The sequence below is a fragment of the Molossus molossus genome, unplaced genomic scaffold (assembly GCF_014108415.1).
Source record: "Molossus molossus isolate mMolMol1 unplaced genomic scaffold, mMolMol1.p scaffold_m16_p_21, whole genome shotgun sequence".
In the NCBI taxonomy this organism is placed as follows: domain Eukaryota; kingdom Metazoa; phylum Chordata; class Mammalia; order Chiroptera; family Molossidae; genus Molossus; species Molossus molossus.
In genome coordinates this window covers 512629-614461 of record NW_023425357.1, presented here as the reverse complement: position 1 = coordinate 614461, position 101833 = coordinate 512629, and the positions used below count along the sequence as shown (strand labels likewise).

The following is a 101833-nucleotide window of genomic DNA, read 5'->3' as shown; positions in this document are numbered from 1 at the left end:
GCCCGGGGGACGCGCTCTCACCTCAGCCGGGCGCCTCAGCGCCGCTGCCGCCATCGGACTCTGGGGTCGAAGCGAGACAGGCATGGCGGTCCCTGTCCCGGCCCAGGCGGGGGTCCCCGGGGCGGTTGTGCAGAGCCTCAGACCTGCGTCTGTGCGGGGGCAACCAGTACCCCACTGCGCCTTCTCGGCTCCGTCACCTCAGTCCGAACAAAACTGGTGAACCGAAATGTCTACTACAAGGACGATAGAAGCCCCGCCTCAAGTGGTTAAGTCTGGTGGAAATGCTTGCATCCCGACGTCATTGACTCGACTCGACGCAACGTCTTCTGGGTAATGTAGTCCTGTGGCTCTAGAGGCCAGACGTCAGTTCTTCACAGCGGACTACTCACTGGTTTTCCCACAGGAAGGATCCTGAAAAAGTGGTGTTCCCACGTTTTAATGCGGCTTTGCTCATCGTTAACTGCAGCAACAGGCATAATTTCATGTTCCGTGAAGTGCAACCTGCTTCCAGGAGATAAAAATATTTGAGATGGTCTCAAATCTAATTTAAATGTGCATATCTTTCTAAAAATTTTTTTTTTTTTCTTTATTAATTTTAGAGAGTGAGGAAGTGAGGAGAGAGAGAAACATCAGTGAGAGAGAACATCGAATGGCCGCCTCCTGCACGCTCCCACTAGGGATTTGGCCCACAACCTGGGCATGTGTCCTGACTGGGGATCAAACCAGCGACCTTTTGGTGCATGGGTCAATGCTCAAGCACTAAGCCACACCAGCCGGACTGTGCATATCTTTCTATAGAGTCAATCACACATAAAATAGTACAGGCAAAGCTGGATACATTGTGTAATCTGAGTTGAATACACATATTTTGTTTTATTATAATTGGCTAAGAACAATAGAAATGATTCCATACATAGCCATGGCTGCGAAGAAAGAAGAGGGATATTCTGAATTAGGTAAATTGGCAGTACTTTGTGCATGAAAAAGGGGAGATTCTATGGAAAGTAATCTCCCAGGGTGATATGATCATTAAATCTTAACTGGGTACATCTGGAGTGTGGGAAACCATTTGCATGGCATCCATCTTGTTAAAGTCTGCTCTGCTGTCTCTGGCCCCAGGGCGGGGTCTCTCTGCATACAGTGTCTGCATTCCCCTAGATAATTGTTTACTCCATTCTTACCATTTGTTCCACCTGGGGTATTTACTGGAATTTGCTTCAGGTGGGATACTCATTAACTGTTTCACCTGTTTTTCCCTTATATATTATGTGAACTCCCCCTGAATAAACGAGACTTGATCAGAATCCTGTCTTGTCTCCATTTCTCGTGTTTCTTGTCCCTCCTCATCCTCACTCCCCCTCTAGAGTCCTCATTGCTCGCCCTGCGGGACGGGTCACTGGAGGGTACTCGCACCTGAGGTCCAAACCTTTTTCAGTTACATGCTTTAAGTAATGCTGTCGATTGTTTTTGTATATCAAGGTTGAAACACCTTTGAAATACCAGAAGTAATGCTGCTCTAAGGAAGAATACAATTTGTTAATTACCCTATAATCCAAACCCTACTTTGCTTTCCCAAACCCATTTAGTTTCCTGACATTCCTTCCTTAATTTCAACTACATTTTTTTTTTTTAAGTGCAAAACTGCCCTGGCCAGTTTGGCTCAGCTGTTAGAGTGTGGGCCTGTGGAACAAGGAGTCTGGGTTCGATTCCAGCCAAGAGCAAGTACCTCAGTTGCAGTTGGTCCCCAGCCCCAGTTGGGGTCATGCAGGTGGCAACCAGTTGACGTGGCTCTATCACATCGATGTTTCTCTTTCTCTCTCTTCCTCCCTCTCTCACTCCTGCTGTACCTAAAGATAAATGTAAAAATATCCTGGGTGAAGGTTTTTTTTTTAAGTGCAAAACTTATTCTCAAAAGCATTTGAGATTTTGCTCCCAGGCATATGTCGTTAAATTTGGCTCAAATAAGTTCTCTATAGCTTTGGATGCTTCTTATATTGACAAATTCTACCTCTACTTCCCATAGAAAACATCTCTCTTGCCTGTAGAGTCAATGATTGTGTCCTCACTGAAAGGGGCAGGAGAGAATAATGGAGAACTGATCATAGTGGGGTGCTAGCCATAGTTATAAGACATGTTGAAACCCTTGCTGTGTTCATTGTGATCACTTTGTTCTGATTAAAGAAAGCCCATTCTGACCTGGCTGGGAGATGTACACCCTGGGAGTTTACCTCAGGAAAGAATTGCCCCTGCTCCCCATCACAGAAAGACTAACAACCTTGGGGTCTTGGAGGCATGCAATTGAGATAGCCCACACTCCTGTTTCCATTACCTCCCCAAGCCTGTAATCTGTAACTGTTTTACCCATTGTTATTGCTTGCCTATTTCCCCAACTGATATTCCTTTTGCCTGCTTCCCCATGTAATACCCCAAATAAACAACTGGCTATGGAGGGAGTGGAGAGCAAATTTTTGCAGGATAACCTGGCTGCTCTCCCATACTGCCAGCAATATTGGAATAAATGCTCATACATGATTCAACCTTGTCTCTGCTTAATTGACTCAAGTAGTGACAGGCAGCCCAGACCCATTTGTTGTCCAGTTTGATAACCACTGAGGAACAGTTAAATCCACATATTTCTTACTCCATAATCTAAAATATACAGTTGACCCTCAGTTTCCCCAGGGATTGGTTTCAGGAAACTGCAGATACCAAAATCTGTGGATGTGCAAGTCCTCTATATAAAATGGCGTAATATTTGCATATACCCTACATAACTCTTCTGTATACTTTAAAAAATCTCTAGATTACATATAATACATAATGCAATATAATGAGATATGTAAAGTTTTTATTTTGTATCTTTAGGGAATAAGGGCAAGAAAAATAATCTATTTATGTTCAGTACATATACAACCAAGCAACCATGTCAGGCCTAACTACATAGTACATATCAGCAACAATGTAACATTCATTTTAGAATATTTTCCATTCCAGGTTAGTTGAAAAAAAGAATGCAAAACCCACAATATGATATAGAGGACTGACTGTACTCAATTTTTTTTTTTTTTGAACAGTCATTTATCTCAAATGGAGAGCAACTCAACTAATACTATATTGTTATGGGTCAGTGGATACAACTTTCACAGTCACAACACATGTGCAAAGGGAACATCTGAACACTGAGATAAAAGGGGGTACCTTAAACTCATGATCTCATATCCCTGCTGGTAAGTAATTGTCATTTTCCATTGATCGTAGGTACAGTTCATGAGAAATTGAGGTTATTTGAAAAAGTTTTGAAATGCAAGTTTCTGATACTTATTAACATATTTAGGTAGTTACTAAAGACAGTGACATTAATAGCTTGGGATAAATACCAGAAGTTACCATCTCAGACCATTTTCTTTATTTTTTAAAAATGTTTTTATTGATTTTTAGAGAGAGAGGAAGAGGGAGAGAAACATCCACAAGAGAGAAATATTCATGGGCTGCCCACTGCACATCCCCTACTGGGGATTGCTCCAGCAACCCAAGCATGTGCCCTTACTGGGATTCGAACTGGTGTCCACTCAGTGCACAGGTTGATGCTAATCCAACTGAGCCACACTGGCCAGGGCTATTATTTTTCATCTAAATATCATCTAAGTCAGATATAAATGAGACTCAAGGTCCAATTCATCCTGAGGCAAAATTCATCCCCAGCTATGAACCTGTGATACTAAGTAAAACGTTTCCAAAAGACAGTGTTGGAACAGGCATTGGATACACATTTCCATTCTGAAAGATAAAATGAGAAATAAAGAAGGGATGAGGTGTCCAAAGCAAGTTCAAAATTGAGCAAGGCAAACTTCATGAGATTATATGGTTCATGAATAATCTTCTTTGGCTTGCAGCTTTGCCTTCCAGACCCACTGGGACAGTGGTCTGGTCTCTGCAATGCATTGGACAAGAGTCCTACCCCAGGGATTGGCCTGGTGCTAATCCCACACCCAGGGCTTAGTACAGACACTCTGGTTGGTTCCACCCACAAGACAGAGGTGAGTGTTGATGACCCTGTCCATCTGGATCACTTAGGGACTCATTAGAAATGCTACTTCTCCCTTGGCCAGAGTGGCTCAGTTGGTTGAGCATTGGTCCTGTGCACCAAAAGGTTGCTGGGTTGATTCCTAGTCAGGGCACATACCCATGTTGTAGATTTGATCAATGGTCAGGGAGTATGTGGGAGGCAATCAATGTTTTGCTCTCACATTTATGTTTCTCTCTCCCTCTTCCTCTCTAAGCATATCCTCAGGTAACAATTTAAAAAAAAAAAAAGCAAGAAATGCTACTTCTCAGCCCAAAGCCCAATCTACTGACTCACTTTGGGGATGAGGCCCAAGAGTCAGTGTTTGAAGACGCTTCGTGTTGTAGATGCAGAGTAGAAGAAATGCTATCTCTTGCTGTATTTCCTATGGACCAGACACCCAAGATTCACGTGACTAAAATGAGCCTTCTTCATAACTGCAGATGGCCCCTCACTGTAGGCCCCTAGAACCTCCCACCCTGCACTCCACCTGACTTGCCCTATTCACCTGGCTCACCCCATTCCTTGCTGTCCCCTCAGAACACACATGACACTGAGACTTGAAGTACCTGCATCCAGAGAGGAAAAGGACTCAGTAGATTCCCCCAGGAAAAACAAGGAGAGCCTGTTGTGGATCTACCCAACAGGCAGAGCCCAGAGGATCATCCACCCAGGTTTTCCTGAGACTGTTTTTCTCAGAGGACTTGAAGAGGACAAGAGAGACCAGTAGTGAACCCAGTGCTCAGTAATTCTCCCTGGTGTCAGTGTGTCTGGAAGAGCATCCCCAAGTGGTGGTAAAATGCATGGAAGGCAAAATCCAAACCAACAATTAATTATAGAAAAGATGAAAATCACATGGAGCATTCAAAATGTGAGAACTCCTAAAGAGGTATGGGTGGTGCACGGCCAGTGTGGTTCAGTGGTTGAGCTTTGACCCATGCAGCAAGCATTCGCCAGTTCAATTCCCTGTCAGGGCACATGCCCAGGTTATGGGCCTGATCCCCAGTGAGGGGCATGCGAAAGCAGCCAATCGAAGTTCTTTCTCATCGATGTTTCTATCTCTCTCCTCTCCCTTCCTCTCACTCTAAAATAAATCAATAATGAAAATAATATTTTTGAAAAAATATTATTTTTCAATATTATTGAAATATCAGAAAAGCAACTTAGAAGGAAGCATATGTTTTGGCACTTAGGTGAGGCCACTCGGAGTCTCCAAGAGCCCAAAACATGTTCAAACAGCTCCCTTCCCTCTGGCAGATTTGGGTTCTAAAGTCTTTATCCTGTGGAGCTTCTGCAACCTCCAATCAGCTGGAAGTCCCATCTGTTAGGTGCCTGGTTTTGCAAAGTTTTCTCCTGCACACAGTTAGTTTAGCTTTCATCCTAACACCATGGGATCACAATAGTTCTTCAGCTCCTTCTCTGAGCACGTCACTTTCATAGTGGAAAAATTTGCTCTTAAGAAATTGGCAAACACGAAAACACTACAAAGCACAGCTGAATTTATTGTATTACTAGAATCCTGAATTTAAATGATGAAAATTGTAAAAATACAGAGTAAAAAACATGTGTGGAGTTTACAGCCATGACATTGTGCATGACACAAAAAGTCTGAAGGAAATTTAGAAACATTGCACCATACAGAAAAATGATGCTGATACTATATCATGAGTAACAGTATAACATGTCTTCTTTTTTCAGGGTCTTATTTGTAAACGAGAAGGGAGATAACCATAACTTAGAAAGAGGAAAAAGGTAAATAATATGAACAGAAATTGTACTACATATATACAGGTTGCAAATGAACACATGAGAAAAAGCTCAAAAATCACAAATCCTGCCCAGCCAGTGTGGTTCAGTGATTGAGCACTGACCAATGCACCAGGAGATCGCCGGTTAGATTCCCAGTCAGAGCACATGACCAGGTTGTAGGCCAAATCCCCAGTTGGAGGCATGCAGGAGACAGCCTATCAATGTTCTTTCTCATCGATGTTTCTATCTCTATTTCCTCTCCTTTCCTCTCTCTCTAAAAATCAATAAAAATACATATATATATTTTAAAAATCACAAATTTCTAACCATGTGCAATTAAACCACCACTGAGCTAGCATGACACATGGACTGAAAAGGCTGATATTCAAGTCTGACCATATGCAGCACTCGCAGGGATGTGAAAGAATGGGGATGCAAGCAGGAACAATCTAGATCAGAGTCTGGCAGCTTCTTAAAAAATTAAACACTTGCCTACTCTGTGACTTAGGCATTTCAGATAAGGGTTGTAACAGAACAGAAATGCAACATCTCTCCATATAAAGAACTGGTTTTGTTGTTGTTGTTTTGGTACGTGCCCCTAGTGGGAACTGAACCCAGGACTCTCTGGTCCATAGGCCAACGCTCCAACCGCTAAGCCAAATCGGCCAGGGCCTGGTTTTTTTTAAATCCTCCTGAGGATATTTTTCTATTTATCTTCAGATAGAGTGGGAGGGAGGGAGAGAGGGAGAGAGAAACATTGATGTGACAGGGACACACTGACTGGTTGCCCCCAACATGACCCTGACCAGGGCCAGGGATGATCCAAAACCGAGGTATGTGCCCCTGACTGGAATCAAACCTGCAACTCATTGGTCCATGGGCCAACACTCTAACTGCTGAGCCAAATCAGCCAGGGCTCCATATAAAGAATTGTAATGAAATGTTCAGAGCAGCATTATTTGCAATCGCTCCAGAACTAAAAAATACCCAACTGCCCAAACAGTTGAAAGCATACTGGTGTATATCCAGAGAACAAAATACTACTCAGAAATAAGAGAATGAAGTACTTATGTAGGCATCATTGATGACTCAAAAAACTACGCGTGAGGAAATGGAGGGGGAAAGAAATAATAAACACATTTTAATTTCTATCATATAAAAGTCTAAAAAATAAAATCTAATTTGTAAACAGAGTAAACCAATAGTTACTGTGAGGACCAGGAAAGGTATGGAGTGATATTTTTAAAAAGGACACAAGGTAAATACGCAAGTGACAGATGTTCATTATATAGTTGTGATGTGTTCACAGATTCTTACATAGAAATACTTATCAAACTATAAACTTCAATGTTTTCTTGCATGTCAATCATACCTTACTAAATAAAGCTTTATAAACTATTCAAAATAAAAACCTAGATCTCCCACTCCTTTCAGAAAATAAGCTGGTAACTCTATATTGACTCCACAACCTCTTCTGCCCTAGCGAGGTCAGGCTGGCCTCAGTGGAAGGTGGCCAGCAACGAATGAGAGATGTCGTCATTACCAGGACTACGATGATGGTTTCTTAGGTTCATTCCTATATCAAAAGTTAACAAAAGGTACACATTAAATATATGAAGGTAGTACAGGTAAATTAGTAGTGAAGTTTGAAAAAATGGCTAAAGATCTCCCTGACAGAAGTGGCTCAGTTAATTGTGTTGTCTTGTACACCAAAAGGTTAGGGGTTCCATTTCCAGTCAGTACACATACCTAAGTTTTGGATTTTATCCCCAGTTACAGCATGTACAGGAAGAAACTGATCAATATTTCTCTCACATTGATGTTTCTTTCTCTCTCTCGCTCCCATCCTTTCTCTAAATATACACTCGAGGGAAGATTGGAAAAAAAAATGCCTCAAGATTTATTTATTTATTTATTTATTTATTTATTTATTTATTTATTCATTCATTCATTCATTCATTCATTCATCCTCACCCGAGGACATTTTTCCATTTTTTTGTTCAGATAGAGTGGGAGGGAGCGAGAGGAAGAGAGAGAGAGATATTGATGTGAAAGGGACACATCAAGTGGATGCCTCCTGCACGACCCAACCAGAGCCGGGGAAAAACTGCAACCGAGGTATGTGCTCTTAGCAGGAACCGAACCTGGGTCTCTCTGGACTGCAGGCCGATGCTCTAACCGCTGAGCCAAACTGGCCAGGGCAAAATGCCTCAAGATTTTAAAAAAATGTCTATATCTCAATCTTTCTGGAAAATAGGTTTGATCACACTATATTCACTTCACCATCTCTCTCCTCATACTCTCTATGGGTCAGTAGTCCCAAATTACATAAAACATAGGGTGTCCTAAACAAATGTATACACACAAAAAGTGTAATTATAAAGCCAGTGTTTATTAAAATACATTTCATTTTCAAAATGTAATATAATCTACAGACACTTTGTATACAGTTTTTGGGGGACACCCTGTATGTTAAGAAATAAACATTTCCACCTGAGTAAACAGGAATGTTGCCTACGTCAAGAGCCACATGCTAGACCACAGGTCCCCTTTTCTTCTTTTCTATTGTGCAACAATGTCTTTGAGGTGGACATTACTGAGCCGCTATGGGAACCCACAAAACCTTTTGATTATTTTTATTTTATCTGACAATAACCTCACCTACACAAGATAAACATGCCTGGGGGTCCTCAGATATGTGTACACTGATCAGCAGTCAATGTCGCAGACGTGTTTCTGGAGGCACATTTAGAAGAGACACAATCCATCTAATTGGCTGCTGTCTCCTCCAATCCCTAGTAGGCCAGTATTTCTGTAACTATGGTTTTCCCTGGACCCAATCTTTCAAACTGACCCTAGCCCAGTGAATTGTGGCCATCAGGGCACATGACACTTTGTAGACCTAAGAAAGATATCTCCTTGACAGTGCTGGTATAATCTGCGATATCTCCTTTGGTTGAAGGAAACATCATGCTACTCTCATAAGTACACAAGGATGTCACACCTGCCTTCTACTCGGGGTCCTATTTAAGACTCCTCAAACACATAGCATCCAACTGAGGACAAGAAAGTCTTTCAGTCCTTCCTAGGAGGCTTTGGACAGCTATGCAAATTTGGTCAAAACTGGACAGGTATTTTCTGCCATCATACAGTCCCTCCACAAGCAAAGAAAGTTTGAGACCCCTAAAAAATTGTTCATCTCTTCATGCTCACAGAACCTGAATGGAGTTATACACTACTCCATACAGTAAAAGAACAACCATGATTAAAACAAATTAAAAGAGTAATGCCTCAATTATTGTACAAGCCAAAGCCATGAGCAGCAGGCAATTCCCAAGTTCATGTACTGGAAGCTGGAATATCTCATCACAAGTATCATGTTAGATGAACATGTCCTTGGACCACGTAGTCATTTTACTGCAAGCTGCAATTCAAGATATTTTCTAAGCCAACACATGGACTCAGGTCCATGTCCAAATTAGTCATAATAGGAATACTGACTCACTAAGGGCTATGGTCATTCTATTTTGATACAATACACATGAGACCAGAGGTCAGCTTCCCTGAGCACACTAGGGATGGAACTGTTGCAAATTCTGTGGACCTGCAAGGTGGTGAAGGTGAAAGGAATATAGCCTCTGAATCTAGCAGCACCATAAACTTAGAAGGAGCCTTGAGCAAGTCAGAACGTGCAACATACTTACACACACTTCCCACATAAATGAAACTTATGAGGGAGCTCCACGTCGTGCATATTCAGATGTATACATTTCAATTCAGACAAATACCTCCTCAAAACGTTTCCTCAAGTGCTGTCACACTGAACAACTGCTCATTCCCAACACATTTTAAGGCCTTTCTCCAGTGTGAACTCGCTGATGATAACGAAGTTTGGAATTAGAGATAAAAGATTTCCCACATTCACTGCATGCATAAGGCCTTTCACCAGTGTGAACTCTCTGATGATAACGAAATATGGAACTATAGATAAAAGATTTCCCACATTCACTGCACTTATAAGGTTTTTCACCAGTGTGAACTCGCTGATGATAACGAAGTTTGGAACTATAGATAAAAGACTTTCCACATTCATTGCACTTATAAGGTTTTTCACCAGTGTGAACTCTCTGATGATAACGAAGTTTGGAACTATAGATAAAAGATTTTCCACATTCACTGCATTCATATGGCCTTTCTCCTGTGTGAATTCTCTGATGATAACGAAGGGCGGAACCAGAAGCAAAAGAATTTCCACACTGACTGCATTTGAAAGGCTTTTCTTTTGTATGAGCCTTCTGATGATAACAGAAGATGTCACTACTGGTAAAAGATTTTCCAATTTCACTGCACTCACAAGATCTTTCTACAGGATGAACTCTTCGATGTTTTGCGAGGCTACTGCTTGTGGGAAAAGACTTTCCACATTCACTGCACTCATAAGGCCTTTCTCCAGTGTGAACTCTCTTATGACAATGAAGGGCATAAATCCTGGTAAAAGATTTCCCACATTCACTGCATTCATAAGGCCTTTCTCCAGTGTGAACTCTCTGATGACAACGTAGGCCATAGATCCTGGTAAAAGACTTCCCACAGTCAGTGCACTCATAAGGCTTTTCTCCTGAATGAGTTTTCTGATGAGACTGGAAGGTAGATCGAGAGATAAAAGATTTCCCACATTCACTGCATTTATAAGGTCTTTTTCCTGTGTGAATACTGTGATGATAACGAAGACCAGAGCTAGTGGTAAAAGATTTCCGACATTCACTGCACTCATAAGGCCTTTTTCCTAGGTGGCCTTGCTCATGATACCGAAGGGTGAAGCTAGTAGTAAAAGACTTGCCACATTTACTGCACACAAAAGGCTTTTCTCCTGTGTGACTTCTCTGGTGTCGAACAAGTTTCCACCTAAAGTTAAAGGATTTCCCACACTCACTGCAGTCATAACACCTTTCTCCAGTGTGAAGTCTATGATGATAATGAAGGGCCCTACGAGTACTATAAGATTTTCCACATTTACTACATTCATAAGGCCTTTCTCCTGTGTGAGAGCTCTGATGATAACTGAGGCCAGCGACAGACGTAAAAGATTTGGCACAGTCATTACACTTATAAGGCTTTTCTCCAGTTTGAACTCTCTGATAACGTATGAACACTGAGCTAGGACTAAAAGATTGTGTACATTCACTGCACACGTAACTGTTTTCTCCATTGTGCCATACCCGGGGATAAATAAAGATAGGTTTGTGGCTTAAGGATTTTCCACATTTGCTACACTTGTACTGCCTTGCTCCTGGATGAATTTTTCGATGCTGATTGAGGATTGAGCTTCCATTAAAAATTTTTCCACTTTCACCACACAGACGAAAACTTTTACCAGTGTGGACTCTGCAGTGCGTAACAAATGAGGATTTGTACCTGAATGTTTTTCCACATTCACTGGATACAAAACACTGTCTTCCAGTATTGACATCTTGGTCCTGAACAAGTATGTGTTGGGGATTAAAGGCTTTCTTGGATTCTCCCGAAGTGTAAAGACCTTTTCTGCTTTGTTCCCACTGGGTGTCTTTGTTTGGCTCCTTCACTTTATCAGTGTCCTGTTGCTGCTGATATCCCAAGCTGGACAGGACGTCCTTCTCAGCCTCTCCACAGGTAAATGGCTTCCCTGACATGAGGCTTCTACAGCTCTTCAGAAATGAGGCTGTGTGCACATTACTTCTGAAGGGTTTCTCTCCCATGTGTACCTCCTGGTGCTGGTCACAGTTTACATTGAAATAAAATGGTTTTGCACATGCCCCACACCTCAGCAATTTCTGGCTGTGTTCTGTTCCCTGCTGCTCAACCAAGTGGAAAATGTCCCTCAAGACCGGCCCACAACGCTCACAGGGGTGGGTCTTCTGGGAAGAGGCAGCTGCCTTGGGATTCTTTGCCTGTGACACTCCAACAGAAATGCTCTGTTCAGTGGGTGCCTCCACATCATCTCCTCCACAGCAGCAACCTGAACACAAAGAAATGCTGGTGAAGTAGATGTTGACTAAAGAAAGGGGAGAACCCCATAACAAATATTCACGTGTCACATGTAGGCATGAATACATGACATGCTTTTCAAAACAAAAACATTCATTTGTAGGCAGACTGACTGTTGTGCAGTAATAGGCTAAGTTCATAAAATGGAGGGAACTCCACTAAGGGAAGGATGCCGGGACAGGGTATGACAACAAAGAGCGGCACACAGTTCATTTCCTCTGCCAATGGCTTTCTTCATACCCATCCCTGCTGATGTGAGGGTGAGTAGAAGCATGCCATAGCATCCTCAATGTCCTGCTTTGTGGAGGACTCCAGAATAAATTTCAACACCTCCACTATAGCTGAGGACCTGCATATCTGAGGCCAAATGACTATAGGCATGGACCCTAGCTACCTGCCCCACAGAAGATAGTAGCATCTTTCACCATGGGAGACCTGCCAGAGAATATGTGAGTTGCCCCCCACCAAGTAAAAGAAATTGGTTCATTATAGGACCAGGGCTGCCAGACTCCTCACCCCTGTGACCCCAGAGCCACAACTGTTCCTTGAATGCCCAGAATACCTAACCTGACTCCTTGGCTGTCACACAAATGCCCATGTCTTAGGCACCAAATCCATGGCAACCATGGGGTAGCTGGCTCCTTAGATTCCAGAGACACTGTCTCTCTGCATGTGCCTGAGCTCTGGTCACAGGCTCCAACACCGATCAATGTGGGACTGCATCTTACACAGCAAAGTCAATGCCACTGGGGGCTATTCAGTACCTAAGACACTAAAATTGGTATTGTTCTGAGTCTATTCACACCCTGGAATCCAGATTCACACCTGCTCCATAGGTGTCCAAAATCAGACACCAGCCATGGCCGGTTTGGCTCAGCGGTTAAGAGCGTCGGCCTGCAGTCCAGAGAGACCCAGGTTCGGTTCCTGCTAAGGGCATGTACCTCGGTTGTGGTTTGTCCCCGGCCCTGGTTGGGGTCATGTGGGAGGCAGCCACTCAATGTGTCCCTTTCATGTCGATATTTCTCTCTCTCTCTCTTCCTCTCTCTCTCTCCCGCTCTATCTGAACAAAAAATGGAAAAATGTCTTGGGTGAGGATAAAAAAAAAATCAGACACCAATTTCACTATCACCATGGGAATCCCCTTCACTTGGCACCAAAAAGGAAACACCTGGCCAAACCATTGTCCATAAAAGAACAAAATCAGCAAGTCACCAGAACCTTCTCTATTGGTGTAAACACCAAAGCCTTAGCTATTGAGGACCCCTGCAATGTCACTAATGTTGGCCTCAGGTTACACAGCTTCAGACATTAAGCTTTTGGGCCTCACTGTGCTCAGAACTGCAACTCCTAAGTCAGCACAGTGACACCCACACAAAGGTGAAGATCTACCCTACCAAGACCTTTCTATAAAGTGTGGAAAACATTCTGCTCTGTGAAATGTACAGACATCAACACAATACTAAAAAGTTCTCAACTAAACCAACACAATAACTTATTAATCACCCCAAAGAAAGGCAGATCTGTGAATGGTCAGAAAAAGACTATATTTTATATATATATATCCCACACAGACAATTCAATAAAACAAAGAATAAACAAACAAAATAAGATATTCAGCAGAGAAACAGAAAATAAAAAAGAAACAAATTGAGCCCTGACAGATTTGGTTCAGCAGTTAGAGCGTCAGCCCACGGACCAATGACTCCCAGGTTCAATTTCAGCCAAGGGCATGTACCTCAGTTGTAGTTCATACCTGGCCCCAGCTGGGGTAGTACAGGTGGCAACCAGTCAATGTGTCTCACATCAATCAATGTTTCTCTCTCTCTCTCTCTCTCTCTCTCTCTCTCTCTCTCTCTCTCTCTCTCTCTCCCCCCCCTCTTCCTCCCTCCCACTCTATCTGAGGATAGATGTAAAAATATCCTCCGATGAGGATGGAAAAAAAAAAAAGAAACAGACATAATGGCACTTAACAGAACAATAAAGCCCTGGCTGGTTCGACTCAGCGTTAGAGCATTGGCCTGGAGGACCAAAGAGTTGTGGGTTCAATTTTGGTCAAGGGAACTTACCTGGGTTGCAGGTTTGATACCTGGCCCCAGTCAGGGTCATGCGGGAGGCAACCAATTTATGTGTCTCTCTCACACAGGTGTTTCTCTCTCTTTGTCTTAAGATCTGGAAACAGCCCAAGTGCCCATCAGTAGATGAGTGGATAAAAAAGCTGTGGTACATTTATGCGATGGAATACTATGCAGCTGTAAAAAAGAAGTTCTTACTCTTTTCTTTCTTTCTTTTTTAATCCTCAGTCAAGGATACTTTTCCATTGATCCTCATGACAGAGTAAGAGGGAGGGAGGGAGAGAGAGAAACACTGATATGAGAGAGACACACAGACTGGCCGCCCCCTGAACGACCCAGGGATCAAACTGCATCAGAGGCACGTGCCCTTGACGGGAATCAAACCCAAGACACCTTGGGCCGACCTCCAACCACTGAGCCAAACTGGCCAGGGCGAGGATTTCTTAACCTTTTCGACAGCATGTATGGAACTGGAGATTATCATGCTAAGCAAAATAAGCCAGTCAGAGAAAGACAATCATCACATGATCTTACTTATATGTGGAATCTGATTAACAAAATAGGCCAAGAGGCATGAATGCATGGAACAGACTGACAGATCTCAGAGGGAAGGGGTGGACAGGAAGAGATTTTCCAAACAATTTATATGCATATATGCATAGACCATGGACACAGACAATAGTGAGGTAAAGGCCTAAGGTGGGGAGGAAACTGGGTGGAGGAGGGAAAAGAGACAGAGAATGGGGGACATCTGTAATACTGTCACCGATAAAAAATATGTTGAAAAAACTGTCACCGATAAAAAATATGTTGGAAAAAAAAAGTTGAAATAATGGATGAAAACTTCCAAATTCTGGGGAGAGAAGTAGACATCCAGATTCAAGATGCTCATAAATCCTTAAACATATTTAATCCAAAGAGGGCCACACCAAAACACATTATAATAAGACTGAAAAAGAAAAGAAAGAGAGTCCAGCCGGTGTGGCTCAGTGGATTGAGCATTGTCCCATGGACTGAGAGGTCCTGGTTTGATTCCCCATCAGGGCAAATGCCCAGGTTGTGGGCTCAATCCCCAGTGAGGGGCATGCAGGAGGCGGCCAATCGATGTTCTCTCTCATTGATGTTTCTATCGCTGTCTCCCTTTCCCTTCTTCTCTCTCTAAAAATCAATAAAGAAAAACAAATTTTTTAAATCAATAAAGAAAAAAAAAGAAAAAGAAAAAAACCCCAAAAAACTGGGGACAGCCCTGGCCAGTTTGGCTCAGCGGTTAGGGCATCGGCCCACGGACTGGAGAGTCCCGGGTTTGGTTTCCACTAAGGGCACATACCTCAGTTGCAGTTTGTCCCCGGCCCAGGTTGGGGTCATGTGGGTGGCAACCAGTTAAGGTGTCTCTCTCATATCGATATTTCTCTCACTCTTCCTCCCTCTCTCCCTCCCACTCTGAAGATAAATGCAAAAATGTTCTTGGGTGAGGATAAAAAAAAAAAAAAAAAAGTGGGGACAGTGAAACAAAGGAAGAACTATGGTAGCAGTAGCAACAGGGGAGAACCTAGGTGGTGTTCTGCTTTGGCTCCCTAGAAACATAATAGGAAAGCAGTAAGCCAAGGCAGGGCTGCTGTCAGCTGACTGGGAGTCAGAGAAAAGTGGGCTATGGAGACAGGATCACAGGGTAAGACCACATGGAGCTACTGCTGTCCCCTGCTCCCCTGGATGCAAGTCTCATAGGGACTCTTAGAGTTACGGAAAAATATAAAACTCATGCCCAGGAGGAGGAATCGGTGTGCTCTAGGAGAAGCCCTCACTGAGTCTTTGTCCTGAGGGTTATTTTTTTCTTTATTGATTTTAGAGAGAGAGGAAGGGAGAGGGAGAGATAGAAACTTCTGAGAGAGAATATCAATTGGCAGTCTCCTGCATGCCCTCCACTGGTGATTTGGCCCACAACCTGGGCCTGGGCCCTGACCCGGAATCAAACCAGCAACCTCTTGGTGATGTTCAGCCGCTGAGCCACACCAGCCAGGCCTGAAGGGTTTTTCACACCACCCCCCCCCCCCACCCATGCAGGCAAGAATCTTAGGTTGTGGTTTCAGCAGAGTACCTTTCAGCTTTCCAGGTCTTTTGAATACGCTGATGTATCCAAATGAGTGTACAGGGGAGTTTTGGATTATTCTTTGTTCTGCTTTACTGTTTTACTTTTATCTTGGGTCTGTCTGGCTTTAATGGGGTTTTTGTTATTTGTTCCCTGACTTCATCAGTCCTTGGTTTTGGCTGGCACAAATGTCATTAATTGGATCTTTGTTCTCTATTTCAAAGACAATGGTGATTTAAGCTATGTATTCTCTGGTTAGGAAGGGGAGGTATAAACCATTTGATTTCAAGTGTCCTACGTTGGGGAAGATAAAGTCGCTGCAATTTCCCAGCGGGTTCAAATTGTTTGGCCTTGTTTAATTTTCTTTTTTCAGTTTCCCTACTCCTTCCCCAGGACTTTTCCTAGCTTCTTACTACCCTACCACATTCCCCCTTAGAGATGTCTAGCCCTAAAATCTTTTTTTGGTTGATTGATGAGAAATGACAGCCTATTTTCAGTAACTGCTTTCTGCTGAAAATGGCCATACACCTGCCTGCGTAGAGTATGGAAGTCTTTCCCCGTGTGATTTAAGGGAAGCAAGGGAATGGGATCTAAGACTGGAAGAGAGAGGCTGTTGGCTGATTATCCTAAAGTAGAGATGGGCTAAAATCCCCCAGAGTCATCATCTTGACATGGAATTGCTATATGCTAAAGGCAACGAATATGGCAAGAAGTGTTGTGGAGTGGAGGGCCTGGGACTTATTCTGTTCAATCCAACAGGGACAGAAAAACTCCTTTTCTGGGGGAGAAGGCTGAGTGTATTGAGAGGCTAGTAGAGTGTCAGAAATATGAGAAAGACAATTATATTAAAACTAGTTATTACTTATCTGTAACAGGTTTTTCTTTTTGTCCTCACCCGAGGACATTTTTCCATATTTTGTTCAGAGAGCAGGAGGGAGAGAGAGAGAAACACCAACATGAAAGGGACACATTGACTGGTTGCCAACTGCACAACCCAACCAGGGCCAGGGATAAACTGCAACCGAGGTACGTGCCCTTCGCGGAAACCGAACCCAGGTCTCTCTGGACTGCAGGCTGATGCTCTAACTGCTGAGCCAAATCAGCCAGGGCAGGTTTTTGTTTTTTGAAGAGGAGCTTAAGGTCCTTGATGGGTTTACAAGAGTAGGTCTCAAGTTGTAATTTCTGTGGGGACTCACAAAAAAACAGGTTTAATTCAAGATAAATGAACCCAACCGGCTATCACCATGAGCTTCACTGCAGTTGGGAGTGCTCATAGGACCTGATGCAGGCCTTTCCATCTGGGTTGTAGTTGCAACTCAGGACAGTTGTCGCTGCAGGTTTTTGGGGTTTTTGTTTTGTTTTTTACTTTATTGATTTTTTTTTTAGAGAGAGAGGAAGGGAGAGGGAAAGAGAAACATCAATGAGAGAGAACATCGACTGGCTGCCTCCTGCACGCCCCCACTGAGAATCAGGCCCACAACCTGGGCATGTGCCCTGACCGGGAATCGAACCGGTAACTTCTTGGTGCATGGGTCGATGCTCAACCACCGAGCCACACCAGCCAGTTGGCGCCCCCAGGTTTTGTTTTTTTTTTTATCCTCACCTGAGGATATTTTTCAATATTTTGTTCAGCTAGAGTGGGAGGGAGAGAGAGAGAGAGAAACATCGACGTGAAAGGGACACATCAAATGGTTGCCACTCGCACGACCCAACCAGGGCCGGGGACAAACTGCAACCGAGGTATGCGCCATTAGAGGGAAATGAACCCAGGTCTCTCTGGACCGCAGGCCGATGCTCTAACCGCTGAGCCAAAATGGCCAGGGTCCCCCCAGGTTTTCAAGTAGACCATCTCCCACCCTGGCCAGTGTGAGTCTGTAGTTAGTACATCAGCCCATGGACTGAAGGGTTGCTGGTTCGATTCCCAGTCAAGGGCATGTGCCTAGGTTGCAGGTTCAATCGCTGGCCCAGGTTGGAGCTTGCACAGGAGGCAACCAATTGATGTGTCTCTCTCTTTCTCCCCCTCCCTCCCTTCCACTCTCTCTAAAAATTGAAGGAAAAAAATATCCTCAGGTGAGGATCACCAGGAAAAAAAATGACCTTGTCCACAGTTTATACTTGTGTTGGTAGTCTTTACTGGGGAAAAGGTAAAATTTTGTCTCCGTAATACTGTAATGCCTTTTGTATGTGTCTAGATTAATGGTGTTATGTAATAGCTGGAAGACTGCCTTATCAGTTAGCAGGTCAGATCTCAGAAAAGGCCTGCATTGTTGAATTCATTTATTTTTATTTTATTTTATTTTTTATCCTTACCCGAGGACATTTTTCCGTATTTTGTTCAGATAGAGTGGGAGGGAGAGAGAAACACTGATGTGAAAGGGACACGTCAAGTGGTTGCCAACCGCAGGATCCAACCAGGGCCAGGGACAAACTGCAACCGATGTACATGCCCTTAGCAGGAACTGAACCCAGGTCTCTCTGGACCGAAGGTCGACGCTCTAACCGCTGAGCAAAACCGGCCAGGGCTGCATCGTTGAATTCAAAGGGACTCACTTGTTTTCTTTTTCTTATTTATTTATTTATTTATTTTTTAATCCTCACCCGAGGACATTTTTCCTTTTTTTTTTTGTTCAGATAGAGTGGGAGGGAGAGAGAGGAAGAGAGAAACATCGACATGAAAGGGACACATCAAGTGGCTGCCACCCGCACAACCAACCAGGGCCGGGGACAAACTGCAACCCAGGTATGTGCCCTTAGCAGGAACAGCAGGTCTCTCTCGACTGCAGGTCAATGCTCTATCCGCTGAGCCAAACCGGCCAGGGCTGATTAGCTCTTTTCTATATTACCCGAGGATTGAGGTTTCCATGACAAGTTGTAGATTTTTAAAGTTTGAACTAGCTGTTGGTAATTTTGGTTATAAAAGAGGGTCTATATTGACTCTGTCAGCTTCTTGGTAGTCTAAATCAAGGTAAAATGTCTTCTTTAAGTACTTGGCCACCTTACTTGCTTTTCTTTTGGTAGGAAAGGCTTCAATCTGTCTGGTACAAGTGTCTATAAATACTAGCTTTAAGAGATATTTTAAATAAATAAATTAATTAATTAATTTTAAAAAAAAAGAGAGAGATATTTAAGTGAAATCAATTTGCCATTCCTTCCCAGGGAGTGCCCCGCTGTTGAACTGGCATCAAGGGAAGAAGGAGGGGGTGATTTTGAGGGTTATGGTAGTTCTTAGAATAGACAAGATGTCCCCTCCTAGTAAGGAAGTGGGGAAGCCTGGAACTACAAGAAAGGCATAACCAAAAGTGAGATTTCCGAGGCTGTAGCCAAGGAAGGGGTCGAGTGAAATGGTAGTGTTGAGGATGCCTAGTCAATCCAGTGATCAAATCCAGGTTTTGGAAGAGGCCCTGGTGCATGAGTCAGAGCAGAGTAAGCAGCCCCATGTCCAATAAAAATGTAATGGGCTTACCTGCCACATCAAGGGTCACCTGAGGCCTCCCTCATGGATGGTTAGTTGGTGGAGGTGGTAAGAAGCCTCAGGCACCATCAATTCTAGGGTGTTTTGACCACCATTGATTTGAAGGCACCAAGTTCCCTCTGAGCCTAGACACTCACTTCTCCAATGGCATTCCCTATTATAGAGGGGACATGGGCCTGGGGTAGTTGACTGCTCTGCTGTGGGCAGTCCTACTTCATGTCTCCTTATCTGCAGGAACATTGCCCCTTTGATGTCTGCCGTAGTCTGGGGACTGGGTGACTCCATGGTGGCGCAAAGCTTCAAGCTGTGGCTAATATGTGAGCCTTTTGTTTTCATCGGGGGGCTTTATCCTCTTCCTCTGCCCTCAGTTGTTACAAACACTGAAAGCTATTTCTACCAGTTGCTCAGTGGGGATCTGGGGTCCCAAGGCTAGTTTTTCTAACTTTCTTCTGATGCCTGGGGCTGCCTGCTGGATAAAATGTATCCCCAGAAGTGCTCGGCCTTCAGCACATTCAGGGTTGACTTTTGTAAAGCTTCTTCTAATTGCCCCCCTAAAAGGATGAGGTTTTCATCCTTTCCATGAGTAACTTTTTAAAAATGTGTCATAATTAACAGGCTTAATAGTACATTTTTTCATCCCTTCCATGAGACAAGTAACCATGTGGGTCCAGTGGTCCCTTCCCTCTCGTCCTTCATGTGTCCCAGTTAGGGTCCTGATCTAGGACTGTATCTCCTGCTGGTAGGTACATGTGATATTGAGTATGACAACCAGCTCATCACCATAAGCTCTTGCAGCTCCTATTACACTCTGCTTTTCATCTATAGCACAGCAGTGGGAGAGAACAACCTGTAGACAACGTCAGGTTAAGTCATAAGTCAGTGTTAAGTGATTAAGCTTCTCTGTAACTTTACTATAGTCTTTAGAAAACTGACCTAGTTTTTCTTTGCAAAAGGCCAGGTCAGACATAGAAAAGGGAACATGTACTTGAATAATTCCCTTACCAGGCTCCCGGTTTGCCATTTTCCTCAGAGGTAACATGTTAGGGTTTGGGTGATAAGTTCCACTCCTGGTAGTGGCAGAACTATAAGCAGGAGTGGGTGCTGGCAGTTCTGTCTGGAGGAGAAATTAAACAATGGCAGCTGCTCCCGGAAAGGTGGCAGGGGAGTAAGCAGGGAAGCAAGGTTCCATCCTCCACATGGGTTTTGATCCTCGAGACAGAGGCTGGCATCTTGCTGGGGCTGTGAGGAAGGCGTCCTCTAATTCATTTGACATTGTGGCAAGGCACATTCTGCAAGCTTTCCTTACGTCCTTATCTTGGTAAAGGGCCACAAACATCTGAATATAAAGTATGTCACTCTATTTGTCTTGAGTTTTGTAAAGAAATCTAAATGGAGACACGGTGTTACAATTCAGATCTAGTTATAGGCCAGAATTCCTTATCACTGAGTTTGTGTTGAGGCCAGGTAACATTGCAAAATAAAATGGGGTGCTTTTTTCTTTTGATTACCATCCTTAAAGGTGGACCAACTGTTAATAAGACACCCAGTAGGGGAATATTGAGGAATGCTTTTGGTGCCATCCATTTTGACCCTGTTTTACCTAGTTAACACAGCTGATGACTTTTTATGAGGCCTTCAGTACCAGGATGTGGGACACACAAGGAGCATTAATTCAGTTATTATTATTCTTTGTTGTTGTTGTTAATCCTTACCAGAATATATTTTCCACTGATTTTTTTTTTTTAGATAGAGTGAAAGAGAAGAAGGGAGAGAGATAGAGAGACAGAGAGACAGACGTGAGGGTGATTCGGCTGCAACATCTGTCACCCCATTGATTGCCAGGGTCATTCGGCTGATGTGGCTGGTTAGGTGGTATAGGAATAGCTGCACTCCCCTGCTAGAACCTCAAACAAGCTTGTGCACATGTGCTCTCTATCTTTCTCTCTCTCTCCCTCGAAACAGCAATATGTCCACATTAATTGGCTGCCTCCCACACAGCCCTGGAGCAGGGGATTGATTCTGCAACACAGGTATATACTCTTGACCAAGAATTGAACCTGAGACCCTTGGGTCTGAAAGCCGACACTCTAACTGCTAAGCCACACCGGTCAGGGTAATTCAGTTTTGTTTTTTTTAAGAGTTCTATAAACTTTTGTCGAGTTTAAAGGTATGATCTGAAATTTTATTTTTAGAAACTTGTAATTTCTAATAGGTCAGAGTTAAGAAATAATATAAGACCATTACTTACCTAAGGTGGCAATAAAAAGTATGAAACACTAATAAAGAGTGGCAAAAATTCATTTTTTAATTTAAATAATTTATTTTTATTTTAATATATATTTTTAAATTCTCACCAGAGGATATTTTTCCATTGATTTTCAGATAGAGTGAGAAGAAGGGAGGGAGGGAGGGACAGAGAGTGAGAGAAACATCTATGTGTAAAAGACACATTGACTGGTTGCCTCCCTCATGACCCCAACCAAGGCCAGGGATTGAATGACAACCAAGGTGTATGCCCTTGACCAGAATCGAACCCGCAACTCTTTGGTCCGCCAGCCAACGCTCTAACTGCTGAGCAAAACCGGCCAGGGCTTATTTTATTTTATCTTTTTATTAATCTTCACCCGAGGATATTTTTCCATTGATTTTTAGATACAGTGGAAGAGAGGAAGGGGGAAAGAGCAAGAGAGAGAGAGAAACATCGATGTGAGAGAGACACAGGATGGAGTCTAAGGATTGAGCCTGCAACCCAGGTACAAGCCCTTGACCGGGAATCAAACCTGAGACCCTTCAGTTCAAGGGCCAATGCTCTATCTGCTGAGCCAAACTGGTCAGGGCAACATATCTAGTTTACTAATACATAGAATCTTTGCTTTTTAAGAAGATACAGAAAAAACATTTTTCCCCCCTCTGTAACAGACTGAAAAAAGAACTAAGCCAGTTCTGTATTAGCTTTCTTTTAATATTTAGATTTACTTATTTAAATGTATTATTTAGCTTAACCATGTAATTTTCCTTCAAGATTTTTCTTTATAAACCATAGATAACTTTCCTAGACCCTTTTAGTTTGCCTTTTTAAATTCATTTAGAAATAACCAACTTTAGAACAAGCTACTTTTCCCTATTTTTGTATAGTATACCTCCTATTACCAAAACCATATAATTTCCTTTCAACCTAATTAGAATTCTTAACTCTTAGAAATATTAACTTTTACACAACAAAGTAAGTAATTAGCATTCTTTATTTTTATTATAATTATTATAATTATTTTTATCCTCACCTGAGGACACCTTTTCATTTTCTGTTCAGATAGAGTGGGAGGGAGAGAGGAAGAGAAAGAGAGAGAAACATCGACGTGAAAGGGACACATCGAGTGGCCGCCACCCGCAAGACCCAACTAGGGCCGAGGACAAACTGCAACTGAGGTACGTGCCCCCAGTGGGAACCGAACCTGGGTCTCTCTGGACCGCAGGCCACTGCTCCAACTGCTGAGCCAAACCGACCAGGGCCCCCGAGGACATTTTTTGCATTATCTTCAGCTAGAGTGGGAGGGAGAGAGGGAGGAAGACAGAGAGAGAAACATCGATGTGAGAGAGAGACATCGAGTAGTTGCCACCCACACGACCCCTACCAGGGCCTGGGACAAATTGCAACGGAGGTACATGCCCTTAGAGGGAACCAAACCTGGGCCTCTTTGATCCACGGGCTGACGCTCTAACCGCTGAGCCAAAGCGGCCAGGGTGCAATTAGCATTCTTTAGATTAACAAATATCGTTCATAAGTTCTAGAAATATAGGCTTCTCCATTGGTAAATACAACTCATACTTTCAAGAAACATACTTCTAATAAAAAATAAAAGAATAAAATATTTATTAACTGCTCTAAACTTGTTTTCTATCTTCTAGGTAATAAAATTCAAAAGTAGGTAAATTCAGCCTGACCAGTGTGGCTCAGTGGTTTAGCGTCGACCCATGCACCAAGAGGTCACCAGTTTGAGTCCTGGTCAGGGCACATGCCCAGGCTGTAGGCCCAATCCCCATTGCGGGGCATGCAGGAGGCAGGCAATCGATGTTCTCTCTCATTGATGTTTCTAGCTCTCTCTCCATCTCCCTTCCTCTCTAAAATCAATAAAGAAAAAAAAATTTTTTTTAAAGTAGGTAAATTCAGATCAAATAATAATTTAGTATTCTGTTATAATAAATAAATATTTAATAATTTTCACCATTTAACCCAGTAAAACTCCATTCCAAGTCACCAAAGACTTTGGAAAACTATTTTTAGGTATATATCTATATATATATATATATAGATATATACATATATATATATATATAAAATTATTAGTGAAAAGCATTATAAAAAATCCATTCTAGTTACATTTATTTATTATTTCTTAAAAATTCTGCGATTTGCCCTGGCCAGTTTGGCTCAGCAGTTAGAGCGTCAGCCTGTGGTTCAGAGAGACCCGGGTTCGGTTCCCACTGAGGGCGTGTACCTCGGCTGCAGTTTGTCCCCGGCCCAGTTTGGTCCTGCGGGTGGCAGCCACCCAATGTGTCCCTTTCACGTCAACGTTTCTTTCTCTCTCTCTCTCTCTCTCTCTCTCTCTCTCTCTCTTCGTCTTTCTCCCTCCCACTCTAGCTGAACAAAAAATGGAAAAAAATGTCCTTGGGTGAGAATGAAAAAAAAAAAAATTGTAAGATTTTAGCCTTGGCCAGTTTGCCCAGTGGTTAGAGCATCAGCCTGCAGACCAATGACTTGCGGATTTGATTTCAGTAAAGGGCATGTACCTCAGTTGCAGTTCATCCCTGACCCTGGTCGGGGTTGTGCTGGAGGTAACTAGTCGATGTATCCCTTTCACGATCATGTTTCTCTCTCTCTTATCTGAAGAATCATAGAAAAATATCCTTGGTGAGGATTTAAAAACAAACTCTGAGATTTTAAAGTCAATCATTACTAATAACATTTTCTTGACAAATTCTGTAAAAGAGATAAAAATATAAACTTATTCCTGTAAATCCAGGCAAAATACACTTACATATATTGTTTTTAATATTTCTTTTGTATTGGTTTTAGAGAGAGAGGAAGGGAGAGGGAGAGAAAGACAGAAACATCAATGAGCGAGAACATCAATTGGCTGCCTCCTGCATGTCCCCCACTGGAGATTTGGCCCATAATCTGGGCATGTGCCATGACTGGGACTTCAACTGGTAACCTCTTGGTGCATGGGTCAATGCTTTACCACTGAGCCACAATGCCAGACAATAAACTTATATTTTATGTTAATAACTTTAGAAGACATTAACTAAACAGACTAGCTTGAATATCAAATATTTTTCTGGAACATGATTCTGAAAAAAAAAAATTGAGACAGTTCTTATTTTTACTATACACATAAATGGTACTCTTATATTTATTTTATTTTATTTTTTTTGGTCCTCACCCAAGGACATTTTTCTATTTTTTGTTCAGATAGAATGGGAGGGGGAGAGAGAGAAACATCGACATGAAAGGGTCACATCGAGTGGTTGCCACCCACACGACCCAACCAGGGCCGAGGACAAACTGCAACTGAGGTATGTGCCTTTAGCAGGAACCAAACCTGGGTCTCTCTGGACCGCAGGCTGACGCTCTAACCGCTGAGCAAAACCGGCCAGGGCTAAATGGTATTCTTATAGTTGTAGAGAAGACAAGGTTATTTCATTTCACCTTGACACCTTTTAAGAGACTTGAGAAGAGGTGAGAAGAGACATTAGGCTCGGGCTGCTGCCCCCTGAGTATTAAAAAGGACATTTTTTTTTTCTTCTTTTACATTGAGTGGGGGACAGTCACTTCTGTTATTCCCACAACCTTTATAGGGTTTTGGGGTGGCATTAATTCCCTTAATGTTCCTAGGACTGCAGTAGCTCCTAGGCTTCCAGAAGGAGGATTTAGGATGTTTCAAAGACTTATAATTTTCTGCTTCGAATCTAATTACCCAGTAGAAAGACTTATTAAGACTGTAAATGAAAGTTTAAAAGGCCCTGATTGAGCCTGGCTTGTGTGGCTCAGTGGTTCAGCGTGGCATGCACCAAGAGGTCACTAATTTGATTCCCTGTCAGGGCATATGCTTGGGTTGTGGGCTCAATCTTCACTAGGAGGCATGCAAGAGGCAGCCAGTTGATGTTTTTCTCTCACATTGATGTTTCTATCTCTCTCTCCCTGCCTGTCTCTCTAAACTGTCAATTAAACATTTTTTAAATAAATAAAATTTTTAAAAAACCATGACTGAGCTGTGGAAACAAAGAAAGTCTTGGCCTAATTGAAGGAATTAGACATGTAATATCTCAAAGAATGTTCAAACATGTAAGAAAGAAACCTGGTGACAGAAGATGAGACGAGGCATGACAAGAAGGAAATTGTTAAAATTGATGTAATAAATGCTTTACAGAGAGAGAATCTGGAGTTATAGTATGAGTAGAGAATCATGCTCTGAATGTGTTTACCCGTGCCGATGATCAAGGTTAGATGCCCCAAGGATGGATTTACCGCACTCAGGGAACTCAACTCCACACCACCAGAGAAATACAAAGGGAAAGTACTATTGTTTCATGGATGGATTTACCTTGTGTCCTGGGGATGGACTTGTGTCCATGGATGACAGGGACATTAGCCACATGCCTGGGGATGAATTTACCCTACTAAGACAGGGAATCACCTCCACAACGGCAGAGAAAGAAATACAAAGAGAAAGAACTTTGATCCGTGGATGTGTTTACCATGTGCCCTGTGGGTAGACTTACCAGGACACTGGCTATATGCCCTGGGGATGAATTTACCCCACGCAGACAAGAACCTCAACCCCACAATGACCAAATAAGGGGGGAAGAAAAGGGGTCCCTTCAGATGTCAGGGGTGATCAGGTCCTGACTTACTGGACCTTATCACACAGGTGTCACCTAGGGACAGTCGTGTGAATGGGTGATGCCCTGTCCAGAGTGGAGAATTACCTTCCATCTCAGTGTTGAAGAGGTGCATTTTGGTTAGAGGAAATATTCCACACTAACAGGAAGGCTTCCCCCACATCAATGATAAGACATGAGAGAAGATGAATAAGAAAAAGTGTCCGGAAGAGAAAACAACTCCAGTGCCCTACATTGTGCACCAGAATGTTAAAGGACAGGGACCAGCCTACAGCAGGTCTGCCTAAGGCCAGCTGGTAGTGTGTGTATGTTCTGACTTGGTGCAGGAAAGATTTCAAAGTAAGAGTCCAGGTGATTTTGAGAGTACATTTTCTGAAGCTGGGGACAGTGAAACAAAGAAAGAGAGCCCAGATGGTGCTCTGCTTTAGCTTGCTAGAAATGTTACAGGAAATAAATGAGCCAAAGAGGGCTGCTGTCAGCTCACTGGAAGTGAAGGTCACAGTGACAGAGGTGAGCCAAGGTAGGTCTTAGGATTCAAAAGCTGGTTTTATTTATTTTTTAAAGTATTATTTTTGGCCCGACCAGTGTGGCTCTGTGGCTGAGCGTCGACCCATGCACCAAGAGGTCACCAATTTCCGGTCAGGGTACATGTCCAGGTGGTGGGCCCAGTCCCCAGTGGGGGGCATGGAGGTGGCAGTCAATTCATATTCTCTCTCATCAATGTTTCCAGCTCTCTTTCCCTGTCCATTCCTCTCTCTCTAAAAATCAATAAAGAAAAAAATTTTTTTTTTTATCCTTACCCGAGGACATTTTTTTTTTTTTTTTGATATTTTGTTCAGATAGAGTGGGAGGGAAGGAGAGAGAGAAACATCGATGTGAAAGGGACATATCGAGTGGTCGCCCCCCACACGACCCAACCAGGGCCTGGGACAAAATGCAACCGAGGTACGCACCCTCAGCGGGAACCAAACCTGGGTCTCTCCAGACCGCAGGCCAATGCTCCAACCGCTGAGCCAAAACAGCCAGAGCAAGAAAAAAAATTTTAATAGTTAAAAAAAATATATATATATGTTATTTTTGTTTGTTTTGTTAATCCTCACCTATAGATGTTCTTCCATTGATTTTTAGATAGAGTGAAAGGGAAGGAGAAAGGGAGAAAGAGAGAGAGAAGGAAACATTGATGTGAGAGAGACACATCAATTGGTTGCCTCCAGCACAACACCAACCAGGGCCAGTGATTGAATCTGTAATCCAGGAATGTGCCCCTGACCAGGAATTGAACCCACAACTCCTTGGTCTGTGGGCTGAAACTCTAACCTCTGGGCCAAACTGACCGGGACAGTAAATGTTAATTTAAAAAAAAAAAACATTAGCAAAGGAAAGACAATAACAAAGGTTAGAGGAAAAATCAATAAAATGGACACTAGAAAAACAATAACAATATCAACAAGTCTAAGAGCTAGTTTTTTAAATATATAAATAAAATTGACAAACCTTTACCTAGGTTAACTCAGAACAGAGAAAAGACTCAAATAAATTAATTCAGAAATAAAAGAAGAGAAATTACAACTGATAGCACAGAAACACAAAGGATCCTAGAAAACTACCATTAAAACAGGCAAAAAGCCCTGGCCGGATTGGCTCAGTGGTTAGAGCATCAGCCTGCGGTCCCGAGAGACCTGGGTTCAGTTCCCGCTAAGGGCATGTACCTTGGTTGCAGTTTGTCCCCGGCCCTGGTCGGTCGTGCGGGTGGCAGCCACTCCATGTGTCCCTTTCACATCGATGTTTCTCTCTCTCTCTCTCTCTCTCTCTCTTCCTCTCTCTCCCTCCCACTCTACCTGAATAAAAAATGTCCTCGGGTGAGGATAAAAAAAAAAAAAAAAAAAAACAGGCAAAAAAATCAGATACCCCGGAAGACACAGATAAATTGCCAGAAACATACAACCTACCAACACTTAATCATGAAGAAACAGAAAATCTGAATAGACTAATAACAAGTAAGAAAATAAAATCAGTATACAAAATTCTCCCAACAAAGAAAAAGATCCATAACTAGATAGATTCACTGGTGAATTCTATTAACACTGTAAGAATGATTAATGGGAATCCTTCTTAAACACTTCCAAATATTTGAAGAAAAAGGAATGTTTCCAAACTCATTTTAAGAGATCAGCATTAACCTGACACCAAAGCCAGATAAGGACACTACAAAAAGTTATTATAATGCAACTTCACTGATGAACATAGATATAAAACGACAACAAAAAGCCTAAACAAATTACTACTAAAAAGTTCAACATCATGAGAAAAGAATCATAAACTGTGATGACATGGAATTTATCCCTCAAATACAATGATGGTTCATCATAAACAAATCAATAAATGTGCTACATTAACCAAATAAAGGGGAAAAATTTTATGCTATACCACTACATAGAGAAAAAGCATTTAACAAAATTCAAAATATTTTCATGATAAAAATTCACAAAAAATTGGGTGTAGAAGGTATATACTTCAATATATATATGATAAGTCCACAGCTATCAGCATTCAACAGTGAAAATGTAAAAGCTTTTTCTCTAAGATCAGGAATATGTGAAGGATGCACACCCTCACCATGGTTTTTCAAAATAGTACTAGAAGTTCTAGCCCAAAAAATAAGACAGGAAGGAAAGATGAAAGATATCCAAATCAAAAAGAAAGAAAACTGCCTGTGTTGCAGATTACATGATTTCACATCAACAAAATTCTAAAAAATATACCAAAAGAACTCCTCTCCCTTCCTCTCTCTCTAAAAGCAATAAAGAAAATACAATTTTTTAAAAAATATAGGTTGGGTGTTCAACAACACAATAGCAAAAGAATAATCCCATTACAAAAATGGGTTTATCAATGACCTAAACATGGCTAAACATACATAAAAAACGTTCTATGTATTGGTTTCGGCACAAAAACAAAAACAAAATAACATTCACAAAACACACACACACACACACACACATGTTCTCCCTCATTATTAAAAAATGCAAATAAAAACTACAGTGAGCCCTGGCTGGTTTGGCTTAGGGGTTAGAAGGTTGGCCTGAGGACCAGAGAAGCCTGGGTTTGGTTCCCGCTAAGGGCATATACCTCAGTTGTAGTTTGTCCTCAGCACCGGTTGGGGTCATGGTGGCAACCACTTGATGTGTCTCTCTCACATTGATGTTTTGCTCTCTCTCCCTCCTGCTCTATGTCAAGATAAATGCAAAAATGTCCTCGGGTGAGGATAAAAAAAAAACCTACAATGATACCACTTCTCATCTAATAAGATGGCTACAATTAAAAAAAAAAAAACCCATAAGTGCCCGTAAGTGCTGGTGCAGGTGGCGATATAATAGAGCCCTTGCACACTATGGTTGAAGTGTTAAAAAAAAATAGTCAGAATTATAGAAAAAGAGTAGAATGCCAGGATCTGAGACATAGGGGAAATGGGAATTTGTTGGTCAAAAGTGAATTCTAGGCCCCGGCCGGTTTGGCTCAGCGGTTGGCCTGCAGACCATAGAGTACCGGGATAGGTTCCTGCTAGGGGCACATACCAAAAAAAAAAAAGAAGTGAATTCTGGGCATATAATTAAAGAGCATGATGACTATAGATAATAACGTTATCCTTGAAATGTATTGAGAATAGATCATAAGCATTCCTAGCATAAAAAAAAATAAAGTAACTTTATATGGTGATGGCTATTTAATTAACTTCACTGTAGAAATTATTTCACTACATATATACATATATGTGTGTGTGTGTGTATATATATATATATATATATATATATATATATATAAATCAACACTCTCTATCTCGAAAACACAAGGGGCATAAAAAAAGAAAACAGATCTATACTACACACTACAGGAGAATGTTAGAGAAAAGCCCATGCTTCAGATAAGTAATAAGTGTGACAACACCGGCAACTCCTGGCACAGGTAGGCAGGAGAAAATGACAGCTAAAAGAAAGGATCAAACCCTGGGATATGGTTTGGGATCTGGACACATTATCCCAGACACTAAGAAGGTAAGCACGGTGAATCCATTAAGCTCAATGTAATACTATTGACCTTGGATCCTTTCCTAAAAGGGTTCAGTACTGGGACTGCAGGGGAGAGAAGAGGGCAGTGCAAACAAATCAGACCTAGCACTACAGCAACTACCCAGAAAACTGGGGAAGCAAGCAGTGCCTGTGGTCCAAATCTGAGGACTAAGAGAGAAGTCCGGGTGCAGAAAGTAGAGTCTAATCCAAGTCAGTGTTGAGGCTGTGAGTCTTACCCAGAGAGGATATAAGTGCAAAGTTCTCCAGCATCACATCGTGGTACAGGTGTCTCTGAGCCTCATCAACCAGCCTCCATTCCTCCCGGGAGAAGTACAGGGCAACGTCCTCAAGGGTCACAGTGGCCTATTATAATAGGAACAGAAATAACCATGAACATTCTGTCTCTGAAAACCCACGATCCATCTCCCCACACACCTATCCCATACTCATCCTCCTCCAAAGCTCCCACCTCAGAGGAATTCCATACCTAGGTGCCACTGATGCCCATCCTATCCTCACGGTTCCTTTACTCATGATGTTCAGCCCTCAGCAACACCAGGGAGGAAGGCACAGAGATGCAATCCAATTCTGGTCTTGACTTGTAGGGCCTCATCCATCCTGTCATTAATTCCCCCCGGGTCTCTAGATTTTGACAAGACACAGCCAAGCTTAGGCTCATCCTTCACCCTTCAGTTCGAAACACGAGGGCCCTGCAACCATAACCCACACTTCCTCTCACAATGCACATCACCCCGTACATTGTATCCCTCACACTTACAGTCAGAGGTGGCATTCCCACAGCTAGGCATCTGGGGAGATGCTGTTTTGAAAGGCTCCTCTGTACATCTGGCCCTTGCTTCAATATTTGCTCCCAGGAGTTCATGTGAGTTTGAGTTGCCCATGACCCTCTTCTACTTCCGTGTTGGCCCCTCAGCAGCCACAACGTCCTCTCTCCACTCAACCTTCCTTAAAACTCCAGTCTTGACGGTCTCCATGCCAGGCACAGTGACAGTCAAAAATGACTACATCTGGCTGGCTCTGGCAGGTTTGCCTCAGTGGGTTAGACGGTCAGTCCTCAGACCAAAGGGTCTCGGGTTCATTTCCAATCAAGGGCACCTGCCCCAGGTTGCAGATTCAATCCTGGACCCCAGTCCCATTTGTTTGGGAGGCAACCAATTGATGGGTGTCCCTCACATGGATATGTCGCTCTCCCCTTCCCTCATTTCCACTCTCTCTAAAAATCAATGAAAATATAACCTCCGGTGAGTAACAACAACAACAAAAAATGACCTCATTTGTCCCAGATCTTATCCAACAACAACAACAACAACAAATGACCCCATTTGTCCCAGATCTTATCCAACAACAAATCTGAAAACCTCCCCCACCCCTGAGCCCTGCACAGCACCCCACAGTTCTGGGGAGTCCACGCGTGGCGAACAAGCAGGAGCCTTGTCGCGTCATCGCACGACGCCGCTGCCTCCAGAACCCTCGTGTCCACTCATCCTATGGGAGCCTGGTCACCTGCAGGGCTGTTCGCTCTCCCACCCGGTTACCTTAATCACTTCCCTCCTTCACATGTACGTCTATGCCCAGCAGCCTAATGAAACGTAGGGAAAAAAAACAAAAACAACAAAAACTCCTCATCATGAACTCTACTCTTTCTGACCAACTAGTAATGTGACCCACCGGGGCCTGGGCTGCAGGACGTGACGGGCGCCCGCACCCGGGAGACGCGCTCTCACCTCAGCCGGGCGCCTCGGCGCGGCCGCCGCCATCGGCCTCTGCGGGCGGAGCCGCGAGCGAGGGGACGGCCCCGGTGCGGGTCTCCTGGGCGGCGTCGCGGAGCCTTATACCCGCGACTGTGCAACGGGAGTCCACGACTCTTTCGCGCCTTCTCCGCTTTGTTACCTCAAAACCGACACAGCGCCCCGTCTGCCAGACTACACTCAGACCAACCACCAAATATGGACGCCTGGAGGAGGGTGCCGGAAGTCCCGCCCTTTCACCCTGTGTCATTGCCTCGACTCAGCGCGGGTTCCTCTGGGTAATGTAGTTCCCAGAGCTAAAAGGACAAGGAGTTTTCTCCATCCTGATCAACTACTAGACTGTTTGCCACTGGAGGGATCCAGTGAAGTTTTGCTCCAACCTGAGTGAAGGGCATGCTACCTTGTTAATTACTACAAAAAGAATATGATACTATCTACTTGAAAGTTGCTCTGGCCGGCTTGGCTCACTGGTTAGAGCGTTGGCCTGTGGTCCGGAGTGACCTGGGTTCGGTTCCCGCTAAGGGCACAGCGGGCACGTACCTCGGTTGGTTTGTCCCCGGCCCTGGTTGGTCATGCGGGTGGCAGCCACTCGATGTGTCCCTTTCACAGCGATGTTTCTCTCTCTCTCTCTTCCTCTCTCTCCCTCCCACTCTAACTGTACAAAAAATGGAAAAATGTCCTCAGGTGAGGATAAAAATTAAAAAAAAAGAAAGTAGGTTAAAGGCTTAGTACCATAACACTGCTCCCCCCAACTCAGATACATATTGAAGCATAACTGTGCTTCAGAACAGGCTATTTAAAACAGAAAACTTGCCCTGGCCGGTTTGGCTCAGCGGTTAGAGCGTCGGCCTGCGGTCCAGAGAGACCCGGGTTCGGTTCCCGCTAAGGGCACGTACTTCGGTTGCAGTTTGTCCCCGGCCCTGGTTGGTCATGCGGGTGGCAGCCACTCGATGTGTCCCTTCACGTCGATGTTTCTCTCTCTCTCTCTCCCTTCCTCTCTCTCCCTCCCACTCTATCTGTACAAAAAATGGAAAAGTATCCTCGGGTGAGGATAAAAATAAATAAATAAATAAAACAGAAAACTTGCTCAGCGGTTAGAGCATCTGCTCAAGAACCAGACAGCCCTGGGTTCAGTTCCCATTAAGGGCATGTACCTCCGTACCCCGGGTTGGGGTTGTGCAGGTGGCAACCAGTCGATGTGTCTTTCACATCATGTTTCTCTCTCTCTTCCTCCCTCTCTCCCTCCTGCTCTATCTGAAGATAAATGCAAAAATGTTCTCAGGTGAGAATTTAAAAAAAAAAAGAGAGAGAGAGAGAACCACAGGCTGGCCTTCACTGGGTAGCTCAGTTGGTGAATGCATCCTCCGGACTGCCAAAGTTGCAGGTTTGATCACCCGTCAGGGCACATAAAAGAATTAACCAAAAGAATGTATAAATAAGTGGAACAGCAGCCTCACGGTGTGGTTCAGTGCATGAGCGCTGATCCATGCACCAAGAGGTCACAAGTTCGATTCCGAGTCAGGGCACATGCCCAGGTTGCAGGCTGGATCCCCAGTCGGGGGCATGTGGGAGGCAGCCAATCCATGTTCTCTCTCATGGATGTTTCTGTCTCTCTCCTTTTCCTCTGTCTCTCTAATCAACAAAGAAAAAAAAAAAGTGGGACAACAAATCAATGTTTCTCTCTTCCTAAAATTAATAAAAACATTTTAAAAGAGGAAAACTACAGGCTTAAAATGGTATCATTCATGCTAGAAGCCCATGATACCCAACCTAGTTAAATACCTAAACAATTGCAGTTCAACCTCTCCCAGAAACAGAAACATCATTTTTACTGTTTTCTTCCCAGAAATATAATTTTTCACTCAACAGTAATATTTCTCTGTAATTTGCTCACTCCAATAACATTTAGAGGAAGGGAGTGGGAGAGAGAAACATTGATGAGAGAGAACACCGATTGTTTGCCTCCTGCATGTACCCCACTGGGGATTTGTCTCATAACCTGGGCATGTGCCCTGACAGGGAATCAAACTGGTGACCTCTTGGTGCATGGGTTGAAGCTCAACCACTGAGCCACACCAGCCAGGCAATAAAAAAAATCTTTTAACAAAGAAAGAAACAAAAACCCGTTATGTCCCAATATTTTGGTAAAGTCAGTTTTACCACTATATTGACACCACCATCTCTATCCATGCCTTCTAGGGGTCAGTACTGCCAAAATGGCATCAAATATAGTAATAAATATTTCTGCCTGAGTAAACAGGAATGCAGCCTGCATCAGAATCCCCATCTCTAGACTACAGGTACCCCCTTTTTTCTTTCCTGTTGTGCAATAATGGCTTTGAAGCGGACTTCACTGACAGGCTAAGGGAACCCACAAAACCTTTTGATATTTCTGTATTTTCTGACAATGATGTCAGCTACACAAGATAACAATGCCTGAGGGTCTTGAGATCTGTGTACACTGATCATGCAGTCACTGTCAAGAAAGATTTCTGGATGCACATTTAGAAGAGGCTCATTCCATCTAGTTGGCTGCAGTCTCCTCCAATCACTATTAAGCCAGCATTTCTGAACCTAATAATGGCTTTCCCTGGACCCTGTTTTTCAACCAGTGACCCCAACCCAATGAAGTGTGACAATCAAAACACATGACACTTTGTAGATCTGAGGAAGATACCCCCTCAGTAGTGCTGTTATAATCTACACTATCTGCTTTGGGTAAAGGAAACATCATGCTATTCTCCTAAGTACCTAAGGATCTCATACCTGACCTCTTCTCATGGTCACCTCTAAGACTCCTAAAACTCATAGCATGCAAATGCAAGCACAGAAAGTCCTTCAGTCCTTCCTAGGAGGTTATGGACAGCCATTAAAATTAAGAAAAACAAGCAAGTTATTTTCTGCCTTCATAAAGTTCCTTCACAACAAGAGAACGTTTGAGACCCCTAAAAAGTTGTACACCGCTTCATGTTTGTAGAACCAGAATAAGGTTATGCACTACCCCATACAGTAAAAAGAACAACCAAAATTAAAGGAAATTAAAACAGTAAGACCTCGGTTATGATATAAGTCAAAGCATTGTGCAGCAGGCACTTTCCAAGTTCATGAACTGAAAGCTGGAAAACATCATTAAAAGTATCATATGAGCCCAGCCACTGTGGCTCTGTGGCTGAGCATTGACCCATGCACCAAAGGGTCACTGGTTTCATTCCTGGTCAGGGCACATGGCCAGGTTGTGGGCCCAATACCCAGTGGGGGACATGCAGGAGGTGGTCAATTGATGTTCTCTCTCATTGATGTTTCTATCTCTCTCTCTTCCTCTCTCTCTAGACTCAATAAAGAAAAATATTTAAAGTAATAAAATTAAATTTTTTAAAAAGTATCATATGAGCCTGGCCAGTGTGGCTCAGTGGATTGAGTGCTAGCCCATGGACTGAGGGGTCCTATTTCGATTCCTAGTCAGGGCCCATGCCCAGGATGCAAGCTTGATCCCCAGTAGGAGGAGTGCAGGATGCAACCGATTGGTGTTTCTATCTCTCTTCTGTCTTTCTAAAAAATCAATGAAAACATATCAAAAAATTTTTTTCAACATTAAAGCCCTGGCCGATTTGGTTCAGCGGTTAGAAAGAGTGTTGGCCCACAGACCAGAGAGTCATGGGTTCAATTCCTGGTCAAGGGCAGGTCCAATCCCTACCCTGTCAGGTTCATGTTGGAGACAACTAATCAATGTGTCTCTCTCACATCTATGTTTCTTTCTCTCTCCCTTCCTCCCTCCCACTCTATCTAAAATCAATGGGAAAAGATCCTTGGGTGAGGATCAAAATAGTGAAAAATAAAAATATAAATATCACATGAGCTCTGGCTGTTTAGATCAGTGGTGAGAGCATCGGCCTGCAGACTAAAGGGTCTCGAGTTTGACTCCTGGCAAGGGCATGTACCTGGGTTGCAGGTTCGATCCCCAGACCCCAGTTGCATTCCCACAGCTACACATTTGGGGAGATGCTGCTCTGCTGGTTTTTTTGTTTTTTTTTAATCCTCACCTGAGGACATTTTTCCATTTTTTGTTCAGAAAGAGTGGGAGGGAGAGAGCGGAAGAGAGAAAGAGAGAAACATCGATGTGAAAGGGACACATTGAGTGGTTGCCACCCCCATGACCAACCAGGGCCGGGGACAAACTGCAACCAAGGTACACATCCCTAGCGGGAACTGAACCTGGGTCTCTTTGGACCCTAGGCCAACACTCTAACCGCTAAGCCAAACCCGCAAGGGCGCGAGATGCTGCTTTGAAGACCTCTTCTATCCCGCCTCAAACCCGAGCAGCGTCCTGGCGAGTTTCTTCATCCTGATCTATCATTGGCTCCACGGAGTGCCCAGTCTGCTGTGTAATGTAGTTCACAGAGCTAAGAAGCCACAGGGATGGGAGTTCTCCACCCTGAACAAGTAGAATGTTTGCCGGTGGAAGGATCCTGTGAAGTGATGCTGATACCTGGAGAGAAGAAATTTGCTGTTGTCAGTTGCAGCAAAAACTCAATCTGACATGGTCTACCTGAAGATAGGTTAAAAGGTCACTCCCACAAGACAGCCACCACACTTTGGATAAAAATGGAAAGTCCAGGTGTTACCTGTGCTTCAGAACAGGAGATATATATATATATATATATATATATATATATATATATTCCTCACCTGAGGACACATTTTTGCATTTATCTTCAGATAGATCAGGAGGAGAAGAGAGAGAGAAACATCAACATGAAAGAAACACATTGAGTTGCTGCCACCCACATGACCCCAGGGACAAACTGCAACTGAGGTACGTGCCCCTAGAAGAAACTAAACACAGGACTCTCCAGTCTGCGGGCCGATGCTCTAATCACTTAGCAAACCGGCCAGGACGAAGAAAAACAGGATATTTTAAACAGAAAACCACAGGACCAAACTGGATGAATAGCTCAGTTGGTTAGAGCATTCTCCCAACATACCATGATTGCAGGTTTGATCCCTGATCAGAGCATATACAGGAATGAATCAGCGAATGCATAAATAAGTGAAACAAAAACATCAGTGTTTCTTTCTCTCTCAATATCTTACTATCTCTCAAATTAATAAATAATAACAAAAAAATAAAAAGAAAGGAAAACCACAGGCCACAAATGGCATTACTCATGCCAAAAGTCCATGATACCAAATTTTTTTCCTTATTGTTTTTTTTTCCTTCAAATCTTTATTGTTGGATATAAAATGTATTACAGATGTTCCACATTTTTCCCCCATTGACCCCCTCCTTCCCACTCCCGCCCCCCTCCCACCTTTTCTCACACTATTGTCTGTGTCCATTGGTTATGCATATAAGTTCTTTGGTGTATTTCTCCCCCCCCCCCCGACCCCTTTCCCTTTGAGGTTTGTCAGTCTAGCAATGAATTCTTAATCCCTTCACCTTTTTCACCCATTCTCCCAACCACCCTCCCAACTGGCAACCAACAAAATGTTCTCTGTATCTATGAGAATGTTTCTGTTCTACCTGTTCATTTTGTTTGTAGATTCAATTGTTGATAGATATGTATTTATTGCCATTTTGTTTGTTCATACATTTAATCTTTTTCTTCAAAAAGACCCTTCATCACTTCATATAATAACGGTTTGGTGGTGATGAACTCCTTTAACTTTTTCTTGTCTGGGAAACTCTTTATATGGCCATCGATTCTAAATGACAGCTTTGCAGGATAGAGTAATTTTGGTTGTAGGTTCTTGGTTTTCATCACTCTGAATATTTCTTGCCACTCCCTTCTGGCCTGCAAAGTTTCTTTTGAGAAATCAGCTGACAGCCTAATGGGAACTCCCTTGTAGGTAACTAGCTGCCTTTCTCTTGCTGTTTTTAAGATTCTCTCTTTGTCTTGAACCTTTTGCATTTTGATGGTGATGTGTCTTGGTGTGGGCCTCTTGGGATTCATCTTGTTTGGGACTCTCTGTGCTTCCCGGACTTGTATGTCTGTTTCCTTCACCATGTTAGAAAAGTTTTCTGCCATTATTGTTTCAAACAGGTTTTCGATTTCTTGTTCTCTCTCTTCTCCTTCTGGCACCCCCAAGATGCGAATGTTGGTGTGCTTGAAGTTGTCCCAGAGGCTCCTTACACTATCCTTATTTTTTTGGATTCTTTTTTCTTTTTGCTGTTCTGATTGGGGATTTTTTGCTTCCTTATATTCCAAATCGATGGTTTGCTCCTTGGATTCACATACTCTATTATTGAAGCTGTGTAAATTATTCTTTATTTCAGTTAATGCCTCCTTCAATTCTAACTGTGTATCCATGATTTCTAACTGGTCTTTTTTATGCTCTTGAGGCCCTCACTAAGTTCATTGAGCATCCTTATAAGCAGTATTTTGAACTCAGTATCTGTTAGGTTGCTTATCTCCATTTCGCTTAGTTCTTTTCTTGGGGTTTTGTTCTATTCTTTCATTTGGGACCTGTTTCTTTGTTTCCTCATTTTGGCTGCCTCCCTGTGTTTGTTTCAGTGTATTACTTAATGAGAGGTATGGGGCTAGCTGAGACCAGATGCTGCTCGTTTGAAAGAATTTAGGAAAAACCTGAAGCCGGATCCAAGACCGGCCAATCCTATGGTTAAGAAAGTGGCAACAGCTTGGGTGGGCTTGAAAGTTGGGTGGGGTGGGACGGGGCCTCAGGGAGTCAGCAGGGCGGGGCTACCAGTGTGAGCCAGGTTGCTGGAGTCCCAGATATGGCTTCTGTCAGCCGCCCCCGGGAAGGGCTCACCAAAGGAACAAAGGCCTCTTACGGCACGTTTGTCCCCGAGAAAGCCCCCTCGCCAGCCCTCGCTCCAGAGCCAAACAGCTCAGTTCTTCCCTGGATGTCTCTGGTGCCCCTTGAGCTGCCTCCCCTCCAAGCTTAGAGGGAGAGAGTCCGATAAGTCCGTGGGCAGGCCCTTTAGGGAGCTGCCTGGGGCTCCAACCGCTCCGCTGGTTTTTCCAGCCAGAAGTTATGGGGACTTCTCTTCCTGGCACTGGAACCCTGAGCGGGGCACCTGGTATGGGACGGGGACCCCTCAGTCCTTAGGAAGGACCTTCCCAGCCGTGGGAGCCTCCTGATTTTTATCCGCCACACTTTGGTGTGAGACCAGCCAGTCATGCCACCATGGCGCCACCGCCGCCGCCACCGCTGCCCCTCGCGCCACCGCCCCTCATACCAGTCTGGATGTGGCTGCTGATTTAATTTCGTAGTTGTAGGACTTCCATTCAGCTTGATTTCAGGCGGTTTTGAATGACGGTTGTTCTGTAGTTTAGTTGTAACTTTGATGTGGTTGTGGGAGGATGCGATACCGCGTTTACCTACGCCGCCATCTTGACCGGAAGTCTCCTCCTCTTATTATTTTATTTTATTTATTTTTCTAGCAACATCTTTTTTAAAAATCCACATTAATACTTTTCTGTAGTTTGCTCACTCCATAACACGTTTACAGAAATATTCTCCAGTCCCCCCAAAAAACTGACACTGCATATGCTATTTATTTTTCAGCAAGGACATTAGATGGTTGAATCCAAACCTTTATCTCAGGTTTACATGAGCATGCCCCACACCTTCCTGGAGGTTAAAAGTGTAGCATCTAACACCCCACCAGTGTTCCTCAGTGGATAGGGCATCACTCCTTTGACTGGGAGGTCCTGCTTCAATTCACTCTCAGGGTACATGCCTGGTTGCCCACTGGATCCCTAGTAGGGAGCTGTGCAAAAGGCAGCTGATCCATGTTTCTCTCTCACATCAATGTTTCTCTTTCTCTCTTCCTCCCTCTTGCTCTATCTGAAGATAAATGCAAAAATGTCCTTGGGTGAGGATAAAAATAAATAAATAGCCCTGGCCGGTTTGGCTCAGTGGTTGGAGCGTCGGCCTGCGGTACAGAGAGACCCGGGTTCGGTTCCCGCTAAGGCACGTACCTCAGGTTGCAGTTTGTCCCCGGCCCTGGTTGGTTGTCTGGGTGGCAGCCACTCAGTGTCCCTTCACGTCGATGTTTCTCTCTCTCTCTCTCCCTCTCTCTCCCTCCCGCTCTATCTGAACAAAAAATGGAAAAATGTCCTCGAGTGAGGATAAAATAAATAAATAAAAACATATTTTATTCTTTTACTTTACTTTTTTTATCCTCACCCGAGGACATTTTTTGCATTTATCATCAGATTCAGCGGAAGACAGAGAGGAAGGGAGAGAGAGAAACATCAACGTGAGAGAGACACATGGAGTAGTCACCACCCACACCACCCCAACCAGGTAGGGACAAACTGCAACGGAGGTACGTGCCCTCAGCAGGAACCGAACTCAGGACTCTCGGGTCAGCAGACCAACGCTCTAACCGCTGAGCCAAACCAGCCAGGGCAAAAATAAAAACATATTTTAAGAAAAAGAAAGAAAAAGAAAAAAAGAAAATCAGTAACAGAAGGGCTTTCCCGCCTCCGCGCTAATTCAAGCTTGGGAACTACATTACCCAGAGGACCGTGCGGCGTGTTGAACCAATGAGAGATCAGGAGGTAAGGTTTTCTGTAACATGACACCACGGGGGCAAGACATCCAGCGTCCTCTGCAGGCATTTTTTCAGCTTCCCGGGATCAGTCCGGAGAGGAGTGACAGAACCGAGAAGGCACTGAGGAGTCGTTTCTGCTGCAAAGACGTGGGTCGGAGGCTTGGCAGGCCACCCAGGTGACCCGCGCCCGAACCGGGACAAGGACCGCTGAGCCGGGCCCCTCCTCGCTCCTCACCCGCCCGCGCCGCCCGCAGAGTCCGATGGCGGCGGCCGCGCTGAGGCGCCCGGCTGAGGTGAGAGCGCGCGTCCCCGGCCTCCCCGCCTCCCCGCCTCCCCGCCCCGAGCCCTGCAGCCCGGGTGCGGGCGCCCGTCACGTCCTGCAGCCCAGGCCCGGCGTGCGGTCCGAGAGGAAGGCTGAGTGCGGAGAAGAGGGCTGTGGCTTCCGAGGGGACAGCGAGTCCAGGCGGAGGGAAAGGGTTATTCGTATCTGATAGTCGTGTCCTTCTGGGTTCCTCGAAGAGCAGAGGCCGGCAGGGAGGACGTCAGACTTCATTCGGGGCCTTCCCTGGCTGTGGGGTCCATCGGAGGGCCGGGGTTGTGGCTGGTGGTGTTTGAATTTGTCAGCACCCTGTGGGCGAGTAGGGAGAGATGTCTGTGATGTGGGGCAGGGAGGAGGCCGATCTGTGAGAGTGGAACTGTGGGGACTGAAGGGTTAGACAGGTAGCGGGTACGGAATGGTGAGCACATGGGTAGGTGTGAGCTGATGGCCCCGAGGCCCTGGTGTGGGGACCAAGCAAAGCAGGAGCCACCTTGGGCTGTGTCTAGCAGGTACAGCCTGGGAGACCCCAGGGGAGTGGTTTTGCAGGAGGGATGGGCCCCCCCAATGGCCTACAACTTGGAAGGCCTCTATGTGTCCCTACTGCCTGGTGCTGAGGGCTGAACACAGTCATTAGGGGCCCCTGAAAAGTAAGCAGACATCAGTGTCAGCAGGGTCTGGGGTCTCCTCTGCCATAGGGAGCCCTGGAGTAGGGTGAGTAATGGGTGGATGTGTGAACTGATGGACTGAGAGGTTCTCAGAAAAATAAAGTTTATAGTTTCTTCTGTCCCCTTCTTGACAGGATTATGTGACCTTTGATGATGTTGCTGTGTACTTCTCCTGGGAGGAATGGAGGCTCCTTGATGAGGCCCAAAGACACCTGTACCATGATGTGATGCTGGAGAATTTTGCACTTACATCCTCTCTGGGTAAGATTCTCACAGTCTCACCAGTGAGACTAAGCTCTTCCCTGCCTCATGCTCCTTTTCCCAGGGGTGCTCTGTCCTTCTCACATGTGGACCATAGGCACTGCTTCCTTCTCTAGTTTGCCATGTTTCCAGGGTGGGTCCTTTGCACCACCCCAGTACCTGCTACATTGAACTATCCTCATAGGGAAGGGTTGCAGTGTGTCTAATGCCTTCTACCGTGCTTGCTCCATCCCTGGCCAGGTCAGTGTGTCTGAATCCACGGTATTTCTTTTGATGCCTTCCTTTAGCTGACATTTCTTAGGGCCTATCTGTGCTAGGAATTGCAATCATGTCATGGTCAGTTTACTTAGGGAGAGGTATGGGTCATGCTGAGCACTGATGATGCTTTTATGAGAAATTGTAGGAAAATCTGAAGCATGAGCCAACACTGGTTATTTGTATGGAAAAGCCACTGCAAACAGATTGGGTGGCCCTGAAAGCCTCAGGGAATCACAAGGTCAAGGCAAACTTTCTGAGCCAGGTTGTTGGAATCTCAGATAACAAGTCCACCAGCTGTCTCTGTGCGGGAAGAATTCAGAAGAAACCACAATAATGGTCCCTGTCAGCACTTCTATCTGGGAGAAAGCTGCCCCCTAGCTCTCCTCCTGATACTGGACTCCCTGTATGATTCTGGTGCCCTTTGAGCTGCTGGCTCAGCAACCGAGCCTAAAGGAAGTAAGTCCATGCCAGGACCTTTTTTAAAAAAAATTTTTTCAGATAGGGAGGGAGAGAGAAAAACATCAACGTGAGAGAGACACATCGAGTGGCTGCCACCCACATGACGCCAACTGGGGCTGGGGACAAACTGCATCCGAGGTACATGCCCTTAGTGGGAATCGAACCTGCGACTCTCTGGTCCGTGGGCTGATGCTCTAACCACTGAGCAAAACTGGCCAGGGCAATGCCAGGACCTTTTAAGAGGAACTTCCAGGGACTCCTCAATCCCTGCTGGTTTTTACATCCAGAAGTTATGGGGACTTCTTTTGCTGGCACTGAAACCCTGGGCTGGGGGTCTGCTACAGGGTTGGCACCCCTTGCTTCTCAGGGGGTACTTCCTTGGCCTAAATATGCCTCCCAGTTTTTAACCACCTCACATGGGTGTGGGACTGGCCCATCCAGGGTGTCCACCCCTTTGTTGTACCAGTCTCCATTGACTTTTTTATGAATCCTCATCCAAGGACATGTTTCCATTGATTTTTAGATAGAATGGAAGGGAGGGAGAAAGAAAGAGGAAGAGAGAGAGGGGAAAAACAATGTTGATGTGAAAGACAGATACCTTCATTGGTTTCCTACCGCAGGACCACAACTGGGGCCATGGATCGAACCTGAAACCCAGATACTTGCTCTTTACCTGGAATCAAACCTGCTATTTTTTGGTGTGTGGACTTTCCTTCCAACCAGTGAGCCATACCAGCCCACAGCTTCAGTGAGACTTTTGAAATAAATTTCAAGAGAAACAACAAAGCTATTTGCTAGTATAAGTAACTAAGATAGTCAATCTTGTCATCATCCGAAATCTGCAAATGTGGAGATCTCTCAATTTTACAAAAGATTTTCGTTCCAAATCACATCCCTTTTCAGCTTCCCTGAGGAATAATGGCCAGCTTATGATTCTGACTTTCAATGTTCGAAATGATTGCACTTCAATGTATTAATTCGATGCTTTTCAACCTTTCTCATCTCATGGCACACGTTAACTAATTACTAACATTCTAAGGCACACCAAAAATATTTTATTTTTGTTGATATGACCAAAAAAATAGTTATAATAGGTTTGATATAATCTAAATTAGAACATAGCTATCTTTTTTTACACCCTGTTCTTTTGTCCTTTCTTTGGTGATCACTCTACCATTTGTTCTTTTGCCTTAGAGATATAGCAATGCCCAGAAACAACTTCTCCAACTAGGTTTTAACTCTGTTCATTATAAAGCATCCCATGAACTGACAAGTGTGGCTAACTGGTTGAGCGTGGACCCATGCACCAAGAGGTCACCGGTTCAATTCCTGGTCAGGACACATGCCTAGGTTGTGTGTCCAATTACCAGTTGGGGCATGCAGAAGGCTGCCAATCAGTGTTTTCTCTCATTGATGTTTCTATCTCTCTCAAATCAATAAAGAAAAATATTTAAAAACAGAAAAACCATCACATGTGACACATGCACATTTGTGGTTCTGTTCCTCCATTCTTAGAGCCAACATGTACTTTATCAGCATTTATTTGCATTCAGGTTGCTGCCATGGAGCAGAGGTTGCAGAGGCACCCTTGGAATGGAGTGTTTCTATAGGAGTGTCACAGGCCAGCTCCTTCAAGGCAGCTCTGTCTTCCCAGAAGATCCACTTCTGTGAGACTTGTGGTCCAGTCTTGAGAGACATATTCCATTTGGCTGAGCCCCAGGGAACACCACACACGCAGAAAGTGTGCAGGTGTGGGGTATGTATGAAACAATTTCATTTTAGAGCAAACATCCAAAAACACCAGAAAAAGAGAAAAACATGTCTCACCCTGGGAGAATGTAAGAAATTGTTCAGACCCAGATGCGCACGTACTGAGGACCAAGGTGTTCACAGTGGAAGACAGTATTGTATGTGCCGTGAATGTGGGAAAGCATTCAGGTATCAGTCTTCGTTAGAAGTTCACCACAGAGTGCACACTGGTAAAAGGCGTCATGTGTGTGGCAAATGCGGCAAGACTTTCAGGCGAACCTCAACCCTCAATCAGCATCGAAGAATTCATTGTGGGGCAAGGCAGTATAAGTGCGGCAAATGTGGGAAGACCTTTAACCATACATTTGTCCACATTTATCCCTGGAGAACTCATACTGCTAAAAAATGTGACTTATGCCGTGAATGTGTGCAGTCTTTGAGACGTAGATCCATTCTTATACGACAACGGACAGTTCACTCTGGAGAAAGGCGTTATGAGTGCACACGGTGTGGGAAATCCTTTAGAAGAAAATTTTACCTCATTCTACATTGGAGAGTGCACACTGGAGAAAGGCCTTATGAATGCAGTGAGTGTGGGAAAACTTTTACCCGTAGTTCAGTACTCATTTTACACCAGAGAGTACATACAGGAGAAAGGCCTTTTGAGTGTAGTAAATGTAGGAAATCCTTTACCAGTAGTTCGATACTCATTCTACACCGGAGAGTACACACAGGAAAAAGGCCTTATGAGTGCACTGAATGTTGGAAATCCTTTAGCCAACAATCTTACCTCACTCAACACCAGATGGTTCACAGTGGAAGAAAGTCTTTCGAATGTAGCGAATGTGGGAAATCCTTTACTTCTCACAGTGGCCTCCGTTACCATCTGAGAGTTCACACTGGAAAAAGGCCTTATCAGTGCAGTGAATGTGGGAAATCTTTTACGTCTCGCAATGGTCTTCATTACCATCTGAGAGTTCACACTGGAAAAAGGCCTTATCAATGCAGTAAATGTGGGAAATCTTTCTTATGTGGTTCCTACCTCAGTATTCATCAGAGAGTACACACTGGAGAAAGACCTTATCAGTGCAATGAATGTGGGAAATCGTTTCTCCGAAGACATCACCTTCTTACACACCAGAGAGTTCACACAGGAGAAAGGCCTTATCACTGCAGTGAATGTGGGAAATCTTTTACATCTGGTTACAACCTGAGTAATCATCAGAGAGTACATACAAAAGAAAGACCTTATCCGTGCAGTGAATGTGGGAAATCCTTTATGCTAAGACAGCACCTTCTTGTACACCAGAGAGTTCACGCAGGTCAAACACCTTATAAGTGTAGTGAATGTGAAAAATCTTATTGTTCAAAGTTCAATCTCATTCAACATCAAAGAGTTCACACCGGAGAAAAACCGTATCAGTGCTGTGAATGTGGGAAATGTTTTACCTCTAGCTCTGTCTTTAATTACCATAAGAAAGTTCACACTGGAGAAAGGCCTTATCAGTGCAGTGAATGTGGGAAATCTTTTTTGTCAAGTTCAAACCTCAGCACTCATCAGAGAGTACATACAGGAGAAAGACCTTATAAGTGCAGTGAATGTGGGAAATCCTTTTTCCGAAGATATCACCTTCGCACACACCAGAGAGTTCACACAGGAGAAAGGCATCAGTGCAATGAATGTGGGAAATCTTTTGCATCTGGTTTTAATCTCAGAAATCATCAGAGAGTTCATACAGGAGAAAAGCCTTATGAGTGTAGTGTATGTGGGATATCTTTTACCACTAGGAGGAAACTTCGTTATCATCAGGGAGTTCACAGTAGAGACGGACCTCATGAGTGCCGTGAATGTGGGAAATCTTTTACCTCTTATTATGCCTTTCGTGATCATCAGAGACTTCATACAAGAAAAAAATCTTATGAATGTACTGAATGTGGGAAATCCTTTAGAGCAAATTCTCACCTCATTGAACACTGGAGAGTTCACACTGGAGAAAAGCCTCATCAATGTAGAGAATGTGGGAAATCTTTTTCATCTGGCTCCGGCCTCCGTTATCATCAGAGTGTTCATACTGGGTTAAGGCCTTATGAGTGTAGTGAATGTGAGAAATCTTTTCTCAAGAGCTCAACACTCATTCGACATCAAAGAAGTCACACAGGAGAAAGGCCTTATGCGTGCAGTGAATGTGGGAAATCCTTTATACAGAAGCATCACCTTCTTGTGCACCAACGACTTCACACAAGATAAAGGCCTTATGATTACAGTCAATGTGGGGAAAACTTTAAGGATAGTTCCCAGTTCTGTTAATATGGAGAGATCACACTGGAGGTAGGCATTTGAGTGTAAAAATGTGGGAAAAATTTTTAGCTATCTTACCTTTCTTAACACCTGTGTCTTCATATTGGAAAAAGGTCTTATAAGTGTAGTGAATGTGTGAAACCTGTATCTACTGAGTTTGTTATTACCTGAGAGTTCGCATAGGACCCTGTCTATGTGGTGTAGCAAATGTGAAAAATCTTTCACCCATAGCTTGATGACATTTGCCACCAGAGTGTTCACCCAAGAAAAGGCCTTTTCAGTTCACAGAATGTGGGAAACTTTTTTCCCAAGAACTTACCTTATTCTAGAGTATGAAATTTACAATGGAGAAAGACCTTATATGTGTAAAGGAATGTGCAATTTACTTGGTCAGTATAATGTCAGTGAAGGAAGTCATGAGAAGACATCTGTTTGAATTCACTCTCATATTTTCACTTACTGGGAGATTCACCTTAGGTTTCAGCTGTGTGAGAACGATGTGTATCTGTGTTGCACTTTCTATCCTGCCTGGGGCTCTTTGCCATTTTCTGCTGTCAAAGTCATTTCACTCTTTCCCATGGTATGTTCCCACCCTGTGTGTCCATTTCCATCCTAATGTGCTCAGGAAAGCCAGCTTCTTTTTTTTTTTTTTTAAATCCTCACCTGAGGATATTTTTCCTTTTTTTGTTCAGATAGAGTGGGAGGGAGAGAGAGGAAGAGAGAGAGCGAGCGAAACATCGACGTGAAAGGGACACATCGAGTGGCTGCCACCCGCATGACCAACCAGGGCCGGGGACAAACTGCAACCGAGGTATATGCCCTTAGTGGGAACCAAACCTGGGTCTCTCTGAACCGCAGGCCAACGCTCTAACCGCTGAGCCACACAGGCCAGGGCAGGAAAGCCAACTTCTGTTGTCTCACGTATTGGAGAAAATTAGGAGTAACCTGATCTCTTTGCAATTCACATCGGGCACGAACCCAACCCATTTTTGGCTCAGAAGATATTACATGAGTCCAGCTGGAGGGCCAATGTTTTCCCATAATTATTTTAAAATATGTTTTTATTGATTTTTTTTTAATTCCTCACCCGAGGATATTTTTCTATTTATCATTAAACAGAGTGGGAGGGAGGGAGGGGGAGAGAGAGAGAGAAAGAAAGAAACATTGATGTGATAGAGACACATCAACTGGTTGCCTCCCACACAACTGAACCTGGGCTGGGGAAAAACCACAACAGAGGTATGTGCCCTTGACCAGAATCAAACCTGCGACTCATTGGTCCTCAGGTGACGCTCTAACCGCTGAACCAAACTGGCCAGGGTGGTTTTTATTGATTTTTGGAGAGAGAAACATCATTAAGAGAAAAGAACCATCAATCGGCTGCCTCCTGTACCCACCCCCTACTGGGAAATGATGCCCTAACCCAAGCATGTGCCCTCACTGGGAATTGAACCTGGAACTTTCAGTCCATGGGACAACTTTCAATCCACTGAGCCACACCAGCCGGGCTCCCATGAATTTTTCAGCTTTCAAGTCACCTACCAGAACTGTTTGCTGCACATTGCTTTGGTTTGTACAATGCCATTTAAGTTTGTACTCTTTCATTTTTAGTGTTCTATTAATGTGTATAATGTTTTATAAACAGATTTGGCTCTACAGTTGTGAAGGGTGCACATTTTTTTTCTTCTTTTTAAATCTTTATTGTTGAATGTATTACAGATGTTCCTCATTTTTCCCCCACTGACCCCCTCCTCCCCACTCCCGCCCCCCTCCTGCCTTTTCCCACACTGTTGTCTGTGCCCACTGGTTATGCATATGAGTTCTTTGGTTTATTTCTTCCCACCTCAAACCCCCTTCTGTTTGAGGTTTGTCAGTCTAGCAACCAATTTGTTCTTCCTAATCTCTTCACCTTTTTCACCCATTCCCCCAATCCCCCTCCATTTGGCAACCAACAAAATGTTCTCTGTATCTATGAGAATGTTTCTGTTCTGCCTGTTCATTTTGTTTGTAGATTCCATTGTTGATAGATATGTATTTATTGCCATTTTGTTTGTTCATATTTTTTATCTTTTTCTTCAAAAAGACCCTTCAACATTTCATATAATAACAGTTTGGTGGTGATGAACTCCTTTAACTTTTCCTTGTTTGGGAAACTCTTTATATGGCCATCGATTCTAAATGACAGCTTTTCAGTATAGAGTAATCTTGGTTGTAGGTTCTTGCTTTTCATCACTCTGAATATTTCTTGCCACTCCCTTCTGGCCTGCAAAGTTTCTTCCTGGCACTGGAAATCAGCTGACAGTCTTATGGGAACTCCCTTGTAGGTAACTAACTGCTTTTCTCTTACTGCTTTTAAGATTTTCCCTTTGTCTTGAACCTTTTGCATTTTGATGATGATGTGTCTTGGTTGGGCCTCTTGGGGTTCATCTTGTTTGGGACTCTCTGTGCTTCCTGGACTTGTATGTCTGTTTCCTTCACCAAGTTAGGGAAGTTTTTTGCCATTATTGTTTCAAATAGGTTTTCGACTTCTTGTTCTCTTTCTTCTCATTCTGGCACCCCCAAGATGCGAATGTTGGCATGCTTGAAGTTGTCCCAGAGGCTCCTTACACTATTCTCATTTTGTTGGATTCTTTTTTCTTTTTGCTGTTCTGATTGGGTATTTTTTGCTACCTTATATTCCAAATCGACGGTTTGCTTCTTGGCTTTACCTAGTCTACTAATGAATCTGTGTAAATTATTTTTTATTTCAGTCCGTGCCTCCTTCATTTCTGACTGCATCTTTCATTTCTGACTGCTCCTTTTTTATGCTATTGAGTACCTTATTAAGTTCGCTGAGGTTCTCACTAAGTTTATTGAGCATTGTTATAAGCAGTATTTTGAACTCAGCATCTGTTAGGTTGCTTATCTCCATTTTACTTAGGTCTTTTCCTGGAGATTTTTTTCTGTTCTTTCATTTGGGACCTGTTTCTTTGTCTCCTCATTTTGGCTGCCTCCCTGTGTTTGTTTCTGTGTATTACTTAACGAGAGGTATGGGGCTAGCTGAGACCAGATGCTGCTTATTTGAAAGAATTTAGGAAAACCTGAAGCAGGATCCAAGACAGGCCAATCCTATGGTAAAGCAACTGGCAACAGCTTGGATGGGCCTGAAAGTTGGGTGGGGCGGGGCAACCAGTGTGAGCCAGGTTGCTGGAGTCTCAGATATGGCGGCTGTCTGCCGTCTCAGGGAAGGGCTCACCAAAGAAACAAAGGCCTCTGACAGCATGTCTGTCCCGGAGAAAGCCCCCTCTCCAGCCCTCGCTCCAATGCCAAACAGCTCAGTTCTTCCCCATATATCTCTGGTGCCTTTCAAGCTGCCTCCCCCACACAGGAGACTGGAGGGTGCGAGTCCAAGTAAGTTCGTGTGCAGGCCCTTTAAGAGGAGCTGCCTGGGGCTCCAACTGTCTCAGCCTCCCTGAGCCTCAGTTCACACTGGTTTTTCCAGCCAGAAGTTATGGGGACTTCTCTTCCTGGCACTGGAACCCTGAGTGGGGCACCTGGTGTGGGACAGGGACCTCCTCAGTCCTCAGGGAGGACCTTCCCAGCCGAGATGTCCTCCTGATTTTTATTAGCCACATGTGGGTCTGGGACCAGCCCGTCTGCCTCCGCCCTCCCACCAGTCTCCATGTGGCTGCTTCTTTAATTCTGTAGTTGTAGGACTTCCATTCAGCTTGATTTCAGGCGGCTTTGAATGATGGTTGTTCTGTAGTTTAGTTGTAACTTTGATGTGGTTGTGGGAGGACGCAATCCCTCATTTACCTACGCCGCCATCTTGACCGGAAGTTGAAGGGCGAACATTTTTATGGTTATATCTAACTTTGTGTTCTTCATGGGGACAGTATAATTTGCATTCCTGCCAGTGACCTTCCAGGAAAGAGTGTGAGGCTTTCTGTTCCTCATTTGAAACCTGGATTACTATGAGTTTAGGAGATTCAGAAATCATGCTGAGGAGGGATCAGATGTGACATTTTCAAGAACTTCTTGGAAAAGCATAATTTTTTCCTTTGTTTCTAGGAGCTAATCTCAGGGGACGTTGAGGGAAATCTGTTTCCTAGGTCCTGCAAAGAACCATGTGTCCTGATATTCACAATTCCATGGGTTATGGTCACTGGTTATAAGACCACAGAGGTTAGGTTAGGGGAGACCACAGCTGCTGTTGAAACAACACTAGATTAGTAGGAATTGGAGGAGACTGAGGAAACTCGATGAAATGTCCTTATGAAAGTGAATCCACAAATGTTTCTGGAACAGTGATTATGTAGGATCAGTGTGTCCACAAATCTCAGGATCTCCAGGCTTGTTTATCTTGTGTAGCTGAAGTCTTTCTCAGAGAAATAAAAGCTTTGTGTACTCTTTTTTTTTTTTTTTAAATTTACACATATCATCTCATTTAATCCTCATAGCACTTTTTTTTTTAATCCTCACCCAAGGACATTTTTAAATTTATCTTCAGATAGAGCAGGAGGGAAAGTGGGAGAAAGAGAGAGAAACATCAATGTGAGAGAGACACACCGAGTGGTTGCCACCCACATAACCCTAACCAGGGCCGGGGACAAACTGCAACCAAAGTACATGCCCTTAGCAGGAACCGAACCCGGGACTCGTTGGTCCAAGGGCCCACACTCTGTCGCTGAGCCAAACCGGCCAGGGCGCTTTGTGTACTCTTGTGATGATCACCTCAAGGACATTGTTGCACAGGCATGGAAACAAAGATAAAGGAAAGTAGTCCAGGGATGTGGCTCTTGTGACCCAGTCAACAGTCTTTTTGACTGAAGTAGAAATGTCCTTTATTAGTAGCCAGTACTTTCTGCCACTAAAGCAAGACTGACCCTCAGATGGCAATGGGAGAAACATGGTGGGGTCAACGTAAAGTGTTTGCCAAACCTGTTTCTTAAAAAGAGTGTGACATACAGATGTTTAAAATCTTGAGCCATTATTTAAAGCTTTATTGAGGTATAATTTATATGTAATAAACTGCACATATTTAAAGTGTAATATTTGATCAATTTTGACATACATGTGAAATTGAAATCATCATTGCATTTATGGTAATAACTTAATATGCTCTGTATTTTTGCCTCATTTCCATTTCTCTACCTGACCTTTATAGGCCTCCAAATAACTTGTTTTACTTCCCCTTAGTATAGATACCTTTGTATTTCCTATAGTTTATATGACGGGAATTATTAAATGTTTACTTTTTTTCTGGTTTCCTTTATGTTGGATTATTGCTTAGAGATTTATCTATGCTATAAGTAGTTCAGTGCCCCCCCCCCCATCATTGTATTTACCACAGTGGGTTTATCCCTTTATTTCTTTATGGATATTTGGGTAATTTCCATTTTTAAAAAATGTTTCTATTGATTTTGGAGAGAGTGGAAGGGAGAGTGAGAGAAAAACATCGATGTTAGAGTGATATAGTGATTGGCTGCCCCCTCCAATTCTCCCACTGGGAATCGAACCAGAAACCTTTTGTTGCACAGGAAGATGCCCAGCCAACTGAGCCACACTGGCCAGGGCTTATTCCACTTTTTTTTTTTTTTTTTAATTTTTTATCTTTATTGATTTTAGAGAGAGGAAGGGAGAGGGGGAGAGAAATCATCAATGAGAGAGAACAGCGATTGGCCACCTCCTTCATGCCTCCCACTGGGGATCAAGCCCACAACCTGAGCATGTGCCCTGACCGGGAATCAAACTGGCATGAGTTGAACTCTTGGTGCATGAGTTGATGCTCAACCACTGAGCCACACTGTCCGGGCTTGTTCCACTTCTTTATTCATTGGTTGATTCTTTTTTTTTTTATCCTCACCCAAGGACACTTTTCCATATTTTGATCAGATAGAGTGGGAAGGAGAGAGAGAGAAACATCGACGTGAAAGGGACACATAGAGTGGTTGCCACCCACACGACCCAATCAGGGACAGGGACAAACTGCAGCCGAGGTATGTGCCCTTAGCGGAAACCGAACCTGGGTCCCTCTGGACCTCAGGCCGATGCTCTAACCGCTGAGCCAAACTGGCCAGGGCAATTCTTTTACGTGCCTTAACTGGGCATTGAGCCCACAACCTTGGCATATTGGGAAGACTCTCTAACCAACAGAACTCCCTGGCAAGGCCTCTTGATTATTTTCAAAAACTTTGTGCTGTGCCCAGTGTAATGGAAACATACACCATACACTTTTAAGATTAATCTGCATTATTAATGTATTCTCCGTCTTTATCTTAAGCTTCTGACATTCAGTAAGACAATGATGCCTTGCTTTGTAGTGTTTGCTCATTGTCCTGATTTGTCATTGGTAGATTGGACCAGATGGGGGACCAGGTGGCATCAGAATGGTCCAGGCATTTAAAGCCTGCTGTGGAGGAAAAGAGGACAACAGTGATGAGACTAAAAGTGACCTGAATTTGAATCTTAGATCTCCAACTACCACTTATTTATGCGGTCATTGGTTGTTTCCTGTATGTGCCATGAATCTTAGGTGACCTGTCCACAGGAATCACAGGAAGCGATGGAAGTTCTCTTACTCTGCATCTATACCACCTGAAATTGTCTCAAAACACTGATTCTTAGGCCCTGCCTTCAGAGTAAGTCCACAGGTTTTGGTTTGGGACGGAGAAATAGCATTTCTGATGAGTCCCCAGGTGGTGCTGATAGACAGGGCCCGTGTAGACATGAAACCTTGAGCAGTTTCCTGGGGAATGCCATGTGCTTCCCTCCTGTACCAGTCCATGGGGCTGTTGATATGCACATTCAGAGCAGCAGAACTGTGGTTTTTAGTGAACACCCTCTAGTATCTGCAGCGAGCCAAACTGTCTAATGGCAAAATGGGCCCAAGTCTGAGGACCTCCACTTTCAAGGGGTCCTGTGAGGATCCCAGACACTGAAGCCGCTACTTCTTTTTCTTGCAACTGCAATGAAACAAAGAGGCCATTAGAGTGAGGTGGCTCCAATGCCACACAGCCTGCAGGTGCAAACTGAAATACCAATTTCAGAGTAAATTCTTGTAAATGCCTCATTGGTAAGAAATTGAAACCTAAGAACAACCAATTCCAAACAACTAGGCTGTCCCAAGTGAAGCAAGTCCTTAAGCTATAGCCAAATAATTTTCTTGCTTTTCTCCCCTTCTGCTTAAGGAAAGCCTTTCACCTAGTCTAGTTAGGTGCTACGTGCCTAGAATTCACATTTGCTGAAATAAAACCTTCAAATTTTTAATATACTTCCGCGTATCATTAAAAAGAACAGCTTCCTTATCTTGCTGCAAAAGAAAGAATACTCTCGGGGCTCATCCTTGCCAGTGATGCTGTTAGTAAGAAGGCCTTCCTCATTCCATCCCCCTGTTGATGACATGGGTGCTTAAGGTTTGGTCTCTGCCATCAGGTGTGTGATGGTGACTGTTGAGAAATTACAAACAAAATTTTTTGCCAATCCAGAAATCCTCTCTAGGAGGGTAATAGAGAAAGTAACTGTTTTGTTATTAAGTAATCATTAACCAGAAAGTGATGTACCTCATATTCAGTCCACTAAGAAATTCCAAAGGCAGACAAACCTCACCCCCTCTATGTAGCTAAAAAGATAAAACCCATCCTGTGTTTGTATTCAAAACCAACAGTAGTCTTCAAGTGAGAGGACTTAACAGCAGCATTTGTCATGCAGAGTTCATCTTAACTCAGCCTGGTAATTTAGATGACTGCATTAGCTTTGGGCTTTATCCAGAAGAAAGAAACATCTTTATCACAGGAAGTGGTTTTTGAAATTGGAGCAAGCTGAGCACTGAAGTTAGGATCCTCCCCTCACACAGTTGTAAAGGAGACAGGGGAGCTATCTCTCTTGATGTTTGCATTTCAAAAAAATGTCTCTCAGTATGTTTCCCATCTTCTTTCAAAAGAAACGGGTTGTAAAGCGAGTGAGGAAAAAAAGAATAGTTGACAAAATAATTGGTTTGTGACCCACAGCAACTCAGCACACATCAGAAAGTAGGAAAAACTTTATAATATTACAAAAAAACAAAATAGTTTTATATATATAATTTTTTTTATTACTCCTCACCCAAGGACATGCTTAGAGAGAGGAAGGGAGACAGAGAGAAACATCTATCAAACAGGAATTGAACTCACAACTCAGGTATGTGCCCTGACCCAGAATCAACCCACAGACCTTTTGGTGCACAGGACAACACTCAACCAACTGAGCCACTCTGTGCTGACCATATCAAATATTTTTATCTCCTGGAAGCAGGCTAAGCTTCACGGAATATGAAATTATGTCTACTTCTGCAGTACACAATTAGCAAAGACTCTCTCAGAAGGTAGAAACACCACTTAAAAAAAGCTTTTTAAAAAACATTATTTTTCAAATACAGTTGACATACAGTTTTATATTAGTTTCAGGTGTACAACCCAGTGATTAGACATTATGTAACTTAGTAATCATCCTGATAAACCACCCATCCAACACCATACATACATATTAGAATATTATTGACTATATTCCCTGTATTGTACTTTACACCTACATGACTATTCTTTTTTTTGGAAAGAAAATTATCGATGCTTAGAGAGAAACAGCAACTGCTTGCATACCACACCACCCTCATCAAGTCGGGGAAACCTGCAACCCAGGTACATGCCCTTGACCAAAGTCTAACCCGCAACTCTTCAGTCTGCTGGCCTATTCTCAAACCGATGAGCCAGACCGGCAGGGCCCCACATGACTATTCTTAATCAATTTGTGCTTTGTACCCTTCACCTTTCTCATCCACTTGTGCAAATCTCATGCCATCTCATAATCTTCAAATTTTTCTCTGTATCTATGAGTGTTTCTAATCTGCTTGTTCATTTATTTTGATTTTTACATTCAACTTTTGATACATACATAGTCGTCTTTAAGAAGAACGAGAAAAGCCCTGTCCGGTGTGCCTTATTTGGTTGCCGTATTGTCCCTTACATAGAAATGTCGCAGGTTCTATTCCAGTCAGGGCACATACCCAGGTAGAGGTTTGGTCCCAGTTAGGGTTGTACCTATGTGAGGCAATCTGTCCTTGTTTCTCTCTCACATGATGTTTCTATTTCTCTCTCTATTTCTCCCTCTCTATAAAATCCATTAAAACATATCCTCAGGTAAGTATTTAAAAAAATATGAACAATAAAATGGTAGGACCGCTATTTTTGCAGGATTCCTCTAGTAGCAAATCTGACAGCAGGCAAGAGAGAATCCCCTCCTTCTAGTCTCTAGAGCCCTGGGAACTACATTTCCCAGGAGTCCGTGCGAGGTGTAGAGCCAATAACAAATGAGGAGGTAGCCATATCCGTGAGATTTTATTACTTGGGGCGGGACATCCGGTGTTCTCTCTCCCGGCATTTTTTCACCTCACCATTATCCTTTGATGCCGGGGTGACAGCAATCGAGAAGACGCAAAGGAGTTTTCGTCCCCGCAGCACAGATGGGACTGAGGCTGGGCGCCATCGCTCCGGTCACCCCCGCCTGGGCAGGGACAGGCACCGCTGTACCCACCGCACGCCGCCCGCAGAGCCCGATGGCGGCGGCCGCGCTGAGGCGCCCGGCTGAGGTGAGAGCGCGTCCCCGGCCTCCCCGCCTCCCCGCCTTGAGCCCTGCAGCCCGGTGCGGGCGCCCGTCACGTCCTGCAGCCCGGGCCCCGCGTGTGGACCGAGAGGAAGGCTGAGTGCGGAGAGGAGGGGGTGGCTTCCGAGGGGACAACGAGTCCAGGCGGAGGGAAAGGGTTATTCGTATCTGAAAGTCCATGTCCTTCTGGGTGCCTCCGAGTGACGCGAAGAGCAGAGGCCGGCAGGGAGGACGTCAGAGCCTCCCTCGGGCCTTCCCTGGCTGTGGGGTCCATCCGAGGGCCGGGGTTGTGGCTGGTGGTGTTTGAATTGGTCAGCACTCTGTGGGTGAGTCGGGAGAGATGTCTGTGATGTGGGGCAGGGAGGAGGCCGATCTGTGAGAGTGGAACTGTGGGGACTGAAGGGTTAGACAGGTAGCGGGTACAGAATGGTGAGCACATGGGTAGGTCGTGTGAGCTGATGGCCCCAAGGCCCTGGTGTGGGGACCAAGCAAAGCAGGAGCCACCTTGGGCTGTGTCTAGCAGGTACAGCCTGGGAGACCCCAGGGGCGTGGCTTTGCAGGAGGGATACCCCTCCCCCCATATGGCCCACCCTTTGGATGAAGTCTGTGTGTCCCCACTGCCTGGTGCTGAGGGCTGAACAGTCATTATGGGACCCTGAGAAGTAAGCAGACATCAGTGTCACCGGGGCCTGGTATCTCCTTGGAGGAGAATGAGCAATGGGAAGATGTGTGAAGTGATGGACTCTGAGGTTCTCAGGAAGACAAAGTTTATGGTTTCCTCTGTCCCTGTCTTGACAGGATCCTGTGACCTTTAATGATGTTGCTGTGTACTTCTCCTGGGAGGAATGGAGGCTCCTTATTGAGTCTCAGAGACGCCTATACCACGATGTGATGCTGGAAAACTTTGCACTTATATCTTCTCTGGGTAAGATTCTCACAGTCTCACCAGTGACTTGGACTAGTCTCTGTCCTGCCTCACCCTCCTTTTCCCAGAGGGTGCTCTGTCCTTCTCACATGTGGACCACAGGCACTGCTTCTTTCTCTAGCTGGCTCTGTTTCTAGGGTGGGTGGTTTGTACCGCCCTCTTCTGTAGCTGCAGCCCCAATACCTGCTGCATTGAACTCTTCTCATAGGGAGGGAATGCAGGGAGCCTAATGCCTTCCACCATGCATGGTCCCTCCCTAGCCAGGTCAGTGTATCTAGATCCACAGTACTTATTTTTAGCTAATACTTAGTACTTCCTTTAGCTAATATTTCCTAGTGCCTGCCTGTGCCTGGAATTGCAGTCATTGTCATTTTCAAGGTCACTTAGTGAGAGGTATGGGGCATGGTGAGGACAGATGTTGCTTCTTTGAGAAATTGTAAGAAAATGTGAAGCAATGGCCAAGACAGATTATTTGTATGGAAAAGCTATTGGGAACTGCTTGGGTGTCCCTGAAAGTTGTATGAGGCACTGCTTCATAGAATCAAAAGGACAAGGCGAACAATGTGAGCCAGGTTGATGGAATCTCAGATAAGGCAACTACTTGCTTGCTCTGTGGGAGAAGAACACAGAAGAAACAACAATATGGACTCTGGCAGCATTTCTGTCTGGGAGAAAGCTGCCCCCTATCTCTCTTCTTGATACTAGACTCCCTGTATGATTCTGGTGCCCTTTGAGCTGCTGCCCCATCAGCCAAGTCTAAAGGGAGTAAGTCCAAGTAAGGCCATGCCAGGGCCTTTAAGAGGAACTTCCAAGGACTCCAGCAGCCCATATTCACTCAGCCTCCTCAATCAACCCCTGCTGGTTTTTACATACAGAAGTTATAGGGACTTCTGTTGCTGGCACTGAAACTCTGGGCTGGGGTCCTGGTGTGTGGCTGACACTCCTTGCTCCTCAGGAGGTACCTCTGTAGCCTAGATATCCCTGCCAGTTTTCATGTACCTATGTGCCACATGTGGATGTGAGACCAGCCCATGGGGTATCTACGCATCTTCTACCTGTCTGGTTGTGGCTTCTTTATTTCTGTACTTGTAGGACTTCTTCAGCCAGATTTCACGTAGTTCTTAATGATAGTTGCAGCTGTAATTTTCATGTGGTTGTGGGAGGAAGCCAGTGCCTTGATTAATGTACACAGTCATCTTGGCCAGAAGCTCCACTGGTTGAGTCTCGTATGTGCCCTGACCAAGGATTGAACCTGCAACCTAGGTGTATCGGGATAAAGCTCTAACAACCTGAGCCACCTGGCCAGGACCTGAATAGATTGTTTTATTATTATTTTGTCTCTTATGACAGGTTTTCAGTTAAAGTCTGTTTTGTCTAGTGTAAGTATAGCTACTTATAAATGTAGGCTACTCTCTTTTGACCTCCCATTGGCATAGATTATTTTCTTATTTCTATGTGTTCAGCCTATTTTTGTGCTTATAGCTGGAGTGAGTCTCTTGCAGACAACATATAGTTTGAACTTGTTTTGTTTTTTTTAATCCTCACCCAATGATAATGTTGTTTCATTGGTTCTAGACTAGAGAGAAGAAGGAGGAGAGGGAGGGAGGGAGAGAAAAACATGGATTTTAAAGTTGCCTCATCACTCGTCCTCATGGGGGATCTATCCCGCAACCCGGGTATATTCCTGGACCAGAAATCGAACCCATGACCCTTCCTTGCATGGGAGTTCATTCTAACAACTGAGCATAGCAATCAGGTGCTCAATTTGTTTTTTTAATCCATTCAGCCAGTATGTATGATTTGATTGAAGAATTTTATCATTACTTGATGATTGCCATCTTGTTAATTTTTGTCTGGATGTTTTATAGTTCCTCTATTCCATTTTTTACTCTCTTGTTATCTTCCCTTGGGATTTGATGATTTTCCATAGTGGTATGCTTTGATTTGTTTACCTATATTTTTGGTTTATCTACTATAGGTTTTTGCTTTGTGATTATTGTGAGTTTTACTAAAACATCTTAGAGTTATAACAATGTGTTTTTTTTTGTTTGTTTTATTTATTTTATTTTATTTATTTTATTTTTAAAGGGAGAGGTAGAGAGAAATAGAAACATTGATAAGAGATAACATTGATTGGCCGCCTCCTGCATGTCCCCCCCTGGGGGCTTGGCCCACAACCTGGGCATGTGCCCTGACTGGAAAGCCAACCGGCGACCTCCCGGTGCATGGTTTGAAGCTCAACCACTGAGCCACACCGGCTGGGCATAACAGTGTATTTTATTCAGATAACCATCAATCACATATAAAAAGTACCATTTTGCCTTGGCTGGTGTGGCTCATTGGTTGGAAGCTGTTCAATGAACTTGCAGTTTGATTTCAAATCCGGGCCCATGCCTGAGTTGCCTGCTAGATTCCTGTTAGGAGGCATGAGGGAGGCAAAGGAACTATGTTTTGCCTTCTCATTGATGTTTCTCTTCCTCTGTCTCTCAAAATCAATTTAAAACAAAATACCCTTTTAGTATCCCATTCCTCTGCATTACGTTTTATAATTATTTTTTTTTCTTCATTTACTAATTTGAGTCAGAGAGTAAGGGAGGCAGAGAGCGAACAACATTGATTTGTGTTTTTCAAGTATCCACGCATTCATTCTCCTGCATGTGCCCTGACTAGGAATCAAACCCACAACCTTGGTATATGGGGACGACAGGCCAACCAACTGAGCTACCCAGTCAGGGCAATGTTGTATTTTTCATGTTATAACTTACATCTTTTTATTGTTTAATTACTATTAAACTATTGTGGCTAGGGTTGTTTCTAATACTCTTGCTTTTTATTTTATCCTAGAGTTAAATGATTAAAAAAGGACCATTTTACAGTATTAGCATATTTGGATTTTTTAAAAATATGTTTTTATTGATATATTTTTTTAATTATATGAGGATTTTTTTTTTTTAATTATGTGAGGGTTTATTTATTTATTTATTTTTGGTGGTACGTGCCCCCGGCAGGAACCGAACTTGGGACACTCTGATCCTCAGGCGGACACTCTGATCCTCAGGCTGAGCCAAACTGGACAGGGCATGAGGATTTTTTTTTTTAAGTTTTTTTTTCCTTGCTGATTTTTAGAGAGAGAGGAAGGGAGAGGGAGAGAGAGATAGAAACATCGATGAGAGAGAACATCAATTGGCCACCTCCTGCATGCCCTCTTTGGGGATTTGGCCCAGAACCTGGGCATGTACCCTGATTGGGAATAGAACCGGCAACCTCTTGGTGCATGGAACAATGCGCAATCCACTGAGCAACACCAGCAGGGCTGTCCTTGTAAAAGTTTCATTATAACGTGTCTCAGTGAAGATCTCTTTGTATTGAATATTTATAGGGTCCTGTGAGTATAATATACCTTGATGTCCACATTTCCCTTTTGATTTGGGAAGTTTTCAGCCATTATTTATTTGGATATGTTTCCTGACCCTTTGTCCTTCACTTCTTTAATGCAAATATTATTTTTCTTGATGACATCCCATAAATTATGTGGAATTATTCCAGCCTTAGGATATTTTTTTATTGACTTTAGAGAGAGAGAAAGAGAGAGGGACAGAGAGACGGAGAGAAACATCAGTGTGAAGGAGCAATATCAATCAGTTGCCTTTGTATTCACCCCAGGATCCAACCTGCAACCTGGGTATGTACCTTCACCAGGAACCAAACCCACCTCTCTCTGGTGCACAGGACTACACTCCAACCAACTGAGCAACACCAGCCAGGGCTTTTCCAGTCTTTTTTCTCCTCTGACTAGATGATTTGAAATGACCCAATGCCAGGTCACAGATTTTTCTCCTGTTTTATTAAGTTGCTGTTGAAGTTCTCTATTGTATTTTTTATTTCACTCTATTATTTTCTCTATAAAGCATTTCAGTTTTTTGTTGTGTTTTTTTTTTTTTTTATCCTCCCCTGAGGACATTTTTGCATTTATCTTCAGATAGAGAAGGGGGAAGAGAGAGAGAAACATCGATGTGAGAGAGACACATCTACTGGTCGCCACCCAAATGACCCCAACCGGGGCCGGGGACAAACTGCAACCAAGGTATGCGCCCCCAACGGGAACTGAACCCGGGATCCTCTGTCTGGTCCATGGGCCAACACTCTGCTGAACCAAACTGGCCAAGGCGCGTTTCAGTTTTTTAATGGGTATCCTTTTTATACTTAAATTTTATTTATTTATTTTTGTTAATCCTTATTTTTAAAGAAATTTTTCCCCCTTTATTGATTTGAGAGAAAGAGGAAAGGGGAGAGAGAGAGAAACATCGATAAAAGAGAACATTGATTGGCCACCCCCTACCTGACCCCACTGGGGATTGGGCCCACAACCTGGGCATGTGCCCTGACCGGGAATTTATTAATTTTTAGATATTGTGGAAGGGGTGGGTGTTGAGAGAGAGAGAGAAAGAGTACTTGATATATTCAATCTGCTTTTCCTGATTTCCCTGAGTTGTTGAGGATCTATGAGAAAATTATTTAGAATCCTTTTTCCAGCACTTTGGTTTTACTTGTTGGAAACTTTGTATGTTCCTTTGGTGATGACATGTTCCTTTAATATTTTGGGATTCCTCATAAACTTTTGTTGGTTTCTCCACATTTGCTGGATCAGCCACACTTCCTGCATTTATGGGCTTATTTTGGTGTGGAAACGTCTTCACCTTAGGTTCACTAAGAGGTCATTAGCTTGCCTGACTGTGGCTGTTTTGACTCTGAGGAGAAACGACCCTTGTAATCATAGTGCAGCTATCAGCTGAGGTCAGGGATGGCTAATGTTGTATGGATTTTTAATAGCCAAGGCTGCATGGTGAACTCACAGGCATGTGGTCATGTTGAAGCTGGGTAGGATGTGCCATCAAGCCAGTGTTCCTGTTGAACCAGGAACATTTTCCATTTAATCAGAGTTTTTTTGTCCTTCCCAATGCCCAACCTTATTACTACTTTCCCTTCTTCACTGTTGCTACTTGACTGACTAGTCCATTCTACTACTTTGTCATTTTTACTCTGACTTCTAGCCCATGGAGAATCTACACCTCTCTGGTCTTCATATCTCTCACATTTCTCTTATCTCTCCCTCTATTGCTTTGCAACATTGGTCTGAACGTGCCATAAGATCATCATGCATTTTGAAATTGGCCTTAATGGCAGCTACCCTGTTGCAATTGTTTTTTCCTCAGTTTGGACATGGGCTTCTAACTTAGCCTTATGTGTCTCTAGCAGAAAAGGTCCTATAGAAATTGTTTTACAGCATGCCTATATATTTATTTTACACCCTACTCATTCTTGCATACTTTCTTTGGTGAGTACTCTACTTTTCTTTTCCTTAGAGGTGTAACAATGTCAAGAAGTAACTTCCTGAACTAAATTTTTTTTTTTATCCTCACCCAAGGACATTTTTTCCATTTTTTGTTCAGATAGAGTGGGAGGGGGAGAGAGAGAGAGAGAGGGAAACATTGACGTGAAAGGGACACATCGAGTGGTTGCCACCCACATGACCCAATCAGGACCGGGGACAAACTGCAACGAAGGTACGTACCCCTAGCCGGAACCAAACCCAGGTCTCTCTGGACCTCAGGCCGATGCTCTAACTGCTGAGCCAAACCAGCCAGGGCCTGAACTGGATTTTAACTTGTTTCACTAAAAAGCATCCCATGGACACATTTTTTTGATGTAACAAATGCACATTTGTGATGGTGTTCCTTCATTCTTAGAACCAGCGTGTACTTCACCAGCATTTATTTGCATTCAGGTTGTTGCCATGGAGCAGAGGATGCAGAGGCACCCTTGGAACGGAGTGTTTCTATAGGAGTGTCACAGGCCAGCTCCTTCAAGGCAGCTCTGTCTTCCCAGAAGATCCACTTCTGTGAGACTTGTGGTCCAGTCTTGAGAGACATATTCCATTTGGCTGTGCCGCAAGGAACACCACACACCCAGAAAGTGTTCAAGTGTGGGGTATGTATGAAACAATTTTATTTTAGAGCAAACATCCAAAAACACCAGAAAAAGAGAAAAACTTGTCTCACCCTTGGAGAATGTAAGAAATCGTTCAGACCCAAATGCGCACATACTGAGGACCAAGGTGTTCACAGTGGAAGACAGTGTTTTATGTGTTGTGAATGTGGGAAAGCATTCAGGTATCAGTCCTCGTTAGAAGTTCACCAGAGAGTGCACACTGGTAAAAGGCGTCATGTGTGTAGCGAATGCGGCAAGACTTTCAGAAGAACCTCAACCCTCAATCAGCATAGAAGAATTCATTGTGGGGCAAGGCAGTACAAGTGCGGCAAATGTGGGAAGACCTTTAACCATACATTTGTCCACATTTATCCCTGGAGAAGTCACACTGGAAAAAAATGTGACTTATGCTGTGAATGTGTGCAGTCTTTTCACCTTAGATCCATCCTTATACGACAACGGACAGTTCACTCTGGAGAAAGGCGTTATGAGTGCACACGGTGTGGGAAATCCTTTAGGAGAAAATTTTACCTCATTGTACATTGGAGGATTCACACTGGAGAAAGGCCTTATGAATGCGGTGACTGTGGGAAAACTTTTACCAGTAGTTCAGTACTTATTCTGCACCGGAGCATACATACAGGAAAAAGGCCTTTTGAGTGTAGTAAATGTAGGAAATCCTTTACCAGTAGTTCGATACTCATTCTACATCAGAGAGTACACACAGGAAAAAGGCCTTATGAGTGCACTGAATGTTGGAAATCCTTTAGCCAACAATCTTACCTCACTCAACACCGGCTAGTTCACAGTGGAAGAAAGTCTTATGAATGCAATGAATGTGAGAAATCTTTTACCTCTCGCTCTGGCCTTCGATACCATCTGAGAGTTCACACTGGAAAAAGGCCTTATCAGTGCAGTGAATGTGGGAAATCTTATACCTATCCCCATGGCCTTCGTTATCATCTTAGAGTTCACACAGGTGAAAGACCTTATCAGTGCAGTGAATGTGGGAAATCTTTTACATCTGGTTTCATCCTCAGTAATCATCAGAGAGTACACAAAAAAGAAAGACCTTATCAGTGCAGTGAATGTGGGAAATCCTTTATCCTAAGACAGCATCTTCTTCTGCACCAAAGATTTCACACAGGTCAAATGCCTTATCAATGTAGTGAATGTGGAAAATCATATAGTTCAAAGTTCAATCTCATTCAACATCAGAGAATTCATACAGGAGAAAGGCCTTATCAGTGTAGTGAATGTGGGAAATCTTTTACCTCTAGCTCCGTCTTTAATTATCATAAGAAAGTTCACACTGGAGAAAGGCCTTATCAGTGCGGTGAATGTGGGAAATCTTTTATATCAAGTTCTAACCTCAATGCTCATCAAAGAGTACACACAGGAGAAAGACCTTATGAATGCATTGACTGTGGGAAATCCTTTTTCCGAAAATATCACCTTCGCACACACCAGAGAGTTCACACAGGAGAACGGCATCAGTGCAATGAATGTGGGAAATCTTTTGCATCTAGTTTTAATCTCAGAAATCATCAAAGAGATCATACAGGAGAAAAGCCTTATGAATGCAGTGTATGTGGGATATCTTTTACCACTAGGAGGAAACTTCGTTATCATCAGGTAGTTCACACTGGAGATGGGCCTTTTGAGTGCCAAGAGTGTGGGAAATCTTTTACTTCTTGTTATGCTCTTCGTGATCATCAGAGGATTCATACCAGCAAAAAGTCTTATGAATGTAGAGAATGTGGGAAATCTTTTTCATCTGGCTCCGGCCTCCGTTATCATCAGAGTGTTCACACTGGGTTAAGGCCTTATGAGTGTAGTGAATGTGAGAAATCTTTTCTCAAGAGCTCAACACTCATTCGACATCAAAGAAGTCACACAGGAGAAAGGCCTTATTTATGCAGTGAATGTGGGAAATCCTTTACACGGAGAAATCACCTTCTTGTACACCAACGAGTTCACTCAAGTTAAAGTCCTTATGAGTACAGTGATGTGGTAAAATCTTTAAGGATAGTTCCCAGTCCAATTAACATAGAGTTCACACTGCCGGCCGTTGTGGCTCAGTGGTTGAGTGTCAACCCATGCACCAAGAGGTTGCTGGTTCGATTCCCAGTCAGGGCACATGCCCAGGTTGTGGACCAAATCCCCAGTGCGGGGAATGCAGGAGGCAGCCAGTCAGTGTTCTTTCTCGATGTTTGTATCTCTCTCTCCCTCTCACTTCCTCTCTAAAATCAATAAAGAAAAAAAAAAAATTAGGCCTGGCCAGTTTGACTCAGCAGTTGGAGCATTGGCCTGTGGACCAGAGAGTCCCGGGATCAGTTTCCACTAGGGGCACATACCAAAAAAAAAAACAAAAAACAAAACAGAGTTCTCATCGGAAATAGGTATTTGAGTGCAAAAATGTGGAAATATTTCAGCTATTAATTCTACCTTTCTAAACCCTTGTGACTTTATATTAGAAAAAGATCTGATAAGTGTAGTGAATGCACAAAATATTTGACCTGTATCTCTGGAGTTTGCTACTATCTGAGAGTTCACACAGGAATAAGTTCTTATGCTATAGTAAATATGAAAACTCTTTTACCCTATAGCTTGACAGTCTTTCTGCTCCAGGGAGTTCACCCAGGAGATGGCATTATGAGTGCACAGAATGTGCGAAATTTTTTTCCCAAGAATTTACTTTATTATACAGTGTGAAATTTACACTGAAGACCTTAGATGTCCAGCCTGTATGGCTCAGTGGATTGAGCATCTTCCCATGGACTGAGAGGTCCTGGTTGGATTCCTGGTGGGGGCACATGCTCAGGTTGCAGGCTCGATCCCCAGTAGGGCGTGTGTAGGAAGCAGACCAATGATGTTTTTCTTTCACATCGATGTTTCTCTCTCTCCCTTTCTCTAAAAAAGTCAATAAAAACATATAAAAAAAAGAAAGACCTTAGATGTGTAAGGGAATGTGCACTTTTCTTGTTTTGTATAATGACACAGGAAGAAACCCTGAGAAGCCATCTGTTTGAATTCAGTTTCATATTTCCAGTTGTCAGTGTTGAGAGAGTCACCTTAAATTTCAGTTATGTGAGAAGCATGTGTGTCTGTGTTGCACAGTTTCTAACCTGCCCAGACCTCTTTGCTATTTTGTGTAATCAAAGCTTGTATTCTATCATATGGCAGGTTCCCACAATTTGTGTCCATTACCATCATAATGTGCTCAGGGATGCTGACTTCTGTTCTCTCACATATTCAAAAAAAATTAGGAGTAACCTGAGCTCTTTAAAGTTTACATTGTACGGGAAACCCAGCACATTGTTGGCTCAAAAAATATCAGAGGTCCAGCAGGAGCACCTTGTTCTCCCATGAATTTATTCAGCTTCCAAGTCACCAACCTGAACTGTGTGTTACAAATAGCTTTGTTTTGTACAGTACCGTTTAAGTCCTTACTGTCTAAGTTCTCTTTCATTTTGGGTGTTCTATTCACTGTGTGGGGTGTTTTTTAATCAGATTTGGCTCCACAAATGTGAAGGTTGAACATTTTTATGGGCATAACAATACATGGTCCTACCAGCTGGTTGGAGTTTTCAGACCCTCCACAGCCTGGAAACATTAGAATCTAGGCATGCCAGAGCAGAAGGAGCTGTTTGAACACCTTGCTAGTTTATGGAGTCTTCTAGTGGCCTCACATAAGTACAAGTAGACACACGGTTCTGAGTTGCATCCTCAGACCGACTCATACCTGTTAATGCATTTTTGCTTATGAACAATATAAATGATTTTCATGCGTTCCTTTCTGTAACTGTTGGTCTCCAACAGGTATTTACCTTCCATGCATTTTATTGCTTGGGGCTACTTTTCCAGAGACTCTGATCCCACAAAGACTGCACTGGGAACTGGGGTCATTGCTGGTTTCTCCCATCCCCAGTGTGACCTCTGAGAAGGACAGGTCCAGGAGTAGCTGGGAGGATAGTCTGCTGGGCACCCCATGTGTGTCAGGGGTCCATACCATGCTCTTCCTGTTCCCCATCTTTGAGGGAACCAGGTGAGTCCTTTTCCTATGTGGTTGCAAGCACTTCAAATCGTAGTGCCTTGTGTGATCTCAGGCTTTATCTTTGGAGGGACCGAAAAGGGGGGTGAGCTAGGTGGACTGCAGGATGGGGGATGCTGGAGAACACAGGAGTTACAGCCCACTGTGCCTATGATGGAAGGATGGGGTGACCTGGGAGCCAATAGAGAGATGTAGAGGAAGTTGCACCCACCCCAAAAGTGATTTATGGAGGAACTTTCTTGCTTAGTTCCTGCTTCTCCCACTTGTTTTTAAGGTGGTATGCAGCTTAGTTCTTATCAGGGTGTGCAAAAGTCAGACTTCAAATCCTCAGTGATTTGGTTTTCCAAGATATTGTTAAGGGAAAAATGTCACTGCAAATTGATAAATCAAGGTGTCACTTTATTTTACTAAGAAAAACAATAAAGCAACATATATGAACAACCATACACACAGCGGTCTATTTATGTTCAAAAAGGAATTTAAATGGACACTATCTTTCAAACATTGTTATTCTCCAGGAGGTAGAATGTTTAAAGACATCTTTCACTTGCCCTGTTGAGTTTGGCTCAGTGGTTGGGGTTGGAGTGTGGCCCATAGACCAAAGAATCATCACTTTGATTCAGGTCAGGGGTAAAAAATACCTTGGTTATGGATCGGTCCACAGCCCTGGTTGGGGTCGTGTGAGAGGCAGCCAATGGATGTGTCCCTCTCACATTGATGTTTCTTTTTTCCCCCTGCCCCCACTCTATCTGAACATGAAAAATATCTTTGGGTGAGGATTTAAAAAAAAAATCTCTAACTTACTATGTTCATAAAGGGGTAGTAACCCAAGTAATAAACAATAGAAACGTGGACATTGTATACATTATGGGTTTTTTTCTAATTAACATAAATAAAATCAGTATAGACAGCCCATGCTGGTGTGGCTCAGTGCCATGTACCAAAAAGTCACCAGTTCAATTCAGGATCAGGGCACATGCTGGAGTTCTGGACTGGATCCTCAGTAGGGGCTGTACAGTAAGCAGCTGGTTGATGTTTCTCTGTCTCCCTCTCCCTTCCTCTCTAAAATCAGTGGGGGGAAAAACATAAAAATAAATTAAAAAACATATCCTCAGGTGAGAATTTAAAATATATATGTATATATCAACAATAAAATGATAGGAACATCACTTTTGCAGGATTGTCCACTAGCGAACCTAGTAGGCCAGGATGAAAACCTCCCTTAAAGACTGCAGAGCCCTCGGAACTACATTACCCAGAAATACCTGCGACATCTTGAACCAATGACAGGTCAAAATATCATTTCTGTGTGATGTTACTCTTGGGGCGGGACATTTGGTGTCCTCGTGGCGGGCATTTTTTCGGTTCCCCAGGATCCTCTGGACAGAAGTGACAGGAATCAAGTAGGCACAAAAGGGTCTTCATTCCCGCCACATAGACTCGATTGTGAGTCTCTGCTAAGACGCCGGGTGACCCCCCTTGGGCCGGAACAGGGACCGCCTGCTCTCCCTCCGCCCACAGAGTCCGATGGCAGCGACCACGCTGAGGCCCCCAGCTGAGGTGAGAGCGAGTCCCCCGGCCTCGCCGCCTCCCCGCCCCGAGCCCTGCAGCCGGGTGCGGGCGCCCGTCACGTCCTACAGCCCAGGCCCGGCAGGGAGGACGTCAGAGCCTCCCTCGGGCCTTCCCTGGCTGTGGGGTCCATCGGAGGGCCGGGGTTGTGGCTGGTGGTGTTTGAATTTGTCAGCACCCTGTGGGCGAGTAGGGAGAGATGTCTGTGATGTGCGGCAGGGAGGAGGCCGATCTGTGAGAGTGGAACTGTGGGGACTGAAGGGTTAGACAGGTAGCGGGTACAGAATGGTGTGCACATGGGTAGGTCGTGTGAGTTGATGGCCCCGAGGCCCTGGTGTGGGGACCAGGTAAAGCAGAAGCCACCTTGGGTTGTGTCTAGCAGGTACAGCCTGGGAGACCCCAGGGGAGTGGCTTTGCAGGAGGGATGCTCCCCATCACCCCCACCCCAGGCATGGTTCACAGCTTGGATGGCATCTGTGTGTCCCTACTGCCTGGTGCTGAGGGCTGAACACAGTCATTATGGGGTCCCGAGAAGTAAGCAGACATCAGTGTCCCCGGGGCCTGGTATCTCCTCTGAGTAAAGAATACTTGGAGGAAGATGAACAATGGGAGTGATGACATGATGAAGTGGGAGGTTCTCCGAAAAATAAAGTTTATGGTTTCCTCTGTCCCCATCTTGACAGGATCCTGTGACCTTTAATGATGTTGCTGTGTACTTCTCCTGGGAGGAATGGAGGCTCCTTGATGAGGCCCAGAGACACCTGTACCACGATGTGATGCTGGATAACTTTTCACTGACATCCTCTGTGGGTAAGATTCTCACAGTCTCACCAGGCTCTGTCCTGCTTCATTCTATTTTCCCAGAAGGTGCTCTGTCCATCTCACATGTGGACCACAGGCACTGCTTCCTTCTCTAGCTGGCTGTGTTTCTAGGGTTAGTGGTTTGCACCGTGCTTCTCTCTGTGCTGCAGCCCCAATACCTGCTGTAGCCCAATACCTGCTACATTGAACTCTTCTCATAGGGAAGGATTGCAGGGAGCCTAATGCCTTCCCTCATGCATGTCCTCACCCTGGCCAGGTCATTGTGACCAGATCCACGATACTTTTTTTTTTTTTTTTTTGTGGTATGTGCCCCTAGCGGAAACCGAACCCGGGACTCTCTGGTCCGAAGGCTGACGCTCAACTGCTGAGCCAAACTGGCCAGGGCTGGATCCACGATACTTTTGATCCCTTCCTTTAGCTGACGTTTCCTAGGGTCTACCTTTTTCAGGAAATGCAGGCATTGTTATGGTCACCTGGATCATAGGCTGGTTTTCAAGACACTTGTGTATGGTTTATAAAGATTTTTTAGATCTCTTTTTAGTTTGTTTTTGTTCAAGTGTTGCTGATCTATAAAATGGTGTATATATATATATACACCCGAGGACATTTTTTGTTCAGATAGAATGGGAGGGAGAAAGAGAAAGAGAGAGAAAGAGACATAAACGTGAAAGGGACACATCGAGTGGCTGGCACCCGCACCAACAACCAGGGCCGGGGACAAACTGCAGCTAAGGTACGTGCCCTTAGCGGGAACTGAACCCGGGTCTCTCTGAACCGCAGGCTGACTCTCTAACCGCTGAGCCAAACCGGCCAGGGCTAAAATGGTATATATTTAAATTGTACAAGGTGATGGTTTGATATGTGTATATGTTATGAAATAATTGCCATAATCAAGTTAATGAACACTTCCATCACCTGATGTAGCCACTTTTCTTTTGTAATAACAGTCAAGATATAGTGTCCCAGTACTGTTTTTTTTAATCCTCACCCGAGGATATTTTTTCATTTATCTTCAGATAGAGTGGGAGCGAGGGGGAGAGAGAGAGAGAGAGAGAGAGAGAGAGAGAGAGATCAATGTGAGAGACACATCAGTTGGTTGCCTCCCTCAGGACCCCACCCAGGCCAGCGAACCACAACTGAGGTATGTGCCCTTGTTCGTAATCGAACCCAAGATTTTTTGGTCCATGGGCTGACCCTCAAACAGTGAAGCCAAACCGGCCAGGGCTCTTTCAGTAACTATTAAGAGTTAAATACAGCATTATTAACTGTAGCTACCATGTTTTACATTAGATCCTCAGAACTTATTCATCTTATAACTGAAGATTTGTGCCTTCCTACCAATAACTTTCCATTTCCCCTTCCCATGGCCTTGACATTCTATTGTTTCTGTGAGTTCACCATTTTGTCCCTTAGATTCCACATCTAACTGATATAATACAGTATTTATCTTTTTGTTGTTGTTGTTAGTCCTCACCTGTGGATATTTCTTCCATTGATTTTTAGAGAGAGTGGAAAGGAAGGGAGGAAGAGAGAGAGAGAGAAACATCGAAACATCAGTGTATGGGAGACATATCGATTGGTTTCACGCTGCACGGCGCCAACCTGGCCAGGAATCAAACTTGTCCTTTCGGGGATGTCAAACTCAGGACTCTGCTGTGCACTGGCCAGTGCTCTAACCATCGAACCACATTGGCCAGAGCTCTTATTTATCTTTCTGTGACTGGCTGATTCATTTAGCATAATAATTCACTCCTGATTCATTCAGGTTTTCCCATATGACAGGATTTTCTTTTTTTTCCATGGCGGCAGGTGGGAGCGGTTGCTTTCTTTTTTAAGGCTCAATGATATTCCAAGGGTGTGTGTGTGTATGTGTGTACTCCCTCTTTTTTATCCAGGTATCTGTGGATGTGCACTTATGTTGTTTTCATATTTTGTGAATTGTTTATAAGAATGGTGCAGCAAACATGAGAGTGCAGGTATCTCTTTCATATTCTCATTTCATTTCCTTTGGATATATGCCAAGAAGTGGGACTGGTGGTTCATATGGTAGATCTACTTTGCATTTTTTGAGATATTTCCATACTGTTTTTCATAATGCTTTTAGGAATTTATATTCCCACCAACAGTGTACAAGCATTCCTTTCTTTCTACATGTTTGCTAACACTTGTTGTCCTTTTGGTGGTAACCCTTGTAACATGTATGAGGTAAAATCTCATTGTGGTTTTTTTTTTCAATCCTCACCCAAGGACATATTGTGGTTTAAATTTACGTTTTCCTGATGATTGGTGAGAAGGAGCAATTTTTTATTAAAATTAACCTGTTAGGCTCAGTGGTGGAGCGTCGACCAATGCACCAAGAATTCACCGGCTCGAATCCCGATCAGGGCACATGCCCAGGTTGTGGGCCCAATCCCCAGTGGGGGGAATGCAGGAGGTGGCCAGTCAATGTTCTCTCCCATTGATGTTTCTGTCTCTCTCTCCCTCTCCCTTCCTCACTCTCTAAAATCAATAAAGAAAAAGAAAATTAACCTGCTAGCCACTTAATCATATCTTTTGCACATATGTTAATCATATAGTTTTTTTGTTGTATGTATACCATATATATGTTTATTTTTTTAAATTTTCCATTTATCTTCAGACAGAGTGGGCGGGGGGGGGGAAGAGCGAGAAAAAAACATTGACATGAGAGAGACACATAGACTAGTTGCCTCCTACATGACCCCAACCAGAACCTGGGACGAACCGAAAGCTAAAGTACATGCCCTTGGCCAGAATCGAACCTGACACTCATTAGTCCGAGGGCTGATGCTCTTAATGCTGAACCAAACTGACCAGGGCAAGCTCTTTCTTCTATTTCATTGCTGTGTTTGTCTGCTTTATGTCAGTATCATACTTTTTTGACACAGTTCTTCTTCTTTTATGATTTTGTTGCCTTTTATTGCTTTTTCTTGCCTATGTGCTCTGGCTAGGACTTCCAGTACTTTTTTTTTTTTTTTTACTTATATGGAACACTATGAATTTGCATGTCATCTTTCCCCAGGGGTCATACTAATCTTCTCTGTATCTTTCCAAAGTTAGTTCCAATATGCTGCTAATGTGAGCACTTCCAGTACTATTTTGAATGGAAGTGAGAAGAGTGGTCATCCTTGTCTTGTTCCTCATTTTAAAGGGGAAGGCGTTGTCCAGCCAGTGTAGCTCAATGGTTGAGTGTCGACCCATGCACCAAGAGGTCACCGGTTCGATTCCTGGTCAGGGCACATGCCCAAGTTGTGGGCCCAATCCCCAGTCGGGGCATGCAGGAGGCAGCCAGTCGATGTTCTGTCTCATCAGTGTTTCTATCTCTCTCTTTCGCTCCCTTTTCTCTCTCTAAAAGCAATAAATAAAAACCATTTTTAGTCCTGGCCAGTTTGGCTCAGTGGTTGAGAGTCGGCCTGCGGACCAGAGAGTCCCGGGTTCGGTTCCTGCTAGGGGCACATACTACAAACAAAACAAAACAAAAAAACATTTTTAAGGGAAAGGCATTGAGCCCTGGCCAGTTTAGCTCAGCGGTTAGAGCGTCAGCCTGCGGTCCAGAGAGACCTGGGTTCGGTTTCCGATAGGGGCATGTACCTCGGTTGCAGTTTGTCGCCGGCCCTGGTTGGGTCATGCGGGTGGCAACCACTCGATGTGTCCCTTTCCCGTCGATGTTTCTCTCTCTCTTTTCCTCCCTCCCATTCTATCTGAACAAAAAATGGAAAAATGTCGTTGGGTGAGGATTTAAAAAAACAAATGGAAAGGCATTGACTTTTAACCTTTGAGTATGATGTCAGTTTGGGCTTATTGTATATGGCCTTTATTATGTTGAGGTATATACCTTTTCTACTTACTTTATTGAGAGGTTTTTAAAATTATTATTATTGCTTTCAGATAGAGGAAGGGGAGGAAAGAGAGAGAGAGAAACATCAATGTGAGAGAGAAACATCGATTGGTTGACTCTCACCCATTTCCCAACCAGGAATAAAACCTGCAACCTGGAAATGTGCCCTGAATGAAAATCAAACCTTCCATCTTTTGGTCTAGGAGAGGGTCCTCCCATCATCCAAGCTACAGCAGCCTGGGCATGTTGAAAGTTTTTTTGTTTTTTTTTATCCTCACCCGAGAACATTTTTCCATTTTTTGTTCAGATAGAGTGGGAGGGAGAGAGAGAGAGAGAAACATTGACGTGAAAGGGACATATCGAGTGACTGCCTCCTGCAGGACCCAACCAGGGCCGGGGACAAACTGCAACCGAGGTACATGCCCTTAGCGGGAACTGAACCCGGGTCTTTCTGGACTGCAGACCGCTGAGCCAAACCGGCCAGGACCACACCCCTTATTTTGATTGAGACAGCAACCTTGGCATGTCCCCTGATCGGGAATCGAGCCTGAGACCTCTCCATGCTCATCCAACTGATACACATTGCCTGGGCCAGTCATTTCTTTAAATAAGTTCTCTGACCCCTTCTCCCCAAGTTTCCTTGTGGCACTACCATATTGCAAATATAATTTACTGTGATGACATCCCATAAATTATGTAGGCTTTTTCCGGTCTTTTTTCTCTTCTCATTGAATGATTTCAAATGACCTGATGCTATGTCACAGTTTTCTCCTGCTTCATTAAGTTGCAATTGAAGTTCTCTGTTGCATTTTTCATTTTGTTCTTTTTTTTTAAATCATCACCGGAGGGTATTTTTACATTTATCTTCAGATAGAGTGGGAGTGGGAGTGGGAGTGAGAGAGTGACACCAATATTGATGTGAGAGAGCCACATCGACTGGTTGCCTCCTGCATGACCCGACCAGGGCTGGGGACCGAACCGCAATGGAGGTCCTTGCCCTTGACCAGGATCAGACTCGCGACTCTTTGGTCCATGGGCCGATGCTCTAACTGCTGAGCCAAACCAGCCAGGGCTCATTTTCTTCTTTTCTTTTTTTTTTTTAAAGCTAATGCTCTCTCTTTTTTTCCTTTATTGATCTTAGAGCGGAAGTTAGAAGGAGAGAGTGATGAGGGAGAACATCAATTGGCTGCCTCCTGCATACCCCTCACTGGGGATCAGGCCCACAATCTAGGCATGTGTCCTGACCGGGAATCGAACCGGCAACCTCTTGGTGCATGAGTTGACACTCAACCACTGAGCCACGTTGGCCGGACTCATTTTGTTCTTTTTATTCTTCAAGTCCAGAATTTTTTTTTTAATTCACTTTTTGAAAAAGTTTCTTGTCTTTCAACTTGATGTGTTCATGTAGTTTTCCTGGTTTCACTGAGTTGTCTCTGTATATTCTTGGATCTGGCTGAGCTTTTGTAAAACAATCATTTTGAATTTTTTGTCCAGCACTTTGTTGGATTCTCTTGCTGGATAATTATTGTGCTCCTTTGGTGATGACATGTTTCCTTGATTTTTATTGTGTTCCTTATAGCCTTTTGTTAATGTCTCTATATTTGATGGATCAGACACCCCTTCCTTATTTTACAGCTGCGATTTGGTGTGGAAAGGTCTTCACCTTGAGTTCTTGTGAGGTCATTGGTGTGCCATGGTGTGACAGTTCTATCTGTGGGGAGGAAGAAGCCATGCAATCACAATGTAGCTGGGTCAGCTGAGGTCAGGGATGGCTGATATAGGGATTCTGAATAGCTAAGGCTGATGTTCTCTCATCTCTTCCTCTGTTGCTCTGCAGTGTGGTCCACACATGCCATGAGATAAGCACGCATCCTTAAGTTGCCCTTGAACCGCAGTTACCCTGTTGCAATTGGTTTTTCCTGGGTTTGGACATGTGCTTCTACACATCCTCAGGTCACCAACAGTAGAGGTTTTAGTGGAATATTTTAGCAGAGGAAAAAGTTTTACAATATGCCTGCCTTCTATCTGTTACATCCTATTATTGTGTCCTTCCTCTGGTGAGGACTCTACCATACTTTTACCTTAAAAGTATGGTCATGTGCCCTAGCCAGTTTGGCTCAGCGGTTAGAGCTTCGGCCTCCGGACCAGAGAGTCCTGGGTCTGGTTCCTGGTAAGGGCACGTGCCTCAGTTGCAATTTGTCCCCGGCCCTGGTTGGATCGTGTAGGTGATGACCACTCAAATGTGTCTCTCTCAGATTGATATTTCTCTCTCTCTCCCTCCTGCTCTATCTGAAGATAAATGCAAAAATGTCCTCAGGTGAGGATAAAAAACAAAAGTGTGATCATGCCCAGTAGCCACTTTCGCAAATAGTTTAATTCCCTTCATTGAAAAGCATCCCATAGACTCATTCCTAGACATGAAAAATGCACATTTGTGATAGTGTTACCCACTTCTTATAGTCAACATGTACTTCATTAGTATTTATTTGCGTTCAGGTTGCTGCTGTGGAGCTGAGGATGTAGAAGCACTCACTGAACAGAGTGTTTCTGTAGGAGTGTCACAGTCCAGCACGTCTGAGGCAGCTCTGTCTTCCCAGCAGACCCACTTCTGTGAGAGTTGTGGTCCAGTCTTGAGAGACATATTTCAGTTGGCTGAGCACCAAGGAACACCACACAGCCATAAAGTGTGCAGGTGTTGGATATGTATGAAGCTATTTTATTTTAGTGCAAACTTCCAAAAACACCAGAAGCAGCACCTGGGAGAGAAACCCTTCAGAAGCAGTGTGGACAGGGCCCTGTTTGTGAAGAGCTATAAATCCCATGTTTCAGAGAAGCCCTTTACCTGTGGTGAAGTTGACAAAGACTTTCTGGCCACCTCAGACCATCTCCAGCAGCAAACCACTCCCACAAGGGAGGAGTCCAACAAAACTACACAGTGCTGGGCAACTGTACAAAAGAGAAAAACTTATTTCACCTGGGGAGAATGTAAGGCAGCCTTCTGCCCCAGAAACACACGTGCTCAGGACCAGGATGTCCACACTGGAATACAGTGTTTTGTGTGCCATGAATGTGGGAAAGAATTCATATATCAGTCCTCATTAATTGTTCACCAGAGAGTTCACACAAGTGAAAGGCTTCATGTGTGTGGTGAATGTGGCAAGTCTTTTAGGCAAACCTCAACCCTCAATCAGCATCGAAGAATTCATTGTGGACCAAGGCAGTACAAGTGCAGCAAATGTGGGAAGTCCTTTAACCAAAAATGTGTCCTCATTTATCCCTGGAGAAGCTATATTGGAAAAAAATGTGGCTTGTGCCGTGAATGTGTGCAGTCTTTTAGCCATCGATCCATCCTTATTCGACAACGGACAGTTCACTCTGGGGAAAGGCGTTATGAGTGCACACGGTGTGGGAAATCCTTTAGAAAAAAGTTTTACCTCATCATACATTGGAGAGTGCACACTGGAGAAAGACCTTATGAGTGCAGTGAGTGTGGGAAATCTTTTACCAGTAGTTCAGTATTTATTCTACACCGGAAAGTACATACAGGAAAAAGGCCTTTTGAGTGCAGTAAATGTAGGAAATCCTTTACCAGTAGTTCAATACTCATTCTACACCAGAGAGTACACACAGGAGAAAGACCTTATGAGTGCAGTGAATGTTGGAAATCTTTTAGCCATCAATCTTACCTCAGTCAACATCGGATAATTCATAAGCAAAGGAAGTCTTATGGATGTAGTAAATGTGGGAAATCTTTTACCTCTCGCCCTGGCCTTCGTTATCATGAGAGTATTCACAGTGGATCTAGGTCTTATGTGTGTAGTGAATGTGGGAAATCTTTTACCTCTCGCCCTGGCCTTCGTTACCATCTGAGAGTTCACACTGGAAAAAGGCCTTATAAGTGCAGTGACTGTGGGAAATCTTATAGCCAAAGGTCCAATCTCATTCAACATCAGAGAGTTCACACAGGTGAAAGGCCTTATCAGTGCAGTGAATGTGAGAAATGTTTTACCTCTAGCTCTGCCTTTCATTATCATAAAAAAGTTCACACTGGAGAAAGGCCTTATCAGTGCAGTGAATGTGGGAAATCTTTTTTATCTGGTTCCAACCTTAGTAATCATGAAAGAGTACACACAGGAGAAAGACCTTTTGAGTGCAGTGAATGTGGGAAATCATTTATTCAAAGACATCATCTTCTTCTACACCAGAGAGCTCACACAGGAGAATTGCCTTATCATTGTAGTGAATGTGGGAAATCGTTTTCAGCTGGTTCCAACCTTAGTAATCATCAGAGAGTTCACACTGGAGAAAGACCTTATGAATGCAGTGCATGCGGGAAGTCCTTTATCCAAAGGCATCACCTCATTACACACCAGAGAGTTCACACAGGAGAAAGGCCATATCGGTGCAATGACTGTGGGAAATCTTTTGCGTCTGGATTTAACCTCAGAAATCATCACAGAGTTCATACCGGAGAAAGGCCTTATGAGTGCACTGAATGTGGAAAATCCTTTATCCAAAAGTGTTATTTTCTTATACACCTGAGAGTTCACACAGGAGAAAGGCCTTATGAATGTAATGTATGTGGGATATCTTTTACCACTAGGAGGAAACTTCGTTATCACCAGGGAGTTCACACTGGGGAAGGGCCTTATGAGTGCCATGAATGTGGGAAATCTTTTACCTCTAGTTATGCCCTCCGTGATCATCAGAGAGTTCATACAAGCAAAAGGCCTTATGAATGTACTGAATGTGGGAAATCCTTTAGAGCTAATTCTTACCTCATTGAACACTGGAGAGTTCACACTGGAGAAAAGCCTTATCAATGTAGAGAATGTGGGAAATCTTTTTCATCAGGCTCTGGCCTTCGTTATCATCAGAGTGTTCACACTGGGTTAAGGCCTTATGAGTGTAGTGAATGTGGGAAATCTTTTCCCAAGAGCTCAGCACTTGTTCGACATCGAAGAACTCACACAGGAGAAAGGCCTTATGTGTGCAGTGAATGTGGGAAATCGTTTATCCAAAGACATCACCTTCTTGTCCACCAACGAGTTCACACAAGATTAAAGGCTTAGGATTGTAGTGAACTCAGGAAATCTTTTAAGGATACTTCCAGTCCAATTAACTAGATAGTTCACACTGGAGAAAGGTGTTTGATTGCAAAAATGTGGGAAATCATTTAGCCATAAATCTTACCTTTCCTAACACGTGAGTCTTCATATTGGTGAAAGGTCTTACGAGTGTAGTGAGTGGAGGAAATGTTTTACCTGTATCTCTGGTGTTTATTATTATCAGAGAGTTTACCCAGGATGAAGGCATTATAGTGTACCAAATGTAAAAGGTCTTTTGCCCATAGTTTGACAGTCTTTCACTACCCAAGAGTTCACCCAGGAGAATGACCCTATGAGTGCATGGAATGTGGGATTTTCTTTTTCCAAATAAGTTACCTTATTATACAGTGGAATTTATACTGGAGAAAGATTTTAGACCTGCAAGGGAATTTGCAATTTTCTTGTTCTGTATAATAAGAAACTGTGAAAAGCCATCTGTCTGAATTCAGTCTCATGTGTCCAGTTGTCAAAATTGGGAGATTTCCCATAAATTTTATTTATTTTTTATTACTATTATTTTTCTTTATTGATTTTAGAGAGAAAGGAAGGGATAGGGAAAGATAGAAACATCGATGAGAGGAACATCGATTGGTCACCTCTTGTATGCCCCCCACTGGGGATTGGGCCCACCACCTGGGCATGTGCCCTGACTGGGAATCGAGCTGGTGACCTCCTGGTGCATGGGTTGATGCTCAACCACTGAGCGACACCGGCCTGGAGATTTCCCATAAATTTTAGTTATGTGGCAGGCATGTGTATCTATGTTGCACTTTCTGACCTGCCCAGGGTTCTTTGCATTTTCTGTTGTCAAAGCCATTTTACCCTACCACATGGACACATTTGTGTCCATACCTTACTAATGTGCTCAGAGAAGCTGACTTCTGTTCTCTCAGCTATTGGAGAAAATTAGGAGTAACCCAAGCTGTTTGGAGTTCACATTGGACAGAAACCCAACCCATTGTTGGCTCAGAAAATATCACATGAGTACCACTGGAGCACCATGTTCTCCCATGATTTCTTTTCAGCTTCCAAGTCAGCAACTGAACTATTTGCTACACACTGCTTTGGTTTGTACAATACCATTTAAGTTCCCACTGTGTAAGTTTTCTTTCACTTTGGGTGTTCTATTTACTGTATGGGGTGTCTTATACACTGATTTTGTCTCCACAAGTGTGAAGGGTGAACATTTTTAAAAATATTTTAATTGAAATTTTAGAGAGAGGAAGGGACAGAGATAGAAACATAAATGTAAGAGAGAAACTTCAATTGGCTGCCTCTTGCACACCCCCTACTGGGGGTCAAGCCCACAACCTGGCATGTGCCCCAACTGGGAATCTCTCAATCCATGGGATGATGCTCAATCCACTGAGCTACACTGGCTGCACAAAGGGTGAACATTTTTATGGGGATATCAACTTTGTGTTCTTCATGGAGACACTATAAGGGCAAAATATAGGTTGTTGATTTTTGTCAAGTTTGCATTTTTGCCAACCACCCTCTAGGAAACAGTGAGGGGCTTTCTGTTCCTCATTTGAAGCCTGGATGCTATGAGTTTTAGGAGATTCAGAAATCACCCTGAGGAGGGGTCAGATGTGACATTCTCAAGTGCTTATTGGTGAAGCATGAGTTTTTCCCTACTTCACGGGATAATCTCAGGGACTATTGAGGGGAATTTGTTTCCTAGGTCCTGCAAAGAACCATGTGTCCTGATGTTTGCAATTCCATGGATGATGGTCACTGGTTGTTAGACTATAGGGTTTAGAAGAGACCATAAGTGCTATTGAAACAATACTTGATTAGTAGAGATTGGAGAAGACTTGAGCCAACACGATGGAATGTGTTTCTTCTAAATGTGAATCCGCAAATATTTCCGTAGCAGTGACTGTGCAGGATCAGTGTATACACAAATTTCAGGATCTCCAGGCATCTTTATCTTAGGTAGCTGAAGGATGTGTCAGAGAAATAAAAGTTTTGTGTACTCTTGTTGTGTCATTGTTGCACAGGCAGGGAAAGAAAGATAAAGGAAAGTAGTCGCAGGATATGGATCGAGCCTTCAGTCCAGGCATGTGCCCTGACCTAGAATCAAACCTGGGACCTCTTGGTGCGTAGGTCAACGCTCAACCACTGAGCCACACCAGCCAGGCATAAAGTGTACTATTTGATAAGTTTGACATACATTTGAAACTGAAAACACCATTGCAATTATGGTAATGACCTAACCTGTCACTGTATTTTTGCCTCATGTCATCTGTAATCTGTCTCTGCCCTTCAGTCTTCCCAGTAACTTGCTTTACTTTTCCTTAGCATAAATACCTTTTTATTGTCTATATATAACAGAAATCATTAAATGTTTACTCTTTTTCTGTTTTACTTTATGTTTATTATTACTTTGAGATTCATCTATGACATAAGTAGCTCAACCTTTTTTTCCCTCTATTTTTGAATATATCATAATTGATTTATCCCTTCATTACTTTATGGACCTTTGAGTCATTCCTTTTTTTTTTAATATCATAAATAAAGGTTGTACAAACCTATGTGTACAATTCTTTATGTGGATATATGTTTCATTTGTCTTTTTCAGTAATTTAGAGTGTAATGTCTGAGTCACGGGTAGGTGAGTCTTAACTTTTGAAGAAACTAACAAATTGTGATCTAAAGTGATTATACCTGTCTACTTTCTTTATCATCATTTTATGAGAGTTCCATTTCTCCACATCATCATGAATATTTTATTTTGTTTTCAATTTAACTCTTTTGAATAGTTGTATTGCTAGTTCTTGTTGTTTTAATTGTATTTCCCTAAGCATTCTTGGTGAGTAGTTTTTCTTGTTTGCTATCTATATGTCTGGTAAAATATCTGCTCATATCTTTTGCCTATTTTATGAACTTTGGCAATTTTTATTTTAACAACTAGGATGTTGGCATTTCACTCTTTTTATATATATATATATGAGTGACTTTGCTTAATGAATTGTGTATAGTATTGGAAAATGTATCTTAATATTTTTCAAAAATTTTGTGCTGTGCGCAATGCTGGAAACACACCATACACTTTTAAGATTAGTATGCATAATAAATATTCTCCATCTGTTTCTTTGTTGTTTTTTTTTAATGTTTTTATTGATTTTAGAGAGAGGAAGGGAGGGAGGGAGAGTGAGAGAAACATGCATGAGAGAGAACATCAATTGGCCGCCCCCTGCATGCCCCCTACTGGGGATTGGGCCCACAACCTGGGCATAGGCCCTGACGGAGAATTGAACCAGTGACCTCTTGGTGCATGGGTCGATGTTCAACCACTGAGTCACACCAGCCAAGCAATAAAAAATCTTTTAACAAAGAAACAAACAAAAAGCCATTATGTCCCAATAAGCTCAGTTTTCTTGTTCATCTTTGGTAGATTGGAACAGATCAGGGATCAGATGGCATGAGGAAAGTGAGGGCATTCAAACCCTGCTCTGGGGAGGGGTACTATAATGATGGTACTCTGCAAGTAGCCTGAGTCTGAATCTTAGATCCCCAACCATCACTGGAGCCTACAAACTCCTTAGGGCATCAGTTTCCTACTGTATAAAACAGATGAGCAGTGCCCTGGCCAGTTTGGCTCGGCGGTTAGAGCATCGGCCTGCGGTCCGGAGAGACCCAGGTTCGGTTCCCGCTAAGGGCACGTACCTCGGTTGCAGTTTGTCCCCGGCCCTGGTTGGTTGTGTGGGTGGCAGCCACTCGACGTGTCCCTTCGCGTCGATGTTTCTCTCTCTCTCTCCCTTCCTCTCTCTCCCTCCCGCTCTGTCTGTACAAAAAATGGAAAAATATCCTCGGGTGAGGATAAAAACAAAACAAAACAGATGAGCAGTAACCTTGCCCCTCGGCCATTAGAAGAGCTGTCCATTCTCTGTGCAGAAGCTGTGGTGACGTCAAGGGGCAGAGCACCCCTCTGTACTGTACCCCGCAGGCAGGCGGGTGCTATAGGTTACTGAGATCTTAGTGTGGGGTTTCCACCAGGGAATATAGGTGATTGGAGGATGAACATTAGTAACAAAACAGTGAACATTTCCATTGCCAGGATTCCAGGGTTTATTTTTTTTTAGCATATTCTTTTTTAATATTTTTAATTTTTGAAAAAATATTTTTCTTTCTTGATTTTAGAGAAAGAGGGAGAGGGAGAGGGAAATATCTGCGAGAGATCGGCTATCTCCTGAATGCCCCACAACGAGGGTCAGCCAACAACCTGGGCAAGTGCCCTGATGGGGAATCTAACCTGCGACTTCTTGGTGCATGGGTCCATGTTCAACCACTGAGCCACACCAGTCAGGCTGAGCATATTCTCTTTGGAAACTCCTTGGGAGTTTCTCTGGTATAATCTGAAATCGGTCCCCATGCAGGAAAGGCATGGAGAGACTGAAGAAAGAGACTAAATACTCCAGATTGAACCTGTGAATCCCTCACCTGGGGCAGGGGGGCCTGGAGGATCAGGGAGTGTCTGCTGCTGCTGCTGCCAGTTTTACCCTCTGGGTGTAGGCTGAGCTTCATGGAGTCTAAACTAATGCCTCATCTCCGCCTTTAACAACCCGCAAACGCTCCCTTGTCAGCTGAGGTTCAAGCAGCACTTCCCTACTTCCTTCCTAATACCTGGCAGACAATACTGTGGTCGGGCCTGTTGGAGAACACGTTTCCCACCACCTCTAGAGTTCTAGGAACTACATTACCCAGAAGGGCATGCGACGGAAAGCCTCCACGAGGAGCCATTGGCAGGCCATAAAGGCATTTCAGTGCGCGCGCGTGCATGGGGGAGGGACTTCCGGTCCCCTCCGGAACTGGCTCTTTTGCTCCAGGAGATTCCTAGTACAGTATTGGGGTCAAATTAAAAGAACCGAGTGGGCGTGTCTAGAACCTACTGTCTAGAGAGGCGGGACTGCACGTGATCCGCGCCTGGGCCAGGACCAGGACCAGGACCGAGTGTTCCAAGCGCCTCCTCACCACCTGCTCCGCCCGCTGAGTCCGTAGAGTCCGATGGCGGCGGCCGCGCTAAGGCGCCCGGCTGAGGTGAGAGCGCGTCCCCGGCCTCCCCGCCTCTCCGCCTCGAGCCCTGCAGCCCGGGCCCCGCGTGCGGACCGGGAGGAAGGCTGAGTGCGGAGAGGAGGGGGTGGCTTCCGAGGGGACAGCGAGTCCACGCGGAGGGAAAGGGTTATTCGTATCTGAAAGTCGTGTCCTTCTGGGTGCCTCCGAGTGACGCGAAGAGCAGAGGCCGGCAGGGAGGACGTCAGAGCCTCACTCGGGCCTTCCCTGGCTGTGGGGTCCATCCGAGGGCCGGGGTTGTGGCTGGTGGTGTTTGAATTTGTCAGCACTCTGGGCGAGTAGGGAGAGATGTCTGTGATGTGCGGCAGGGAGGAGGCAGATCTGTGAGAGTGGAACTGTGGGGACTGAAGGGTTAGACAGGTAGCGGGTACAGAATGGTGAGCACATGGGTAGGTCGTGTGAGCTGATGGCCCCGAGGCCCTGGTGTGGGGACCAGGTAAAGCAGGAGCCCACCTTGGGCTGTGTCTAGCAGGTACAGCCTGGGAGACCCCAGGGGAGTGGCTTTGCCGGAGGGTTGGGCCCCGCGGGCATGGCCCTCAGCTTGGATGGCGTCTGTGTGTTCATACTGCCCGGTCCTGAGTGCTGAACACAGTCATTATGGGACCCTAAGAAATAAGCAGACATCCTGTTAGCAGGGCCTGGTATCTCCTCTGAGCGGGAATGACCTGGCGAAGATGAACAATGGGAAGAAGCGTGAGGTGATGAACTGTGAGGTTCTCAGAAAATTAAAGTTTATGGTTTCCTCTGTCCCCATCTTGACAGAATCGTGTGACCTTTGACGATGTTGCTGTGTACTTCTCCTGGGAGGAATGGGGGCTCCTTGATGAGGCCCAGAGACGCTTGTACCACGATGTGATGTTGGAGATCTTTGCACTTACATCCTCTCTGGGTAAGATTCTCACAGTCTCACCAGTGACTTGGACTAGGCTCTGCCCTGCCTCATGCTCCTTTCCCCAGCAGTGCTCTGTCCTTCTCACATGTGGACCACAGGCACTGCTTCCTTCTCTAGCTGGCTGTGTTTCTAGGGTGGGTGGTTTGCACCGCCCTCTTCCCTGTGCTGCAGCCCCAATACCTGCTGCATTGAACTCTTCTCATAGGGAAGGAATGCAGGGAGCCTAATGCCTTCCACATGCACGTTTCCTCCCTGGCCAGGTCAGTGTGTCCAGATCCATGGTACTTCTTTAAGCCCTTTTTTTTAGCCGACATTTCCTACGGTTTGCCTGTTTTAGAAAGTTCGTGCATTCTTATGGTCACTACTTAGGGTGGACTATGGGCTATTTTCCCAAAACTCTTTGCAGGTTTATATAGTTATTTTTAGGTCTCTTTTTGGTTTTGGTTTTGTTTCAGTATTCCTGATATGCAAAATGGTATATGTTTAAAGCGTGCATTGTGATGAATCAATATATTTATATGTGAAATAATTGCCATAATCAAGTTAATAAACACTTCCATCATCCGAAATAATCACTTTTTAAAAAAAATCATAGCACTTAAGGTACACTCTCTCAGTAACATTTTATTATTATTATTTTTTTCCTTTCTTTTTATCCTCACCCAAGGATATTTTTCCATTTTTTGTACAGATAGAGTGGGAGGGAGAGAGAGGAAGGGAGAGAGAGAGAGAAACATCGACGTGAAGGGACACATCGAGTGGCTGCCACCCGCACGACCAACCAGGGCCGGGGACAAACTGCAACCGAAGTACGTGCCCTTAGCGGGAACCGAACCCGGGTCTCTCCAGACCGCAGGCCGACGCTCTAACCGCTGAGCCAAACTGGCCAGGGCTCTCAGTAACATTTTAAAAAAATGTTTTTGATTTTTTCTTTTAGAGAGAGAGAGAGAAACATTGATGTAAGAAAGCAACTTTAATTGGCTGCCTCCTGTGTACCCCCTACTGGGGATCAAGCCCACAACCTGGGCATGTGCCCTGACTGGGAATTGAACTGGGACCTCTTAATCCATGGGATGATGTGCAATCCACTAAGCCACACCAGATGGGCTCTCGCAATAACTTTTAAGTGCAAAATACCGTATTATTATTAATTGTAGTCATTATGTTTTACATTTGATCCTCAGCACTTATGTATCTTATAATTGAAGGTTCATACCTTTTGACCAACAACTCCCCATCTCCTTGTTTCCCTGGCCCTGACATTCTAGTCTGTTTCTGTGAGTTCAGCTTTATTTTTTAGTTCAGATTCCACATCTCAGTGATAACATACTATATTTATCTTTCTGTTACTGGCGTATTTCATTATGCCCTCTAGGTTCATCCAAGTTGTCACACGTGACAGGATTTTCTTCTTTTTTAAAAATTTATTTTATTTTTATTTATTTATTTTTAATTTTTTATTGATTTTAGAGAGAGAGACAGAAGAAGAGAGAAGGAGAGAGGTAGAAACATCAATGAGAGAGAACATCGATTGGCCGCCTCCTGCATGCCCCTCACTGGAGATCTGGCCCACAGCCTGGGCATGTGCCCTGACTGGGAATCGAACTGGAGACCTCTTGGTGCATGGGTCGATGCTCAGCCACTGAGCCACACCAGCCAGGCTTTATATTTTATTTTTTAAATTTTATTATTTTTTTGGTACGTGCCCCTAGCGGGAACTGAACCCAGGACTCTCTGGTCTGCAGGCCGACGTTCCAACCACTGAGCCAAACCAGCAAGGGCTATTTTTTTTTTCTTTAACTTTTTTTAATTTAATTTTTTTATTCTTTTTTGTTTTGTTTTGTTTTGTTGTTTTATTTTGTCTTTTAGGGCTATTTTTTATTTTTACTATTTTTTGGCAGTGGTTGGGGGTATTTTTATCAATTGAGGACTTTTTTTGCATTTATTTTCAGATAGAGTGGGAGGGAGAGAGAAAGAGAAACATTAATGTGAGAGAGACACAATGACTAGTTGCCACCTGCATGACCCTAACCGGGGCCGGGGATGAATTACAATCTGGGGACGTGCCCTTAGCGGAAACCGAATCTGAGACCCTGTGGTCTGCAGGCCGACACTCTAACCGCTGAACCAAACTGGCCAAGGCGGAGATATTTCTTTTTTAATGCTTAATAATAATTGAAGGGAGTGTGTGTGTGTGTGTGTGTGTGTGTGTACCACCCCTTTTTTTATCCATGTATTCTTGGGTGGACATTTATGTTGTTTACATATCTTGTGTGTGTGTATAAGAATGATGCATTGAGCCCTGGCTGGTTTGGCTCAGCGGTTAGAACGTTGGCCTGTGGTTTAGAGAGACCCAGGTTCAGTTCTTGCCAGGGGGGCGTACCTCAGTTGCAGTCTGTCCCCGGCCCTGGTTGGTCGTGTGGGTGACAGCCACTCAATGTGTCCCTTTCACATCGATGTTTCTCTCTCTCACTCACTCTTCCTCTCTCTCCCTCCCACGCTGTCTGAACAAAAAATGGAAGAAAAATGTCCTCAGGTGAGGATAAAAAAAAAAGAATGGTGCATTGAACAGAGTGCAGATATCTTTTTCACATTCTGGTTTCATTTCCTTCATATATATACCAAGGAGTAGGCTTGCTGTCTTATATGGAAATTCTAGTTTGCATTTTTTTTAGGTATTTTTATACTGTTTTTCATAATGCCTTTAAGAGTTTGCATTCCCATCAACAGAGAACACCTGTTCCTTTCTTTCTACACGTTTGCTAACACTTACCTCTTGTCTTTTTGGTGATAGACCTCCTAACATATATGACATAATATGTCATTGTGGTTTGAATTTACGTTTTTCTGATTGTTAGTTAGGAAGAGGAATTTTTCATTAAAAATTGGAGTGTCGGCCAGTGGACTGAAGGATGATGGGTTCGATTCCTGGTCAAGGGCTCATACCTGGGTTGCGAGTTCATTCCCTGACCCTGGTCAGGGTTCGTGTGGGAGGCAGCCAAATGATGTGTCTCACATTGATGTTTCTCTCTACCTCCCTCCTTCCCTCCCTCCCTCCTACTCTATTTAAAAATTAATGGGAAAATATCCTTAGGTGAGGATTAAAAATAATAATGATAATAATAAAAAATAGCCCAGCCTGTGTTGCTCAATGGTTGATCATCGAGTCATGTGCCGAGAGGTCGCTGGTTCCATTGCCAGTCCTGGCACATGCCCAGGTTGTGGGCCCAATCCCCAGTCCAGGGCATGCAGGAGGCGGCCAGTTGATGTTCTCTCTCATCAGTGTTTCTATTTCTCTCTCCCTCTCCCTTCCTCTCCAAACTCAATAAAGAAGAAAAAAATAATAATGATAATAAATAGCCCTGGACGGTTCCTCAGTGGTTAGAGCATCCTCCTGCCTACCAGAGAGTCCCATATTTTGTTCCCACTAGGGACATGTACCTCATTTGCAGTTTGTCCCTGGACGCGGTTGGGGTCGTGTGGGTGGTAACCACTCAATGTGTCTCTTTCGCGTTGATGTTTCTCTCTCTTCCTCCCTGTCTCCCTCCCGCTCTATCTGAAAGGTAAATGCAAAAAAAAAATGTCCTCAGGTGAAGATAGAAAAAAAAAATTTAATAATAAATAGAAATAAACAGAAATAGTATCCCCTTATCAGGGGATACAAATATTTTCTGTTCCGTGTGTTGCCTTTTTATTTTGGCATTCTTTTCTTTGCTGTGCACAAACATTTTCATTGGTTATTTTACCTTTTTTTCCATTCTATACTTTTGGTGTCATAACCAAAAAAAGCATTGCCAAGTAGTTCTTTTGTTTTTGTTTTCCTCTTTGGCTATCTCCCTTTGTGATTTGATGATTTTTCCATAGTGAAATGCTTTGATTCCTTTACCTTTATTTTTTATTTATCTGCTGTAGGTTTTTGCTTTGTGATTATCATCAGTTTGACTTAGAACATCATTGCTCCCCTAGTTGCAAGTCTTATGGGACCTTTAGAATTTAGGGACCTAGAGAAAAGTAAAGGTGTGTGCCTGAGAGGGAAGAAAGGTGTGGGTGAGCTTCAGAGAACCGGCTGCATTTTATGTTTTTGATGTCACAATCTATACTTTTTTATTTTTAAATCCTCACCCGAGGATATTTTTCCTTTTATTTTCAGATACTATGTGAGGAAGGAAGGAAGACAGAGAGAGAGAGACAGTGATGTGAGAGAAACACCTTGAATGGTCGCCTCCCACATGACCCCAACCAGGGCCGGGGACCCAACTGCAACCAAGGTATATGCCCTTGACCAGAATTGAACCTGCAACTCTTTGGTCTGCAGGCTGATGCTCTTAACTGCTGAGCCAAACCGGCCAGAGTGCAATCTATCCTTTTTTATATTGTTTAACCATTATTAAATTATGGTGGCTATAGTTATTTTTAGTACTCTTGGTTTTAACTCTATTTTATACTAGAGTTAAATGATTAAGACACAACCATATTACAGTATTCTGAATTTTAATATATACTTATCTTTTCAGGGGTGCTCTATAGCTTCATGTATTTCTTTGTTACTGATTAGTTTCTTTTCAGTTCAGCTTGAAGAACTCCCTTTTATATTTCTAGTAAGGCAGATCGAGTAGTGATGAACTCCCTCAGCTTTCTTTATTTTAATCCTCACCTGATGATATTTTTCCATTGATTTTTCAGATAAAGTGGGAGAGAGGGATGGAGAGAAGGAGAGAGAGGCAAAGAGGTAGAAACATTGATATGGGAGAGACACAGATTGGTTGCCTCTCGCATAAACCCCGACCAGGGCCGGGGATCAAACCACAACTGAAGTATATGCCCTTGATCAGAATTGAACCTGAAACTCTTTAGTCCGTGGGCTAATGCTCTAACCACTGAACAACTGGCCAGGAATCCCTCAGCTTTTTTTTTTTAATCCAGGAAAATTTTTAATTCTCCTACATTTCTGAAGGACAGCTTTTCCATAAAGTATTCTTAGTTGGCTTTTTTTTTCTTTCATTATTTTGAATTTATAACTCATTCTCTCCTGTTCTGCATGATTTCTGGTGAGAAATTTACTTATGGCTTTATTGTGATTTCCTTGTATACAATGAGTTTTCTTTCTGCTTTCAAAATTCTCTTTGTTATTGATTTTTTTAAATTTATTTTTGTTACAGATGTTTCTCCTTTTCCCCCAATTAACACCCTCTTCTCTATCCCACCCCCCCGCCCCTGCATTGTTATCTATGTCCATCAGTTTATCTCTTCCCTTCCCCCGCCCCTCCTCTTCTGAGGTTTGTCAGTCTGTACCTTATTTCTATTGTCTCTGGGTCTGTTTTGTTCATCAGCTTATTTTGTTCATTATATTCCACAAATAAGTGAGATCATGTGTTGTCTTTCTCTGATTGGCTTATTTCACTTAGCATAATACTCTCCAGGTCCCTCTACATTGTCTCAAAGGATAAGAGATCTTTCTTACAGCTGTATAGTATTCCGTTGTGTGTGTGTGTGTGTGTGTGTGTGTGTGTGTGTGTATTTGCCCCAGCTTTTTTATCCACTCATCTATTGATGGACTCTTGGGCAGTTTGTTATTGAGTTTTGAACGTTTCATTTTAATGTGTTTCAGTGACGTTCTCTTTGCATTGCATATATATGTACGAAAACCTATGAGCATCAAGTACCTGTATGTACACATCTCTCTTCTGATTTGGGAATTTTTTAGCCATTATTTCTTTAAATAAACTTTCTGACCGTTTCTGTCTCACTTCTCCTTATTGCACTCCCATATTGCAAATATTTCTGTTGATGGCATCCTATAAATTATGTAGGTTTTGTTTTTGTTTTTTTAATCCTCACCTGAGGATATTTTTCTGTTTGTTTTCAGATAGAGTGGGAGAGAGAGATAAAGGGAGAGAGAGAGAAACATCGACGTGAGAGGAACACATCCAGCATGACCCCAACCAGGGCCAGGGATGACCTGCAACCAAGGTACATGCCCTTGACCGGAATCAAACCCGCAACTCTGGTTTGTGGGCTGCCGCTCCACTGCTTAGCCAAACTGGCCAGGGCATAAATTATGTAGGTTTTTGTTTGTTTTTTTGTTTTTATCCTCCCCTGAGGACATTTTTCCATATTTTGTTCAGATAGAGTGGGAGGGAGAGAGAGAGAAAAAAAAACATCAATGTGAAAGGGACATATTGAGTGGTTGCCACCCACATGACCCAACCAGGGCCGGGGACAAACTGCAACCCAAATTATGTAGGTTTTTCTGGTCTGTTTTCTCCTTTGACTGGTTGATTTGAAATGACCTGAATTCAGAATTTCAGGACTAGATTTTTTTTTTAACTCATTTTATTTATTTTTTTAATGTGATTTTTTTTTTCTTTAATCCTCACTCGAGGACATTTTTGCATTTATCTTCAAATAGAGCGGGAGGGAGAGAAGGAAGAAGAGAGAGAGAAACATCAATGTGAGAGAGATATATCGACTGGTTGCCACCCGCATGACCCCAACTGGGGCCAGGGACGAACCACAACCGAGGTACAAGTGCCCTTTGCAGGAAACGAACCCGGGACTCTCTGGTCTGTGGGCTGGCACTCTAACCGTTGGGCCAAAGTGGCCAAGGATTAATGTGTTTTTATTGATTTTTAGAGAGAGAGAAGGGAGAGGGAGATAAAAACATCAATGAGAGAGAAACATCAATTGGCTGCCTCCTGCACGCCCCCTACTGGGAATCCAACCAGGAACCTCTTGATGCATGGGTCAGTATTCAACCACTGAGCCACACCTGCCGGGCCTTTTTAACTCATTAAAAAAAAGAGGTTTCTGTCTCTGAAATTTATATTTTCATGTAGTTTTCCTGATTTCCCTGAGTTGTCTCTGTTTGCTTGGAGCTGGCTGAGCTTCTGTAAAACAATTACTTTTACTTTTTGTCCTATACTTTGTTGGCTTCTCTTGCTGGAAACTTATTTTGTTCCTTTAATGATACCGTGTATTCTTGATTTTTATGTGTTTTGTTTTTTTTAATCCTCACCCGAGGACATTTTTTCATTTTTTTGTTAGCGGGAACCGAACCCCGGTCTCTCTGGACTGCAGGCCAACGCTCCAACCACTGAGCCAAACCGGCCAGGGCTTTTATGTGTTTCTTAAAGTATTTGTTGATGTCTCAACATTTTTACCCCTTCCTGCCTTTATCCACTCATTTTAGTGTGCAAAGGTCTTTATCTCGTATTGGTTGTGAGGTCATTGTTCTGTGAGCGTGTGGCAGTTCTGGCTGTGGGGAGGAAGCAGCCATGCAATCACAGTGCAGCTGTTTCAGCCGAGGTCAGGGGTGGCTGATATTGTAAGGGTTCTCAGTAGCCAACGCTGCATGGTGAACTCACAGTTATCTGGTCACACTGAAGCTAGGTGCAGTGTGACATCAGGACTGTGTTCTGATCATACCAGCGAAGTTTTCCATTTAACCTGTGTTTTGTTGTCATTGCCAGTGCCGAACCCCATTTCTACTTTCGCTTCTTCTCTGTAGCTACTATGCTGACTAGGTAATCCTACTACTTTGTCGTTTTTACTCAGACTCCTAGCTTGTGGAGAATCTTTACCTCTCCGGACTTCACATCTCACACATTTCTCTCATCTCTTCCTCTATTGCGCTGCAGCGTTGCTCCACATGTGCCATGAGATAAGCACTCATTGTTGAATTGACCTTGAAGTGCAGCTTCTCTTTCTGCAAATGTTTTTCCTTGGTTTTGACATGTGCTTCTACACACCCTCACGTCACCAGCAGAAAATATTCTAGAGGAATCTTTTGACAGATGAACAAGTTTTGTTATATGCCTATCCTCCTTGTGTTACACCCTATTTTTATATCCTTCCCTTGTGAGAACTCTGCCATTATTTTTTTGCCATAGAGGTGTAGTCATACCCTGCAGCCACTTCCCAAACAAGATTTTTTTGTTTGTTTAGTTAATCCTCATTTGAGGATACTTATTCATTAATATTTAGACAGAGTGGAAGGGAGAGAGAAACGTTTATGTGAGAGACACGTTGATTGGTTGCCTCCTGGAGGGCCCAAGGGGCTGGAGATCGGTCCTGCAACCCAGGTATGTACCCTCGACTGGGATTCGAGCCCGAGTCACTGTAACTGCTGAGCCAGACCATCCAGGGCCCAAACCAGATTTTAATTCTCTTCATTGAAAGCATCCCATAAACTCATTTCTAAATGTTACAATTGAGCATTTGTGATGGCATTGCCACATTCTTATAGTCAATATGTATCTCAGCACCATTTATTTGGTTCAGGTTACTGCTGTGGAGCTGAGGATGTAGAAGCACCCACTGAACAAAGTGTTTCTGTAGGTGTACCACAGGCCAGCATGTCCAAGGCAGCTCTGCCTTCCCAGCAGACCCACTTCTGTGAGAGCTGTGGTCCAGTCTTGAGAGACATATTGCAGTTGGCTCAGCACCAAGGAACACCACACAGCCAGAAGGAGTTCAGGTGTGGGGTTTGTATGAAACAATTTTATTTCAGTGCAAACCTCCAAAAACACCAGAAGCAGCACTTGGCAGAGAAACCCTTCAGAAGCATAATGGAAAAGGACTTGTTCATGAACAGCTATAAATTCCACGTTTCAGAGAAGCCCTTTACCTGTGATGAAATTGACAAAGACTTTCTGGTCACCTCAGAACATCTCCATCAGCCCACCACTCATACCAGGGAGGAGCCCAACAAGACCACACAATGCTGGGCAACTGTACAAAAGAGAAAAACACGTTTCACCTGGGGAGAATGTAAGGAAGCCTTCAGCCCCAGACACATACATGCTCACAAACTGGATGTCCACACTGGAACACAGTGTATTGTGCGACGTGAATGTGGGAAAACATTCAGATATCAGTCCTCATTAGTTGTTCACCAGAGAGTTCATACAAGTGAAAAGCTTCATGTGTGTAATGAATGTGGCAAGTCTTTTAGGCGAACCTCAACCCTCAGTCAGCATCGAAGAATTCATTGTGGACCAAGGCAGTACAAGTGCGGCAAATGTGGGAAGTCCTTTAACCAAAAATGTGTCCTCATGTATCCCTGGAGAAGTCTTAATGGAAAAAAATGTGAGTTGTGCCGTGAATGTGTGCAGTCTTTGAGACGTAAATCCATCCTTATTCGACAACGGACAGTTCACTCTGGGGAAAGGCGTTATGAGTGCACATGGTGTGGGAAATCCTTTAGAAAAAAGTTTTACCTCATTCTACATTGGAGAGTGCACACTGGAGAAAGGCCTTATGAATGCAGTGAGTGTGGGAAAACTTTTACCAGTAGTTCAGTTTTCATTTTACACCGGAGAGTACATACAGGAGAAAGGCTTTTTGAGTGCAGTAAGTGTAGGAAATCCTTTACCAGTAGTTCGATACTCATTCTGCATCAGAGAGTACACACAGGAGAAAGGCCTTATGAGTGCAGCAAATGTTGGAAATCTTTTAGCCAACAGTCTTACCTCACTCAACACTGGATAGTTCACAGTGGAAGAAAGTCCTATGAATGTAGTGAATGTGGGAAATCTTTTATCTCTCGCCCTGGCCTTCGTTACCATCTGAGAGTTCACACTGGGAAAAGGCCTTATCACTGTGGTGAATGTGGGAAATCTTTTTTATTTGGTTCTAACCTCAGTACTCATCAGAGAGTACACACAGGAGAAAGACCTTATCAGTGCAGTGAATGTGGGAAATCCTTTATCCGAAGAAGTCATCTTCTTACACACCAGATAATTCACACAGGAGAAAGGCCTTATGAGTGCAGTGAATGTGGGAAATCCTTTGTCCGAAGAAATTGCCTTCTTAATCACCAGAGAGTTCACACAGGAGAAAGGCCTTATGAGTGCAATAAATGTGGTAAATCTTTTTTGTCTAGTTCCAACCTCAGTAATCATCAAAGAGTACACAGAGGAGAAAGACCTTACCAGTGTAGTGAATGTGGGAAATCTTTTAGTACAAACTCGACAATGGTTCGACACCGGAGAGTTCACAGTGGAGAAAGGCCTTATCAGTGCAATATATGTGGGAAACGTTTTTTATCTGGTTCTAACCTCAGTAATCATCAGAGAGTACACACTAGAGAAAGACTTTATCACTGTAGTGAATGTGGGAAATCTTTTAGCAGGAACTCTACAATGGTTCAACACCGTAGAATTCATACTGGAGAAAGGCCTTATGCATGCAGTGAGTGTGGGAAATATTTTACTTGGAGCCAAAGCCTTCGTTATCATCAGAGAATTCACACTGGAGAAAGGCCCTATGAGTGCAGTGAATGTGGGAAGTCTTTCATCTGTAATTCTATACTTCGTTATCATCAGCGTGTTCACACTGGTGAAAAGCCGTATGAATGCAGTGAATGTGGAAAGTCATTTAGGCTTAGTTTTAAATTTAGTCAACACCAGAGACGTCACAGTGGGGAAAGGCCTTATGAATGCAGTGAATGTGGGAAATCTTTTACCAGTGGTAATGGCCTTCGTTATCATCAGAGAGTTCACACTAGAGAAAAGCCTTAAATGTCCTGGGAATATGCAGTTTTCTGTTTGTTGTAACAACCCTGGAGGAAATTCTTTGAGGAACCATCTGTCTGAATTGAAACATATATATAGATATACACAGTGGGGAGATTCCCCTTACGTTTAATTTATATAGGAAGCATGTTTAAATATGTTACATTTTTTGACTAGCCCAGGGCTCTTCCTAGGTTTGAGTTGCTGCTAGATTTTGTGGCTAAAGTCCTTTCACCTTTACCACTTAGCTGCTAAGTCTTAGCAGGTCCACACACTTTGTAACTGTGAACACCCTGTTGTGCTCATAGAAGCTGATCTCTGGTTTACATATATTGTACCAAACAAAGAGTAGCCTGATCATTTAGGGGTTAGCTTTCCCTTTATGACTAATTTGGACATGGATTGTCGCTTGCAGCTTGCAGAGAAATGACTACGTGTTGGTCCATGTGATACTTATAATGAGGTTTTCTAGTTTCCCGTTCATGGCCTTAGGAAGTGCCTGCTGCACATTGCCTTGGCTTGTATAATAATCAAGGCCTTAGTTTTCTCCTGTACTCTTGGTTATTCTTTTTACTTTATGGAGTCGTACATAAACAAATTGGAGCTCTGCAAGCATGAAGAGGTGAACAACTTCTGCCCACACCCTACCAGGGATCCAGCCCAGGCATGTTCCCTGACCAGGAATCAAACCTGCAACCTTTTGTTGCATGGAACCATGCCCAACTAACTGAGCCACACTGGCCTGGGTGAGGTGGTCTCCAACTTTCTTTTCTTGTGGAGTGAGTGTGTGATGGCAGAAAATAGCTTATTTTGAACAAATTTGCATGGCTCCCACAGCCTCTTGGGAAGAACTGAAGGGTTTTCTGTTTGTCATTAGGATTCTGTGTGTTTTAAGAGACTTAGAAATGACCCTGAGGAGGGGGCATGTATGAGAACCTCAAATACTTATGAGAGTAGCATGATATTTCCTTTACTTAAAGCAGATACCACAGATTATACCATAACTGTAGAGGAGATATATTCCCCGGCTCTACAAAAATTTATGTGCCCTGATATCCACAATTCACTGGGCTACGGTCAGTAGTTGAAAGGTGGGGTTTAGGGAAAATTGTAGTTGATACAAAAACACTGGCCTAGTAGGAATTGGAGGAGACTGCAGCCAACTAGATGTATAGTGCCTCTTCTAAACGTGCATCCAGAGATTGTTCTGCGACAGACACTACATAATCAGTGTACACAGATCTTGTGACTCCCAGACATGTTTATCTTGTACAAGTAGCAGATGTCATAACCGGAGAAAATAAAAATGTTCAAATGGTTATGTGGATTCCTGTAGCCTCTCAGTGATGTCTGCCTCAAATCCATTACTACACAACAATAAAGAAGAATAGAGGACCTGTAGTCCAGGGATGTGGCTGGTGATCTAAGCTGCATTCCTGTTTACAGAAGTGGAAATGTTCATTGCTCCCCATATTTGATGTCTTTAAGGCAATACTGACCCCTAGAGATGGTAGAGTCAATACACAGTGGGAAGCATATTTTCCAAGAAGTTTGGGACATAAAGTGTGTATGTGTTTTTTTTTTCATCTTAAGCCATTTTTTAATACTTTACTGCCAGTTTACATATACTACCTGCATAAATTTAAAGTGTACATATTGATAAGTTTTGACATAGGTATGAACGTAAGAAACCACCTGTCCTTCATTTCTTACTAGCTGTTCTTGAGGCCAGACCTTGCTAAGACAAGAACCTGTGGAGTCAATGTAGAGTAACCATAGCTTTTTTTCTGAAAAGAGTGGAAGATGCAGGTTTTTATTTCGATCAGTGTTTAAAGTTTAGTAAGGTATAAATGACATGCAATAAAACATTAAGGTTTATAATTCGATACGTTTTTTCCATGTTTAAGACCCTGTGAACACATCATAACCATAATGAACATCCATCACTCACATATCTGCATGTCCTTTTTTATCATTTCTTTCCGTATCCTTCCTGGTCCTCATAGCAACCATTGATTTACTCTTTTTTTTTGGGGGGGGGGGGGGGACGTAATTTTTAAATTTTTTTTTCTTTACAAATACACTGGAGAATCATGCAGTACTGCCAGCATTCGATGCAATCCGGGGCCACAAATCTGCACACTTGTTTGCAACTGGTCCTGTGATGGCAGAACCTTTCATCTTGCCTTTGTTTACTATGACCCCTGCATTATCTTCAAAATAAAGAAACACACCATCTTTACCTGGTATGACTTTCATTGTCGAATTACCACTGCTGGTGTACCTTCTTTCTGAGTTCTGATTTGCCTTTTTTTTTTTTAATTATTTTTTTTATCCTCACCCGAGGACATTTTTCCATTTTTTGTTCAGATAGAGTGGGAGGAAGAGAGAGAGAGAGAGAAACATCAACGTGAAGGGACACATCGAGCCGCTGCCACCCGCACGACCAACCAGGGCCGGGGACAAACTGCAACCGAGGTACATGCCCTTAGCGGGAACCGAACCCGGGTCTCTCTGGACCACAGGCCGATGATCTAACCGCTGAGCCAAACCGGCCAGGGCTGATTTGCCTTTTTTGACTGTGGCCCTCACCATGTCACCCACACCAGGAGCAGGAAGTCTGTTCAGTCATCCCTTGATCCCCTTCACAGAGATGATATACAGATTTTTGGCTCCTGTGTTGTCAGCACAGTTGTTCACAGCTCCTACCGGAAAACCAGGGGAAATCTGGAATTTCGCCCCGGAGGACCCACCACGTCCTCACTTCGACATCTTGGACACGGAAAAGGGATCTACTTTTTTTTTTTTAATCCTCTTCCAAGGATATTTTTCCATTTGTTTTCATACAGAGTGGGAGGTAGAGAGAAAGAGAAAAAAACATCAATGTGAGAGAGAGCGACTGGTTTGCCTCCCGCATGGCCCTAACCAGGGCCGGGGACCGAACCTGTGACTTTAGCCCACGGGCCGACGCTCTAACTGCTTAGTCAAAGCGGCCAGGGCCATTTATTTATTTATTGTGTTCTTTTAATAACCCTCACCCAAGGATATTTTCCTGTTTATCTTCCAGATAGAGTGGGAGAGAGAGAGAGACATCAACAAGAGAGGGACACCAACTGGTTGCCTCCCACACAACCCAGACCAGGGCCGGGAACCAACCACAACTGAGGTATGTGCCCTTGACTGGAATTGGACCTTGACTCTGGTCCATGGGCCTATGCTGTAACCTCTGAGCCAAACCAGCCAGGCCTATTTATTATTATTCTTTTTTCTTTTGGTACGTGCCCCTAGTGGGAACCGAACTCGGGACTCTGCCGATGCTCCAACCACTTAGCCAAACCAGCCAGGGCTATTTTTTCATTTTTTAAATCTGTTGTTGATTTTTTTTTTTTTCTTAAAGAAGATGTTTACAGAAAGAGAAACATCCATCAGCTTTCTCCTGCATGCCCCCTTCTGGGGATCTGGCCCAAAATCATGACCTCTTAGTTCATTGGACAATGCTCAATCCACTGAGTCTCACTGACCTGGCTGATTTACCCTCTTTACTGATTATAGTTTCTTGACTTTTATATGATTAAAGTTGAAAAGTGTTTTTTTTTTCCTCCCCTCCATTTTGTCATGCATTATTTTTTGAGATTCATCAGTAATACCTACACGAGTACTTCATTCTCTTGTTTCTGAGTAGTATTTTGTTTTCTGGACATATACTAGTATGCATTCATCTGTTTGGGAGTAATTGGGCTATTTGCAGTTTGGGGGCTATTGCAAATAATGCCGGTTTGAACATTTTCATTACAATTTATTATATGAAGAAGATGTTTCATTTCTCAGGCCTCCATGTCATTTTGTTTCACTACACCTGTGCCTCCATGCCCATCTCATGTCCCCTCCTCCCTCAGAAGCCTTGGACCATTACAAGATTATCCTCTCCCCAACCCACCCAGGTACCCTAGATAGACGTGCACTTGTAATCTCAACCCTCCCCTTCCTAATTTACTATTAGCCTTACCGTCATGCCCACGATTTTTCCTAATGTTACTAAAAGCTTCTCTGCACCTCAGTGTCCACCACCTTTTGTAGATGGCTCCATCCAGAAGCTCTTCCCATAGTTCCAGACCTGTATGTTTAGCTACCTACTAAATAACTGCACACTCTTGTTCTCTGATACACTGAACATGGCCAAAAAAAACCAACTGCTGATAACCCAGTGAAAAGTACTCGCCATGTGGACTACCCTTCTCAGTAACAGAGCTTTCATCCTTCCATTTGGTAACACCAGAAACCTCGGAGTCACCCTGGCTCCTACCTTTCTCTCTTTCACCATCACAGAAAATTCGAGCTACCCTATTCTATTTTATTTTTATTAATTTACTTTTTGTTAATCCCCACCTGAAGATTTTCAGATAGGGAGGGAGGGAGAAGAGAGAAAAACATTGGCTGGTTGCCTTCCGCATGACCCTGACCAGGGCCAGGGATCAATCCTACAACCAAGATACGTGCTCTTCACCAGAAATTGAACCCACAACTCTGGTCTGAAGGCTGACACTGACCACTGAGCAAAACTGGCCAGGACCAAACTACCCTATTTTAAAAACAGAATCCATTTACTTTCCCAACCACCATAATGGGCCACACTATGAACACTCACCTCAGTGTCCTGTGGATGAAACCAACCAGAGTGTCTGTACCGAGCCCTGGGTGTGGGATCCCCACCAGGCCAATCCCTGTTGCAGGACTCTTGTCCCCTGCAGCTGCAGAGACAGGACCACTGTCCCAGTGGTCTGGAAGGCAAGGCTTCAAGATGATTATTCATGAGCCATACTCTCAGGAAGTTTGCCTTGCTCAAATTTGAACTTACATTGGACACTTCATCCCCTTTTTTTTAATCCTCACCCAAGGATATTTTTCTATTTATCTTCAGGGAGAGAGAGAGAAACATCAATGTGAGAGAGACACATTGACTGGTTGCCTCTCGCACAACCCCCACCAGGGCCAGGGACAAACCACAATCTAGGTACATGCCCTTGGCTGGAATTAAACCCAGGACTCACTGGTCTGTGGGCCGATGCTCTACCACTTAGCCAAACCAGCCAGGGGACTTCATTCCTTCTTTATCTTTTATTTCTTTTTTTTTGGAATGGAAATATGTAACTATGCTGTTTGTTCCAACATTGTCTTTTGGAGACGTAACTTTTAATAGGTTCATAGCTGTAGAGGAATTTTGCCTCAGGATGAATTAGACCTTGAGTCTTACATGATGTAAACCATATTAAGATAAGTTTTTGGGCACAGGCCGGTTTGGCTCAGCGGTTAGAACATTGGCCTGTGGTTCGGAGAGACCCGGGTTCGGTTCCAGCTAAGGGCGTGTACCTCCACTGTGGTTTTTCCCCGGCCTTGGTTGGGTCGTGCAGGTGGCAACCACTTGATGTGTACCTTTCACGTTGGTGTTTCTCTCTCTACCCTTCCTCTCTCTCCCTCCTGCTCTAGCTGAACAAAAAATGAAAAAAAAAAAAACAACTTTTCACAAAAGACATTTTAGGCCTGGGGCATGACTACCCACCATGCCCTGCCCTGTTTGAAAGTTATGATCAGGTCATCCTGGGAGGTTACTTAACACAGAACACCCTTTATTTGTGCACAAATGTAGCTTTTTCACCTAATTCAGAATATCCCTCTTCTTTCTTCCCAGCCATGGATCTGTATGGAGTTATTTCTACTATTCGTAGCCAGTCATGATAAAACAAAATACGAGTATTCAACTTAGACTACAACTATTTGAAGGGCAGTAACACTGTGTCCATCTTTGCCTGGACTATTTTATGTGTGATTGACTTTATAGAAAACTATGCCCATTTAGATCAGGATAGTTGAGAGCATCTTAAATATTGTTATATTCTGGAAGCCGACTGCTTCACAGAACATGAAATTAGGCCTTTTGCTGCTGCATGAGCAAAGCCCCTCACGGGAGGTGTGAACACAACTCTTGTAGAATCCCTCCATTAGCAGACCTTGTGGTAGGCCAGGATAAAGCACTCTTCAAAGGCCAGCCGGGGTTGCTTAGTGGATTGAGCATCCTTCCATGGACTGAGAGGTCCTGATTCTACCTGGTGTGGGGCACCAGTCCTCTGCTAACCCCAGTGCCAAGAGTGCAGGAGGCAGCTGGCATCGATATTTCTATCTCCCAAAAAAAATCGATAAAAGCAGCTTGGCGGTGTGTCTCAGTGGTTGAGCATCAAGAGGTCGCCCGTTCGTTTACCAGTCAGGGCACATGCCCAGGTTGTGGGTCCAATCCCCAGGGTAGGGCAGGCCCAAGGCAGCCAACTGATCTTCGCTTTCATCATTGTTTCTATCTCTCTCTCCCTTTCCTTTCCTCTCTCTCTGAAATCACTAAGGAAAAAAAATCAATTGAGAAAAAGATTAAAATGAAAAAAGTCAATAAAAACATTTTTAAAATTTTAGAACTGTTCCCATGGTCTCTACAGTCTGAGAACTACATTTCCCAGAGGACACTGCGCCTAGCTGAAACAATGACAGAGGATCCGGTAATCATTTCCTGGAGGTTTCAATTCTTGAGGCGGGACTTCCGGCGGCATCCTTCGGAAGGACATTTTTACCGTTTCCCAGTAGCCTCTGGGCTGAGGTGACGAAACCAAGAAGGTGCAACGGGATCTTCATCCCACCGCA

The 101833-nt window shown here is 43.7% G+C and overlaps 6 protein-coding genes, 1 non-coding gene and 1 pseudogene across 8 annotated transcripts; 5 read left to right on the top strand and 3 right to left on the bottom strand.

The window, feature by feature from the left end:
* Window positions 1-8052: 8052 nt before the first annotated feature.
* Window positions 8053-32211, bottom strand: LOC118638779 (zinc finger protein 418-like). The gene is made up of 3 exons (XM_036274904.1): window positions 32179-32211; window positions 30670-30796; window positions 8053-11807 (listed from the first exon to the last, which is right to left on the bottom strand). Exons 1-3 carry the CDS (start codon window positions 32209-32211, stop codon window positions 9661-9663), a joined length of 2307 nt encoding a protein of 768 aa, XP_036130797.1. The 3' UTR covers window positions 8053-9660.
* Window positions 32212-40983: 8772 nt separating this feature from the next.
* Window positions 40984-44376, top strand: LOC118638778 (zinc finger protein 547-like). The gene is made up of 4 exons (XM_036274902.1): window positions 40984-41016; window positions 41842-41968; window positions 44239-44306; window positions 44371-44376. The coding sequence occupies exons 1-4, from the start codon at window positions 40984-40986 to the stop codon at window positions 44374-44376; spliced, it is 234 nt and encodes a 77-aa protein (XP_036130795.1).
* LOC118639081 (zinc finger protein 850-like) lies at window positions 44320-46840 on the top strand. The gene has a single exon (XM_036275282.1). It carries the CDS (start codon window positions 44448-44450, stop codon window positions 46680-46682), a length of 2235 nt encoding a protein of 744 aa, XP_036131175.1. The 5' UTR covers window positions 44320-44447; the 3' UTR covers window positions 46683-46840.
* A 9461-nt stretch (window positions 46841-56301) lies between these two features.
* Window positions 56302-65386, top strand: LOC118638777 (zinc finger protein 814-like). Its single transcript, XM_036274901.1, has 3 exons — window positions 56302-56334; window positions 57147-57273; window positions 63059-65386. Exons 1-3 carry the CDS (start codon window positions 56302-56304, stop codon window positions 65248-65250), a joined length of 2352 nt encoding a protein of 783 aa, XP_036130794.1. The 3' UTR covers window positions 65251-65386.
* Window positions 65387-67111: 1725 nt separating this feature from the next.
* On the top strand, window positions 67112-79047 carry LOC118638913 (zinc finger protein 814-like). The gene is made up of 4 exons (XM_036275051.1): window positions 67112-67309; window positions 68494-68875; window positions 69568-69694; window positions 76059-79047. Exons 2-4 carry the CDS (start codon window positions 68843-68845, stop codon window positions 78632-78634), a joined length of 2736 nt encoding a protein of 911 aa, XP_036130944.1. The 5' UTR covers window positions 67112-67309; window positions 68494-68842; the 3' UTR covers window positions 78635-79047.
* LOC118639647 lies at window positions 72704-72810 on the bottom strand. Its single transcript, XR_004961226.1, has one exon. It is a non-coding gene; the product is annotated as a U6 spliceosomal RNA (small nuclear RNA).
* Window positions 79048-83529: 4482 nt separating the features above from the next.
* Window positions 83530-95892, top strand: LOC118639549 (zinc finger protein 345-like). Of its 2 annotated transcripts, none has more exons than XM_036276042.1 (3): window positions 83530-83713; window positions 84509-84635; window positions 92976-95892. In XM_036276042.1, exons 1-3 carry the CDS (start codon window positions 83681-83683, stop codon window positions 95156-95158), a joined length of 2343 nt encoding a protein of 780 aa, XP_036131935.1. In that variant the 5' UTR covers window positions 83530-83680; the 3' UTR covers window positions 95159-95892. The 2 variants fall into 2 exon arrangements, with proteins under 2 accessions (XP_036131935.1, XP_036131934.1); XM_036276041.1 differs by having other exon boundaries at window positions 92919-95892.
* A 1351-nt stretch (window positions 95893-97243) lies between these two features.
* On the bottom strand, window positions 97244-97924 carry LOC118639306 (annotated as a pseudogene).
* Window positions 97925-101833: the final 3909 nt, after the last annotated feature.

Excerpts from the sequence above, each read along its gene's own strand:
- LOC118638779 (XM_036274904.1), bottom strand. The coding sequence starts at position 32,211 with ATGGCGGCGGCCGCGCCGAGGCGCCCGGCTGAG. Across the intron at positions 30,797-32,178 it reads CGCCGAGGCGCCCGGCTGAG|GCCACTGTGACCCTTGAGGA; the intron begins GTGAGAGCGCGT and ends CTATTATAATAG. Across the intron at positions 11,808-30,669 it reads TGCACTTATATCCTCTCTGG|GTTGCTGCTGTGGAGGAGAT; the intron begins GTAAGACTCACA and ends CTTTGTGTTCAG.
- LOC118638778 (XM_036274902.1), top strand. The coding sequence starts at position 40,984 with ATGGCGGCGGCCGCGCTGAGGCGCCCGGCTGAG. Across the intron at positions 41,017-41,841 it reads CGCTGAGGCGCCCGGCTGAG|GATTATGTGACCTTTGATGA; the intron begins GTGAGAGCGCGC and ends CCTTCTTGACAG. Across the intron at positions 41,969-44,238 it reads TGCACTTACATCCTCTCTGG|GTTGCTGCCATGGAGCAGAG; the intron begins GTAAGATTCTCA and ends ATTTGCATTCAG.
- LOC118639081 (XM_036275282.1), top strand. The coding sequence starts at position 44,448 with ATGAAACAATTTCATTTTAGAGCAAACATCCAAAAACACCAGAAAAAG.
- LOC118638777 (XM_036274901.1), top strand. The coding sequence starts at position 56,302 with ATGGCGGCGGCCGCGCTGAGGCGCCCGGCTGAG. Across the intron at positions 56,335-57,146 it reads CGCTGAGGCGCCCGGCTGAG|GATCCTGTGACCTTTAATGA; the intron begins GTGAGAGCGCGT and ends CTGTCTTGACAG. Across the intron at positions 57,274-63,058 it reads TGCACTTATATCTTCTCTGG|GTTGTTGCCATGGAGCAGAG; the intron begins GTAAGATTCTCA and ends ATTTGCATTCAG.
- LOC118638913 (XM_036275051.1), top strand. The coding sequence starts at position 68,843 with ATGGCAGCGACCACGCTGAGGCCCCCAGCTGAG. Across the intron at positions 68,876-69,567 it reads CGCTGAGGCCCCCAGCTGAG|GATCCTGTGACCTTTAATGA; the intron begins GTGAGAGCGAGT and ends CCATCTTGACAG. Across the intron at positions 69,695-76,058 it reads TTCACTGACATCCTCTGTGG|GTTGCTGCTGTGGAGCTGAG; the intron begins GTAAGATTCTCA and ends ATTTGCGTTCAG.
- LOC118639549 (XM_036276041.1), top strand. The coding sequence starts at position 83,681 with ATGGCGGCGGCCGCGCTAAGGCGCCCGGCTGAG. Across the intron at positions 83,714-84,508 it reads CGCTAAGGCGCCCGGCTGAG|AATCGTGTGACCTTTGACGA; the intron begins GTGAGAGCGCGT and ends CCATCTTGACAG. Across the intron at positions 84,636-92,918 it reads TGCACTTACATCCTCTCTGG|GTTACTGCTGTGGAGCTGAG; the intron begins GTAAGATTCTCA and ends TATTTGGTTCAG.